We start from the raw sequence: 144,179 nt of genomic DNA, 5'->3' as shown, positions 1-144,179 counted from the left end.
TTCCTTTGTAATTCTTTTCATTTTATTCTATGCATTTAAAAACATTCTTCTCATAAAAAGTCCATAGACTTTCCTAGACTGTCAAAAGACTTCAAGACACAAAATAAGGCAAGAGCTCTTATTCTAGAACCTAATAGAAAGTAGGCAGTAGGACTTGTTGTAAGCACAGTCTTTTATTTCTCTTATCAATACCCTCTTAGTTTATTTCCAGAAATCTCTATTTGTAGCAAAAACAAATGCAAATACTATAAGTACTAATTTTGAACAAATATCCAAATCCTATAGTTAGGGCTTGTTAAAAATCTTTTTTTCAAAAACCTTCAAACTGCCTTTGGGTTCTATGAAGTAAAGTAACCTATAAATTTTTAAATTATTTTATGGTAGATATGTAGCTTTTCTGGTACTGAGTACCTCACTTCCAAGATAGTTCTTTTCTTCAGTCATTTCAGTTTTATCCAACTCTTCAGGACCCCTTTGGGGGTTTGCTTGGCAAAGATACTGGAAGAGTTTGCCGTTTCTTTCTCCAACTCATTTTGCAGATGAGGAAAGAGAGGCAAACAGGGTTAAATGATTTGTCTAGTGTCACTAGTAAACTGTCTGATACTAGATTTGAACTCAGAAATATGAGGCTACTTGACTTGAAGCCCAGATCTTCTTACATTGTATCATATAGCTTTCTTTTTTAAGATAATAGAACCTTATATATTTAGAGTAGGGAAAGATCTTTTAAGACCAGCATTTGAGTATACCAAGCCACAATGACTAAATGAATTTTTGCACATTTCCCTACTTCCTATTTTTGTTTTTAACTTTATGATCTATAAAACTGATAGAACTGGAATTTGTTGCTAACCATTTATGAACTATCAACAAAATGGACTTTTAAAAGTAAACATAGAAGAAATTAGTTTTTTCTCCTGAGTTCATAACCAAAGGCAATCTAAACATAAGCAGAAATAAAAGGAGTCATGCCAAATAATGTAGTAATAATGTAGTAGCAAATAATGGTAATACTAGATATATTAATAAAATGTGGACAATAGCACTCCTTTCATTGTTTTGATTTCATTATTATCTAGTGTAAAGACTTTGAACTCAGAATCAGCATCCCTGACTTTTAGGCCTTGCTAATTAAACTAGTTGCCCACTATGTCTACTTAAGTAAGTTATTTAGATCTCAGTTTAATTCTCTATAAAATGAGAGAGTTGGAATAAAAATAAATAAGTCCTTTCCAACTGTAAAATTCAACAGTTCTATGGGAGATAAGATTTTTAGTTTAAAAAAAACTCTACAAATGTATGCTTTCATTTGCGCTCCTGAAAGTTATACATTTCCAAATACTATTGTTAAATAATGTTAATACAATTCTATTAGTATTTGACAAATGCCCTTAGTATATTTCCATTATACATCCTGACAGATATATACTGGTGATCTCATTAACTCATTAAATTCTTTCCACCAGTGCAGATTAAAATTCATCTGTGCCTGGCCACTCTGTGAGACTCTTATCATCTGCATCCTCTCATAAGTTTGCCATAGAGGGTTCACACATAGCATGCTGAAGACTTTGATTTATCTTGATATTGTGAAGATACAAATAGAACATTCAAGTGCTCTACCTGTAATCCCTCTCCTTAACTATATAACCAACCTATCTTTTATGCCTATCATACATATGCCTGATGACAGCTATTACTCCTAACTTCTTTGGAGCTCTTCATTGATTATATGTTGCAATCTCTGACACTCCCACCCTTCATGTACATCTGTCTTACCTTCTTTGTGATATTTCATTTTTAATTCTTTAGAGAGAATTATATTCATTGGCTCACTGCCAAATAACAATATTAATAGAATGTTGGTAGTTTTTTTTAATAGATTTTTTTTCCTAGAAAAACATAGGGTCATTAAAGAAATTTTGCAATTTCCCACTATCCACTCAAATTTGAACCACATTAATGGCCCATTTGTGCTATTTGCTCCAGATAGACATGATGATAGACAAGATTTTCCATCCAAATGTATGTCATAAGCTGGACAATAGATATTTTTCATCATTTTTGCCTTGACAGTGCTATTGATGAAGCTACAATATTCTGGGGTTTTATGTAACTGGAAAAAATACAACCAGGAGCATCCAAACTCTAGGACTTTTATGTGTATAGCACTAACTTATCCTAATATTAAAGCAAAACATAAATGAAGACCTTCATAAACTAAATTTCTTCAAAGAAATGAAGATCAGGCACATACATCTCAAATGAAACATGTTTTGAGTATACCAAACTACAGTGATTATGTAGAGGGTATGTCTCTGAATTTTTATACATCCCCCTATTGCATTTTAACTTTGTGATATATAAAATTGATAGTTTGAATTTGTTGCTAACCATTTATGAAGTGTTGACACTTCATAAGTGTCAACAATGGATTTTTAAAGTAAATATATACTTACTAAATTTTAAGCTGCTTTAAGAAAAAAAAAATAGTACCATCATTCTCTTTGTGGCATATGCTACTTGTAGTGGGAAAACCATCTTATTTTAAGCGTTCCATTTTTATTCATGCAACGCTCTTTACTTTGATCATATTTCCCAATTGGACATTTAATACAAGCAAAATATGCACTAAGCTCATAGCTATGTAACACCTTCCTCTAAGTATACTTCTCCATTCTCTATTGAATCTCCAGATTCTCTGTCTTTACCAGTGAGGGAAGATATTCTAGAATTGTTGCTCAAAAGCCTCTACCCATATGCCTCCCATTTATAGACAAACAAATATCAATTAGCTTTTAGGAAAAAAAACTATTTACTAAAGTGTTTATTTACAAAACTCTATACTAAGATATATAGCAGTTGATAGAAACTCCTCCAAAAACTTGAGGTTCACTCTTCCATAAAAACACAAGGTCCCGAGGAAGAGGACATGTAGAAAGCACATGTGACTAAAAATTAAACTCATAATTCTTGGTTACTAAAAGTCCTTTCTTGAGTCCATAGATGACAGTCTTCTCTTTTGCAAAAAATGAGACTAAGCAATGAAGTGATTTTACATATTAACAGGGTTGTTGGAATTTGAATTCAGGTGCTTCATTGACACAGTGAGGATGCTTTTCACTGTCTTGTTTCCTTTCCTTTGACTGATGATTCTATTGTAGCAAATAGCTTCTTTCCCTCTCTTTCCTTCTCCCTCCTTCTCTCCCTTCCTCCCTTTCTCTCCTTCTTTCTCTTCTTCTCTCTCCGTTTTTGAGGAGAGTATTTCCCAAAAGATAAATGTATGGAAAAACTATTAAAAGACCTTACAACAATGGATGACCTGGGTTTGGGGAATAAAGTATTTTTTTATTCTCAGAGAACTAATCAGCTATTATATGGATATCCCGAGTGCTGGTTATAGAGGTTAATTTTCAGGGCACTCAACATTTTCCCACATAACGTGGGAATCCAATAGAACTAGTCCAAGGCTTGAGGACTTTTTAAAAATGAATCATGTTTGCATGGCAGCTTTACCACACCCCCAAGACTTGTCAGCCAAACTGTTACTACAAAGTTTTTCTGAGAAGGTGCCACTTTCTTTAGATAAACATAATGGTCCAACTGGTCCACATAGTCCTAACACTTTGGTCATGTGTCTACTCTGAATTGTAGACAGTTCATGAAAACTCTGGAAGGAGGACTTATTTGACATGTAATTCTGGAATTAAGCCAACATAGGAGAAGTGGGATCCTGTCACCCAATAATGTAATGCTCTTTCAAAACCAAGATACTGGTATTATAAGATCTTTGGACCCCCCCCCAAACTGAGGTGTGTAAAGGTGTGTTTAGGGTGCAGTTCCTTTGAGGATGTTGAAATAGAGCCTTTTGCTATACCTGTTATTTCATTTGTTGTGGCCACCACACCAAGGAGAGATAATCATGCCTATACTTGTACCAAGGAACGCTATTGTCTCCTGCTTGGGAAAGGTGATTAAGAGAGTTCAAATAAAGCTCACAGCTTTCAGTTCCCCCATCTAGCATTTGGCTTCATGGCCAAAATTTTCAAGGAGAAAATAAATTGCTCCATTATCTCTTTCTTTCTAGGCAGTTTTGTCTGCTCTCCAAAAGTGATAGCTAGACTCTGATTTATGCTATCAGAACTCACAGGGGTCTAAACAAAAAGATGGTCCTTTCCCGGGAGCACTGTATTATCAACTCCCCCCATTCTTTTCTCTGCTATAAAATTTCTGGCTTTCAAAATGTAGGACATAAAGAAGGGGAAAAACTTTTGTATGGATATAAAAAGCAAGCTGTAGACCAGCACAAATGAAAACATCTGACCCTTTTTCATCTTATACTGTGGGAGCATACAGAGCAACCCTTCCCTCCCTATATACTGATCTAGTGCTACTTGTTATCATTTTATTGTTACTTGTATGGATCCCCAGGAAAGTTCATGAAATCTGTTATCACAAAGCAAGGTGCTCAGGGATGGTTTTCAAGGCCAAGCACTTAGCACAGGTGCTAAGCACCTGCTACTTTTAAAATTAATGGGATCTTCTTCAAGTTGCTATCAAGGTAAAACTGGAAGGAGGGAAGAGTGATGAAATAGGATGATTCAGAAGGTCACCTGTTTCTTTCATAATTCCACATGGGTAACTCCCCATGCTTCCCTACCTATCTCATGATATACTGTTTCCCAGTACAAAGTAAATTCCTTAAGGGAGGAATTATTACATTTTTGTCTTTATGTCACTATCCCTTTAACAGGCATTTGATAAATATTTGATTAAATCAATTTAATTCTCTAGCAGAAATAAAATGGAGATTTTATCTTTTTAATTATAGATAAAGAGACTAATTTCCATCATTTCCAAAGTTAACAGACAGCTGTATGATAGGGAATCCAAATCTCTGTCAGATGGTTAATTGTGACAGAGGGAAGGGTATTAACATAGAGATGAATTATTGGAAATCTTGAACCTTCTTTCTCAAATCTTCTTCCTTAAAATCAGAACAGCTACAAGGATTTCTTTTGGGATGCAATGAAAAAAACATTGGACTGAGACTCAGGAGACTTGGGTTCTAGTACCAGTTCAATGTTAACTTTGTATGTTTTTTAAAAAAATCATTTTATCTAGTCTGCTCTGTAAGATCAGGTGGTTGGACTACATCAATGATATTAAATTCAATAGAAATGGGGCCATCAAACCATATATAAGAATCCCTGTGGGCTATATACTGACTTTAAAAAACACATCGGTTTATATATTTACATGCATATGGATGTGCTTTTTATATACATGTACACAATGTACACATTATTATAATTATTATTATCAATATGTCATAACATTAAAATTAGATGCAAACTACATTTTAATTTGGTTTGAGCCACACTCAGGATACATCACAAATATGACACTGTTGTGATATCTAAAACCCTTTCAACTTTAACATTTTGCTATTAGGTATATGTGGCTATAAAAAGCAGTGAGGCAGCACTCAGAGAGTGCTAGGCCTGAATTCAGGAAAACTTGAATTGAAATATGACCTAACACTTACTAGCTGCAAGACCTTTTGTGTTTTAATGGATAGAGTGCTGGACTTGGAATCAGGAAGCCCTGAGTTCCAATCTCACCTCACAAATTAACTATGTGACCCTGGGCAAATCATTTAACCTCCATTTGGCCTTAATTTACTAAAAAAGGAAATGGCAAACCACTCCAGTAACTTTGCCCAAAAAAAAAAAACCATGAAGAGTAGGGTCCATGAAGTCACATGGAGTTGGACACAACTGAACAACAGTAATAACAATAACAATATGTAGCTATGAATCTGCATTGTTAACATTGATTAGTCATTTTACTCTAAGTTGCTCTCTAATACAACTGCCTTAGTCTTAATTTCTCACACATACACACACAGAGTCATCCCTGCTTTCACCAATTACTGCCACCTGAGAGGCGCTGAGCCAGGGATAGCCTCCTGGTTGAAAGAAATATCATTGACCTTTTTTGATTGGAAGCAATTATTAACCCCAAAGTGTTAAAGAGAAGTATTAAGGACAAATTGATGCCTAAATGGAATTTCTTCTCTTATGTAATCAAAATAATTGAAAGAACATTGAAAAATAAATCACAGCATTGGAAGGGAAAAATGGGTTCTTCTCTGAAGTTTCCACCAATCAATGCTGATTCTGGGTTTGTTTATTGCTATTGTTGGGTTTTTTGGGACCAATAAGAACAAGCTTCGAATTTCCATATGAAAAACGTTCAATAAAACAATCAAAACATTTAATATATTAAATGCTTCCTCTGTTCCAGGTACTCTGCAAAATGATGATGATACAGGTAAAAAAAAAAATGAAATGAACCCTACTTTCAAAGAGCTTACAGTCTAAGGTAAACTTTAGTGTCTGCTTGGTCTTCTTTTCCAAGGCTAGAAATCTGTAGTTCTTTCAAACAGTTCCCAGATCTCAAAATTACTTTGGGTCAATAAATAGCTGTTTCTATATCTCTTTAGCCACCAATCCCACCAATTCATCTTGTCCTCTTATGGCCTTTACTTAATAGTCTGTTAAGTGAAGTTATGTATTGATTCATATTATAAACAATGATAATTTCTTAGAGGAATTATCCTTGGAGAAACTCCTTCTTTCTCAGTGTCCAGCTCCTTTCTTCTCAGGAGGAGTCTCATACCTAGTGTTTACCAAGTGGTGAGTGGTCTTTCCCTTTTTGCTGAAGCATTCTTACACCCTTCAACCATCTGTCAGAGATCAGGATTTTCTAAAATACAGCCCTCTATTGTCCTTGGGCAGAGAGGGGGAGGAGGGAGGGAGGGAAGAAAAGAGAGACGGTGGGAGGACAGAAAAGAGAGAGGGAGGAAGAGAGATAGAGAGAGAGTGAGGGAGGAAAAGGAGAGAGAAATTCCTGGATTTTCTATGTTGGTGGTATCATATATCTAAGAGAATTAATATTAACAGGATGGGCTTTTGTGACAATGAACAATTTAGTAACACTGAAAGAACTATGAAATTTTGTAATGTGCTATTGTCTCCAGAAACTGCAGATCGCTCTCTGGGAAGAGATCTGCTATCTCAACTGCAGCCTCATGTAGAGGTCAGATTTGATTTGATTTTGGAATAACAAGAGAAGAAGCTAGGAGCATAGTAAAAAGCTGTACAGCTTGCCTTCCTTTCCACCCTCCTACACTTCCTCCAGGGAAGAATCCTCGTGGTTTGAGACCCAATGAAATCTAGCAAATGGATGTGACACACTATAAATCTTGTGGTCGTCTGTCTTTCATTCATGTGGTAGTTGATACCTTTTCAGGATTCACTTTTGCAGTGCCAACAGCAAAAGAGACAGCCTGAGTAGTCACTGAATTCCTTATCCAAGCATTTGCAATTATGGGTGTACCACAAGAAATAAAAACAGATAATGGACCTGCATATTCTTCTAAACATTTTGCACACTTTTGTGCACAGTGTAAGATTCTACACACCACTGGAATGCCTTTTAATCCACAAGGTCAGGCAATAGTAGAGAGAAGAAACAGAGACATTAAGACATTCCTCCAAAAACAAAAGAAGGGGGGAGCCACAGGTAACCCTAGGGAACTTCTAAATTTAGTTCTCTATACCATTAATTTTCTAATTTTTGACAAAGATGCACTGGTTCTGCCAGACAGGTTTTATAACCCACCGGAAGGGCAGTGTCCAGTGCAAGCAGCTCTACTGTCCTTAGATAATCACCAGGTGATGTGGAGAGACCCAGAAAATGGTGAATGGAAGGGACCAGATAGGTTAACTGCCTGGGGGAGAGGGTTTGCTTGTATTTCTTCAGATGGAGAAGGAATCAGATGGGTGCCAACAAGTCGTATTCTCCTTGTCCATCAGAGAGAGACAGAAAAAGAGAAAGACCTCAAAATAAAGGAGAAAATCTAAGAAACATCTGACACTGAAAGAGCATGGCTAATAAGAAGACTGTTAAAGAACTTTAAAACCAGCAGGAATCATTGGACTTCCTAACACAAGATGAGACTAATGGACAATGGACTTATGGACATTTATAAATTCTCAATTTATGATTATTTGAACATGTTATTTGTTACATACTTCTAGCATGTGTTATGTTACTATGTTACTATGTTACTATGTTACTGTGTGTTTATGTAATCTATGTAATTATGTGTAATGCTTCCCATATTGATGGATTTATGTTTCAAGGTCATGACCACCCTATGTTCTAAATCAAAAGAAAGGAGGAGATGTTAGGTTCTTACTAAGTGGTAATGAGATAATGAGATGATAGGTTCTTACTAAGTCCTAAGTTGATACTTAACAATTCTCTAATTCTGGTCTTTACTAGGAGTTTAACCCCTTTGAACTTCTGGGGAGGAGCTTGCATGCTTAGGAGGAGCAAGTTCATTGGTTGAAGTAATTTTTCCCAGAAGCCCTTGAGTTATCCCATGCCCATTCTCTGGGAGGATAAAAGAAGACACCATTGAGCAAGGAGAGAGTTTTGTCTGGGCCAGACCTGGGGCGGCTCTCTGGAAGAAAAAAGAGTCTCTACACGAGGTCAGAGTTGGCAGCAGTTGAAACAGCAGATCTCTTCCCAGAGAGTGATCGGCAGTTTCTGGAGACAACAGCACATTACAAAATTTCTCAAATGCTTTTTAACTTGACCTCTTCCTAAATCGGTTCTAGATCTAGCTTATTATCCATCTAAAGTACTAATCTAAGATCTGATCTAGCTAGCTAGCTAGATGGATGGATAGATAGGCAGGAAGAGGTAATAGATATTTGCAAATATCTATCTGTCATCTCTGCCTGCCAATAGATTTCAGGGAATCTGTGAAATTGAATGAGAAAAACAATTGTATTTTTATTTTTATTACCCTTTGATTTCTTTTGTACTTCTATGTCTTTCATCTTATGCACTTAAAAAACATAATTTTGATAAGATTTCATTGGTTTCACCAAACTTCCAAGTCCATGACATAAAAAAGTTAAGAATCCCTATTCTATAGGTATATAGAGACTGGATCAATGGTTTCACATTTATAGAGAATTCCATGACAAATAAAACTTATCTGCCAATACATGTCTCATCTTCTCTGAAACTTATAGTCTTAGAGGTACAGAAAGATTAAATAATTTGCCCAGAGTCAGATAGCCAGAAATCAGAAATGAGATCTGAACCCAGCACTTACCGATTTCACATCTCCCTATCCATTCTGCAACATTGTCTCAGACTGACAAATAAATGTATACAGATATACATATATTTATGTATGTATATATATATAAAATTTGTCTCTATAGATATTCTATGATAGGAAGAAAGAGAAAAAGAGATAGACAGACAGACAAAGAGAGAGAGACAGAGAGAGAATAGAGAACAATGATATCATTACTACAAGGTAACAGTTCTCAAATCTTTTAGTCTCAGAACCCATTTATACTATTAAAAATTATTAAGGACCCCAAAAAGCTTTTATGTGTTTTTCCCTATTGAGATTTATTGCATTTTAAATTTAGAATGTTTAGTATTATGAAAAATACCTTTGACATTATGGACTCCTGAAAGGATTGTGTTTCCCCCAATACTTTCTAGACCACACTTAAAATTTTTGGCATACAAAACACCCAGTTGGCATATTCTCTGCCATTTAAAGTCTTAGAGAATGCTGGGCCTGGAGTCAGAAAAATCTGAGTTCAAATCTAGTCTCATGGACTAGATTTGATTGTGTGACTGATATTTGCCTCAGTTTCCTCATCTGTAAAATGTAGATAATAATACTTACCTGACTTATCATTAGGATTAATGTGATATTTGTTAAATAATTTGCAAATCTTAGAACACTAAATAATGCTAGCTGATGTTAGCTAATAGAGAGTTACCTATAACACTGAGACTACATGATTTGGCAAATGATCACACAACCAATTTGTCAGAAGATTACTTGAACCCCAGTGTTCCTGACTTTGAGGTCAACTCTTTATTCACTGCACCACAAGTGTATGTGTGTGTTTGTATATTTATATGTGTGTCTGTATTTTACATATATGTGTGCACACAAATACACATGCATGTGTATACATACATGCAAATTTATCTTTATATATTTTAAACTGAAACTATATGTGTATATATGTATGTATTCAGAGACAGAAGGAAAAACACTAATACAATGGGCAATCTATCCAGCTATACCATTGTTCATTTTTTCATCTACCTTGTTTTCAAGTATTGCTATCTGTTAAACCAATCATTTTGCATGTCTTCGGATTTTGTTGAGGAAATGTCATAGTGCTCTACAGCCTGATGAAAGGAATCTAATTTCACTTGTGAAAAGGGGCATTTGGACACCAGTGCCACTTTTGTGGAGGATATCCTATGCAGAGTGCAAATAAAAAAGGAAACCTCTTTGGATTGTAAAGTTTTTCAAATTCTCCCATTCATTAATGGCATTGTTCTTATTTTGAGAAGTCATGATAATTGGAGTCAATATTCTCAAATTTGACTATTTCCAATTTTTCCCAAGTTGGGTACCTAATAAGTTGGGGACAGAAATGAATAAGAAGTGGAAAATGGGATGTATTACTTTTGGAAAATTGTTAATGACTCCAAGCTTCCTACATAAATAAATACTCATCTTTTTTTTAATACTAATAACATTCTACCTGCTTTGCTATTTGGCAGCAAGCCATGAAATATGGCTTATCTCCAAAGAATTAAAATGAATTTCACATGGAATGATATTGGAGGGTGGCATGGTATGTATGAGCAGACTATATTTTGAAGAAGAGCACAAGCAAAACATGCCATTAGGAAAATGCATGATAGGAAGAGACATTCTGACCATATTGCAAGGGTGAGAGCTGACAAGTGGAAGTGAACAACTAGAGGATTCCATAAGTTTGCTTTACATGTCAGGAAAAATCAAGGAAGGTCTCCTATACGTTGGTTGGGCTTCCTGTGGTTAACTTGTGAGAAAATATGGACTAAAGTCTTATAGGCATAAGGGAAGGAGATTACATTGATGCAAAGAACTTCCAAATCCGTTATATTAATCCATTTTTTAGTATTTTAGTCAGCTTGTTTAATTGCTGCTATTATAGCTGCTATAATTATTATGATGGCAACAAGTTAAGTCAACTTAGGCATTTACTATGCGCCAGACACTATTTTCAATTATAAGAAATAATGAGTTCAATGATCTTAGAAAGGCATGGGAAAACTCGAACAAACTGATGAAGAGTAAAGTGAGCAGAATTAACAGTACATTTTATTCAGTAACAGCAATATTGTTTTAAGAATGACTTTGAGCATCTATTATAAATATAAACATATATACATATATATATATATATATATATATATATATATATATATATACACAAGTTAAAAATAAAGGACATATGAAAAAGACACTATTTGCACCCAGAGAAAGAAATGGTAACTTTATGTACATATAGATTAATAAGAAATTTACATGATAACTTTACTGTATATTTGGAAGGAATAGCAAGTTCTATGTGGTAGATTAGCAGTTTCATGTATAATCATCTTTTTATGGTACTGTGTTATGGAAATGCTTGTTTTGTTCTGTGACTTGAAATAATATATATATATATTTTTAAAACTTCACATCTGAAATGAAAATAAAATCTTTAAAACGACAACAAAAATCAGATCCTACTCTCAAGGAACTCACGGTCTAATGAGTAAAACTATATACAAACAGCCATGTATGCAGCCAGATTTAAGGTAATCTTTGAGGGGAGAGGTTGTCTCATCTTTATCTTTTCTTCAAATTTGATATTTGCTTAGTTCTTTGCTCAAACCTGTCAGTGACCTAACTGTGTACAGGATAGCTGACTTTAAGATGATAATGGTTTCCTTAAAGTTAAGATACAGGCAATTTCATTTTTAATGATGCTGTTCAGTGACCAGCAGATTCAATGCCTTCAAATTCTCTTCTTAAAAGAAGTAATAATGAGACATGATTCTGAATAGTGTATAAGTCTTAGTCCTTTATTTTCTGACTCCAAACTATTTTTCAACAGAGTTTTTGCTTTCCCCCATACTCATATTCACTTAGCTATATCCAAGCATCATGGAATAATAATGGATAGCAAGCTGGATGCAAAACCAGGAAGACTTGAGTTGAAGTCCGGCCTCTGATTGTGATTGGCTTCTGACTCTTAACAATTACCCACCCAGTGCCATAAGCTTCTCTAATGCTTATAATTAAGGTGCCAATATCCTTTTTGGAGAGTTCTCTATATTAATTAGAACCCATATCCAAACCCTACCAACATAGTTATTTCACCTTTACACTTAGACACATGTTAGTGCACTAACCCAAAGTATAAAACTTTGTCTTAGTTTCTTCAGTACTACAGAAAAATTACTTTTGATCATGGCCTTCCATAAAATGCCAAAATTCCAGTTGAACTAACTAAGCAAGTGCTGTTGGAAAATGTATCATCTTATACTTGCCCCTTGGCCACTAGCAGGTGAGGAGATAGTACCTGCCATGACTCACTTTTGCTGAGAGCTTGTTTGTGAAACAGTTTCTTCTCTTCCCACCCCCAATGCGTGATTCTACTCACACTAACCTGATGTTCCACAGAGGGATGATACCATCTAATCTTGGGCAGTACAAAGATGTGAACTTTGATTCTGGAACTGATATTAGGTACCATTTCCTTGAGTTATTTTAATTAACAATTCTTGGAAGCTGCAAAGATACAAATTGAAGCTTCATATAAATATATAATCAATCAGTCAGCAAAATACTAATTAAGTAGCTACTGTGTTCCAAATGCTACAGATAAAAAACCCCCAAAAAAGTCTTTGGTAGTCAATCAACTAATATTTATTTAACATCCAATTATGACTCAAACACTATATTAAGCACTGGATCTCCAATGAAAAACAAAAAACATACAGACCCTGCTTTTGAGGTACTGTTGATCTAATTAAAGAAATAGTGAACAACTATGAAGAAAAAAATAGGTAAAGGACAAATTGTAGGTAATCTCAGGGGGAGGAGTCTAAATTTAAAAGGAAGGCTTCTTGCAAAAGGTGGGATTGTAGCTGAGACTTGAAGTACTGGGCACTCTGCTAAGTAGAGACAAAGAAAGACAAAAACAGTAAGTTCCTGCCTTCAAGAAACTTTTTGTGGTTCAGTCATTTTTCAGTTGTGTTCAACTTTTCATGACCCTGCTTGGGGTTTCCTTGGCAAAGATATTACAGTGGTTTGCAATTTTTGAGGAAACTAAGGCAAATAGGATTAAGTGACTGGCCCAGAGTTAAACCGCTGGTGAGTGTCTGAGGTAGGTTTTAAACTCAGGTTTTTCTGATTCCAGATCTGCTACTCAAGCCATTGCAGCACTTAGCAGTACATATATAAGCACATATAAAATAAATAGAACTCAAGATGTCTCAAAGGGGAATGAGGAGCCTCAAATGGTAGTAGATTTCCTCTTGCTTAAAGACTAAAAAAAGCCTTTTACTTGTCTCTTTTATAAATCTGGTCTCAAAAGAAAACTTCCTATGAAACTATATTAATCTTTTCGGACTCAACTTGTCGTATCATCATTCGTAATTATATAGTTTTTGAAAAGTATGTATGGCTTTTCAAATGGTCTCAAGCCATTATGCCATGTCTATTATTTCTTTGAGTTTTTAAAAAACTGACTTTCCTAAATCATAGGAAACATGTATGGTTATGCCCAATATTTCTATACCTTTTCCTTAGAAATTAGGAATTCTGAAGGATGATCTATTCAGTTTCTCAATTACTTCCATTTCACCAACCATTCTTTCTTTCTGATCAAAATTTATGCCTAGAGTTGTAGTCTTCCTTAATTAATTCTTTAACTCTCATGAAAGAGAAAATTTAGTTGTTTTTTTTAAAAACTTATAAAACACCCTGTTTTTAGCAGAATGTAATTTCTAGCTGATATTTATTTACTTGAAGTCTCATGTCACTACTTCATTTTCCCTCTGAGCAGGTTTTAGAATATTTATCAAGAAAGCATCATAAAAATCTCAAATAGCCCTACTATTTAGTACCTGCTATGTTTAATGTGCTGTTCAATATAAGCAATACAAAACAAAGTAAAAAACAGTACCTGATATCAAGGAACCTACATTCTAACCTCTATATAAGCCTGTCAATCTATTGGTTAAAGGCAGCTTATTTTTTCTATAGCTGGACTTTTAATTTAAAACTGCCTTCTCATTCTCAAATATTAGGAACAAGTTTTTCAAGATGATACAGAATAATCAAAGGTGGATATTAGTGATGACTTTACCTGGCCAATCCATTTCCTAAATTGAATAGGTTAGGGTTTTTTAATGACAAGATGATCCAGACCAAGATCATGACTATATTCAGATTTTGTACTAGACTCTTCTTATCCACTAAATCTGTATTTGTGAAGGCCCTCAACTAAGAGACCTTACACATTGCCTTCCATTCTATCTGGAACAGAAATTTTCTAGGTAATTCTAACTCATATTCACTCAGGAACAAATGTAAAAACAATTAAGGTGACTGTTGTCAGAGAGAAACCTATATTGACAGACTTTGAAGAGATGAAAGTTATGTGCCAAAATAAAGAAGGTTCACAACTATCCATAGTACTGAGTTGTCCTTTGGAGTATAAAGGAGTGTTAGTATATTCTCCTAATATTGGTAATTAATAGAATAAGTATAGCTGAAAGCTGATTCTTGGGTGTCAAGAATTAAGTACAAAAAAAAAAAATAAAAAGAATGAAACATGGATAGAGAGAATGGGGTAGAGTTGATCTTGGAGTCACTTGTTTTGTGTGTTAAAGAAAGTGAATGATTAGTTCATTATTGTGAGTATGCATACATAGCCAAAGTATGTCAGTGAAACTGTGTTAGGAAGAATAACTAGTTAAATGAATAGAACAAGGCTTGTACAGAATCTTACATTTTGAGTGTCTGGAGTAGGGAGATTGTGCCTAGATTTTTGAAAGTTTTGAAAGAGTGAGTATAGGAGTTGGTAAAAGCTGATATGCTTTATTAGTGCTTTGAGCTCTAAAACTATGCTTTTCAGAGAGCAACATTAGGCTTGTGGAAACTGTGATGGGAAGTCCTGCCAGGTGAAGTTATATAATTGTCATATTTCTGGACCCCCAATGATCTCCACTCAAAGAAAGGTAGGGTCTGGGAACATAATTGACTTGTGACTTTGGAGTAGTGATTAGTTTCTTTTGAATGTGTGTGACATATATGAGTCTGTCATATAACTATATTTTTAATTCTATATACAATAGCAGCATCAACAAAATAATGCATTTTAGACATTTCAATGAAATCCAAATCATGAGATATTAAGTCTGAGTGCTATTATATAATTCATTTTGTAATAGCCCATATTTTCATGCTCAGAAACTGATGCAAGTTCTATTCTGAGATTTTATAACTGTTACTAAAGGTCATGTTGTACTTGTTTTCTGTGTTGAAAGCTTCTCATTTCTCTTTAGCCAAAAGTTCTGACCCAAACTGTTGGGTTTTGGTTTTGGTTTAGGTTCTAGGCTTTTGTTATTGTTGTTTGGTTTGGATTTTAACCACAAAAACTTTGTAACATATAAATAACAAGTCCTACTACACAATTTGAGGACTCTACATAAATTTAATGCTGAAAAATTTTACCTTGATATTTTAAGGCCGTTCTAATCTTTAAAGATTTAAACAGGGAAAATACATAAGTTGGCTAACGAAAGTGGTAACATCATGGATTGTGGCATTGACATACTTCTCTGTCCTGATATAAATTGATTTATCATACCAGAACCACAAGACCAATATAATTTAGATATGGAATACAAAGTAAACTACTACATTTTAAGCTTGGATTTTTATTGCATTTGACTTTGTCTTTCTATTTTTGATATTTTGATCTTTTAGAATTGTGTAACATATTTACTATATTTAAACATAATAATATCCTTCAGTTTAGTATCCTTTTGATATCATTATATTTGAAGTGAATCATTGAAATATTCTGCTCAATTCCATACTTCTGTCATTATCACCCAACTTATTTATAAAAATTCTCTGAATCATAGTCTTAGAACAAAAGTATAGCTTTGTGTGAAGGAGGAAAACATCCAAATCCTTTTTTTTCAGTCAATACGTACTTATTAAACACCTATTATGTGTTAGGGACTGTGGTAAGCACTGGAGATGCAAAGAAAGGTGGAAGACTACAGCCCTTGAGGAACCCACAGTGTACTACTCAAGTCCTACACAATGTCTTAAAGCAACATCAGAGTCCTCAGATTTTCAATGGCTATGCTCATTGCAACAATAGCTCTAAAAAGTCTTGTTAGTAATGGGATTATGTAGTTATTGTCTAAAGAATACCTAAATTAGGTTCAAAGATATTCATCAAGATAAAGCTAACCACAAAATAATGAACTTTTTTCTTTTAATTAAAATAAACCCCTCAATCCTAATAAGTACATAGAGTTATGAGAGACTGTTACAGTACAGTTAGAGGCACAGATGACTCAATTCAATAGCAAATTCATGTGCTGTCAAATGTTTGTCTCTACTTACTATGGACACTTGTTATTTAATGATTTTAGTCCTAAGTCTCCATTTGCCCCATTTGGAGTTTTATTGCCAAAGATACGACAATGGTTTGTCATTTCTTCTCCACCTCATTTTATAGATGAGTAACTGAGCCAAACACGGTTGAGTGACTCCCAAATTCCCACAGCTAACAATTGTACAAGGCTAGATTTGAACTCAGATCTTCTTGACTCTAGGACCAGCACTCTATCCACTGTATCATCTAACTAGCCATTATGTACATACATATGCCCATTTTATATATATATATATATATATATATATATATATATATATATATATATATATATATATACATCACCCTATACCAGATGATGATGTACTAGTGGAACCCTAAACTTGTCCTGGTTATCAGAAAGTGAGATGCCTCTCTTTCCTTCCTGAATTCATTTATGAGAGGTACCACTTGCTTGATTAGTCTAGAATTGCTTATGTGTATATTTAATTGCATTCTGGATTTCCTCTTTTTTTTCTATTGTCTCCTAATTATTTAAGTCTCTATGCATAGTTAGAAAAAAAATGCTTAATCAAGGTGATAACATAATAAAACTGAAGCATCAATGATTGCCAAATATAATTCTCATTCTCCCATTTACACAATCAATTTGATCTCCCAAGTCCAAGTCACTTTATACCATCTGACACCACAATTATAGTGAAGGTGAGGTGAACACATCTGAGGCTTCTGTGACCCACTTAATTCCTCACGACAGAATACTAAGCATCTCCTTGTCTGGGACTTAGTTCAACTCTTTATGAGAACTCAGATCATTGCAGGCCAGAGTCTCAATTATTCTCCTCCTAACGGGCCTTCTGTTTCTCCTTAAGCTCAGTTGTACTCATTTATTACACTTCACCCAGACTTATGCCCAAAAACATAGGTAGCCTCATTATTAAATTATTTTTTTCCTGAGGCAACTGGGGTTAAGTGACTTGCCCAGGGCTACACAGCTAGGAAGTGTTATATGTCTGAGACCAGATTTGAACATCAGGGCTGGTGCTATATCCACTGCACCATCTAGCTGCCCCTCATTATTAAAGTCTTAATAAACAGTAAACTATCTTTTTGTGAATTTCCATTTTCATCTCTCTTTCTCTTCAATTTCATTAAGACCCCCTCACTATCCTGCTGCCATTCAATGTTCTCTGGTTTTTCATTCCTTCAGGTGTAAAGAATCCCAACAGACAAACCAGATGAAACTAGGGCAGAATGTCAACATGCCCTCATGCCAAGTACCTAATAGACTTAAAATATTACATATCTCTCTCATATAGCATGACATAAGGAAATAAAATTGGAGGTAAGATTAATTTCTTACAACATATTCTGACAATACCACAAGTCCTGGAATAATTATAGTTATAAATATAGTTATATTATAGTAATCAGTGCAAGAAGATGTACTGGGACAAGTTCATGACTATAGAAAATAAATATATCACTTGCTTTAAGTTATAGGAAGAAATCCTTAATGCCTTTATTAATATGATATCAATAGGCTGCCAAAAGTATCACATTTTCAGTGTCCAAATATTATTTCTGAAAACTATGGCTAGGCAAACCTTTCCAAATTAAAGTAACATAGGTTCTTTTACTACTGATTGGAGTAGATAATATATATCTTACCTATGGTGGTTTGTAACTTAACTTCTTAACTCTCAGCAACAAGATGTGGCCATCTCTTCCTAGTATCCTTATCTCTAATTGCCATTCAGGAATATAATCACATTGAGACTGGTGCCACTGCCACAAAGAAAGCTGGTTGGTTAGTTGGTTTTTTCACAGCATGAAATTCCTTCAAACATTGCTTTAGTGAATCCTTGAAGCATTTCCTCAGATAGTTCTGCACACAATTGCCTTTTTCCCAAACTAATTTTGTTGCTGACATATTGGAAACCTCATATCACCTAGTCTTACCATAGTCTACTGGAGAATAGCAGTGAATGTGGCAGCAACGTCCTGACCCAGCTTTATGGGATGATGTTCTGGTATTTGAGGTGAAGCAGCACACAGTATTGGTATTTGTGAACAGCTTTACTGATAGACATTTCAACCTGAAATGAATTTCTACTATTTAAGATAAACACAAATTTTCCTAAAGGAAAAAAAAAATAGACTGGGGCTGCTACATCCAAAATGGATGAATGACAATCACAAAACATAAACAGGGTTACAGTGGAAAGTTAAGAAAATTTAATTACTCACAGACATCAAAAACTCAATGAATCTTAAATCTATACTATTCATTTTTACTTGGGACCTTCATCAAGTATTTTTTTTTCTCTTTGTGCCTTAATTTTTCCCCTGAGGCAATTGGGGTTAAGTGACTTGCCCAATGTCACACAGCTAGGAAGTATTGAATGTCTTAGGCAGGATTTGAATCCAGGTCCTCCTAACTTTAGGGAGGGTGCTCTATCCACTTCACCACCTAGCTGCCCCCACCTTAATTTGTTTACTTGTAAACTATAACCAGCAATATTTATTAAACTAATGGGTATTTATATAGCATTTTTAAAAAGCTAGTCTATGTTCTGAGCTTATAGTCAGGAGCATCTGGGTTCAAATACTATTTTAGACACATACTAGCTGTGTGCTCCTAGTTAAATCATTTAATATTTCTGAGTTTCAGTTTCCTTATCTATAAAATTAGGAGCTTAACTAATTGTTTTCAATTCTAAATCTATAAATTTACTGTGTAACCATGAGTCACTTATGTCACTATGTGCCCTAGGCAATTCCTAAGACCTTATCTATGAAGTCATAGAGGGGTCACAATCTTTAAAACCATTAATCTTTCATGTAAGCAACGTGTATATCATCTCTTTACAGTATTAAGCCCAGTGATTGACACATAGCATTTCATAATATTTCATTCATTCATTCATTTCATCCTCCAGGTAGGTCCCACATAAATTATGATTTCCATTTTACAAACCAAGACACTGAGCCTCAGAGAAGCTGAGTTCTCCATTTTCATATACTCCATCAGTGCCAACATCAGGATTCAAATCTGGGTCTTTTTAATCTTGAAGTTCAGTGTCAAAATAAAGAAATCACTAATACTGCCATCAGGGCTAGTAATAAGGTTGATTAAATACCATGATGGTCCTATCTTACATGGAATAAATGTTGTGAGAGAACAAGCAATAATTACATTCTAATCAGCCCAACTATATTGTTTTTTTTTTCCTCAAGCAAATTGTTAAAGCCAAAGTCAACCTTCAGATAATAGGAGTTTTCAGTACAAGTAATCTAACTGGGAGTGGAAGAATGATGCCCATGGGGTCTACTGTGTGATAAGGCTGCTAATTAAATGATCTCATAGATGATTATTAAGTTATTTCACAATTCTTTCTTTGGGTGGTAATGGAGCTCTCAGGAAAAAAGCTTCCTTGAAGAAGTTCTAGACCAGGTACTGAACAATCTTGCAATGACTGCTGTGCAGCCACAAAGGGTTAATAGGAAGTTAATTCACTGTCCTCAGATGCTGTTTTTCAACTATTCCACACACTTTCTTCACAATCACCAAAATTCATGTGTCTTAAATTTTTCCCAAATGGCATGATGAAGCATAATGGGAGACAGTCAAGCTTTTTTTCAGAAATTAATTTTCACATGCTCCAGCCTAGAGTCTTTTTATAGATTAGATTTTGTTTGTGTTCACACCAGAGAATGACTGTCTTCTGGAGGAAAAGTCCAGTGTTTCAAACATGAGCTCATAGTCTATGACATGAAAAGAAAAGAAAATAATGATAGATCGCAGATGCTTTTGTATTGGCATCCTCATGTCTTACTTTTGTCTCCCTTTAGTAGTATCTTTGTGTTCATCTGTGACCCCTTCCATGCTTGAGGCAAGCTTATTGTAAACCAGATGATTCATCTCATTCAGCACATTTTCTGCCATTGTAAATGTTTGTAAAATGAAAAGAAAGTAAGAGACACACTTCCTCCTACATCAAAAGCACTTCATGGCTGTCATGCTTGGGCTTCATTTTTCTGCAGTCTCTATTTTATTCTCTATGGGTCAGGTACACGTAGCTCTAGCCTTTAAGAGGCACTTACTACAAATAGGAACAAAAGGCTTATCTCCAGAACCCTCCTCCCTTTTCCCATTGCCTGTTAGCACAAGGTGACAACAGTCTTCATTTGCAATACATTTTACATCTAAAGGAGACTTTGTTCCATCAAGGTCTCTGCTTTCTCCTATCTGCAACTATAACTGTAACAGGCTGCCCAGAAACACTACATGATTTAATTGCTACAAATATGAAACTCAGCCAGATAGGGTTTAGCCAAAATAGATAAACATGAAAAATCCCCTTTTCAATAGAAAAAAAAAAAACTTTCCATTAATTTTTTCACTGAATCTTGATATGTGATCATTTCCTCTTGGGCCATCCTGTGGCACCAGAACTGTCTAATATGTCTCAACAAATTACTTCACACCAATCAGAAGAAACTCGGGATGTCTCCAACTTACAGGGTCTGGTGAGTTTCTTATTTTTCCTGGGAAAATGTCACTATCTTTGCTTTTTTAAAAAGAATAACAGATAGAGCATGAAGATACGTTAAAGTGGAGATTTTACTTAGCAAGAATATAAAAGGGAATGAAAAGGGATAACAAATGTATTTTGTCTCTTGAAAGAGAATGGAAACAAGAAATGATTTCTGGTTTTGCATTCTTCTCTAATACACAGCCTGATGAATATCACTTGGTCCAGTTGTGCCATGATAACTTAGGTGCAAGTCCACCACAATTAATAGAATGTCTTTTTAAGGAAGAATAGCAATATTTCCCTGGGCTCTAATCAAATGAAGGAAAGAGACTAAATTAGCTTCTTCTGCACCTAAAAGAGCTGTTTTAAAGTTCCTAACCAAATGAACTACTTTGAGAAAGTTGACTGCCATTAACACTTATATCTTAGTTATTTTTAACAGGTAATGTTAATTTCTATAATGCCAGGACAATGAATAATGCTTTGGGAGTAAGGCTTTCAGAGTCTGAATTTCTGGGCATTGGTAGTAATTTGTATTATATAATTAGTCCTCTCAACGTTGATCATTGTAATTGGCCAGAATTTTGTGACCTCCACATTAGTGATTCCACAGAATCCAAAACAATAGATAGAACTTTGGGTCTGAAGTTAGGAAGGTCTAGGTTCAAATCCAGCATCGACACTTTCTAGCTGGATAATCTTGAGTAAATCACTTTTTCTCTGCCTCAATTTCTTCATTTGTAAAATGGAAATCGTTATAGCACCTACCTCCCTGGGTTGTAAGGATCAAATGGGGTAATAACTGCAAAGTACTTGGCATTAGCCATTGTAGACACTAAAAAGTGTTAGGTATTATTATCATTAAATTGTTGCCTTAAAAATATAAGCTCCTTAAAGGCAGGAACTGTTTTGCTTTTGCCTCTGTTTCCACAGAACCTAACATAGTACCAAACACATTAAGCACATTTGATTGATTGATTGATTGATTCACAACATAGGCAAGCCCTACTGCCACTTTTCTAACCCACTTCACCCAAATAAAAATAGTGGCTATTCCACAAATCACTGTAAAAATGTCTGTATTTCTTTCACAGAATCCAACTTGAATCTTCTTTAACAAGATGTTTTATGCATATGTTAAAACTACATATGATTATTTTTATATATGGCTACAAAGATAACTTTATTGAATTACATTTTTATTATTAATATCAAATAACACATGAAGTACAGAAATGGAAGCTCACTAAATAATGTTTATCTCCATCGTAGAAAATGTCCAGCAGAAAGTCCACATGGAAAACCACATGGAAAATGGATTCTCTGTAACTGGTAGTATGGAGATGCTTCTATATGCAGATTGCATGTTAACTGCTTCAAGTCCTGGGACATTGCAGAGTCCTCTATATGACATTGAAAATTAGTCAAGAAAGTATATCCTAACATTATAGATTAATGAATAGAGTATTGGACCTAGATTCAGGAAAACCTGGGTTCAAAAGTTACCTTAGAATCTTATTTATTGTATGACCTTGTGAAGTTTCCTAATCATTTTGCCTGCTCTCTCATATGTCATATTTCAAAGGAGCTTGATGGTCTCTGAGGTCTTATCTAACTGTAAATCTATGAACTTAAACCAAAAAGATGGAGAATGCCTAATCTTAAACTATAATATGCAATTGGAAAGATAACTCATTAAGCTATATTTTGTATTGACAGTTAATATGGAACATGACCCATGCCCAAAACTGAATAAGAAAAAGGAAACTAGGTCAGATTATATTGAGGAAAGTTTTCAGCACTTTCAATGACACCAAACACTTCTCTAAAACAAAATCAATTTTTCTTAACACTTATATTTTTTTGGTGATGTGATATAAGTACAAATCATGAAATAGTATAATCTCTGAAGAATCAAAATTGAGAATCTCCAAAGGTTGATGTGGGTAGCTAAGTGAATGCAATAGATAGAACACTAGGCTTGGAACGAGGAAGATTCATCTTCTTGAGTTCAAATCCAGTCTCAGGCATTACCTAGATGTGTGACCCTGAGAATGTCATTTAACCCTGTTTGCCTCAGTTTTCTAAACTGTAAAATAAACTGAGGAAGGAAATGGCAAACAGCTCCAGAATCTTTGACAAGAAAGTCTTAAATGGAATAACAGAGTCATATACGACTAAAATAAATACAAAAGACAATGTAGAGACAATGTGGTGAGCACAAATAGGTTGTTATAAGGATAAATTACACATCGGATATAAGAAGCATAAAAGATGTTATGCCAGAAATGTATGCCCAGCAAAGGAACAGTAAAAACAGAGGGATAATATATGGAATGCCCTTGTCCTACACCTTTGTTTATAGAATGTTAAGAGACCTTAAGGATTGTGCCTAACACTTATTGCAAATTTACAGGAAGATGGGTACAAGAACAACAGAAAAGAAGGTCTGGATGGGTTGCAATGTAACAGACCATCAAAATAAACATGAAATCTGGAGTCAGGAAGACATGAGCTTAAATATGACCTCAGATAGATCTGACTACCTAGCCAAGAAAGTTTTCTTATCTGTAAACTGGGCATAATGACAGCATCTAGCTCCCAGGATTGTTGTGAAGATCAAATGTGATAACATTTGAAAAGCACTTAACACAGTGACTGGCACAGGGTAGGTACTTAATAAATGTTTATTCCCTCTTAAAGAAAAAAAAATATGAAGGAAGATGGTTTAGCTATACCAAATCTCAAACTGTATTGTAAAGTGATAAATATCAAGACAAACTAGTACTGGGCAGAGGAGCTAGCTTTTATAAAGGGATATTTACTACAAAGATATTTTAAAAAGAGTTAGCAATTGCCCCAATATACCCAGAGGCAAATTATCCCCAAACTACCGTAATCTTTAGGCAAAGTGGGCTTAACCTTAAAGCAGTTTCTACAAAGCAGTTGATTCACCAAACTTACTTACAACTATCCATATACTTGATGGCTGAATCTCTATCATTCTCTCTTAGCTACCTTGGATCAAATTTTGGGTCAAATAGATCACTTGAGATTTTACTACTCACCTCTAGCTGTAAAAATCTGTCATAAAATATGGCTCCTGGATATTTAGTACCTCAAAATTCACAGGGTTGTAGCTACCTCCAATAATCCATCTGAAAGAAGGAGAAAACAAATGGAAAGAGGCAAAGAACAGAAGTCAATATTCATAAATCATAATTCCCAGATGGAAAAATCCTGAAACCCCTCATCCAGAATCTCAGAGAATGTCTCTCACATTCCAAGATAGTTAGACAGAGAAAAGGAAGAGAAAGAGGGAAAGACAAAATTTTGTTTGACTAAAGCAAATTGATTTTTGGTCAATAAGGAAAAAAACCATCAGGCTCATGTATTCTCTATGCCAGGGGTTCTCAAACTATGGCCGCGGGCCAAATGCTTCCCCCTGAGGACGTTAATGCGGCCGCTGGGTTATGGCAAATGGGCTGGGGGCAGAGACAGAGTTTGAGCTTTTGTTTTTACTATAGTCCGGCCCTCTAACAGTCTGAGGGACAGTGAACTGGCCCCCTATTTCAAAAGTTTAAGGACCACTGCCTATGCTTTTTATTCAGTTATATGACCACAAAGTTTTGTTTTGCTGAAAAATATCATTTGTGAGAGCCCACCTATTTTCTTCTCATGCCTTCTTCAAAGAAGCCCTTATAACATGTTTAAATAATTTTCATAATGATTTTGTAGGGATAGAAAAATTAAGCTTATTGGTTAATCATTATCAATATTCCCTTGATGAAGAGTAATAATAAATTCTATGTTGATGATAACAATAAAATCTTATTTTTTTCTGTAATACTTCCTAATTTCTAATTCATTTACATATCTACTACCTACTCTGCTTTTCTCAATAATCACAAATGAAGAGATGAGTAATTATCATAAATGAACAAATGAGTAACACAAGCCTCCCAGAGGCTAGTATCTCATTCTTCTAAATCCTTCTCTAATATTCTTTCTATATCAATCAGATCATATGATTACAAGAGAAGGGAAAATAGAAAGAAATTAAAAGGGATAGAATCAACCTGACCTTCAGACAAAGTAAATATATTTTAAAGTGTTATTGGGATATATTACTGAGTTTCAAAGGCATTGAAAATGTGAATGTGTGTGTGTGTGAGGATGTTTGTGTGTGTGTGTATCTGTACTTAATTGTAGCCTACTCTGGTTGTAGGAAAGAGGCAAAAAACTGCACAGCAGAGAACCAAAGAAAGCTTACATGGAACTAAAGGAAAAAATGGGCAACACTGAATACAATATGTATTATTTTTTATATAGACTTTCTTGAAATGGAAATTTATTGTTTTATATTTTGAATCTTCTTTTATAATCTGTTGTGCACATGGCAATGCTTTTTTTTTTTCCTTTTTTTTTTTATTCTGGATTTAAGGTTAAAATAAAAAGAAATGCTAAAACACCTTTTATAAAGAAAAATATTTTAATGTGAATTTGAAGTTGAACTACCAACACATGCAACCATTTCAAGGTTACATGATATGTTTGAAGCCAAGCACACCTGAGAGTCCAGATGAAGAAAGAAGTATAGAAATATGTTAGTCATTAATCTCTTAAATCTTTAAAAGTGCACAGAAGTCAACAGTGAAACTTTTAAAGATTGACTTTTTTTCAATAGCCTAAAATCAGAGTTTTTAATTACAAATACATGTATTTTACAATGAAGCCATGATTTCATTGATGTGAACATTTCCTTCTATATACAGTGATATGTAAATTAACTGGGATACAATAAAAGTATCAAATGGTTTTATAAAATTAACCTTATAACTTTTTAGTATCTTAAAATGTGTGTGTATGTGGAAAGAGAAAGAAAGGGACAGACAGACAGACAAATCCATACAGAGGAAGGGAGAGGGAGAGAAAGAGAGGGATGAAAGGAGAAAGACAGAGAGAAATAGGGAAAAAGAGAAAGTCAGAGACAGAGAAAGAGAGAGAGAAAGAGATAAAAGGGAAATGGAAAAAAGAAAAGAGATGGAAAGAGAGAGAGAAAGAGAGAGAGAGAGAGAGAGCTCACCCCCCTTCCCCAAAGCCTCAGAGATTCAAACTTCAAACAATAGAAATCAACACCAGCTGCAGAAGTACCAGTGTAGCAGTGTTTTGTACTTCTAAGTTAGATAACTGAGAAACAGGGAATGGACAGGATCCCATGTGTGGGAGACTATGCAAGATAATGTATCACTCCATTAAGCCTGAGGGAAAGAACCTAGCATATAGCAGAAGCCAGTTCTATTCCATACCTCCCTCTCTTGGGGCAAAGGCTTAAGCTAGTGATCCTCGAATTTCCCCAGTGTGGAAGAAGGCTGAAAAACTTTAATATTCAACTCCCAGGAAAATAGAGGGGAGTCAAAAACTGAACAATAGAGGGAAATAAGAGAGGAAAGACCAAAATTATTAAAGATCTTAAGACAAGAACTCAATGATTTTGACCATAAGCAACAGAGAAAACATTAACAGAGGAAATATGACTTCCAGACCTAGTAAACAAATTCAAACCTCTCTGTATAATAACTACAAAACAGGAAAATGATTCAACATTTGATGAGACAGAGGATACTGTGAACTTTGAAGAGAACATGGAACTACAACAAATTACTCTTGAGTTAATTAAAAGAGAAATGACAATTACATGAGAAAAAGTTATGGCCTATACAACAATTGGTTGTATAATTGGTATTAAATAATTGGTAAACTAGCAAAACTTGGATCCATAATAGCAATTCTTCCCAAATGGGAAAGGAAAAGACAAATAATTGGGAATGCAGATACAGAGAAGTAAAAAACAATCTAGATGAGAAAAAGTAAAAAAAGCAATAACATTAAAAGACAACATGCTTTTTAATCAGAACAAAACATGTTCTTGAAAACAGGATGGGTAAAAATAAAGAATTATTGATTTCTCAAAACACAAGTTAAAAAAATCTAAACTCTATAATGAAAGAAATAATATCCCAAAAAAGTGTCCAGAATTTCTGAACATAGAAAAAGAAATGCCAACTGAAAGAATATATAGATTGACTTTAGAAAAAAAATTCAAGACTGAACATTTTAACTTAAAACGTTTTGCATTTGCTTAGAATAATATTAATTTTTTAAAAACCACAAAATTAAAAACACAACAACAGAAAGTGATGAAATATATGTATGTGGCATGAAATCCAAGGAACTAAAGGTTCAGGAAGCAGCTCAACCTAATTTAATATGTAAAAAAATCCATCCAAGATGGTGGAGAGCAGACAGCTTTCTGTGACCTTCTCTGACCTTCTCTCAAACTAACAGCAGATTAAGCCTCTGTACTGTTTTGGGAGTGACAGAACCCACAAATATTTGGAGTACAACACATATTCAGAAGAAGATACTTTGGAAGAACTTCAGAACAGGTCTGTTTCAATAGGGCAGGGTGACAGTCTGCAAGCCCAGACCACAGTGTAGGGAGCTCAGGTTAAGGAGCTAGGATGGGGAGCCAAAGCATTGCAGTGCCATGAACTGGGTTATCTTCTGTGAGGCTCTTAGGCTACTCTGTCCTGGTTGCAAGTGAATGGTTTAGCAGATTCGCTGTAAAACACCCAAAAGCAAATATAAAAGGCAAATTGTAGGCCACAGAGCCCCAGAAGAACTTGGGACTTGGCTGTGATTACCCAGCACTGGAAGTCAGTCAGAAACACCTGCCCCAAGGCAAACTAAAGTGGCTATCATCCCTTTGCCTTAAGAGCAGATCTCAATCCTTAAAAAATTAGCAAAAAGACAAAAAGAACTCTGACCATCGACAACTTTTATGGAGAAGAAAAACATATCTTAAACCCTGAGGTAAATCAACTCCAGATGAAGCCCCAAAGGAAGATAAAAACTAGTCCCCATTTTGCAAAGCTTTCTTGGAATATTTCAAAAAGGATCTTAAAAGAGAGTTAGGGAAAAAATGGGGAAAGGAAATGAGATCTTTGCAAGAGGGTATGGAAAAGAAAAACAAATCATCTGAAGAAAACTCTTTAAAAATAGATTTGATGAAATGAAAAAAGCATATAATTCCTTACAAAATAGATATGAAAAAGATACCAATTTGTTGAAAAACAAAATTTGTGAATGAAAAAAAAAAAAAAAACAATTCAATTTGCCAAATACAACAGGAAGTAAAAAAAGTAACTGAAGAAAATAATACACTAAAAATCAGAATTGAGCAAATAGAAATGAATAACTCAATAAGATTTTAAGAATCAGTTAAATAAAGTTAAATTTTCTGACTCACTTTGTGTCAGTAGAATACATTTGTGACTATTACTATAATAAATTGGAAGTATATCAAGATTATTAGTTATCCCAAGTAATTCCAAAATCATTGTCAATCACAACCTACTCATGTGATCTTTGACCCTGTCCCTAAAATCACTTACTACAATACACAAATGTTTGTACACATCATTTTCCATCAGAATGAAATTCTCTTTCTCTTATATCTGTCTCTTGAAATTCCTTATTTCATTCAATACAAAAGTTGGAGGCTATTTTCTTCCAAGAAATCATTCCTCACACTCCCAGTTGAAAGTAATTTCTCTATCTGCAAGATTCTCAAGATAAATCATTTGGACCTTTTCTTTGTATTTTTCATATTCTTCCTTGTAATGTAGTTATTTTTGAACAAGCTTTTCATATCCACTGTTAGATCATAAGCTCCTTGAGATTAGGGACTATGTTTTATCTTACCTTTTTAATCTCAGTATTTAGCACATTGTCCTAAATATGGTGGGTGCTTCAGAAGTATTTAATTAAACATATACAAGAGCAGATCTCAACCCTTATGTACTTGTTCTATGCTCCTACTAATACAAAAACAAGAGCAGAATAAGAGTTTCTAGCCTATTGCTAAGACACATCCAAAAACTCTCAACATCTTATCAGCAAATGGAAATCAAAGATAACAAAAGGGTCATAAGGTTCAAGTACAGCCCCAGTGACTCAATAGTTCAATTCACTGACACACCCAAATCTGTCCAGAATCCCCAACCACATTCTACACATATTGAGTCAGGACATATTGAATCATCCTCTATGGTATTTGTGTCTGTTATCTCCCTTTTTTATACTCCATTGTGCAAAGTAACATCCCTTTTACTTCAGGCCCTGGTGCCAGATTAAAACTTGGGTATTAGCTGAATGTTGTATATTCAATAAATTCTTCTTCACAGGATGAAATAGTATCCCAGAAAATAAATAGTAGAGATGACAATATTCTTTTATTTTGTTTTATCTTTCAGAACATAAAGCATAAACAGAGCATAGATTTAAAGATGATAGCCTTTAAATTGCTAAGACACTGTATTGTACCAATACATTTTAGTTAAGATTTATATTACAGTGGTGCATTCTACATGAATGTTTTGCTACCTCATGTATTTCACTACATATCCCATGAGTTCTGATCATTTCCATTCATTTGTTTCACCTAGCATAGATATATAGGGAAAAAATCCCCAAAAGATGATAAAGACAAAATGTCTCATAATAACTTGGAGAGGCTGGCTCCTGTAACTGTGGTTATTTTCCTGGGCAGCACTATCTAATTCAATTTAATCCAGGAGAGTCCATAATTTTATTTTTTTTTCATTCTTAATTAAAGCTTTTTATTTATAAAACATATGCATGGGTAATTTTTCAACATTGACCTTTGCAAAACCTTTTGTTCCAAATTTTCCCTTCCTTCTCCCCACCTCCCCTAGCTGGCAAATAGTAAGATGTTAGTGGAATTGATGAGATGATAGTTCTCTAGTATTCATACACTTAGTACTTAGCATGATGATGTAATGGTTCTCTAGTTCACACATACTCAGTATACTGTAATGACATAATTGTAATAGGGTATTTAAACTGGGAACAAAGTCAGACTCAAGGGGAGACTGGTTGAGACTGGGAGACTATCAGACTACTGGAGGAGATTTGGTCAGACTGAGACTGGGCCAGACTATCACAGAAACAGACTGTGTAAGAGACAATAAAGACTTTGGACTTTATGTTTCTATCCTACTGAGACCAAGCCCCTTCCAGAGGACCTCCAGAAAGCTACCCCGGACATTACATGTAATCATTGAATAAATGGAACTGGTTTGAATCATCAGAATTGATTGTCATATAGTCTTGTTGTTGAAGTATATAATGATTTCCTGGTTCTGCTCATTTCACTCAGCCTCAGTTCATGTAAGTCTCTCCAGGCCTCTCTGAAACCATCCTGCTAATTGTTTCTTACAGAATAATAATATTCCATAACATTCATATACCATAATTTATTCAGCCATTCTCCAGTTGATGGGCATCCACTCAGTCTCTAGTTTCTTGCTACTACAAAGAGAGCTGCCACAAACATTTTTGCACATGTGGGTCCCTTTCCCTTCTTTAAGATCGCTTTAGATATAAGCCAATAGATACACTGCTGGGTCAAAAGGTATACACAATTTGATAACTTTTTGAGCATAATTTCAAATTGCTCTCCAGAAATGTTGGATTCATTCACAATTCCACCAACAATGTATCAGTGCCCCAGTTTTCCCACATCCCCTCCAGCATTAGTCATTATCATTTCCTGTCATTTTAGCCAATCTGACAAGTATGTAGTGGTGTCTCAGAGTTGTCTTAATTTTCATTTCTCTGATCAATAATGATTTAGAGCACCTGTTCATATGACTACAAATAGTTTCAATTTCTTCATCTGAAAATTGTCTATTCTATTTTATCCTTTGACTATTTATCAATTGGAAAGTGGCCTGAACTAGTTGAGTCAATTTTCTATATATTTTAGAAATGAGGCCTTTATCAGAACCTTTGAATGTTAAAATGTTTTCCCAGTTTATTACTTCTCTTCTAATCTTGTCTGCATTAGTTCTGTTTGTACAAAAACTAACTTATTATAATCAAAATTATCTATTTTGTGATCAATAATAATCTCTAGATCTTCTTTGGTCGCAAATTCCTTCCTCCTCCACAGATCTGAGAGGTAAACTGTCCTATGTACTTCTAATTTGTTTATAATATCATTCTTTATGTCTAGATCATGAACCCATTTCGACCTTATCTTGATATATGATGTTTAGTGTGGGTCATTGCCTAGTTTCTGCCATGCTAGTTTTCATTTTTTCCCAGCAACTTTTGTCAAATAGTGAATTCTTATCCCCAAAGCTGAGGTCTTTGGATTTGTCAAATTCTAGATTGCTATAGTCATTAATTATTTTGTTCTGTGAACCTAATCTGTTCCACTGATCAATTGCTCTATTTCTTAGCCAATACCAAATGGTTTTGATGACTTCCATTTTATAATAAAGTTTTAGATCTGGTACAGCTAAGCCACCTTCATTTGCTTTTCTTTTCATTAATTCCCTTGAAATTCTTGACCTTTTATTCTTCCAGATGAATTTTGTTGTTATTTTTTCTAGGTCAGTAAAATAACTTCTTGGGAGTTTGATTAGTTATAGCATTAAATAAATATATTAGTTTAGGTAGGATTGTCATCTTTATTATATTCACTCGACCTATCCAAGAACACTTGATATTTTTTTTTTAATTTTTTATTTTATTTTATAATTATAACATTTTTTGACAGTACATATGCATGGGTAATTTTTTACAACATTATCCCTTGCTCTTACTTCTATTCAGATTTTTTTCCCTTCCTCCCCCAACCCCCTCCCCCAGATGGCAAGCAGTCTTATATATGTTAAATATATTACAGTATAATTTAGATACAATATATGTGTGTAGAACCGAATTTTTTGTTGCACAGGAAGAATTGGATTCAGAAGGTAAAAATAACAGTTTACATTCATTTCCCAGTGTTCCTTTTCTGGATGTAGCTGGTTCTGTCCATCATTAATCAATTGGAATTGGATTAGCTCTTCTCTATGTTGAAGAAATCCACTTCCATCAGCATACATCCTCGTACAGTATCATTGTTGAAGTGTATAATGATCTTCTGGTTCTGCTCGTTTCACTCAGCATCAGTTGATGTAAGTCTCTCCAAGCCTCTCTGTATTTCTCCTGTTGGTCATTTCTTATAGAACAATAATATTCCATAACATTCATATACCATAGTTTACCCAACCATTCTCCAATTGATGGACATCCATTCATCTTCTAGCTTCTAGCCACTACAAAAAGGGCTGCCACAAACATTTTGGCACATACAGGACCCTTTCCCTTCTCTAGTAGTTCCTTGGGGTATAAGCCCAGTAGTAGTATGGCTGGGTCAAAGGGTATGCACATTTTGATAACTTTTTGGGCATAATTCCAGATTGCTCTCCAGAATGGCTGGATTCTTTCACAACTCCACCAACAATGCATCAGTGTCCCAGTTTTCCCACAGCCCCTCCAACATTCATCGTTATTTGTTCCTGTCATCTTAGCCAATCTGACAGGTGGAACACTTGATATTTTTCCAATTGCTTAGATGCAACTTTATTTGTGTGTAAAGTGTTTTGTAGTTTTGCTCATGTAGTTCCTGGCTCTCCCTTTGCAGATAGATTCCCAAATATTTTATACTATCAAAAATTATTTTAAGTGGAATTTCTCTTATCTCTTGCTGCTGGAATTTGTTAGTGATGTATAAAAATGCTGATGATTTGTGTGGATTTATTTTGTATGCTGCAACTTTGCTAAAGTTGTGAATTGCTTCTAATAGTTTTTTAGTTGATTCTCTAGAATTCTCTAAGTATAGCATTATATCATCTGCAAAGAGTGATAATTTGGGTTTCTTCATTACCTATTCGAATTACTTAAATCTCTTTTTTTCTGTCATTGCCAAAGCTAGCATTTCTAATACAATATTGAATAGTAATGGTAATAAGTGGGCAACCTTGTTTCACCCCTGATCTTATTGAGAATGGTTCCAGTTTGTCCCCCATTACATATGATGCTTGGTGATGGTTTTAAATAGGTGCTACTGACTTTTAAGGAAAAGTCCATTTATTCCTATACTCTCTAGTGTTCTTTATAAGAATGGGTGTTGGATTTTATCAAATATTTTGTCTGCATTTATTGAGATGATCGGGTTTTTTTGTTAATTTAGTTATTGATATGATCAATTATGCTAATAGTTTTCCTAATATTGAATTCCTGATATAAATTCCTGGTATAAATCCTACTTTGTGGTGGTGTATTGTCCTGGGGATGATTTTCTGTAATCCTTTTGCTAATATTTTATTTAAGATTTTTGCATTAATATTCATTAGAAAGATTGATTTATAATTTTCTTTCTCTGTTTTCATCTTACCTGGTTTAAGTATCAATACCATGTCTATGTCATAAAAGGAATTTGGTAGGAGTCCTTCATTCCCTATTTTTTCAAATCATTTTTATAGTATTGGTGTTAATTGTTATTTAAATGTTTGGTAGAATTCACATGTAAATCCATCTGGTCCTGGGAATTTTTTCTTAGAGAATTGATTAATAGCTTGTTTTATTTCTTTTTTTCTAAAATGGGACTATTTAAGTAATTTATTTCTTCTTCTGTTAATCTGGCCAATATATATTTTTGTAGATATTCCTTCATTTCATTTAGGTTGTCAAATTATTGGCATAAGGTTGGGCAAAGTAACTCCTAATTATTGCTCTAATTTCCTCTTCGTTGGTGAAAAGTTCTCCCTTTTCATTTTTGAGACTTACAATTTGATTTTCTTCTTTCCTTTTTTTAGCCAAATTAATTAAAAGTTTATCTATTTTTTTTTCTTCATAAAACCAACTTTTAGTTTTATTTATTAATTCAATATTTTTTTTTAACTTTCTATTTTGTTGATCTCTCTTTTTATTTTTAGAATTTCAAGTTTGGTATTTGATTGGGGGGTTTTAATTTGTTCTTTTTCTAGCTTTTTAGTTGCAAGCCCAATTAATTTATCTTTTCTTTCTCTATTTTATGCAAGTAAGCATCTAGAGATATAAAAAAGTTCCCTTTATTACTGCTTTGGCTGCATCCCACAAATTTTGGTATGATGTCTCATTGTTGTCATTCTCTTGAATTAAATTATTTATTGTGTCTATAATATGCTATTTTACCCATACATTCTTTAGGATGAGATTATTTAGTTTCCAATTACTTTTTGGCCTATTTTCCTCTGGTCTTTTATTGAAGGTAATTTTTATTGTATTGTGTTCTGAAAAAATGCATTCACTATTTCTGCCTTTCTGTGTTTGATTTTGAGGTCTTTATGTCCTAATATATGATCAATTTTTGTTTAGGTTCCATAAACTGCCGAGAAGAAAGTGTACTCCTTTCTGTCTCCATTCAATTTTCTCCAAAGATCTATCATACCTAACTTTTCTAGTATTCTATTTACCTCTTTAATATCTTTTTTATTTATTTTGTAATTTGATTTATCTAGTTCTGAGAGAGCAAGGTTGCGATCTCCCACTATTATAGTTTTGCTCTCTATTTCTTCTTGTAACTCTCTTAACTTAACCCTTTAGGAATTTAGATGCTGTACCACTGATGCATATATGTTTAATACTGATATTGCTTCATTATCTATGGTACCTTTTAGCAACATATAGTTTCCTTCCTTATCTCTTTTAATTAGATCAGTTTTGGCTTTTGCTTGATCTGAGATCAGGATTACTTCACCTGAAGCATAATAGATTCTGCTCCAGCCTTTTACCTTTATTCTGTATGTATAACTCTGCTTTAAATGTGTTTCTTGTAAACAACATAATGTAGGATTCTGGCTTTTAATCCAGTCTGCTATCCATTTAAGCTTTATGGGAGAGTTCACCCCATTCACATTTACAGTTAAAACCACTAATTCTGTATTTTTTGCCATCTTATTAACCCCAAATTATACTTTTCTCTTTCCTTTTCCTTTTTCCCTCCACTGCAGTATTTTACTTATGAGCACTACTTGCCTCAAGCAGTCCTCTCCCTTTAGAGACTCTCCCCCTTTCTTATAACTTTCCCCTACTATTTCTGTTTTCCCTTCCATTTAGTCTACCCCTTCCATTTCCCCCTTGCCCCTCCTACTTTCTTATAAGGTGAAAGAAGTTTTTCAGTGAAACCAAATATGTCTAATATTCTTTCTTTGAGCCAAATCTGATGAGAGTAAGATTCACACAATGTTCATCATCCTCCTTTCTTTCCTTCAATTATAATCGGTTTTCTTTGCCTCTTCCTGAGATGTAATTTCCCTAATTTTACCTCCACTTTCCCCTTTTTTCTAGTACAATTTGCTTTCCACCTCTAATTTCTTTTATATATTATAACAGTAAAATCAGATTATATATGCACTATGTATACCCATAACAGAAATATAGTTCTCAAGAGTTCTTTTCTTTTTACCTTTTTATGTTTTTCTTGAGTTCTATATTTCGAGGTCAAATTTTTTGTTTAAATCTGGTCTTTTCATCAGAAATAAATGGAATTCACCTGTTTCATTGATCCATCTTCTTCCCTGAAAGAAAAAGCTCAATTTAGCAGGGTAATTTATTCTTGGCTACATTCCAAGTTCTTTCACCTTTCGAAATATCAAATTCCAGACCCTGTGATCTTTTAAAGTGAAAGCTGCAAAATCCTGGGTAATCCTTATTGTATCTCCTCTGGCATTTGAATTGTTTCTTTCTGGATGCTTGTAATATTTTTTCCTTGGTCTGATAGTTTTGAAATTTAGCCATGATATTCTTTGGAGTTTTAATTTTGGGGTCTCTTTCAGGAGGTGTTCGGTGAATTCTTTCAATGGTTATTTTACCTTCTGATTCTTTGATATCTGGGCACTGAGTCCATAATGTTAAAGGAAAAGACAACTTAAAATATTCCAGAAGGAAATTTTAGTATAAGCTCTAGTAAGAAAGGAGATAACTCTCACTAGCTCTATTTCATAAAGAAAGTTTCAGTAGTGAATAAATTCTCATTGAGAAAAATAACAAAAGGAAAGTTGGATTTCCTCAGGACCAAGTCAGCTTCTTGAGGCTAACATTCATTCAGAAACAAGGTCACTGTTCTTAAACTGACCAAACATAATACTTTTCCCTGTTCATAATCATAATTTTGACACCAGAAAATTATGTGAATTTTGACCAAAAATGAGTTCATTCTTCCCCTTTCCCCTCCCATGTAACAGCAATTACTCTATTGTCCTTTCAGGAAATTTCCAGGAAGGAAACAGAATTGAATTCTTCTGAATTGCAGGTTTGATAACAAGTGGAATTTTTTCTTAAATAAGGCAGTTTTTAAAATGTGGTAATAAAATCTTTTGACAGGAAATGTTACAGAAAAAGAGAAGGGAAAGTGGAAAAGAGAAAAAAAATTTAAAAAGTAAAAAAAAAAAAAAAAATGCATATACCAATGGAAGATCAAAAGTTCATGTTAAAGTTTTCCAGGAAAATCAGCCAACAAAATGTGAATGAGCACCCACTATGTTGCTAGATAATTGTGAAGATACAAAGAATAAAAGGTCAGAAAAGAGGGGACTCAAAAAACATAAATTGGACAATAAAGTAAAAAAAAAAAGTAAAACTGTTTAAATGATCATCATAACTATAGGTCTGACTATAACCCCCAACACACATGCACACACACACACACACATACACACACACACACACACACACGATGAAGTCATGGTGGATAAGTACAGAGATACTAACCCTCAACTTTTCTCTTTAAAGTTCCACTGACTAAAAAGAGTAAATAATCAGAAACAAATGGGTTTAGGAAAAGATAAAAATATATATCACATAACAACAATAAATATCATTGAATGGAAAAGAAATTAATTAAGGAAATATTTTAAATCTATTATCCAGAATATATAAGAACCTGGCATATATCTATAAAAGTGACAATATAATCTCCCCAAAGGGAATAATAGTCCAAGGATATCAACTGATAATTTACAAAGGAAGAAATATAAACTCTCAAATTAGCTAATAATTAGGGAAATATGTCAAAAAATTTAAAAATTTAATTTAGTCCAAACATTCTGAAGAGCAATACAGCAATAAAAAATTATTTGCCTAACTGATCTTTGGGTGGATAGGCCTGGAAAGGGAACATAAAAAATAAAATAACTTTCACTACTTGATAGTTTGTTGATTAGTTTGTTTCTCCCTTTTAAAGATTAATGATTTGCAATAAGATCCCTATTCCTGTTTTATTTATTTACTTATATTTATTTATACTTCTAGTTATTAACTTTATAATAATTTATTTTCAATTCTACCTTTCTTCAAGACCCAATTCTAATGGTCTTCCCTCCAGGATTCCTTCCATAACTCCTATAGTCATAAATTCTCTTGTCTCCTTCCAACCTTCTACAGCACATTATACTTCTCACATACTTGTCAAATGCACATAGTAAACACTTATTAAATGTTTTTGACTATACTTGATTAAAGTTATTTCATTTTTCTTACAGATTTATATATAGTTTTGTATATTTGTCTATGTCATATCCCTCTTTTCTGCTAGACTATGAACTTCAGGAGGTCAAGGACCTTATTTTAATTATCTTTGTATCCCTCCCAAGATCTAGCAGAGTGCTCTGAACATAGTTGGCACTTAAGAAATGATTTGTGAATGAATAAATGAAAAAAGGGAAGAAAATGAGAGCAAATAGCTGTCTCTTTCCCCCCTTAGTTCCTGAATTCTTACCTCCTTTCTTGCTTTTACATAAGATAGTAAAAATTATTCCCACATAGTGTTCTAAGTTGTTTGATGCCTTTCAGCTGTGATTCCAAGCAGGGTCATCCCTAAGGGCATGGGAACTGAAGAGCCAGTCACACTATGTTCTCCCATCAAAATAGCTGTAAGCAGGTGAAATCTGGCTTTTACAGATCCTTAACAGCAGCTTTAATGGGAAGGAGATGTCATTTTTAAAAATGCAATATGAAGCCTGAGAGTTGTCAGTGAAAGTAGAAATGATGGTATTCCCAGGAAGCCAGCCCCTAATCCCTTGGTGTCTTTCTGATTGTGTGTGTGTGTGTGTGTGTGTGTGTGTGTGTGTGTGTGTATAGTTACATATACATGTACACACTTATACTTATGTATACAAATATATACAAATGTATACTATATGTATACAAATATATGTAAGTATAGATATGTGTGTAAGAGAATAAGCATTTATCATTTATATGCATCTATGATATGCCAGACTCTGTTAAGCATTTTTTACAAATATTATTTCACTTGATCCTCACAACAATTCTATGAGGTAGGCATTATTATCCCCATTTTATGATTGAGGAAATTTTGGGTTAGTGACTTGAAAAGAATCACACAGCTGGTAAGAGCCTAAGTCCAAATTTAATCTGAGATATATTGTGTGATTGGTATTTAGGGGAAAGGGAGTCAAGCCTTGGGTATGAAGCCTCCAGTCTCCATCCAATTATTAAAACAACTCTCAGAAGTTACATTGAATCTGAAAACTGTATCTCTTAAACTAATAATATTTTAAGGAACAAATAACCTCTTAGTCCAGCATTCTCTCTCTCTGATGACAGCAAAGGACTGAATTTTTTCCTCTGCTTCCTGCTTCTTCTCCTGGCAGGGATTAAAGTCTCCCTTAAAGAAGGTTTGGGAGAGAAGAGGCTAAGATGTCTTTTATGCTTTCCCTGAGTCACACAACACCCCATGCTACTTGTTGGGGACAGTCCCTTTCCCTATACTTCAGGGAAGATATTAATATTGTAATGAGATATAGATATAATAAGGACAGATTTGAGTGGTCTTTCCTTTTTTTGAATTCTTGTAGTATTTAATATCTATACTAATCTTCAATTGATGTGAATTGTATCCTATCTCATGGCAACTATTTTAATTATTCATTCAAACTAAACTCATTATCATTTAAGAAACACTAGGTAGCTATATGCAATTCCTTGTGCTCGACACTGAGATAGTTTTGAAAGGTAACAACCAGAATAATGGCCCTTATCCAAAGACTGTGTTAGGCTAAAGTTGATCTTGGGTTTTTGAAAGCTATTCTAGGCTGGATCCCAAACTCAGGTCAGTCCACCAAGCTGCAAAGCCTTTGAATATAGACCCAGTGATAGACAATATAGCTGCTGTTTGAGAATGTGTCTTGCTGAGTTCCAATCTGACCTCAGACATTTACTGGCTGTGTGACCTTAGGCAAGTCACTTAAACCTGTTTCCTCATTTGTAAAATGAGCTGGAACAGTAAATTGCAAACTGCTTCAATAGTTTTGCCAAGAAAACCCCAAATAGGATAACATCTGAAACCACTGAACAATAACAAATAGAATGCCTGAGCAGGAATAATTGTCTTAATGTAAATTATAGATTATAACCTATAACCTATAGATTATAATTGAAGCTTTACATGCCAAAACAGGTAGTTCTGACTTTATTGCACAAGCAATGGAGAACCATTGAATGATTTTGAGCAATGAGTGATGTGACCCATGCATAAGGAATCTTAACAAGATAAATAGGATACATTGGAGAAGAGAGAGATTGAAAGTGATGTCTGAAATAATGTGAGAGGCAATAAAAATATTAACTATGGTGGTTATTGTGAAAATTGTAGAAAAGGGGAAAATTTAAGAGCATAGGATTAGGAGACTCATTGAATGTAGAAGGAAAATTATGAAATTCTAAAGTTGAAAAAAAAAACTTGAGCATCATCTAGTATGACCACAGAATTTTCCAGATGAAAATATTGATACCAAGACAGAGTTACTGATTTGCCCTTTACCACCTAGTCTTGCCCTCTTACTAAACTCAATAGTATTCCCTTCCCATACTATGGATTCCAGTCTTTCTTTCTGTTCCTTATGTGTGGTATTACGTTTATGAATTTTATTGACCTTGCAATCCTCTAAAAGTCCTATGTCTGTGTCTATATTTATTTTACATGAATGCCTCTGACCTAGTTATATACAGCCCAACCCTCCAACCTCCTCAGCAAATCTCTGCTACCTCATTTCTCATTTCTGTTCCATTACCTACCATTTGAGATGGGAAGTAAAGATTTAGAGGAAAAGATGACTACTAATTTACACCATCATTTTAATTATCCATCAGTATCAATACCTAGGTTTCTTTGGAAGTGATAGGACTCTCAGATCCCTCTTTGGAGTTTGAAATGAGGCTCTTCCTCCTAATTTTTTTTGTCCTTTGGCTAATTGAGGCAGTAAATTAGGTTGTGGCTTCCCTGACTTCTTCCACCAATACAAAAGAGAAAAGAACTAATTTCCTAAGGAAAGAGATCATCCCATCCTCTCTTGAAATTGAATCAGCCTCCCATTTCCTCCTATTGTCCCATGACCCTTTATTAGAATCTTTCCTTTATCATCCCCATCACCCAGTGAACTTCCCAACTATTTCCCCAACACTTTTAATGCCCCAAATGCTTCATTGTCTCCTAATTTTCAATCATGTCTTCTTAGTAGAGTAGATATAAAGTCAGATTTCCCTTGTGCATTTACTACCCAATAACCTTGGACAAAGTTATTTAATCATCCTGTGCCTCAATTTCTCTATAAAATTAGACAAGGTGACTTCTCAGGTTCCTTCTATCACTAGATCTGTGGTCCAGTGATTTTATGTAAGTCCCTTCCACCATATATGCTTACACAATTGACTTTTTTAATCCAACCATATAACTTAGTAAATATTTTTAAGCAACTTCTATGTGACAGTTATGGGGTCACTAAGTAGTACAGTGGATAGAGTGCCAGGTCTAAAGACAGGAAGACTCATCTTTTTGAGTTCAAATCTGGTCTCAGACATTTATTAGCTATGAAATTCTGGGCAAGACCTTAATCCTATCTGCCTCAATTTCTCATCTGTAAAATGAACTGGAGAGGGAAATAACAAACCACTCAAGTATCTCTGCCAAGAAAACTCCAGAGGGGATCACAAAGAGCTGGATACCACTGAAAATGATTGAACAATAACAATGTACCCACACTTTGTTAGAAGTTGTGGTACAAAATACCTGAAGGTCCAAAGAAAAAATCAAATAGTCCCTATCCTTAATGACATTTTATTTCACCATCTATCTATTCCAGTATATTTCAATTGTAGTATATTTCAGTTATTGTTTCACACATTTCTCATTCCTTTGACTCTTATCCAATATTCTCCTCTATATCCTCCTATTCTGGTTCATGGATTTCTATACAAGTAACTCTCTTCTTGAAGTATATATTAACCTTCTCCTTCTACCAAATATGTTGCTCTTGGAAAAGGTATTTCCTTCCATTACTAGCATGTCACCTTCTACCAAGTCTTATTAATGTCCATGAAGTCAGATTTATTTCCCTCCATTAAGAATTAAACCTCATTTTATTTTCCAGTCTTTATCCTATTGTAGTGACAATAGACATATGATTATTATCTCTGCCCATCTTCCCCATAATTATACCCTTACTGTTTCTGAGGACTTCTACAAGTAAACTTTTTTACATTAAACCTGTTGCTTCACATGCTATCTGACTTTTCTGCTTTATCCAACACTTTTCTCCTTTGAGAATTGATTGAATCCATATTTATCAGTCATTCTCTAGACATTCATCTAAATCCTCCCAAAATGTGCTTCATCTATGTCCAAGAAATCATCATTCTTATATCTTTCACCAAAGATAATCAATATGTTTCCCATGAATCATTCACAGCACTCCTTGAGTATATGAAACCAGATTAAAATGTAATTGGGAAATCTTTAACAAAATACATTAAAAAAAACAATAGATCATAAATAATGTTACTATGTGGTTTTCTAAGTCAATATGCACCTCAGGTTTGATGTATGGTTTGATGGCCCCATTTCTATTTGTGTCTGATACTATTGTTTTACACTATGGTCTAGAAAATCAAAGTTCATTTTCCAACACTATCATGATCTACTGTTCACTTTCCATATGCTATTTTCTCTTCTTAGATCCTTAATTTCAATCAGCAATAATTATAAAAACACACCTTATTCCTTCAGATTCCTATTCCTCTAGAGATTCTCTTCAGATTCCATCTGGCAGTATGAGAATTGGCTACTAATCCTTAGATTTAATAATTTGGGGTTGGCTCATCCTTCAAATCTATAATTGTTCAAGTCAGGTCAACATATGGCCTTATTCAGATCTGATTCTGTATACAGATCTGTGGTTACACAAATACTATGAGAAGATATAGAGGAAATAATAAGATATGCAGGAATTATAATTGTGGGTAATTTGAAGAGTTTTAATGCTACTAACAGAGATGGGGAAAACATGAAGAATAAATTTCTGGTGAGACATGACGTTTGTTGTTTTTCAGTGTTCTTCCAATGCTTTATTTGGTGTTAAGATGACTATAAAAAGGCTACATCAGCAAGTAAAAATATTAGCACAAACTTGAAAAGCTTCCAAAACAGGTTTGCCAATAGATTTCTATCCATAGGCTATAGCACCCATATAACTGAGTAGAAGCTTATAGGCAAAAGGTTGGCTTTGGGGGGAACTAATATTTTTAGTCATAGTAACTCATAAAAATCAAAGCACAAAGAAATCATGATTTACACTGGGCATTAGTATGGAGTATTCTGGGAGCACTAGCACGTCTGGTATGAAGGTTTACTAAGACCTTTTTAAGGCTACTCATCCACCTTTGATGACCACTTTCGCCCAACTCTCACAAGTGGCTTCAAAAAGCTATAGCATATGAGGTGGCCATACTCTGGTAAAACTATCTTGGCAGACAGACTAAACCAAGCTGGAGGTAACCAACAGGTATCAAATCTGTCAGTGAGTTGGGGATATGTCTACCCTAGGCATGTAAAGACTTTATCCCCAACCCCACCCCCAACTGAATGGGCAGGTGATAACAATTTCCTCCAAGCACCTGAAGCAGACATTGTGGACTACTTAGAATTTGGTAAAACATCAAAGACTCTGAGGTCATCCCCTGCATCTCAATCCATCAACAGTTGTTTTAATTTTTGTCTTGCCACTAAACTTTGATGACTGAAAGAAAGAGTAAATCTGATGACTTTATGCATCTATGCCTCACTTAAAACTAATTCACCCTCAAGTCAAGACATCACCCATGATGTCCTACGTCCTCTTCAAAACTGAAGGACAAATAAAAAAACTCAAACAGAAACAGGAGCCACTAAATCATACAAAAGGATCCCTGCTATTGCCACATTGTAGCTCATGGAACATGACACCTCTGTTCTACTTTACTAGAAGCAATAACCTTACAAAGGAAATCAGAGATTTAGAGTGCTGAAGAATTGTTATTTGTCTTTTCAACTACCTATATCTTATTTTTCTAATTAATTTATAAGATCTTTGAATATTATAATTTTTTTAATTAATCCATAGTGCCTTGTGCTTAAAGTAGTGATTCTCAATAAATATGTTGATGATAAATAATAATAATAATAGCTAACATTAGTATATTTATTCATACTATTGTAGTATTTTTGATGCATTTTACAAATATTATTTCATTTGATCTTCACAAAAGTTTTAGAAGCATACATCATTATTATCCCAATTTTATTGTTGAGAAAACTGAGGAAGACAGAGGTTAAATTACTCACAGTCACAACTAGTAAGTATCTGAGGCTGGATTTGAACTCAGGTATTCTTGACTATAGGGCTAGCATTCTATCTATTATGTCATCTAACTGCCTCTGATTCAATGCACAATATCATTTGAAAGTTTTATCACACATCATGAGAAAGATTAAAACTCCTAAGTTTAAGTCCATATTCTGCTATGTAAACTATCCAGCTTACAATTGCAAAATACTAATTTTAAAGACCTTAAAATTCAGAGATTGAATGACTCTATTATCACAAAAGGTGATGTATATAACAAGTCTCAGTTAATATAGTCGTTTTCAATGAAACCTATCTTTAATTGAGCGAGCAAATATTTTTTCACAATTGGTGTCTAGAGGCATCAAACTTCCTCCCTCTTAGCCATCGGAGGCCAATATAATGAAGAACTGGAGGTAAATGGCCCTCATCACATTCATTTAAAATATCATTTAAAATACTAGAGGTGAATTCCTGCTCCTAGCATTGTCCATTTGCCTCCACCTGCTGATAGAGTGAGCAAAAGGAGAATCATTTCCATGATAAGTCAGTACTAACTCTCCTAGAAGATGTTATTTGGTTTCTCATCAGTTCTCTGGGGCTGTGGTGGGTCGGCCCCATGATCAGCTGGAGATTTTGTTTAGAAGGCTTCTTCATGCTATTTATGTTACCATCAAGCCTAGCTCACCACAGACCTAACACTACCACCTCTTTGTTTATATACCTCTATTTCAGGATATTACCTCCCTCATCATCTGATGCCTCTCAGTGTGGGAAAAAAAGGTGCCCTACACACACATATACAAACACACACACACACACACACACACACACACACACACACACACACCCTCTTTTTCTTTCTTTTCTTGGACACTTGTTTAATTATATTTACTCATTTGAATTCCACTTAGAAGACCTCTTGCTGTCAATGTTTAATTATACTTGTATTCCTATGTAAATATACTCTTAGCCAACTACAACTCTCCTTTTATAGAATAGATAAGGGCACAGACATTTTTACTAAAAAGAAAAACTTTGTTAACAGACTTAACTTTTCAGTAGCAAAAAGAACATGGAACAATCTTCAGATCATCATTTTATCTAATATATCTTTGGAAATATAAGGGCAAAAATATATATTTAAAATATTTATATATCTTTGGGGACCTAATTTTCTTTCTGAGGCATATACAGCAGCATTTCATATTTAGAATCATAGAATTATCTACTTAAAATTGGAAGATACCTTACAGGCCATCCGGTCCAGCTCCCTCATTTTAGAAAAAAATAAACTGAGATGTGATTTGACCTATTCATTATACAAGTAACAAGCAAAAGGATCAGAATTCAAACACAGATTTTCTATTCCCAAATCTAACACATTCTACTCTATACTATCCATTTACTCACATATACACTTCTCTGAGAAAATAATTCAGATTGCCATCCAATCTAGGATCTTTTGATGAAAATAATTGTCATATCATTTTCCTTCCCTTGAGCCAGTTTTCTCATCTCTATCTACTTATCTATTTATATATATATATATATATATATATATATATATATATATATATATATAGAGAGAGAGAGAGAGAGAGAGAGAGAGAGAGAGAGAGAGAGAGTATTTTACAAATAGTGAAGGGAAGAAAAAAATCTCAGTAGCTACTTTTAGGTCTGTTTCAGAGGAATTAATGATTTAACTCTAAAGTTATATAGCATTCTTTTAGAAATATAGATATGACAGCTGATAGCCCTGTATTCCTAGACAAAATTATAAATTGCAGTCACTACTAAAACAGTTAGGTATTTGAAAACACATACAAAATATGTTTTTTTATTAATTTTTTAAACTTTTTTTAAATTTCAAGTTCTGAATTTTTTTCCTTTCCTACCTCTCTCCCTCACTGAAGACAAGAAATGTGATATCAATTAAATTTATGAAATCATACAAAATATATTTCCATATTAGCCATATTGCCAAAAAAGGAGAAAGTGCAAAAAATATGCTTCAATTCACATTCAGATTCCACCAGTTCTTTTTCTGGAAGTGAATAGAATTTTTCATCATAAGTCCTAAATTATTTTGGATCATTGCATCAATCACAATAGCTTAGTCATTCACTGTTGATTATTATGCAATATTTCTGTCACTATGTACAATGTTCTCCTGCTTTTGCTCTCTTCCCTTTGCATGAATTCATGTAAGCCTCCCAGTGTTTTTCTGAAATCATCCTGCTTTTCTTTTTTCATAGCTTAACAATCATATACTACTTGTTCTTCTATTCCCCAATTCTTTATCACCACAAAAAGAGCCACTATTACTATACAAAAAAGATTCTTTTCCTTTTCCTTTTATCTATTTGTGAAACAGATAGACACAGTTTTATAGCTCTTTGGACAATAGTTCCAAATTGTTCCCCTGAATGACTGGACTAGTTCACAACTTCCAATTTTATCCACAATTTTTCCACATACCCTCCAATAGTTGTTTTAATTTGTAACATTTTTTTTAGAATTTACAAGTCGCTTTGGGAATAAAAGTACAATCTATGCTTTTGGCTAACTTCTGTAAACACAATTTTGAGGGGTAATAAATCATAATGAGAATCCATTAGTCATCACTTAACAAACTGTCAGGTTGAGAACAGAAGTGGAAATCAATTAACTTGCTTTTTGTTGATGGATAGTATAATAACAAATCATTACAACAGAATAACTATGCAGGAAATGGGCATAGGATTAGAACAATATATTCTCTATATATCACAATTACTTTTATTCTTTCACATTCTTGTTATGAAGCTAACGCCTGAGTAATGGCAATGGCTACTCTTAGCCCTTGGCGACAGATGAGGAAAGGCCCCTTCTTTTTGGTGAGGGACTAGTTACAAAATGTTGCAAGTACTGGCAGACATGGTAACTGTGAGTTGGTTTTGTTTATCTGGCTTATTTGCTATGAGGAAAGGTTTATGTGGTGAGTGAGGGAGAGGAGTAAATATATCTGAAAAATCACCAGGATGTAAAAAATAAAAACCATCAACAAAATTTATTACTTAAAAGAAAATGTGCAACTTGTCTTGTTGGTAATCATCAGATAATTACAAGGATATAAAATTATATCTCTCTTAATGTCATGGATTCTCAATACATATATCACTTTAATATTAAATATGCAAATATTTTAAAAATACTGATGGTATTACTAATAGCAGCTTATTACTCAAGGAACTATGATGCTGATTTACAAAATTACAAATATGACTATCAACAAAGAAACTGAAATACTAAAACCTATTACTTATCCTCTTAGTGTTTTAATTCCTTACTGATTTTATTTCAGTTTTCAAAGGAGTAAGATGGTGAGAAAATGTTTACTTCCTATTAAAATATTTTTCTATTTCTCCTGATGCAAAATCCCCACATTTAATAATTGCAAAAAAAAAATCTTACCCCTTCTTGGAATATCCTGTCGATATCATTTTGTTTTCTGTGTTTGAATATGGGACACATAGCACTGTTTAGGTTTACCTAATAAGACGTTTCATCTTACAAATGACCTTTTGTTCAAGAATCCCAAAAGAGCTTAGGGGTACAAATATTCTATACTTTACCTTAATTTTTCCTCCCTTTCCAATTTAGCATTCTCAAAATTATATTGCTCATCAGCAAATTTAAACAGCAGAAATTGTGCCTTCAGGAGCTTCAGGTATAATTGCGCATTCTAGGTATGACTTCCATTAACATTAAATAGTTGCTGTGCATGCATGTGGAAGAACCTCTGTGGACTTTTAAAGAAAAAAATCTCTTGAATTTTTTATCTGAGAACCTCCATACTCTCATATTCCTTTTTATTTTGAGACTTTTAATACCATAGTTGTTAATGTTTACACTTCCTTGAATGCCATGAGGTCAATTTTCCTTCTCATAAAGGATTGGTCAGATTTATCAAATACTCATGTATGGCCTGGATTTGTGTTAAACAGTGAAGTATGAATCCTCTCCTGGATTCTTACTACTAGACATGTTTCTGCCTTGCTGCAACCTCCCATTGACTTCTATGCCCATTCATTAAGCTTATATTGAAGTTATTTATCTACATAGATTTGTCCCTCATTGTAAAGAGGCAACATGACATAATGGGCCAGACTTAAACCTACAAAGATTGTGATCGAAATCCCATCTCTTACATTTATAAGATGTGTGCCCATGGGCAATTTAATAAATTTTTCAATGCTCTAGTCGACTTTCAAAGACTTTGTTACAGAAACAAAAACTTGGTAAAAAGAGTTTCCATAATGCTGAAGCAACTCATTGGGGCACATTTTCCCAACCTCCAGTTGGGGGTAGTAATTCGGATCCACAAAGATTGCTTGACTAGTAGTCTTTAGAATTCTAGGAGTAACCCTGAGAGGTTGTAGCTTCTTATATTATTGCTCTTGTATCCAGTGTGGCTCCCAGTAGCAATCAATCACTTTAACAAAGGGATACATAACCAAGAATGTGTAGCAACAAAAGTACAAAACCACATCCCAAAATTTTAGATATTCCCTCTCTTCTGCACACATATTGTCTCTCTGGAAAGTGGGTAAAAATTAAAGGACAAAGACAATGGACCACATTGGAGACATATTTTTCTTGTATTTTTAAGGAGTACCTTTTGACTCCTGGTCCTGATTGTCATTTTCACTATTTAAGTAGTCTCTACTAAGTTCACTTCAAGGTAAAATATCATCAGTAAATGCGTAGTTCCTTATTTCTCAGGCTGTCCTTTTGAAGGGTGCCCTGTTTTAACCAATCAGATTCAATTCCCTACTGGGTCGATTCAAACTGTTGCTCAGCTATTTTACTGACTCTCTGCCAGACTTGGCAACTGCTACTACCATCTTTGGTTGTCAGTGCCATCTTTTCTTATGGCTATAATCAACCTTCCAACTCTCCAGTTGCTTGGTCAATCTTCTCTCAGAAGGAAGAATGGTGAGTAAGAGGAAGTAATTTATGAGCACCTACTAGAGACACTCCAGTACCAAGAGCTGGGAATACAAATACAAGTAAAAAGACAACTCCTGCCCACAAAAAGCTCACATTCTAATAGAGAAACTGGAAAAGGAGAGGAGCTATATACAAAGCAGCATGATTTAGAATTTGATTGACTAGGAAGTACTGTGGAGGGTTCTTGGGAGAGATCTGGTGAAAGATCCTCTATCAAAGTCCAGAATGATCCCAGGGATCCAAGTTTCAATGTTTACCTAAAATCAGGAAAGAATAAATGCAAAAGAAATAGAAGCAAAATGCTCTTTTGAACATGTAGTGAATGTGTGGGAGATTAGGCAGCTTCTGCTTTCCCACCTGGCAACTCATTTGAAAGATTCTAAGGGAGAGTAAGATCATCTGTTCACATTTTTTATGTGTACACTCAGTTCTGGCTCAGCAATAGAGAAATCATTAGAATTTTGTCTGAAGTCATTTAGAAGGCTTTTGATTATCAGATAGCACCAAATTTTAGTCATCATGTACGAAATCAAGTCCCCAAAAGTCCCATTTTATAGACTGGAATACAACAAGGAATTTGTGTACATAAGGAATGTGGACTCATTCATCAGTTCCCCTAGTATATCAACATTATAAGATCATATATCTTGAAACCAAGAGGGATTTTAGCAGTCATCAAGACCGACCTCCTCATTTTGAGGGAAAGGAAAATGATTCTCAGATAGGGCCAATGATTTGTCTAGAGTAATATAGCTAGTAAGTATTTAAGAGATTTTCTACATTAACAAAATTGCATCTTTAAACAAAACTAATGAGAAGAGATTGTAAGTTTCTCAAAGCCATGGAGTATGACTTGAGGCAACAGGTGTTAGACTTTGGGAAAATTATTTTAAGGAAACAAACAGCATTACTATAAGACTAAACTTCATCTGGGATTTTTGAAGTATGTCCACAAATGCCGGGGCTCATTTCAGATCATCAGAGTGTTTTCCTTTATCTTTGATGATCATTTAACTTGGTGGCTACATCAAGAGCTAAGACTTGGTTTGTGAAAGAGAGTGAGATAACTATTGAATAAATGAAATAGAGCTTGGCTATGTTTGCAATGGCCTCTTTGTAGGAGGATAGGCTGAGGACATGAAGAAAAAGATATCAGGGATGCAATTCTGTAAAAACTGATCCTTGAAGAGTTGTATGAAAAAGAATAAATGATTATTCTTTTAATTTTAATAGTATATGGTTTTTCCAAATATATGAAAAGATAGTTTTCAACAATAACCTTTGCAAAACTTTGTGTTCTGATTATTTTTCCCTTTCTCCCCACCTCTTCTCTCCCCAAGACAGCAAGCAATCCAATATAGATTAAACAAGGGAATAAATGCTTATTTACAAGAAAGGAATAGTAGGTAGAGAACTTTACAGTTTGCCATGTCCCATAGAGTAAAAAAGGATAACTAGGTTGTGAATGGATAGAGTGCTGGTACTAAAGTCAGGAAAGCTTATCTTCCTCGATTCAAATCTTATCTCAGTCACTTATTAGCTATATGATCTTGGGCAAGTCATTTAACTGTGTTTGCCTCAGTTTCTTCATCTATAAAATGAGTTGAAGACGGAAAAGGCAAATCACTCCAGCATCTTTGCCAAGAAAACCCATGGGTTACAAATGAAGCTACAGAGTTTGGAAATGACTTACAATAACTGAAAAACAAATAGACTTTTCAAGATGTCAATAAGCATGGATTAAACATCTATTCTATACCAGGAACTATGATAAATGCTGGAAAAGAAAGAGGCAAATACAGATATGTGAGGGAATACAAGGACCTTACAATCTAGGGGCACCTAATGATAGAGTAAATAGAGGGCTAGGTCTAGAATCAAAAAGATCTGAGTTCAAATCTGCCTTGAGATACTTATTAGCTATACAACCCTGGGAAAGCCACTTATGTCTATTTATCTCAGTTTCCTCAATTGTAAAATGAGGATAATAATAGAACCCACTTCACAGGGTCATTGAGGATCAAATGAGATATCTAGAAAAAACAATGTCTGGCATATAGTAGGTGCTATATAAATGCTTATTTCTTTTCCCTTCCCTCCCATTCCATTGATTCCTGACTTAAAAATGGAAGGAGAGATTGAAGCAGGAAGACTAGATAGCTCTATGCAAAGAATGTAAGTATGAGATAATGAGGGTCTACATCAGAATCACAGGAGAGAAAGTGTCATGTACTAGAGGTGTTGTGAAGTGAAATTGGCAGGATATAACGACTTAGTTATGGTGGTGGGGAGGGAAGATGATTAGGAAGAGTGAGGAATGAACTTGGCTGACTGAGAGAATGTGCTCTGAATAGTAATAGGAAAGTTAGGAAGAAAGCATGGATCCCATTATCATCCCTCTGCAGATGAGTTTCAATCTATCACCAACTTCTCTCCTGACCGCTAGTCTTGAATCTCCAACTGTTCATTAGAAAGGTATGTTCCAATCTGATTTGGTTTTAGGAATATATATGACAAGCAAAATTTAAATGAATAACACTATTTATCTTGGTATCAAAGAGAAAATAAAAAAGAAAATGATGAAGCAAGCATGATCACTTTTTTTTCCATTTTTTATTATGAACTTAAGTCATCAACAAGCACAAACATTCCAATATACAAAGAAGAACAAAAAGTACAAAAACTGTAAACTTGTTACATACATTTTGTTTTTTTAAGTGTATATTAAATTTTACAAGGTAATAACAAAACTGTTAATATGCCCCTTCTGAACTTCTCTTTGTTTTCTTTTTTTTAATGTTTTACTGAAGCTATCATTACCTACTAACTCAGTCCATCCCTTATCCTGACATCTTCTCTCTTAAAACAAACAAGTATAGTTATGGGATCACTTTTCAAAAAATATTTTGTAAATTCTCATACTCTGCGCATTCTACCTCCAGACTCTTTAACTTTTTGTTTTTAACTTTTTTTAACTTTTGTTCCAAGTGTTCTTGAATTAACAAAACTGAATCACAGAATTGGAGAGATCATTTAGTCCAAAACGAGGGACCATTTTACAGGTGAGGAAACTGAGGAAAACAGAGAATTTTTTGTTTGTTTTTTAGCATAATGTATAATACAGAAGTTATCTGCTCAAAATTACTATTTCAAAAGACAAAGCAACTGGAATCATAAAGGCTAAATCATTTGTCCAAGGCTATGCAGGTACTAAATAACAGAGCTGGGATTGTAATTCAGATTCTTTGATTCCAAATCCAACATACTTTCCAGTACACCAAACTCTTTTCCACCACTCTCCCCACTCCATGACATATAATACAAACAATAAGCATTTTCTAAAATTCCTGAGTTAAGATTCAATTAGATGTTTGGTGAAACCTTAAAAGACAGTTTGAATTTAATATCATGAATTTGCCTTTGAACTATAGAATTCAAAAAATTTCCCATAACCTTAAGACTAAAGCCTGAATGATTAAATTTGTTGATTTTATCCAGCTCTCTTAGTGATCGTTACAGTTTTGAGAGATCTATTCAGGGAATTTCCAAAAAGAGAGAAATTGTATTCTCACACTGTTTCCCTATGCTTCTTCCTCTTTCCAAATTCAGTTAGTCAATAAACATTTATTAAGCACTTATCATGGTCCAAAAATTGTGGTAATCAATGGAAAGTTACCTTTTATGTTTTCTGTATGGTTATATATGTGTACATCTTGTCTCCTGTATTAGACAATAATTGCTTTGCAGGCAGAAACTATTATTTTTTTTTCCTTTTTTATACTAGGATCTAGTACAGTGTGCGACACATAGTAGGTACTTAATATTTACTATTAACTGACTCAGAGAAATCATCCAACCACCAAGAGTTCCCAAAATTTGATGTACAATCTAATGGAGATACTAGTATTGTTTCTTTTCAAAAAGCTGATTCTTAAAAAAAAAAACAAATCAGTGGACATGTATACATATATTGTATTTAGTTTATACTTTAACATATTTAACATGTATTGGTCAACCTGCCATCTGGGGGAATGGGGGGGGGAAGGAGGGGAAAAGTTGGAACAAAAGGTTTTGCAATTGTCAATGCTGAAAAATTACCCATGCATATATCTTGTAAATAAAAAGCTATAATAAAAAAAAGAAACAAATCAGGTCTCAGTTCTAGATATCAGAGTCAACCTTAGTGGTTCTCCCATTCTTCTTTAATAATTTGGGTCAGGATTTGGGGACCAAAGGGAGGAAGGAACCTATCGTACCTGTTGCTTAAGATTTGTTTACCAGATCCTCTTCAATACTTTGCAAACTTTGGGGTTTTGCAATCCTGTATTAAAAGACTTGAATGAAGTCTTTATGTGTAATTCAATATTTTCAGAGTTGGGTCTTGTCCATGTGCCTGAATGTTTATTTACACATCTTGACCTAAGGTTAGCTCATTTTAATAGCAGTGACTGTGACTTGTTCTTCACAACCTCTCCCCCGATCTATGTTATTTAGCATGCTCTGTCACAAAGCAGCAAATATTGAGAAACTTTTATAAGAAAGCCTGAAATTATTTTGATACAAAGCACCTCTAAAGTCACGTGGTCTTCGGTGCTGTAATGAAAGCCATTTTATCTGCTTGAAAAATGCTATAACAAACAAGAGAGCATAAGCAGAGATAGAGCACCCCTGAAGAATCTAGGATGTTTTGGACTTTATATGTAAGCTGGATCATATTAATATATATATACATATATATGTATATGTATGTATAAAAGCACGATGTTCCTATCACTAAAACACACTGGCAGGTTGCCAAGGAAATGTCTTCCTTGAATGAGTATCTGAAAAGTCTCATACTCAGAATTCTGCTTTCATTGATGCATCTGCCACAGATACCTAAACCTGAATTATCTCTATTCACACTGTTTCCTTTGTAACTTGTTTATTAGCATAATTAAATGGGTCCTGGGTGTCAAGAGAGAAGCGACCTATTTTTCTAAGGGAAATTAAAGTTCACAAATTAGCCATTTTTATCATAAAGGAATGTTCTCTCATTTATATTATATAAAAATTCCCTTATAAAAATTATCATCTAGGGTTCATCTAGGTGGTATAGTAGATAGAGAACTGGCCCTGGATACAGGAGGACTGACTTCATATCTGGTCTCAGATACTTACTAGTTATATCACTCTGGGTAAATCACTTAATTCCAAAGGTGGGGGGAGGTGGGGAGAGGGAAGAAAATGATCATTTGTCCATATATGAACTTGCACATATGAGCTGGTTGCATCAAATCTAAAAACAGAAGAGAGAAAGTTACATGTACCAGGAAGAAAAGCCTATGAAAATTCATAGAATTATCATAAGAGTATAAATTTAAAGCTGAAAAGAAACTAACCATAGAATCTCAAAGTTGTAAGGGATCATAGAGGCCATCTACTCCAATTTGCCAACATCCATAGAAATCTTCTTTTTGACATCCCCCCCAACAGATAGTTAATCCACCTCCTTTTAAAGATTTCCACCTGGGAAAAATAGAACCCAAAGAGGATTATACATTTCACTATTAGATAGCTCTAATTAATAAAACATTTTTCCTTACATGCCATTAAAAGTTGCCTTTATGCAACTTACATTCTCCCTACAGGAATGAGTAAATGAAGTCAAAGATCTCTTTTTATCCTTTACAACACATATTAGATTCATATTGATTCAAGTCAACAGACATTTCTTTTATTTCATCTTTTTCTATTATCTTTTGATTCATGAGAAAATTAAATTTAAATGAGGCAGAGCTGCACAAAGTCCTCAGCCTCATTCTCTCTTCCAAAGTTATCACTGTCCAGTGGCAGGACAGAGTTAAAACAACTGGTGATGGCTCAGAATGTAGTGGGTGACCTTGGCATCTTTTGTGTCTAACCAAGCTCTAACCACTCCACAACATCACTTCGGCTGCCTTCATAGCCATCGGAACAAATTGTTTTCATCCATCCAACCCAACAGGGGAAGTTTTTATATGCTTGGAGTGGACAGCCCTCACCCAACTCACTGAGGGGTTTAAAACCTTTTGGTTACCTACAACCTAGTTTAACCAATCTACAATCTAATTATTTAAGTTCTATTACTGATAAAATATAACTGAGAGATCAAGATAAATTCAAAGATAAAAATTAAGATGAGAAATATAAAGGAATATAAATAAAGTAAAAATAATAGATATAGGTGAAATATATATATATATATATATATATATATATAAGGTGTTTACAATTCAAGAGGTGAAATGGTGTATATATAAATAAATATGTTGCAAAAGAGAATGTGATAAATGAATAAAAGAGGGACTAATAGATTATTATGGAACTATATATAGCATGGTAAGCAGAGCCCAGAGACTGGGCTCTATAAGAACCGGTTTCAACTTATTATGCATAAAGTCCTAAATAAGTTACTTCAACTCTTTAGACTTTAGTTTCTCCAAGTGTAAAACGTGGAGATTGGACTAGATCAGAGAGGTGTCAGATGTGAATTGCATGCAGCCCACAGTTCTTCCCATATGGTAAAAGCAGAATAAAATGTAATTGAGAAATACTTAGCAAAATAAATAAAAAATACAATAAAACATAGATGACATCCCATTTTAAAGCTAAGACAATATGCAGCCCAGAAGGAGTATGGTTTAATGGCTCCCATTTCTATTTTCATTTGGCACTATTGGCCTATATGACCTCTAAGTTCCCTTCCAAATGTAAATCTATGCTGTTATAATCCTATCATTCAGAGATAGAAGAGATCATTTCTAATAGATTAGGACAGTCAGTGAAGCTTCCCTGAGGCAGTAACAGTTGAATTGGACCTTAAAGGATGTATTTTGACAGTTCCTAAGAAAGGGAATTTCAGGTCTAAGGAACACTAGAAAAAACATGCAGTGTGTTAAAAGAATGGGTGCATGATCCAGTTTAGGCAAAGCAAGAAATATATGAAGGAAGATATATTGCATTTTGCATATAAAATTCCAAACTGAAACAAAAATGATGTATCATAGCCAGATTATGGAGAAACTTCAATAACAACATGAGGATTCTGGATTTTATTGTCTTTAGGCAATGGGAAAACACTGGTAGTTATTGAGAAGTATAATGTGATGTGATCAAGAGAGACTTGTGGTATTGCAGAACATGCACCAAACTTGTTGTTAGATCTGCCTTTATATCCTAGCTTCCTCCTCCACCAGCTATGTCCTTCCTTTAAAAGCTATGTGACCAAGGGTAAATCACAATCTGTTTGAGCCTTGATTTTCTCCTATGTGAAATGAGTATCTGTCTCACAAGATTGTGATAAAAAAACAACAGTCTTTCAAAACCAGTAAGTGAGACATTATGATAATGCTTATTAGGAATTTAAACTAACAACCCTACATAGGGTGGACTAGAGGGGAGAGGAAATAGGTAGAAGAGACTGATTCAAAGACTGTTCTAACAGTCATAGAAATAATCAGTCAAAAACAGAGCAATCAGAGAAATAGAAAAAATGAGAAGCTGTATAGTGTAATGGGAAGCTTGCTGTGTTGCAAATCAGAGTATCAGTGTTCAAATTCCAGGTCTACACTTTACTACCTGGGGACCTTGGGCAAGCATTAACCCCTCTGAGCCCCAAAATCTTCAAATACATTTTAAGAGTATTGGACTAGATGACCTATGAAGTTCTTTTCAGTTCTAAATCTATAATTCTAGAATTCTATGGTACTTAAGAGATTTGGAAGAGAATAATGACTATTTTCTAGGGACCAGTGACAGCAGTATTGTCAAGATGATCGACTATGAAAGACTTAGCTACTCTAATTAAAACAATGATCCAAGACAATCCCAAAGGACCCATGAAGAAAAGTGCTATTCATCTCTAGAGAGAAAAAACTGATGAACTCTAAGTGCAGATTAAAGCATACTTTTTTCACTTTGTTTTTTTCTTGGTTTTGTGTATATATGTTTTCTTTTGCAATATCTCTAATAAGGAAATCTTTTTAAAATGTTCTAAAGGGCTGATTGTAGAGACAGAAAAAGAGAGGAGAACTGGATGAGAATGATCTAGGGAACTAAAGAACAAAGAATATAGAGATTGAGATCAAGGTTAGAGACTTAGGGAAAGGCTACATGAATATAGGGACTTAAGGAGAAAGGGAAAGTGGGCAGGGACAATGAAGAAAAGATTTCTGTTCATATTTGGAAAATTGGATTGGTCTTCAACAGGGGAACCATAAGTATACAACAACAGCATTTTAAATAGCACTTCCAGAAAAGCTCTTTATAAGTATTATCTCATTTTATCCTTACAGCAACTGGGGGGGGGGGGGGGGAGGTACTATTATTGCAACATCTTGAAAGCCAAGGAAGATAAGAGTGTCAGAAAAGAGTAGGCTGGTCAATTGTGCAATTGCCAAAGAGAAGTCAAAGGAAAATGAAGACTATGGAGAAAGAGGTGGAATTAGATCATTAGGACATCACTAATGAAGTGTAAGAGAGCAAGTTCAATGGAGCAATGGGGTTCAAAGGACAACATTGATTGAAGTAAAATGGTTTGGGGAAAAGCAGAAATAGCAAATACATATTTATTTTCAATGAATTTGTTATTGAATGATGGGACAATAGCAGGGAGATAGCACATCAAGTTTAAATAATCTGGGACTATATAATATTACATTTCTTGGGATTAAATGGAATTAGAAAATGTCCCACTTTTTATTCAAAGGAGGGAAAAACCATCAACCAGCATTTTTAAGTGTCTATCATGTGCAAGGCATTATATTAGGTGCTGCAGATACAAAGACCAAAAAAAAAGAAAAAAGAAAAAAATGTTACAATCTTTGCCTTCAAAGAGCTTACTTTGTATATACATCAAGGGAGGTAATTATATATTTGTTACATATATTTATGTGTGTGCATGTATGTAAAATACATACAAAATCAATCCAAAATAATCTAAGAGGGGATCACAAACAGCCAAAAGGTCTTGGAGAGACTTTGGAGAGAAAGTGGTTACCTCAGTATTCTAAAGAGGGAGATATGAAGAACAAATGCATTCTGGGCATAGGGGACAACAAAAAAACTGTTCACTATAAAAACCATTAAGTCAGTTTGGTATCAGATTAATCAACCTATATAATTAAAGGAAGAGAGAAATGTGATGACTATTATAGATGGGATTACTTTTGTAAGTCTGCCTTCATGAGTGTGTCTACATCTACCTTCAAAATGTGTGGCTTAACAAAGCAATTGTAGATGATTTTGCAAAAGTATGTAGATGATTTTGCAAAAGTATAGCATAGGTATGAGAAAAAAACAATTGAACAGAAAGAGTTAAGAATAGAATAAGCTTAAGGAGTTAGAATTTTTTTAACTAAACTTCCTGGCCATTTCCACTCCATACCATCTGTATTCTGCCTGTCATCTCCTATTCCAGAAAGTAAAACCTTGAACTTCATCCCTTAGATGCTGAACACCCATATGTAAAACTTTGTTTTATTTTGCCAAGAAGCAGGCCTCCATGACACTTTCTGACCCTCATCACTCTATACCTTCCCCTTTCCTAGCTCCTCTTAATATATTGTTTGCTACATTAGAATGTAAGCTCTTTTAATCCAATTCCAATTGATCAATGATGGACAGAATCAGCTATATCCAGAAAAGGAACACTGGGAAATGAGTGTAAACTGTGAGCATTGGGTTGTTTTGTTTTGTTTTGTTTTGTTTCTCTTCCCAGATTATTTTTACCTTGCAAATACAATCCTTCCTTTGCAACAACAACAACAACAAAATTCGGTTCTACACATATATATTTTACCTAGGATATACTATAAGACATTTAATATGTATGGGAATGCCTGCCATCTAGGGGAGGGGGTGGAGGGAAGGAGGGGAAAAACTCGGAACAGAAGGGTGTACAAGGGATAATGTTGTAAAAAAAAAAAAAAATTTACCTATGCATATGTACTGTCAAAGAAAATGTTATCATTATAAAAATTAATAAAAAAACAAAATTTTAAAAAAGAATGTAAGCTCTTTGAAGGCAAGTACTTTCTTTCTCCTTTTTTATTCCTTCCTTCCTTTCCTTCTTTCTTTCTTTCTCTTTTCCTTTCTTCCTTTCTGTCTTTTTTGATGGATCAAATGAGGGTTTGTTTTTTTTTTTAATTTTCATTGGAATTTCATTTTTCCAAATTCATGTAAAGAAAGTTTTCAATATTCATTTTTAAAACATTATGTTCCAGACTTTTCTCCCTCCCTTCCTTAACTCCATTCTCCCCAAGATGACAAGTAATCTAATATAGATTAAATATGTGCAGTTCTTCTAAACATATTTCCATATTTTTCATATCATGCAAGAAAAATCAGACCAAAAAGGGGAAAAACATGAGATAGCAAACAAACAAAAAAAGGTGAAAATGCTATGCTTTGATCCATTTTCAGTCTCCATAGTTTTCTTTCTGGATGTGTTTGACATTTTCCATCTCACGTCTGTTGGACTGCCTTGAATCACTGTATTATTGAGAAAAGCCAAGTTCATCACAGTTGGTCATTACATAATCTTCTTGTTACTGTGTTACAATATTCTCTTCGTTCTGCTTGCTTAACTCAATATCAGTTCATGTAAGCCTCTCCAAGCTTTTCTAAAATCAGGAGCTGGTACTTTCTTGTTTGTATTTGGACATTTTTGACAGTGTTTGTCATGCAGTGAACTCTTAGCAAATTGTCTCTCATCCATGTACCTATTTTATTTGAAAAAAACAAATAAGAAAAAAGATAAGAGGGAACTTTTTAAGGGACTTAAATCACATATGATCTCAGATCAGATGTGTCGTGTTCTTTTACTTCCATTGTGTTCTCCAGGTAATAGTAAAGAAAAGTTAGAAACATTCATTCAGTAAGTGGTTATTAAGAACTTACGATGTTCAAATCACTCTACAAGGCATTGAAGAGGTACAAATTTTAGAGAAATCCTAATACCTTCCTTTAAGGATCATACAGTAGTGGAATAATTTTAAAACACAGCTAATAATAATAAGCAATATTAGATAAGTATATTAGAGGGTTACAAAGTGAAACTAGGTGAAGAGTGAGGAGGAAGGTCCTTTACCAATGCCTTGATGAGAGAAAGTTTCCTAAAAAAAGTGACATTTAGAGCACTGGACTATAAAGGATAAGCAAGAATTCAACAAGCATAGAAGAAAAGAAAAGACTTAGTAAGCATTTAGAGCAATGTGAACAAAGGCATGGATATGTGAGTGCAAAGATCTTGTTGGATTGAGCTGTGTGAGTAATGTAGCTTGATTAGAGCATAGAGTACATGGAGAGATAGAATAAGACTTGGGGAGGGGGGGGATTGTAATTAGATAATATCAGGGCCTTCAAGACAGTATGGCTTAGTGAATGGAGTTGGAATTACACAGACCTCTTTCAGCTTCAGTCTCCTCACATATAAAGTGAGTGTGTTGGACTCAATAGCCCTTTTGGTCCTAAATCTATCATCCCACAATCCTCTGAATGCCATAGAGGGGAATTTGAACTTTACTTGCTGGGCCATTGGGAGGCACAAAATAATTTCAAACACATCTGTGAATAAGAAAAGTTATCTTGGCATTGGTGTGTTGAATGAATTAGAGGAGAGTCTGCTGGTTGACAAGGTAACAATGTAGAGCTGATACATGTTTGGTTTAGGTTTTTCTTTTTGTAAAACATGAATACCTAGTTTTTCACCACATGTCAGGAGCTGAATTACCATAAGTAGTGTTTACAATTGACCTATATGCATAGTAGAAGTACATAAGGGCTATTCAACTTCTGTGGAGAATTAGATGGAAATGGAACATAACTAAGAATGCAAATCTTTTTTTATCTTCTGTTCATAGCTCTTCTTATGACATTACTTAGTCTTGCAAAGAATTTTGGTATAGAATGGCATCTACAAATCTCTGGAATGCTACTGGAATATGCTGCAACAATATATAGAATACAAGAGAACTTAACAATGCCTTCAATACCATAATGCTTAGGAGTTTTAAGAGGTTCAAGCTCATTAGAGATATTTATAGACTATCAGAGTTAGAAGGGAGAACAGCTAGACCAACTCATTCATTATACATTATAGGACAACAAACCCATAGAGGAAAAGTAATTTGCCTATAGACACACAACTAGGGCTGATATTGCTGGGCCTCCAGCCTGCATCTTCTGACTTCAGGCCCAGTGCTCTTTCCACTGAAAATTCATCATGATAATGTGGCAGAAGGTTTCATATTTCATTTCTGCAGACTCTTTGAGATAAAAAGATTAAGTCACTTGCCTGAGGTCACAAATTTCCAGAGCAGCAGCACTGCCAACCCTTGATAAAACTGTGAAGTTGGCAGAGTGGCTATTCAGTGTCCTCTCATCTATATTTTCAGTGATCTATTTTCCCTCCGAGTTGCTTTGTGAAGCACATCAGCTTTTCAGGTTCTTACCAGAAAGGATCTAATATTAATTTACATTAAGAAACAAATAATTAATAAAAGAGAGTAGCTATGTGGTGTAGTGGTTAGAGCACTGACACTAGAGGCAGGAGGATGGGAATTGAAATTCATTCTCAGACACTTATCAGCTGTGTCACTCTGGGTAAATCACTTAACTTTGTTTGCCTCAGTTTCCTCTTCTGCAAAATGAGCTAGAGAAGGAAATGACAAGCTACTTTATTATCTTGCCAAGAAAACTTCAAATGGTTTATGAAGAATCAGGCATAACTGAAATGACAGAATAGCAAACAGTACTCTTCCCTGCATTGAGCAGTAATTTAGGGTAGTGAATAGTGTTGAACCTGGAGTCAGGAAGTCATCTCCCTGAGTTCAAATCCAGCCTCAAACATTTGCTAGCTGGGTAACCCTAAGCAAGACTTTTAACTCTGTCTCAGGTTCTTCATCTGTAAAATGAGGTAAAGAGGATATAGCAAACCACTCCATTATCTTTACCAAGAAAACCCCAAATGTGACCACAAAGTCAGACATGACTGAAATATTACGGAACAAATTAATAAAAATAATTAATAAAAATTAATATATTGAGAAAAAAATCACAAAAATTTAAAACTAGGAGAGGTTTCAAAGGCCATCTAGTTCAATCCCCTCATTTTATAAATATAGAAAAAGAGGTTCAGAAAAGGGAAAGGGGACCCAAGAAGCAAGTAGTACCCTAAAATCCAGTGCTCTGTCCATGGCTGTTTTCATTACAACAGGAAATACTCACTTAAAACAAAGAAGTATAATTAAGGGATTTCAGACATTATTGATTAGACCAGAGAAGATGAGCTTTGGAGGGGAATTGACCCCTCTTGCACCATGACACCAAGAGAGACCTTTATGTAATATAATAAATATCACAAAAAGGTTCCCAAGTTTTTAGACATCTAGTTTGATACTTCAACCATTTGTGATAGAAAGTTGCATTCAGTGTTCACTCTGCTTCCTTTATATAGTGGAAAAGAGAAAACTAAGCTACCCTTAAAATAATAATTATAGCTAATATTCATCTAGAACTTTCCAGTTTTTGAATCACTAGCCACATTGTGTCTCATTTGATCTTTACAACAACCCCATAAAGTAGATTGAGGACTGGATAATCATACCCATTTTAAAGATAAGGACAAGGAAATCCAAAAAGCTAAACATTTTTTCCCAAAGTCAAACTTCTGATAAGTATCGAAGCCAAAATTTAAACCCTGGTCTTCCTGGCTCTACATCCATCATTCTCTCTCCTACACACCATGCTGTAGGATTCCTATCAGGCTACATATCATACAAGATAAAAACCAATAGAAAATGAGAACATGCCCAGTGAAATAGTAAAAGAAACCAAACCAGTCCCATTCAGACATTTTTCATTTACAAAAATGGATAGGTAAGTTATTACAATATTTAATGTATAAAGAAAATCCATCAAAGGGCCATTTAGTTTGCTTTTTTTTAAAGAAACACAGATGGAATTACTCTAGTATTTTAATTCTTAACCATTCTTCCTATTTGCCTCACAAGGCAGGGGGATAAGATTCCTTTCAGAAAAACTGACTAGCTATTTCCTGAATTTGAAATTCCATCTTTTGTCTCCATGCTTTCACATAAGCTGCTCACCATGCCTGGGATGTACTTATCCATGCCTCTAAAAAAACTTACCTTCCTTTAAGGTAGAAGTCAGGTGCCATCTCCAATGGGAAACCTAATCATCATCAGTCATCAATTATCAGCTTCATCACTGACATTTACTTTGTATTTTATGGTTTACAAAACATCTTATGTAATTATCTTATTTAATTTCCCCAGTCATTAATGCTTTGTCTCTCCTCCAATTACTTGACATTATTTATATATAAAAGGGTATCTAGATGCTGCAGTAGATAGAATGCTAAGCCTGATGTCACGAACACTTAATATCTTCCTAAATCCAAATCTGTCCTCAGATACTAACTGTATGACTCTGTGCAAGTCACTGTTTGACTCAATTTCCTCATCTGGAAAATGAGCTGTTTGCCTCACTGTTCACCTCAGTTTTGTCATCTGTAAAATGAGCTGGAGAAGGAAATGGAATACCACTTCAATATTTCTGCCAAGAAAATCCTAAATATGGTCACAAAGAATTAGACATAATTAAAATGACTAAAGGAAAGGAAAGGAAAGTAAAAGAAAAAGAAAAATGGAAAAAAGAAAAAAAAAAAGGCAAACCACTATTTTACATGCTTCCTTAATTGCTGTGGCTACACTCCAAGTAAAATGTTTCATGGTTATCCTCCTACTACTTCCCCCACTGCCCATTGTATCCCTCGTAACAATTTTGAGGTGTTTCAGGGTATCTTCTCCATGGATAAGTATCCTAGGATTCCCTCCTATTCTATCCTCTATCTCTCCTAATAGACTGCATTACTCTGAGTAATAAAATTACTAATTATGGTTCTGCCTAAAAGACCAGAAAACACAGAATGCTAAAGGATATAAAGCAGAATAAGTTCTGACTATATAGGACCTATATTAAATACCCTTAACACTAACCTCTAGGCTTCAAACATAATCAAAAGAAATATTCCAATTTAAAGAACTTGAAGAAAAATGTTATAATATGATCAAGCAAAAACTCCATAATATTTTAGATCTTAAAGTTAGCACTGAAACACTGTATGCAAACATATAAAAATAAAACCTCTCTAGAGAGTTGAACATGGTCCAAACAAGGTCAAAGTTTTGGCCTTTCATCACCCCATAATTAATCTTTATGTGAGCCTCTCAGTTTCACCATGTTTCAAGACTTTAAACTATGAGACAGTTATTTTACACATGTGTTTGTAGATATAAGTTAAACCAGTAGTCACTAGTTAAACCACTGGAGAAAGGAGTTTAGCCTAAAGGTAGCAAACAGAAACCCTATAGATGCATGCAGCTCTTCAAAATATAATGGGCAGAAGAGGAAAGTCACTATTTAGTATTATATGAAGTTTACCATAAAAAGTAACTATGTCTTTTGACATAGTTTTTCCTATTTCTTTTTCTTCAAAATAATATATATAATTTAAAATTATTATACATTTATCTGATCCCATGTGTTTTGCCACTTAATTTTTCTCTAATTCATTAACTGATCCATTTGTTTAAGAATTTTGGGCCATTGTCTCTAATATTTATTCCTTCATATTTGTTATTGTTGTTGACACAGGATTTTGTATCCTCCATTAGATTGGCCATCTTTCATTTATGTGTATCAGAATAATCAATTACTAAGTTTCCCAACTTGGGGAATCAGTGAATAAAAGAAGGAATGTATCTTATAAACAATAGGTAAAGATACAATGAAAATAAGTCACCATCATACTAATAGTGTGATTGAGGGTTTCATATGAAACCAGTTTTTAGAGAACAGGTCAAAATAATACTAAAAATAACAATTGGAATTACTTAATTTCAACAGAAAATGCTTTCCAATATCTAAGTTTTTAAATAATGAGCCACAGAACCAAAAGTCCATACAGATGTGGACCACATGAAAGTTTTCTAATTGCAATTAGTAATAGTAAGCTGGTCCAAGCTTATTAGCATGACAGCTTATAGTACTGTGCAAATAGTTAGTCCCTATTACATAGAAAGGAAAGAATGCTGGATTTGAAAACTAAATAACCTGAGTTTGAATCTAGAGTCTTTATGTGACTTCAATAAACTCTTCCGTTTCTCTGCTCCTCAGTTTCTTTTTCTTTAGTAGAAAGGAATTAGATTGGATCATAGAACCATAGATTGAAAAACAAATGGGACCTTAAAAGCCACTGAATCCAACTCCTTCATTTTACAGACAAGAAATACTGAGGCTAAAAGATTAAGTTATTTAAATAGGATTACATAGCCAGTAAATATTTGAGGCAGAATTTAAATGTTTTCCTTCCCCCAAGTCTATTTCCCCCATTCACTATACAAAATTGCCTCAATGACTGAATGAACTCCAAAATCCTTTCCAACTACAGCTCTATGGTTCTAGCATCCTATGTGCACCAGCTAATTCGAATTTTGACCATCTCAAGCAGGCTGCCCTGTGAGTTCTGAAAGGCTGTCTTTGATCCTCAGGTCACATGTTGTTTCTCTGGACTTTTATTCATTCTTTGAAAAACGTATTTCAATCTGTTTTTCTCACACTAGTATATACATTGGGTTAACTCAATTGGGATTCCTAAGATGGTCTACACAGGAAAGGCAAAGGTTAAATTCCCTGATCTGTTATCTAGATCAACAGTCTTTAGGACCCACCAGAGTCATTTCCTGGTCTTTATACTGTGCCAAAAGCAGGGGATAAGATAGGTGAAAACAAAAATCAAATCTCAGAGGTTTTATCCCCTTTTCAGAACCAAGAGACTAGTGAGTTGGCCCATGTAATGCATTAATGAAATACCATAGTTTGAACCTAGACCTATAATCATTCCCTACACAGCTTTCATTTTGAGAAGACATTCTCAAATATATCAATTCTTCTCTTTCAAGAGCATTGCAAAACTAAAGGGGGAGATAGATTTGGTTCCCAGATTCTAGGAACTCAGAGTAGTTTATACCTTCCAAATTTCTCTTCCTCACTTGGGACACTTTAACTGAAATTCTCTCCTTTTTCTGTTTAACTAATGTTTTCCTCTCTTCTCTGGGAATCATGTTTTTCATGGACTATGCCAAACCTGGCAGTAGGAGCTGCAGGCAGCAAACCCTACTTAGTCCTGCAATAACACACAAGGAAAAAGGATACTGACCATTGAAATGGCATTTATTTTTGTAACATCACTTCCTTACTCCCCCAGATAATGTTTAAATTACTTCTTATTAAATCTTAAAGGGGGGACCTCAAATCTAATTTGGTTTTCACTATTTGGACTATTTGTTTATCTTTCATTCATTACTTAACTTGGGAAATGAAATAAAGACTTGGCAGTTTCATTCAGGGTTGAAGAGTTTTCATCTTCTACTACCCACACACTGGGCTCCATGCTGTAGCCTTTCATTCTTTAATACTTTGATTATTGAAATGAAAAGGAAACAGAAGACTGTGTTTCCTTCCAAATATTCATGGATTTGAAAATGTACAGAAAAATGTCTAAGTAAAACATGCAAGAAATGGTTCCATGCACATGACTTAAATATTTGATATTATTATGATTCAATCGTTTCTGAAACTCATCAGGGCCAATATAACACATAGGCAATATGCTGTATAGTGGAAAGAACAGGACTCAGAAAAATTGTTCTATGTGACTTGGGGAAAGCCATTTTATTTCTCAGAACCTCAATTTCCTCATCTGTAATAAGGATTATACTACTTGTAGTATTCACCTCACAAAACTGCTGAGATATAGATAGATAGATAGATAGATAGATAGATAGATAGATAGATAGATAGATAGATATAGATATAGATATAGATATAGATATATGTGTGTGTAAAATGCAAACTATCATTATTATGGAAGCAGTTGTCAAAGTGGATAGAGAGCTTGCTTTGAAGCTAGAAGGTCTAGATTTGCTTAGACATACTGATTGTGAGAGCCTCAGCAAGTCCCTTAAACCTCTTGATCTAGGAAAGTCTCCTAGACTATCCAGGAGTCTCTTTCATATGAGAAAAAAGTAAGGAGATTTGCATGGACTTAGAGAATTCCTAAGAAAAATAGGAAACTCCTTCACAGAAGTGTTCATTTTTATAATCAGATATAGGCTAAATGAAAATTTTGGAAACAAGATACTGAAAAGACTAGCATGCTCCATGGCATAATGAATGGGATATTGACTAATTGGTGAGCAAATGTATCTACAGATCTTAAAATTGTATATTAAGACCAGAAGGGGCTATAATTTTATCAGTCTAGTCTCCTCTATCAATGCAGATAGAAACATATGTGTCTGCCTGAGGCATATGACTACAGCGTGGTATCAGTTAAAACATCAGTAAAATAGTTGACAGTGAGGACCACCTTGGGTAGGAAAACAAAATGAAGGCACATTTGGAAGGCACAAAATGAAGGTAAGAACCTGACCTGGTTGTCTCTATTTTCCACAGTACCTATAGAACACTATTCACAATGAAGATCCCATTTAAAGCTTGTAAATCAATTTATTTATATCTATAGGAAAGCCAAATGTCTATAAGTGATTTCAACAATATGAATAAGCCAGTAAGATTTTATGAAAACTTCAACAAAGATATTCTGGAAAATGATATTGGTCTCTCAATATAGGTCACACTTTTCATTTTTCAGTCTCAATGATATTACAGCAATAGAAGAAATTGAAGGGCAAAAGTTGTGATCAAAAGGAGAAATTTCATGACCAAGTTCAAGTAATGAAAGGTTCAATGTATGGCCTTTCTTATGCATGGCAAAAGTGGAGTGGAGGTGAAAATCATTTGGGTTGAAGAGAGCGAGATGCAATGAAAACAGGGTGCTGAAAATGTCATCAACATTGATGAAGTCACTGAACATGAGGGCAAGGGTGGAGAGAACTTTGAGTCAAGTAATGAAGTCATTAAGTCTTCGCTCAATTAACTGTTCCTTCCAAATTGGACTATTTGCCCTTCCTGCCCAATCTATCTGAGGAAGTGCTTCCTTCCTCTTTTAAGGGTAAGTATAATCTCATCTCCCCAAGTGAAACATACTCCTCCTCCTCTCATTTTAGGGACAAGACAATTGGGGTTAAGTGACTTGCCCATGGTCACATAGTTAATAAGTGTTAATTGTTTGAGGCTAGATTTGAACTCAGGTCCTTCCAACTCCAGGACCCATGCTCTACCCACTACACTGTCTAGCTATACTCTCTTTTCTTATAGCATTTTCCTCTAATCCTGACTTATCCTTTATATTTATATCTCACTACTGTGGAATATAGTGGTAGGTGCACATATGTGCTTGAGAATCAAATCTCTATTGAGCTTATCTTTCTACAATAAGTACTTATAACAACGAACCACACAGTTTGTTGAACTGAATTAAGAAAAATAGGAGAGTACGTAGGAGACAGCAATAAACAAAAAAAAAAAAAAAAAAAAAAAAAAAGAGTGCCTATTGGGATTCAAAAGATAAATTCAGAAGAGACATGTACTGAGAGTGGTCTGAGAACTTCAGTGAGGATCAGGATGGTTAAGTAGAAAGAGAACTAGATCTGAACTCAGAGGGCCTGTGTTCAAATACTACATTTGGCATGGACTATCTGTGTGACTATAGACAAATTACTTGAGCTCTCTGAACAGCAATTTCATTGTCTATAAAAATGAAGAAGGTTTACTTGATAGTCTTCAACATCTTTTCCCAATTCTAAAACTATCATATGATCAAATAAAGTGTGGTGACCTACACCTTACTTATTAAATAGGAAAAAATTGAAGAAGGATTAGAGTTAACTGGACTCAAAATCCATTGGAGAGGATGTTGAAAAGGATTACATCACTAGTAGAAGCAAGAGTTCAGTAAAGACAAAGATGAAAAAATTACAGAAAGTATAAGGGAATTTGCTCAGAATATAATGGGTAAAATATAAGTTTTAGTAAAGAGATGGGAGTTTGGAAGGTGGATTTGTCCTATTGTTGAGTTCTCTCTCTGATTGCAGATGCTGTTTTCCATCCAAAGTTTACTGGAATTGCCTTGGATCACTGAAGTGAAAAGAACCAAATCTATCATCTTGGATCATCACACAATCTTGCTCTGTATACAATGTTTTCCTGGTTTTGCTTCCTTCACTTGGCATCAGTTCAACTTTCCAAGCATTTCTGAAATTATCTTGTTCGTCTTTTTTTTTTTACCTGAAGTAATTGGGGTTAAGTGATTTGCCCAGGGTCACACAGACAGGAAGTGTTAAGAGTCTGAGATCAGATTTGAACTTAGGTCCTCCTGAATTCAGGGCTGGTGGTCTATCCACTGCACCACCTAGATGCCTCTGTTCATCATTATTTTTTATAGACTATTCCATTACTTTCCATATATCACAACTCATTCAGCCATTCCCAATTGATAGACATTTACTCATTTTCTAATTCTTTGCCACCACAAATAGAGCTGCTATGAACATTTTGGCACATGTGAGTCCTTTTCCCTCTTCTATGATCTCTTTAGGATACAGACCCAGTAACGGCACTGCTGGTATGCATATCTTATAGCCCTTTAGGCATAGTTCCAAATTACTTTCCAGAATAGTTGGATCAGTTCACAACTTCACCAACAATTCATTAGTGTCCCAGTTTTCACACACTCCCTTTAACATTTATAATTATCTTTTCCTGTAATCTTAGCCACTCTGATAGATGCCAAGTGGTTTTTCAGAGTTGTTTTAATGTATGTTTCTCTAATCAATTGTGAGTTAGAACATTTTTCATGTGTTTATAGATGGCTTTAATTTCTTTATTTGAAAATTGCCTGTCCATATCCTTTGACTATTTATCTATTGGGGATTGACTTGTATTCTTATAAATTTGACTCAGTTCTCTTTATATATTTTAGAAATGAGGCTTTTATCAAAAACTCTGACTATAAAAATTGTTTCCCAGCTTTCTGCTTCCCTTCTAATATTTATTGCATTGGTTTTGTTTGTGGCAAAAAAAAAATTAAGTTAATGTAATTAAAATTATCTATTTTGCAAGTTATAATGTTTTATATTTCTTATTTAGTCATAAATTCCTCCAAAGATCTGACACATAAACTATATATACTCTCCTAATTTGCTTATAGTATCATACTTTATACCTAAATCATATATCCATTTTGACCTTATCTTGGTATAAGGTGTGAGTTCTTGGTCTATGTCTACTTCATGATATAGTATTTTCCAGTGTTCCTAGCAATTTTTGTCAAATAGTGAGTTCTTCTCCCAGAAGCTGGAGTTTTGGGGTTTATCAAATAGTAGATAACTATAGTTGTTGATTATTGTGTCTCATGTACCTAAATGATTCTACTGATCCCAACACTCTACTTTTTAGACACTACCAAATGGTTTTAATGATAGCTGTTTTATAATACAGGTCTGGTACTGCCAGGCCACCTTCCTTTACATTTTTTATTACTTCCCTTGATATTCTTGACCTTTTCTTTTAGAATAATATTTCAATGCACTGTAATAGCAGCCTTAATATTTCCTAGGTGCCCAGCATGGTTGTGTGTCATGAATTAATCTAATAAATATCTTCCACCTGCTAAGTTCCTGAAGGATAAGAGCCTGACATTTTTTCCTCTATATTCTACAATGCCTAGTATAGTGTTATATACAATAAAGATCTCATTTACAGCTTACCAATTAGTTTATTTATATCTACAGGAAAGGCTGAATTCTCTTCTGGACTAAGTCCACTATGAGATACTCTCTTTCTCTCATAGTACCTTCCTTCTAATGAGGCCATTCTCCTTACACTAATTAACTCTTGGTCAGTCTAGCCTGCCAGACAATGGTTTTCTCCCACCTCATAGAGTATTTCCTTTCTCCTGGTTAATTGTGAGTTCCCCTGGGGAACTTGTCTTTTTCCTTAATCTAAGCACATGCTCTCCTAATTCTATTTCACGTTACTATTCCTGGTATCTATTGTATCCCTCCTTTCATTTTGTTTATAACCTCCCTCCCTAAATAAATCCACCTTTTGCAAAAAAAAAAATAAATAAATAAATACATACATATATATATAGCAAAGCCTAATGTCTGTAGGTGATGTTAGCAATATGAATAAGCCCATAAAATTTATATGAAAACCTCATGAAGATGTTCTGGGAAGTGTCACTGGCTCCTCATAATAGGTCACATTTTTCACAACAGTGATGCTAGTAGTAGGTAGTCTAGATATTTTATCTGTAAATTTGGAGCTTTATGCAGTGGGAGGAAAGAAGTTTTCTGAATCCATCCACTCTGTAGATTAGGCAGACTTCTCTTTCTATTGCTTCATAGTCCTTGAGGCATATATATTATTTTATATGTACACTCAGGAATTTTCAGAGATTATTTCTTTGAAACAAAAGTTTTTTTTTTTTTCTTATGTGCCAAATTGTGATTGCATATTTAATTTTGTCATTTTGGCAAGTGAGCAACCAAGCCCATCTAGCAACTCTGCACTAATTGCATATGTTTATAACAGTTAAAGTCACTCTAGTGTAAAAAATAATCCACTATTATTGGGGTCAATTCCAATACCAGCATTCTCATGAGTAAGTTTCTATACTGGGATGAAATGAGGAACTTGAACAAAAAACAAAAGGAGCACTAACACAGGAAGAATATGCAACAAGAAGACAATGGTTAAGAGCTTCTTTGGATACTCCCTTTATCTCCAAATGAAAACTCATCTAGTCATCAAGTCAGTATATAATAAAGGGTATAGTTGTCCCTCTACCAAGTTAGAAGGACTCAGACTTCATATGACTGGGACTTTTTATGCCTTTAAGTGATAAGGATATTGCATCAAGGAAGCCAGAATCATTCAGGCCTCAGGTATAGCTTTGTTTTGGTTAAATGATGGGATAAGAATCAACTGAGAAAAGATAAGAGGAAGAGGAGAGGAAGATAAAAAGGTAAGAGGAGAGGAAATAGAGGCCTTGATTATAGACTGCCTTCTCAAAGAGTTTAGCCACAAAAGAGAGAAGAGATGTAAATTAATATTTATCAAGGTCGGACAGATTAAATGAAAAAGTTTGAAGGATGGGGGGATATGTTTGTGTTTGTAAACAGGAGGGAAGTAGTAGTATAGGGATAACATTAATGAGAGAGTGGGGATGACAGAGGAGCAAATTACTGAAGGAGACTGAATAAAATGGTAACACTTGTACAAGTAGGAGGGTTAAACCTTTGCAAAGAGAAATTATCTCTTCTAGTAAATCAAGACTAAAGATTCTGATGGTAGTAGAAAGCATCTGAATATATGAGATGAGATAGAGGAGAAAAGAAAATTGTCCATTAATTCCTTTAAAGGAAGATAATAGGAGATTCTGTCCACAACATAAGAAAAATCAGGGAAGACGGACTTGCTTATTTTATTTATTTATTTATTGGCAATGAGTATTATGAAACTGACACCTTTACTAAGTAACATTAAAGCCACAAATTTAAATGAGGTTTCTGTGGAACCCACCTAGCAACTCCACCTTGTTAAGTATGAACAGTGGCTCACTATTAGAGGTTGATTTACATTTCAGCTGGGCACGTGTAGGTACACAGACTCAATGACCATCAGCGATCTATTGGAAGAACTTGTCAGGTAATCAGTGGTAGGCAAGTCAATTAAGAGCTTTGTTCACTGTCCTCATTGCACCATCTTGGCACTGAGTAAATGAGCTTCAAGAGCCAGTTAACAGGTCATGTGGAACCTGTGCAGAAAGTAAAACACAGAAGTTGCCAGGTGCTGAAGGAAATCAGACTGATTACATCAAACTTTCTTTCACACATAACTTTTCACAACTGTCTTGACTGTCTCTGTTAAAATGTAATTTTTAGCTCCAATGTAAATCCTATAGGGATTTAAGCTGAAAGTTTCAGATCTGTGTTTGTTGTATTTTTCCCCTCCAATAATTAAGGGAGAAGTGAGAAAAGGGGGAGGGGGAGAGGAAACATCTGTGCCCTCTTCAATTTGTACCTCCTGACCTGTTACTCATTACTTAACCACTAACCAGGCTATTATCCAGCTAGTGAGTACCTAGGAAGCATCTGGGAAGAAACAGGAATGATCTCTGTGAAGTCCAGACCTGACTTTAGGGATTATCTTCTTTTCTCCATCTGTCATATGGCAGCTTGCTTTTCAGTCTTGACCTGAGCAAAGAAATGAATCAAGATTGCTTCTATTACCTGAGACTAGCTTGGAATTGAGAGGCATAACCAGTATTACCAAAATTAAAGTAGGTAGACATAAATAATGACATCATGGCAAAGACTGACAGAGATTAGTGATTAGTCCAGCATTGCCCATCATGGAACATAACATTAGGCTAGAAAGGAATCTATTGTAGAATCAATGTCCATGTCTTAGAAATGGGACAAATCTCAAGTGATCTTGAGGGCCTGTCTCTGCCTTCAGGCACATAAGATATTATCATATCCTTTATAGATGAACTGAGTTCTGAAAATAATATGTTTTGTCCAAAGTCACTCAGCTAGGAAGTGGAGAAGAGACTAGAATCCGGTTCTCTTGATTCTTAGTACTATAGTTTCCCTTAATACTAAACCACTCCTTGTCAGGGATCATTTCCTTACTTGATCTAGCAAAGATTATATAAATTTATTTCCATGCTTGATTTAATACTATAGAGATACTAAAATAGCACTTCAAGGACCAGTTTCTTTCTGAAGATGAGCAGTTAGGACTGATGTAGTACCAGAATCTTTCTTGGCTGAAATGAGGCCAGAAATGTGGCTTTGTATGTCATCACTTGTGGATTTATCAAACTATCAAAGCTTACAATCCTGTAGCAATTTGCCCCAGAGGAAAAAGATTAAATGGATGCATCAAATTTTCACCAGTCTTTCCCTTAATGCTAAAAAAAAAAAAAAAAAAAAAAAAAAAAAAAAAAAAAAAAAAAACAATATTGGTGGGGGATTAAAAAATAGAACAATGGGTAGAATTAGACAATCACACCATATTAAGAATTCCATCCATGAACCTTATACATAATGGTATATTGGTAAATATATTAGAAGGTATATTAAAAGATCTTAGATTTAGACTTAAAAGAAATTCTAGCTCTGATATTTCATAGAAGTGCTATTTGGGCAAATTACAACTACTCTGAAACTCAACTTCTACATTCACTATATTCAATTGTAATGTTGTAATGAAATTGTTTCCTAGAATCTCAGTATTGGGACCTCAAGGGCCAACTAGCCCAACTCATACCCAAAAAGCAATTCCTTTCTACCCACATGCTATCCAACCTTTGTTTAAAAGTCTTCAACAGCAGAGTTCATTTCATCCTATTCAAGTCATTTATTTTGGGACAGCTCTAATTATTTCCTTTACATAAAAAAACCTAAATTTTCTTCTATGCAAATTACCATTGCTTCTTGATCTTGCCCCTTTTGATTTACACACACACACACACACACACATTCAGTGGTCTGATACATCTTCATGCAACAACCTTTCAAATATTTAAAGGCTCTTCTTTAAATGTCACTTCCATACTGAACATCCCCAACATGGCATTATCTTGAATTCATTGATCATCCTGGTTATTTTCTTCTGGATGATCTCCAGTTTTGAATAAACTACTGAAACTATAACACTCTAAATTTAACAAAATACATCTAGGTCTTGATTAGTACAAATAGTGAAACCTCTAAAGTAGTCACACAATTCAGATTTATACTATATCAATTCATTGATTGTAACCAATTACCATATTTTACACATGAATAACTTTAAATAGTGCAAGTTCAAATACATGCCTTTCCAGAGAATTTGTACTTCACACTAATTGGAGCCTAAGTGTAATATGACCAACACAAAAGAATCTTCAGCTCCCTAATCCTGGACACTATACCTCTAAATGTAGCCCATGATTAAATTAGATCTTTATCTTTTGGTGAAATTTAGAGGAATGTCAAGACCTTTTAGGATTCTGATTCTAACTCTTGTCCATTGTGCTACCTATACCTCCAGGCTTTGGGACATCTTTAATTGTAATTATCATGATATTTAAATCTGGATCCGAGTCATTGATAAAAATGTTAAACAGACCAAAGCCAAAAACAAATCTCTGGGCCACTACAACTTGAGAATGAACCATAAACAATTAAGTTTGGAGTCTGAATAAACAAGTGTTCTTTGGGTCTGGACTCTCAAATAGTTCTGAATTGGCTTACTATCTCCTAAACCCACATAACTTTATCTTGTCCACAAGAATAGCATGAAAGACTTTGTTAAAATATGGGTAGACCGTATTTACGCCATTCTTCTGATCTGATAGTGAACTTGTCCAACAAGAAAATAAGATTTTTCAGATATTACTTGTTCTTTTTAAATTAAGATTTATTTTAAAATTTTGAACTTAACATATATTAACCAACAAAAACATTACAATAAATAAAGAAAAACAAAAAGATTTTAAGTGAAACTATGAACCTCATTTACTTACAATTTCTAAGGAACATATTAAATAGAAAACTAATTACAAAAATGCCCTGTTTGTATATCATTCTGAACTTTTTTGTTTTGTTCTGTAACTTTTTAAAGATTTTTCAGAGGTAATACTAATCCATAATCTCTCTGCTATTAGGAGGAATGCTACAAAGTCTGTTTTCTGAGTTAAGAATTGGTCAATGTAAGAGATAGCTAGGAGGCACAGGAGATAGAGTATTAGAACCTAAGTTCAAATCCAGCCTCAGATATTTAAAAGTTACTAGCTATATGACCCTGGATAAGTCATTCTACCCCAATTACCTTTGGGAGAAAAAAAATTGGTCAAGGTATCAATCATAGTTCTAAAGTCCTTTAAAATTGTTTTCCTAGGCAGCTAGGTGATGCAGTGGATAGAGCACCAGCCCAGAAGTCAGGATGACCCAAATTCAAATCTGACCTCAGACACTTAACTCTTCCCAGCTGTGTGACCCTGGGCAAGTTACTTAACCCCAAATGCCTCAGCAACAACAAAAGTTTTCCTTTATTTTATTTATTTTTATTTTATTTTATTTCTCTATTGTAATCATCTTGCAGAATATTATGATTTGGTTCAGTACATTCTGTCTCAATTTAATAAGTTTTCTTAGGTTCTTTGAATTTGTCGTATTCATTATTTCTTAATGCAAAAGGAAAAAAAATCCATTGCAATCAAAAATCCATTCCCCAATTGATGGATGGTCACTTTGTTCCCAATTTTTTCTTACAATTAAGACTTTAATTACTAGTTGAGATTTGCTAAGAATTAAAATAAAGCTTTAACCTATAGTTGACAGTCTCTATTCCCTTCCCCTTTTTTTGGAAATTGGGAAGTATTTTCCTTCTCCAATCCTAAAATCTCTTTCTTGTTTTCCATTATCTCTCTTTTTTTGAAGCTATTAGAGTTAAGTGATTTGCCCAGGATCACACAGTTAGCAAGTATTAACCATCTGAGGCCAGATTTGAACTCTGGTTCTCCTGACTCCAGGTTGGTAACATCTAACTACTCCCTTTTCTGTCATCTTTCAAAGAAAACTGATGAATGTGTATTGAATAAAAGACCCTTTCCTCAACAGAAAAGTGTTCAAAGCACATGAACAGGAAGTTTTCATAAGAATCAATCCATACTATCAATAAGAATATGAAAAATATGTTCTAAATCATTAATAATTAGAGAAATTGAAAATTAAAGCAACTCAGATTCTCCTCACACTCATCAAATTGGCAAAGTTAGCTTAAAAAAACAAATAATAGATGTTAGGGGAAGTTCCAGGAAAAATAGGCAAGCTAATGAAATGTTAGTAGAGTTGTTAACTGGTCCAGTCTTCCTGGAAAGTAACTTGGAGCCATGTCCTAAAAGTCCCCAAATTGTATGTAATCTTACACCCAGTAACACCACTACAAAGCCTATGCTTCAAAGAGAAGAAAAGAGGGAAATGGTCTATATGTGCAATCTATAGTAGCTCTTTTCCTAGTAGCAAAAAACCTGAAAACTGAGAGTCAAGGGGCATTCTTTCTATCTATTGGGGAACTGCTAAACATATGGCAGCTGAATGTAATGGAATATTATCATGCCCTAACAAACGGCAAAATAGAAAGTTTCAGAAGAAACTCAGAAGACCCATATGAACAGATATAAAGTGAATAGGACCAGAAATACAAGTTGTACAATGACAACATTAAAAAGAAAAACTATACTAAAGAATTTATAATTCTAATCAATGAAATGATAAACCATAATTCCAGAAGAAAAAAAAAAAAAGATTTAAAGCACATTACCCCAGCTCCTGACTGAGAAGTAATAAAGTCAAAATGCAAAATGAGACATATTTTGGGATACAGCTAATGAAGAAATTACTTCCCTTGGCTATGCATATTTCTTAGGAGGGTTTTATTTTCCTTTTGTTAATAAGGGAGAGGAGTAGGCAGGAGTAAAAATAAATATTTGTCCATTTTTAAAATAATACAATAAAAATTTTAAAACACAAAAATCATTGGCAAAATCTCAGCAACCACATTTTCCAGTTATTTTAGTACCTAAGTATGTAGTTCATTTATGCCTGATGAGATAAAGTCCATTTGTCTTCACCAGCTATCATCCTGTTTCTGTCCTCTCTTTTATATTAAGCCCCTTGAAAAGGCCAACAATAATGTATGCCTCCATTTTTTCTTTCATTCTCTTACCTCTAGAGTTACTTCTTAGCTCATCACTCACCCGAAGCTATTGTCTCCAAAATAACCAATATCTCTTTTTAAAAATTATTTATTTATTTTTAATACACATTGCTTTATGAATCATGTTGGGAAAGAAAAATCAGAACAAAAGAAAAAACCAAGGGAGGAAAAAAATAGAAAAAAAATAAATTAACATAGATAGCATATGTTGATTTACATTCAATCTCCGCAGTTCTTTTTCTGAATGAAAATGGCATTTCTGTCCAAAATCTATTGGGATTGCTTTAGATCACTGAAACACTGAGAAGAACCAAGTCTTTCATAGTTGATTATCACACATTCTCGCTATTATTATGTACAATGTATTCCTGGTTTTGCTTATTTCACTCAGCATCAATTGTTGTAAATCTTTCCAGGACTTTCTAAAACTAGTTTATTCATCATTTTTTATAGAAAAATAATATTCCATTATCTTCATATACCACAACTTATTCAGCCCTTCCCCAATTGATGGGCATCTATTCATTTTCCAATTCCTTGCTACCACAAAAAGAGCTGCTACAAACATATTTGCACATGTGAGTCCTTTCCCCTCCTTTATGATTTCCTTGGGATACAAACCCAGTAGTGGCACTGTTGGGTCAAAGGATATACACAGTTTTATAGCCCTTTAGACATAGTTCCAAATTGTTCTCCAGAAAGATTAGATCATTTCATAATTACACCAACAATGCATTAGTGTCCCAATTTTTCGACACCCCCTCCAACATTTATCATTACCTTTTCCTGTCAGTAAATCTGAAAGGTATGAGGGCTTTTTTTAAAATTTGCACTTCTCTAATCAATAGTGATTTAGAACATTTTTTCATGTGACTACAGATGGCTTTAATTTTGTCATCTAAAAATTTATCATACCCTTTAATCATTTATCAATTGGGGAATGACCTGTTATTATAAATTTGACACAGTTCTTGATCTATTTTAGAAATGAGACCTTTACCAAAAACACTGGCTGTAAAATTTTTTCCCAGATTTGTTCTTTACTTTTAATCTTATTTTGGTTGGGGTTCTTTGTGCAAAACCTTTTTTTAATTGATTGTAATCAAAATTATCCATTTTGCCTTTCATAATGTTTTCTAGTTCTTTTTGGGGGCATAAATTCTTCCCTTTGCCAAAGTAAATTATCTCTTGCTTTCCTAATTTGCTTATGGTATTATCCTTTATGTCTAAATCATGTACCCATTTTGAACTTATTTTAATAGGTCGTGAAATGTAGGTCTATGCTGTGTTTCTGTTTTCCCAGCAATTTTTGTCAAAGTGAGTTCTTATCCCAAAAGATGGAGTTTGGAGGTTTATCAAATATTGGATTACTATAGGCCTTGATTATTGATTATTGTGTCATGTGTATCATGATACACCTCTCTCTGTTTCTTAGCCAGTACCAAATGGTTTTTAATGACTGCTGTTTTATATAGTTTTAGGTCTGGTACTGTTAAGCCATCATTTTTTTTTTCATTAATTCCCTTCATATTTTTGACATTTTGTTCTCCCAGATGAATTTTGTTATTTTTTTCTAGTTCTATAAAATGATTTTTTGGCAGTTTGATATAGCACTGAACAACTAGACCAATTTAGGCAGAATCATCATTTTTATTATATTAGCTCACTCTACCCATGAACAATTGATATTGTTCTGATTGCTTAATTCTGACTTTATACATGTGAGAAGTGTTTTGTAATTGTGTTCATATAGTTTCTGAGTTTGCCCAAATAATCTTTTAATTGCCAAGTCTAATGTCTTTCAACCTTCATTCTTCTTGACCTTTGTAGTCTAATTGATGTCAGTCACCCTCTTCTTCCTAATATTCCTTCCACCTAGGTTTTCATTACACTGCTCTCTCTTGATTCTCCCCTTACTTATCTGACTGCACTTTCTTGTTCTACTTTGTTGGATCTTCATCCAAGCCATGTCCTCCAACAGTGGGTATTCCTCTTTCTTGGACACTCTTATTTTTTTCCATCTATACTATTCTATTTGATGGTCTCATCAGCTCTTATAATTTCAATGATCATCCTGGATTTACTTGTCCACTCTTAACTTTTTACCTAAACTCCAGTCTCACAACTCCAGCTACCTATTGAACCAAATGTTCTGTATTCATCTTAATATTTAACATGTCCAACAAAGAGCTTATCTTTCCCTTAAAAAGCTCTCCACTTCCTAACTCCCCTTTTAATATCAAAGATACTACCATCTTCCAGTCACCCAGACACACTGCCTAAGTGCCATCTTCAACTCTTGGATTTCTCTCTCTTCCCATAAACAATCACTATACAATTCTTATCATTTCCACCTTCTTGGAGACTTTCATATATTCGCTTTTCTCTCCTGTTACACCTTGGTGGTGGCCCTCATCAGCTCATACCTGAAGTTTAGCAATAGTCCACTGGTTTGGTCTCTCCTCCAATCCTTCCTCCACTCAGATGTCAAATTGATCTTCCTGAAGCGCAGACCTGACCAAGTTATCTTCTGTTCAATAAACTCTAGTATCTCCCTAGCACCTCCAGAACCAAATACAAAAAATCCTCTATTTAGCTTTGAAAGTTCTTCACAACCTGATCCCTTCCTATCTTCCTAATCTCATACTTTACTCTCCTCCTCATATTCCATGTTCCAGTGACACTGTCCTCCCTGCTGGTTTTCACACGAGATATTGTGTTTCCTTATTGGAGACCTTTTCACTAGCTGCCCCCCATTCCCGAAATGCTTTCCCTCCTTACTTCTGCCTCTTGCCTTGGCTTCCTTCAAGTCTAAAGTACAATCCTACCCTACCCTTGTACAAGAAGCCTTTCTCACTCCTCCTTAATGATAGTGTCTTTCCTCTAAGATAATTTCAACATGTCATCAATTAGATTGTAAACTTCTTGAGGACCTGAACTAATTATGCTTTACTCCTCCCCCCACCCTACCCCCAACACTCTACTGCCAGTGGTTAACATAGTGCCTAGCATATAGTAGGTATGTAATGTAAGCAAACTCAACTTTATTTGAAACTCATCAGACTTTCTAACCATCATACTTAGCTTGCCTGTCAATTCCCTATAGGTTATTTTACTTATGTCATTTCCAATCCAAAGAGCATTCTCTTTGAATGAGAAGTGGGATGAGGAGGAGAATGAGGAGGAAAGAAGCAAGGGGAGAAGGAAAGGGTAAGGAGGAGGATCTGGAGGAAGAAAAAAGAAGAAAAGAGGAGAAGGAAGAGGAGCAGAAGGTAGAGAAAAAGGAGGAAGAGGAGGAGGAGGAAAGGAAACAAAACAAAATGAAAGGAGAGGAAACAAAAGGAAGCTCTTGCCCCCAATGATTTTACATTTACATTAAAATTCAAATCTCTCCTTAGATAATTACTAGCTGTGTGACCTTGGACAAGTTACAGAATCTCATTATACTTCAATTCCTAACTTATCAAATGAGAAAGTTGGACCAGATGACATCCAAGTTCTCCTTCTAACTTTATATAAGATCTTATGATTCATCTAAAAACATAAAGAGACAAACATAATTTTGATCCCTACATATTTGCATTCATTTGAGACTATGTTTATATGTTAAATTACTCACTCATATAGCTAAGTATCTCACAAAGGTAGCTGCAAGGGAAAGCAATTAAAAGCACCTTTGAAAAGCTCCAAATATTAGGAAATAAGCATTCTCTTTTCTCAGAGTGCCTAAACACACCTTATTTGATGACCATTATCAATCAACCTCTCAGACAGCTGGATGGTAAACTGGACAGAATACAGAGTCTAGAGTCAGGAAAATTCATCTCCTTGAGTTCAAATCTGGCTTCAGATACTTCCTAGCTGTATGACCCTAATTTCCCTAGTTTCCTCATTTGTAAAATGAGCTAAAGAAAGAAATGGCAAATCATTCTAGTATCCTTGCCAAGGAAATCTCAAATACCACATTAATTCCTACAACCATACCTACCCAAAAGAACCTAAAGCACGAAAAAGATTAAGAACACTTAAATAAATTGAAGTCTTAAAAAAAAAATCACAGGAACTTTTCAATGACCTTTCCACTTTCAAATCCATTGAATCTTCCCTTGTAACAAAGAAAAATATTTGGGCAAAAACAGCACTACTGGTTCTAGTACAGGAAGATTTGAGTTCAAATCTGTCCTCAAACACTTATTAGGTGTGTAACCCTGGGCATGTCACTTAACCTCTATTTGTCTTAATCCACTTAGAAAAGGAAATAGTAAATGACTTCCAGTATCTATGTACATAATTAGCATGCTATGATCCATGAGGTCTTGAAGAAGTCAGACACAACTAAACAACAACAAATTATTATTATCATTACTCCCTGAGTATGAATTGCTTTAATCTATGGGTCCTTAAACTTTTTTGTGACATCAGTCTGTTTTGACAATCTGTTGAAGCCTGTGGTATCTTTCTCAGAATAATAAAGTAAAATGCATAAGATCACAAAAAAAAATCAATTACATAAAAATACAGTTATTAAAATATCCCAAAAGCCTTAGTACAGTTTAAAACATTAATAGATTAAAACCACAATAAGACTTTTGAAATATTCTATATATTTTAAAAACAAGTTCACAGACCTCTTGTTTTGATATGTTTACCTACTCCTCCAACCAGAGTGCTCTCTACCATAGCAATGTAATATAATAATTCTTTCTATAACTTGGTTCGGTTTACGTGTTATTAAATGCAAACTGACTTGTTTTTAGTTATACCTTTGTAGCTCTGCCCAGTTAATCTCCAGACTGGAGACCTCTGGAATCATTAGGATTCCAGTTTGCAAGAAGCCTAAGCCTAAGCCCACATGCTAATCATCTCCTGTCTTTTCTTCCCAGCAGCATCTCTCCAGCCTAAATTGTTGTTTGTCCTTTGATCTCATAGATTAGGATGACTGGAGATGATCCTGGATGAGATGGATGAGCTTGGTCTTTTTAAGCTGAGTCTTCAACAGGTCGGACTGAGGCTGCAGCCATTCAATGATTAAAGCAAGGTAGCAATTGAGGCAAAGAATCTTCTCTAGAAACATGCTATGTGGACTGGAGCAAACTCTTATTATATCTTGGAGTAGGATGGAGAGGAATCTGAATATCCTTGCAAAACTTATGAAAATCCAAACCTTTGGGCCAACAAGAGAAGAAGGGAAATTGTTCCACATCCTGTCGGGAGGAAATGAAAGGTACTGGGGGAGAGAAAAATGTGCTGTGTGGTGTGAAACTTTTCTTCAGATTCCTGGGGCTGAACATCTGCCCTGATTTTGTGCAGCATTACCCTGCTTGAGCTGCAAACAAGTACCTCCAGCCTCTGGAGCAGCCTGTTCCAAACTGGAACTGTCTCACTTGGCAGCTGTGGGAATACCAACAGGAAGCAAGGGACCCTGGAAGAAAGTGTGGGAGTACATCCTGTGGGGACAGATAAAGAGTCCGAGTAAGGCTATGGGAACCTCTTCCGAACAAACATGAGAGTTTAGAGTTTCCTGAGCCAAAGATCTGATTTGTGTTTTCAGGGACTGGGTATTTGTTATTTCTGTTTATTTGTTTTTCAAATGAATTTGCATAAATATATCCCAGCAAAGGAATAGAGAAGGGCAAAATGTAAATTGTTCCTTTCTTTAAGCTCTTCTTCACAAGGGGCTCAGAAGATGCCATGTGATGGAATTGTCCCTTTTACATAGAATTTATTATATGAGAACATTAAGCTGACTAAATCAGTGGTCTAATTCCTGCCTGTTCTAGGTGTTTCAGAGATATCCAGCCAAGGATCCATCAGAGCCATCCACTTAAATTTCTATGTTGTCTTTGTACAGCAGAGACCATGATATTCTTTTAGAAAAATTTAGGTGGATGTCAGTTTAATCAGACTAAATCAGTGGTCTGATTCCCAATTTAGTGCAACAAACAAAAACAAACTGAAACAATCATCAAAGAGCTTGGTGGCTCAGAGGAGCCTGGAGTCTGGGCCTGGAGTCAGGAAGTTCTGAGTACAAATCCAGCCTCAGATATTTACTAGTTGCCAAACTGTGGGCAAGTCACTTCATCCTGTTTATCTCAGTTTCTCATCTTTGAAATGAGCTGAAGAAGAAAATGGCAAGCCGCTCCAATATCTTTGCCAAGAAAAGCCCAATTGGAGTCACAAAGAGTTGGACATGATTAAAATGACTGAACAACATTGATTTCTTTACAAAATATTTCTATGTCATCCCTTAGTAATTCCAGTCTAATCAGTGAAAAAACAGGTTATACTTCTAGGGCCTCCCCCCTTAGTCCTCAATCATCCATAGATAGTGAATTGAGTACATCAGAATTGGAGGATGACTCTATCTCCATGGGATATAAACTACAGGACCTCACTGATGTTCAGATCATGGCTCGCCTGCAAGAAGAAAGTCTTTGACAAGATTATGCTTCTACTTCAGCATCAGTGTCAAGACATACTTCTGGCATGTCATTGAGTTCAGGAAAGAAAGGGACATTCAGTGATCAAGAATATGATCGATACAGTTTGGAGGATGATGAAGAGTTTGATCATCTGCCACCTCCCCAGCCTCGTCTTCCTCGATGTTCACTAGAATATGTGCTCCAGAGGGTACATTGGAATGATCAGGAAACATAGAATCGAGATTGAGAGAGATGGGTATGAAGGAGCATTCTAAAACTCAGAACCAAAAGTATACGTCATGGAACCACAAAGTGGTAGGTTGTTATTCTCTTCACAGCAGCAAAGTAATGTTGAGATAGTGGAGAATCGTTCCATCATTTTTATCCTGTGTAATTTACCCTCCAAATACCAAGGTTGGTAGTCTTTTTATTCACCTGTTGACATTTTACTATGTAATTAATGACAATAGTACCCTGAGACAATGGACTACCTCCATACATCAATTATAAATAGTGTGTTTCTAATTTATTTCTTGAAAAAAGAATTCTCCCTTCTTTGTATATAGACTATTTGTCATGTAAATCTAACAAGTACCATCCTGCATGAAGAGAAATGGCAGCCAGTTAGTATGTTCCAAGATGCTCTCTTGTATCAATCCCCATAAAAGAATCTAGGTTCAGTGATTTAAAAAATATATATACTCCAAGGAATCTAGTAGAATTGGTGTCTATTTTTTAAATTCTGTGAATACATTCCTCACTTCCTCATATTGTCAGTCCCTTATGAGGTTAATTTGTTCTTTCCCTTTCCGTCCTTTTCTCCAAATTCACCCTCAACTTCTTCTCCTTTCCTCCTAGAACATCTGTTCTGGTGAACCAGAAGATAGAATGCTAGGTCTGGAAGCAGGAAGATCTCAGACAGTCAAGTTCTTAATCCCCCTTTGTCTCAATTTCCTCATTGATAAAATTGGGATAATAATAACAGCTTCTATTTCTCAGGGTTATTATGAGGATGAGATAATATAATATTTGTAAAAGAATTTCACACAATATTTGGCACATAGTGGGTGCAATATAAATGTTTATTTCCTTTCCTTCTCAAAACTTAAAATTAATTCTACTGATGATGTGTATCTTCTTTCTCTACCAGAGCAATATTTTCTGCTCCTTAAGATTTCCCAAGAGCTCTGATGGAGACCAAGAAGTTTGCAGATATCATTTGAGGATAGTCCTTTCTATCTTGGCTTATGCATGCTATGTTTTATCTCTATTTTGAGCCAGATAACACAAATATTTGTCTTCCTTCTTTGAAGGATATCTCCCTGGGCTCTATCTTGTAATAGTTTCACCATCCTCCCATTAACCTCAAAGTGGGTTTTTTAAATTTCTTTGGTTGTGTATGTGTGTTCTGAAAAGACCAAGGAATAGTATTGAAGGCATAAATTGTTCATCAATATGTACAACATCATAATGTTCCATGTTTTCATTTCTTTTTTAAATGTAGATTCTTTTTTCATTCACATTTTGACACCTGGTGCCACAATCTCTTTTCTAAATCTAAAATGGCCCTCTGGGATCTTTCTCCTGTGTGATTGCAGATCATTCATATCCCACTAGTATAAGGTACAAAGAAAAACCACTCCATTGCTTTTAACTCGTTAATAGAAGATGCTGGCTTCTTCTCTTATATTTTCTCTCAATAACATGGTTACTGTCACCATGTATATCAGTATTTTTAAAAGGGAGGGAAAATAAAGTTCCCACCAATTATTAGTATCCAGAGCACAGCAGAATCAGTTAAAAATATCCTAAGCCTTAATGCAGATCATCTCTCAAAGCGTCTTCTTGACCTCCCAAAGCTGATGGGAAATATTCTGAAGGTATTAATAGAATGCAGATGTTAGGGAATGTAGCTTAAAATTCTGCTAAATAAATGGCCCTCATGGGAGGCAGCTTCCAGTCTCCAGGGACATTCCTTAGAGGGCCCAGCTGATTGTCTCATATTGAAACAACATGTCCAAGATACATTCCAACTAAAAGAAAACGGAACAGGGGTACTCTGACCAAATATAAATCATGAGGCAAAAGGGCAACCTAGCTCTTTCAGTTCTTCCCTCCCTTCTTCCCTAACCCACCCCCCCACTTCTTCTCCTCATCCCACTCCCTCTCCCCCAAGGAAAACACAGCATTGAGTAAGAGACTGCCAAACTCAATGACTCAGGCGCCAGCCATAGTCCCCAAGTGCTGCGCAGATGGCTGCTGGTTGGGGAGTTCACAGCTTTCAGCACTGGGGCCCTGGTGTTTTTACTTCAATGCAATTTGTTTCTGATCTTCAGTCAAGTCCTTACAACACTGGGATCCCCTAGGGAGTTTTGACTTTGACCTTATAACAATTAACACCACAGGCAAAGGGAAAAGAAAAAAAAAAAAAAAGATGAGAGAAATTCTAGTGATGTGAGGTGGGTGGGGGGAAGAACATGGTAAGGGGTTGTTACTGTTAAGATTTTTTTTTATTCAATTTTTAAAAAAAAGATATTCGTGTATTTAAAGGCATAGAGTGCCAACATAGAATGAAAGTCTTCTTTCAAAGATTCCAAACCAGGTGAAACTCAGCAAACTGTGTATTCAGAAAGGGACACCAAGTTAACCGAGGCTTTGGGCAGAAGAGTCCTCCATAGAAAGCTTTTTTTTTTTTTTTTTTTTTAAACTGGTGTCTGGCACAGATCTTCAAACAGTACGTTTCATAGTTCAGTCTGGTTATGAAAATGTTCGGCCATGCAGTCCTGTGGTCGGGCCAGTCATCACCACTCCATCTTCCAGGGGGGAGGGCGCCTCTCCTGTCCCACCGCCTGCTCTCCCGGGCCTGACATGCACTGCTCTGGCCCCCTCCCAGCTCTGCGGGACAGAACCAAAAGGGCAGCGGCCATAAGACATACCCAAGCCCTGGTCTGGCCGCCGCCCCCACGGCTGGCCTGAGTCACTAATAGCATCAAGCAAGGGGTGGGAGATAGGACAGGTCCCTCTGGAGTTTCACACAGCCCTGTGGAAGACAAATAGACCCCTACAGATGAGGCCCTGGGGCCCCTAAACCCCCTCTCCCAGCGTGACCCCAGCAGCCTGACCAAAGCCTCCTCAAAGGAGGCTGGTCACACTGCCTCCCGGGCTGAACAGGTCCCCCCATCTTCCCCAGACTCATCATAGGCAGCTGCAGGGCATGTGACACAAAGGGAATGGAATGGATTTAATAAAAACCCAAGGAGAACAGGCCAAGTCAGTGGGCTCCCAGATGGGATATTTTACTTAGTTTAAATCCTTTTTCCCCTTTCAACTTTCTTTATCTTTCCCCTAAAAAGATTTTCCCAATCCAGGGGCTTGGTCTGGGTATAAAGCAGAAGGAATGGGAAGAGCCAACAGTATGTAGTGATCTGGAATTATTTACATCTGACACTGAAAATGTTTGCTGTGAGAAAATAGTCCCCCACCCCCGGACAACCCCCACTCCCGGCCACTGGAGACTTACTGAGAAAAAGCCCTCTAGGGTCTGTGGACTGTTCACTGTGAATCACACTCTCCTGACTATAAACAAAACATATCATGGGAAAGATGAAATAGTTCTCCACATGCACACACACATGCATACCCAAGTGCACATTCTCCTCTCTCTCTCTCTCTCTCTCTCTCTCTCTCTCTCTCTCTCTCTCTCTCTCTCTCTCTCTCTCTCTCTCTCTCATTCTTTGTGTGTATCTCTTTGTCTCTCTGTCTCTCTCTGTCTCTCTCATTGTGTGTATCTCTTTGTCTCTCTCTCTCTGTCTCTCTGTCTCTCTCTCTGTCTCTCTCTCTGTCTCTCTCTGTGTCTCTGTCTCTCTCTGTCTCTGTCTCTCTCTGTCTCTGTCTCTCTCTGTCTCTCTCTGTCTCTGTCTCTGTCTCTCTCTCTCTCTCTCTCTCTCTCTCTCTCTCTCTCTCTCTGTCTCTCTCTGTCTCTGTCTCTCTCCCTCTCCCCTTCCCTTCCCTTCCCTCCTTCTCCCTCTCCTCCTGCTCCTCTCTGTCTCTCTCTGTCTCTCTCACATATACACACACAGAGAGAAAAGAATGGACCCAGCCACAATGCAAGAGTAAGAAATTCTAAAATTTAAAAATTAATATCTTTGTTTCATTTTGAATGTATCTGAAAACTTCTTTGGGAATTAGTGTAAAAAACATTATACTGAAGTTCAGAGAACCTGAGTTCAAATTTGAACTTTGTCATCTACTAGTTGAGTGATTGTAAGCAAGTCATTTAACTTTTCTGCACCTCAGTTTCCTCATCTGTAAAATGAGAGAGTTGCATTTCATGATTGCTAGCATCCTTTCTAGCCCTAAATCTACAAACCTTTGATTTTAGCTGAGGAGAAAAACAGAACCTGAGTTTTGGAGTCCCTTATAATTTAGAGAACTTCTAAATAAATGACTACTGTCTTGGAGCCCTTATCATAATTGGGTAACATGTATTTCCATGGAAAGAAGTTATGAACTTTTCCTCCAAACAAAAAATAAATGATTTAAGAGCCCATTAATTTAAGAGCCCATTAACTGGAAACCGAAATCTTTAGGTTTTTTTTTCCTTTTTCTTACTCCCTTAACTAAGATATTTGTATTTGTGACAGCTAGGTGGGTTAAGTGGATAGAACACTGAGCCTGGAAGACTCGTTTCCTGAGTTCAAATCTGGCCTCAGACACTTAGTAGTTATGTGACCTTATGTAAGTCACTTAACCCTGCTTGCTTCAGTTTCCTCATCTGTAAGAGAAATAAATGGCAAATCACTGCCAAGAAAACCCCAAATGAGGTCACAAAGTCAAACATAACTGAAAAAAATGACAACATTTTGTGAAAGCAACTGAATGGACTTAGGCACAGAATAACAGATTAAGCTTTCAGTCGGTACACTCCATCTTACTTGTGAGAAGTTGAAGTCCTCTTAGCCCCAGATACAAACCATTTGAGACTGGTTCCCTGCAGGGTAAGGGACAAGGCTGAAAAGGATGCCTACAGTTATCTAGATAACCTGAAATCTTTGCTTTGGAATAGGTTTCCAGTATCCATATGCTCTCCTGCACATTATAACTTAGAAATCTGCAATTTTCTGCAAGTAGCTCAAAGACAGCACCCAAATGATCTTCACAAATATAAATGTCTTAGTCAAGGGAGAAATAAAAAGGGAAGAAGCCAAGGATTTCAGTGGTAGGAGGGGAAGGGAGACTTAGGCCTTGCCAACTACAGAATTACCACCACCACTATTGTCCAATTTCATGCTTTCAAATTTCAAGCAAAGCTTTTATTTCAAAAATCATAGATAAAGATCTAAATAGACATAGGATAGGGGACAGCTAGGTGGTGCAGTGGATAGAGCACCAGCTCTGAAGTCAGGAGGATCTGAGTTCAAATCTGATTTTGGACACTTAACACTTCCTAGCTGTTGTGACCCTGGGCAAGTCACTTAATCCTGATTGCTTCAGGAAAAAAATCCATAGGATGGTTATAAGGGAGTCATAGATCCCAATCTCAATCATAGATCTCCAGCTGAAAGAGACCTCAGAGGTCAACTAGTAAAATGTTTTCATTTTTCAGATGGGGAAACTGAGGCCTAAAGAAGAAACATGGAATGACCAGTGACTCTGGATTCAGAGCACCCAGTTCTAAATCTGACACTCACTTCGCTGTGACTTCTCTCAAAGCCTTAGTTTCTTCATATAGAAAATGGGGAAAAGGTGTGTTGGAAAAGGGAAGTAAACCAGATGGTTTTTGAAGTCCCTTCTAATCTTTCATCTATGATCTTTTAACCTAGTTTATACAAGCAGCAAATGACAGAGCCACAATTCAAATCCAGTCTTTAGACTCCAAATCAAGAGTTTTCCTATTGAATAATGGCTGCATCAAGTTAAGAATTCAGAAAAAAAAATTGGATTGTTTATCAATCAAATAGTGCTATATATCATATGCTAAAAACAGAGGCTACAAAGACCAAAAATAAAATCTAGTTTCTGTCCTCAAGGACCTTGCATTTTACTAAAAGTAGATTTGAGGGAAGTAATTTAAATTCATTTAACAAGCTTTTATTAAGGCACTTCAGGGTTTAGAGCAGTGAACTAGTCAGTAGGTGAGATGTAGAACTTAGATGATAGCTCTCGGATCTCAGATAATAATTTAATAGGAATCTAGGGAGGAAAAGGATCTTGGTGTTTTGACCTTGGTCTTTCTTATGCAAATTCCTCTCTACTCTAGACATGTCCCTTCTTCCAGAATGTATTTTTGTTCTCCTGAATCTTTTATGGCTAAAACCTTCAATGGCCCATTGGTACAGGGTCCCTGGATTCTCTTTGCCTGTGACAATGGCCTGTAGGAGGCAATAAAAGCTACTTTAATGAGACTCTACTCTTCTCAATAAAACAGCTAGCTCTAGTGTCCAGTCTTGAGTTGTCCTGATATATTTAGTGATGATTGATTCAGAAAGCCTGACTACAGAACCTGGGAGGAATAACTAAAGCTTGAGGGAACTTAAGCCAAAGAGCAAAGTCATCATGACCTTTCTGACACATCCCAAAGACCAAAGATTCTGATCAGATCCGAGCTTATATCCCTTCTCGGTGCTACCCTGCCCTAGCAAATGCTCCAGATTATAGGGTAGATGCTGACCTTTCCCTTGTTGCTCCTAGTCTTATCTCCAGTTAAGCTACAGCCTTCCTATAAATATGTTCAATAAAGGCCTATTATTTTCATCATAGAAGAGCTGTTCTAAGCCTCCCAGGACACATTCTCTAAGTCTTCAAATGACAAAAGCAAAAAGGATATGATATACGAAAATAAATCCTTAAAATTAATATGTAACCATAACCCAGAACCCAAACCCTGGATTTAAATGGACCATACACAGTTTGGGAGGCTTCCTTATAGTCATACTTTTTGGCTTATGCCCCTCTCCAGTGTTTTATCTGGGAGCATCAGAATTTAGCTCATATCGAAATCTTTCCACAACACAGGGAAAAGGGGCCTTTAAATCCTTTGCAAGCACCCAAGGTAACATAACATCAAGTAAAGAATTGGCTTTATTTAACCATATAAAAAAATATAAAACTCACACAAAAGCTCAGAAACAAGCTAGCTCTCTATCTCTCTATAGTGAGCACCATATGCACAGGTACTGATGGAGTCTTCCAAATATATAAAATGTGCTCTAGAGTCAATCACATCTCTCATTTCCAAAAGTGGAAAAATCAAATACACTTCCATCAGTGAGCCTTATCTCTTCCAGGAAATTCTCCTCTGAATTCAGAGTGTTGCCATGGGATTGTACCCTGCTCCCCCACAGAGTAAAGCACTCCTGATTGCCAGAACTGATACATGATAAGCATATAAGAAAAGTACAAGCCAAGTGCTATGTGAGGTCAGAGAAGGGAGAGGTATTACTAACCAGAGGAAAGGGAGGATTAGAGAAGGCTTCACACTAAGGTGTGAATGCTGGTAGTATTTACATTTTAAAAGAAGAACTTGTTGACCCAAGTGAATCTCTAATTGGTAGAGGGTTGAAGGAAAATATTTTTGAGGTCAGAGAGGACATTCCTATTCCCCTTGCCTCTGGACTACTGCCATCCTAAATGTCCTGCCCAAAGGTCAGAAAAGCAGAGATCAGCAAATTAGCTGAAAGGTGGCCAATACCTGTCTGACTTCACAGCTGGACCATGAGAAGAGCCTTTTATTTGAGACAAAATCAAATTAAAATATCCCTCTTGTAACTTTCTTGAGTAGTATTTTAACTCATCTTAAATATGACAGCCAATCAGTCAACAAATGTTTCCAGGCTAAATGCTGGCAATACAAAGAAAGGAAAAGAAAAAGGGCTCTTAACTCCTTTAAGCACCTGCCTTCTTTTGAGAAGCTCACATTTTAGTGGTGGTAGGTAACATGTAAATATCTAGGAATACACATATATAATCTGTGTGTATAGATAGATACATATACATACATATAGAAACACAGACACATATAGGATAGATGTGGCCCTTGGACAAAGGGCAAGTCATTATCTATTAAAACAACAAAAAACAATGTTAACCTACTAAAGTCCTATGCAGATCTTTCATTGTAAGTGACTTCAGGTTCTCAAAGATTTTGATGAATTTCTGGCAGGTCCTCTCAAGAAAAATAGAAGATAAATGACATTCAAAGAGGTAAAGTAATATGATGGCTCCAAGACTAGTAAATATCTTAAGTGGCAAATGCAAGACTTCAGCCCAAGTCTTCTACTTCCCCATCCTCAATTTTTCTAGTCTAAACTAAAACTGTAATGTAGATCACTGGAAATACAGACTAACCTTAATTTTGTCTGTCAGCATAAACACCAAATCAAAGATATACTCTGAGTCCCTCCAGCTTTGTGCACTCAGAACAATGCCCTGGGAAGTTGATGAGGTGCTATTAATAGTCTGCCCCAAAGGCTTCAGGTTGTGAGTCTGGTGATAGACTCAGTAAAAAATATGTATTAAGCACTTACTATGTGTTAGAAATTGTGCTAAGCACTTGGGGATCCAAAGAAAAACCAAAAACTCCCGGCCCCTGTTCATAATAAACTCACATTTGAATAGGGGAGACACTAAGCAACTATGTCTGTTATCTGAGAACCAGATTAGCTGTGGAGTTTGGAGGAGCTCACCTCTCTGAGGCCTAAAGGCATCAGAATTGGCTAAAGCACAATATGATTCTTCTATTACTAAAGGATGGTGAATTTCTTGGCCACACATAACTGCAGTCTGTGATAATGAAGAAGAGTTTCCCTGCAATGAAGTCATAATCTCAAAAAAAAAAATGAGGAAGTCACAGTGATAATACAATTCAATTAAACAAACATTTATTAAGTGCTTACTGTGTGCCAGGCATTGTGCTTTGTGCTGGAAACGAAGCAAAAAGCAAAACTGCCCAGCTTTTCAGGGGCATTTTTTACTAGGGAATTTATTTACTAGGGAAATACAACACATGCATAGATATATATTTGCATATAACTAACAATTAGAAGTATCAGGAAATAATTTTTATAGAAAGTGACACTCAATTTTAACCTAGCTTAGCCTAATTAGCTTAGGATTCCAAGAGGTAGCTTTGAGAAAGGAAAGATTTCCAAACATGGGGAGGATAGCCTATTGAAAGTTGCAGAAGCAAGAGATGGAAAATAGAAAATAACTGAATCCTGAAAAAGTCAAGGAGAGAATATGTGTCCAAGGCTAGGAAGCAGCTTTAATTGTAGATCCAGGACTTGACCCCATATCTCCCAGGTGCTCATCTTGGGCTTTTTCTACTCAGAATGAAAATTGCAATCAGAGATCATTGGCAATACAACCTGCTCTGAATTTTGTCTGTCAGCATAAACACCAAATCAAAATTACAGTCTGAATCTCTCTAAACTGGGGCAGTTATAACAATGCCCAGAGTAGCTGATAAGCATTATTGTCTACCTCTAAGGACAGACCCTCCCTTTTAAATCTTTTTTTTCCTCTATTCATTCTTAATAAAGTATCTGAAGTCATGCTATTGTAGTTAATGCTTGGCAAGTGCTCAGCAGCTGTCACTGTGGCAGCGGGAGTGTGCCTGGTGCCAGTCCCCATTGTCACGACAGCCCCAGTGGTGTAAAGAAAGGGCCCTACAGGATGTAAGACAATACTGGGAAGGAAAAGGAGGGAATCCTCGACCTTGGGCCTGCCTGGTGGCAGGCCATTGAACCCTGGGTGTCTTGACAAACTACAAGGAGCAAAAATTCTTGGAAGCCAAGAAGGACTGCAAGTGAAAAACAAAAGATTCTATCGTATAGGAAATAGAACAAAAATGCAGAGAAATTTGTTTTGTTTTGGGAGATAAAATAAGCCATGGAGCACTGCACTGGGGTCAGGTGTGACTTGCATTCTTTTCTCAAAACACAAGAATAAGGAAGTATGATGCAGACTTGAAGGCAGGCAGGTAGCAAAAATGTTCCATAAGGGATTTAGTCCTCAGACTCAGCCAGGTCACATTGGGCAGTAAAGGAACTTTGTAAATGAAATAAGCAAATTCTTCATGGGGGAAGAAAAATTTCAGAGAAGCCCTCAGTGATCAAACCCAGTTAATAAAATATTATCTTTTTTATCAATTAATATCTATCCCTTTGAAAATGTATAAACAGCCAAGTATGTCATTCAGACCAACTTGTAAGGGGAAATTTTCCTGAATTTCCTTACTGACACGGGCTGAATTACCAGATAACTGTTGTGTCTCCATTTCACTTTGAAATATGAAGACCTTAAATGGAATTGGCTGAAAAATTCCATTTCTGTGGCCAAGACAGGACTCAGACTTCTACATGGACTAATGATCAATCAACATTATTAAATATCTCCCATGCACCAAGAACTATGCAGAAAACCTGCAGAAGCAAGAGACAGTCTCTACCCTCAAAGAATTCACAATGGAAAACAAAACATGCAAACAAACATATACAAATCAACATGGGAAATAATTAACAAAGAGAATAATACAGCAATCTTCCCTCCATTCCTGGGAAAGACCATTTATGATTGGAGTGTAGGATTTTAGAACTAGAAGAGACTTGTAGATATCAAAGCCCTTCCTTTTTACAGATGAGGAAAGTGAGACTAAACTAATCTGCTGCTATGCTACAATTTTCATCCCATGGTTTATTTGAAGAAATAGCTTTGTTTCCTATGTATATTTTTAAAATTACACAAAAGCATATTTAGTAGCACCAATTTATAGCATCCTTAGTATTAGATGCCATTAAGACATCTCACTTTTAGAGAGAGCTCAAGCATCTGATTGATGAAGGCCGGTAGGTGTTCCTGGATAAGGGATGCTGGCAAATATTTAACAAGTTTAACAAATAGGAAAATTGTGCCCAAGGCACACTTTTAAGTTTAATCCACATTGTTAACATTTCTCTGTCACTTTCTTAAATCTAAACAATTAACAAAACAATAAGTCAAGCTTTGATTTGTAGTATTCTGATTTCAAAGTGCAAATGCTCCAACTTAAAATTTAATAATCAGCTCTCCAGAGCCATTTAGACTTGGCTGGCTCCAGCAAACCTTTGGGCCTGGATCCTTATTCCTGTTTGTGACAAGACAATTTCAGAAATGGGGCAACTCTTTGGCTGGTTTATTCTCCTCATGGTATGATTTAGACTTCTTTAACAGTGAGCATTTCATGCTGGATTTGGAGTCAAGAAGCTTGAATTCATTATCATACCTAATAATAATCATTGATTTATTTCCCTGAGCCTCAGTTTCCTCCATAATAACAAGAAAATAATAATGCTTATTTTACAGAATAATTGTAGAAACTCTGCCTATAGAACTTTAATAACTATCATAATATCATAATAGGATTTGTAAAAAATATGATTTATGAACAAAGCATATCAATTATGTATGCTAAATATAATATTGATTAAATAAAAAGTAATTATTGTTATTAATTTTGATAGATTATTAATTATTTTTTCTAGGAAATAAAAGGGTGTACAAGAAGACATAAATAAACAGAATAAAGCATTTTTACTAAATATATTTGTGCACTGAGGATTATTTAAGATAAATTAATTATAAATATAAGTTTTAATGATTTCATTATTCATAAAGATTAAAATGAGGGGCAGCTAGGTGGTGCAGCAGATAGAGCACCAGCTCTGAAGTCAGGAGGAACTGAGTTCAAATGTGGCCTCAGACACCTAACATTTCCTAGCTATGTGACCCTGGGTAAATCACTTTACCCCAATTGCCTCAGCAAAATAAATAAATAAACAAATAATATTAAATTGCTTATTAAAGAGAAAATAGGGCATCAGGCATGTGCTTCCATGACAGCTTTTGATCACTGAAATGCAGAACTTTGATTTTTTTCCTTAGCAAGTAATTAGCCCATCTAGTCCACAGTGATCCTCCCCATAAGTACAATGGAAAATGAAGGGATTTTTTTTACAGGGGAAATATTCACTTTTTCTGTGTTTCCCAGTTGGCTCACTTAAGCTCATGTTGCCAAAGCATGTAGGAGCAATCAGTCACACTGAAGATGGAATCAGGATACCTGGAGTCCTAGCTCTGCCACTATCTTCTCAAGGAATCTTGACTATTCTTTTTATTTTTTGGGGCTTCCATTTCCTCATGTATAAAATATGTTCTCTTAGTGATTACAACAAACTTCACAGCCAAGAAAATTGTCCCTGCCTGGTTTGGGTGACTCCTTCAGTGAGGCACCTGAAGGTAGATACTGATGTAGCTTAAAAATCAATGATTCTATGATTCTAATTCACCTCGCTCTCCCTCTCTTATAGGTCCCTAGTTTTTTCTGCTATGCCCTGTAGAATTACCTTATAGAAATGGTCAGGGGTACTATTGTTCTTTGTTTCAACTGTTCTTACTCAGAAAAAATCTGAAAAAACATGTGCATAATATAATACCCAGCTATCTTTCACTGCACACAATCTGACACATGTTCCCCATGAGTCAAAGGAAGGGGTTGGAGTTGCATCAGTTGTTCCAATTTTCAGAAGAGAAAACTGAGGTCAAGTGGAAATAATTAATATAGAGGACACACAGCCAAAATTCCTGTTCTAGGTAGTGAGCTCATCGTTCCATCCCTAGCTGTGTGACCCACAGGTGGAAAGGTGAGAGAAAAAAAATTACCCTTTCTAATGACTCACTTGCCAGATACCTCCCTGGAGAAAGGACACTTTTAGGTCTCACAGGTCCCAGGAATACCTTCAGACAGAAAAGACCAGAGACTACTATGGAAAGGGGGATTCTAGGAGAAAAGGAAGGGAAGGGGAAGTGTATCCTGGCTCAGGGTTCTGGATTGAAACCATGTGCAATTCAGTGGTTTCTTTCAACTTGTCGCCAAGGAAGCTTCAACCATTTCAGCCTGAGCTTTGCTCTTAAGTTTTTTAGCCCTTCCAAATCTCATATTGAAAACAAAATTAGGAAAGGAAAAGAGGTGAGCAGGGAAGTGGAACATACTAGAGGGAAGACAGGTTTATATCCAGTTGCCTCCTTGTTCCTCTCCCAGAAAATGAGTGAGCTCCTTCTATGATGTCAATCCCAACTGGAACTAAATGAAATAAATGGACACAGTCTTTAGAGGGTATACATTTTTCCCTTGACATTCATGCACCTCTCTAAGTTAGAGAATGCCATGACATACAGCTCAAGATTCCCCCCTTTTTTCCCAAGTGTATCCTGCTTAACCTTATTAGGCTTTGCTGTGCACTTCAGTCAATGCCTTCCTGGTAATAAAATAGAAATAATTCATTTTCTTGGCTGCGCCATCAAATCTTCTACGAATTTATTCTAAAGGAGAAGAGGAAGGAGGGAGAATAAATGTGGCATTGGCTTTTCAATTGCGGTTTTTATTTCCATAAACCTTAGAGCACAAGAATGCATGAGATATTTACACAAATCTTTCCACAATTCCTGTGGCCTTTGGGAGCATTGCATCTGCATGACTTCACCACTGTGGCTGGTTTGTGCTGTTTCAGCAGCACTTCTTACAACAGGGATCAAGCCATACCATGCTTAGTATGTCTGTGCATGCACATGCCTGGGTGTGTGTGTGTGAGTGTGTGTGTGTCTGAATGTCTGTCTGTCTGTCTGTTTATGTATGCATCTGTCAATGGGGGAAGTGGGAAAGTGGGGAAGAAATGACAGATATTCTCCTTCCTTCCCCTTCCTTTACTTTCCTTATCTCACCAGCATATATCTAATAATATCAAAAATTTACTTTGAATTTAATCTCTATTCATACTTAATTAGGCTATTATATGATGGGGTGGTTTTCTAGTTCTAAATACCCAGATGTTCCAAGACTCGATTCCATTTAGTACAGCAAACATTTATCATGCACCTTTTATGTTCCAGTTGTTCTGTGAGATTTTGAGGATAACAAAGGCAAAAACAGCAGTTTCTCCTTCAGGGAACTTATATTTTTGGAGAAAGTGAGGAAAAAAGCATGCACATAGATAAATAAGTATAAAATAATTTGGATATTCTCACTTTGGCAATAAGAAAATATGAAAACTGTTAGAGGTGAGAGGAATTTTGAATAATTGTGTGGACTCAGAATAATTACAGTATAATAATCATTTTTATAGAAATATAATGTAGAAGTATAATAATAATCATTTTTATTGAAACAAAGTCAATGGGCATTTATTAAATCAACAGATATTTATCTTAATAACACATCTTATGTGTCAGCATGGAGGAATACAAATTCAAGCAAAATGAAAGATACTCCTTGTTCTCATGGAAATTATATTTGAATGAAGGGATATAAAACAGTAAAGGAAGCTGAGAATGTTGAAGGGGTGAAGCTACCTCACAGAACATTCAGCGTATGAAAAATAGCTGATTTAGGCCTTTCCTCAAAATGGAGGTTCAGAAAGGAATTCATCAATTGAAAAAGCTCCACCCCTCCACCAGAGAATGAGGGAGAAAGCAGTTAAAGTATAGTGGCAAAGAGTGGATTCATATCAAAGGTAAATGAGTGTTGTATTTGCTGTGGTATTCTCTAAGTGGGAAGATATTAATCATTTATAACCTATTTTCTTTTGAATAACCCTGTGAGTTAAAAATACAAAATTTGACAATTTGATGAAGAAAGGATCTCAACAACCAGACCATCTCCTAAAGGAATTCCTACCAAAACATACCTGACAAGAAGTCATCAAGTATTTCTGTGAAAATATAATTCTCTGCCATTTTACAGATGAGAAAACTAAGGTTGTAAAATGTCTTTTCTTGGGACACCTAGTGAGAGAGTCAAAACAAGAAATTTCCTAACTTCTAGATTTATGCTGTCTCCCCTGCTTCATGCTGCCCAAATTTTGATTCAGATGAGTTGAAATATGAGCAGCCTGGTTGAAGGTATCCTGGACATAAAAAATTATTTGTGAAGCAATTAATTTTAAAAGGTATTTATCAAAAAAGGTATTCAGTTCATGGTTCTCGAACAATGCAGATTTCCATGGAAGAAGGAGGGTCACCATCCCTGCTTCCTGAGTCCAAGTAGAGAGGCTTTAACAGCCAAATTAAGAAAAGAGAAGCAATTACAGAATACCACTTGTGGACAATCCAGAGACACATTATCCTAGGGCCCTATTGATGTAAAAATCTTCAGAATTAAATGTCAGTCACATGCATAAATCTCTAGAAAAAAAATTAAGTTCCCCCAGCTTTCAATTGGCATCACATCCACTGATCTATCGAGTTTATTTATGATAAAAGTTCCAATTATCACCAAGGTCCTTCTCATACTGGTCTTCCCATTTCTTAACTGTCTTCTGTCTTCATCAATGATAAAATGTTAAAAAGCCTATCTAAATGGTGTTGGTAAGTTTTCAAGATACAACTACAGGTAATTTTCTCTCAACTTGTCTTATGTTTCTTCCCATTATAATTTTTTCTTTCCCTTTAAAAATTGAAAAATGAAAGTCACATCCAAAAGGAAGAGTTGTCCATTCAATGAATGTTTACTAAGTACTGACTTTGGGTAAAGAGCATTGCTATGTATCCATGGAGGCTATTACAGGTTTGTTTGTTTGTTTATTCTAGAAAAACAGAAAAACTACTTAGGGACAATTTTAACCCTCACCAAAGATGGTTAGAGGGAGTCCCCTCTGAAGCAAGGAGGGAACAGCTGTATGACAGCTGCACAGTAGTCCAGGAACTCTAGATAGGAATGGATGAGCCCATTATCCAATTGAAAGTAAAGGAAAATGTGTTCACAGCAAGGAAATTGAAATTATTCTGGCTGGAATGCAGCCAAAGGTTCTCAGTCGTCCAGTGGGGAACCCTGAGGATTCAAAACTATATATCTCCAAAGCAGAGTTCCCACATATTTTTCTCAGGGACAAAGTATGTCTATTAAATCAATGAACTCCACCTGCTTGGTCATTAGCATATATGTAAAAGCAAGAAAATGTGAGGTTTTATCAGTATTTGTGGGCAATTCACTTAACCTCTCATTGCTTTAGGTACCTTTATAAGACTCTAAGTTACCAAGGAATGGAAGAAAGTACTGATCTGAGTTGTCAGAGGTAAGTGCTTCATTTGGGAGTTCCCCTATATCAATGAAATCATTGTCTCTATTCCCTCACAAACTTTTTGTCTTCCATTTTTAAACAAGTAGTAAGAGAAGAAAGAGATTCTTTCAAAGTCATCTCCCTTACCAAGGAAAAGAATTGGGCTAATTAATTGAGCTATAAGATTACCTTAAACCTTCCAAGCAGAACATGATAGAGTACATTGTCTAGCAAATAGTAATTTATCTTTGTGGTACTAAAAATAATATCTGGGAATAGACTTTTTTCCTTTGCCAAAAAAGGACTAATTCTTTATGAAATGCAAACAGACCATACACACCCCTGTTTGGAATATAAATTTAACAGTATTTGAAGGTAATCTAGGAAATGACTTAAACAGTCATACTTCACCAACTCTCTGAAAATATAAATAGAAATGTGGACAAATCCTCCATGAGCTTATTTTCAATAACAATTTAGTATGAAACAAAACATACAATATCCTAGACCTGACAAGGTTATAGTGCGCAAGGCATAAGTGAATGATCTAAAATCCTCTATGCTTCATTTAGCATGGAAGAACTATCATGAAACAGTTACATAGACTCAGTCTTTATTTCTATATTTCCATCCTTCTGGAAGGAAGTTATAAGAGCTCTACCAAAGAACCTAGGTTTAAGTGGAAGAAGAATATAACTTCTGTGTGTACATAAGATCAAACATCTGGGTGCTTCAAAATGGGTAAATATCTGATAGATCATGTTTCTCACATTTCATCCAAAAATATTAGCAATTGTATAGATGTAAATGTTAAATTGTTTGGAAGGAGCCTAGACTGAGTTAAAGTTTTCAATGACAACTCAATCAAGGATGAGCTGAAATTGTTCTCTCCATCCTCTTCACCAAGTAAAAGAGGCATTTAATGGGAAAATACATAAAATATGGAAGTCTGAAATGATGTTTCATTTAATGAGTTCTGGTTCATTTCCTCATACAAGCCAATGAGATAACAAGAGTTTTTTTTAATCTGTAAAACAATCAACAGGATGATTTTAGAGAGACCTGGAGAGACTTATATGGACTGATGCTAAGTAAAGTGAGCAGAGTCAGAAGGTCAGTGTACACAGATACAGCAAGATTATACAATGATCAATTCTGATGGATGTGCCTTTTCTCAAAATTGAGCCATTTCAGGCCAGTTCCAATGGTCTTGTGATGAAGAGAGCCATCTGCACCCAGAGAGAGGACTGTGGGAACTGAGTGCAACATAGCATTTTTACTTTTTCTGTTGTTAATTGCTTGAATTACATTTTCTTTCTCATTTTTTCCTTTTTGATCTGATTTTTCTTGTGCAGCAAGATAATTGTATTAAATATATATGCCTTTATTGGATCTACATATGTATTTAACATGTTTAACATTTTAAAAATCTGTAGCCCAAAGTCTCTGAGTACAAACTGACCACCAACTCCTCTACTTAACTAGTTCTGCTTTCAAATTTAACCTCCCCTACATAAATCCTTTTCAGACTTACACCAAGCTGTATTTCTTCCCCATAATTTTATGCAGTCTGTTTTTGTTCAGATAAGTGAAATGTGTTTAAAACCACCAAAATTATCGACAATTATTTACTTCCAGGCTAAAATAACAATGGAGATCTCCAAGAAAACTTTAATTTAAAAAAATGTATTTCATGCAGTTTGATGATACTCGGGTTATATCGAAATGAATTTAAATGTGTCTTGTTAACTGCCCAAGATGTATTTGCCCAGTTAGGCTCAATTATCTCCAAGGCATACAGTGAAGCTATTGAATGGAATGGATCAGAAGATTCATCTCTTTTTTGCCCCAACTAGTTCACAATTACATATTCACCAAACGTCCTCTAGTCCCACCTGGGTTTGCCAATATCAGCAATTAAAATTCCACAGAGGAGGAAGCTCTGTTGCTCTTTGTGTACATCAGAAAATATAAAGAGAGGGGAAAAGAGAACAACTCATCAACTTTTCTAAATATCTCATGATAAGTGAGGGAGTTTTAAAAGAAATGCTTTTCTTACCCTCAGAAATACATACCTCTCCAACAGCCATCACTGCCATTATTGTCTGAGCATTTTCATTTATATTCTGTTACAGTCTGTAGGCTATGGTAGGCCAGGACACAGACAGATTTTTGAATGACCATCTGGTTAAAGGGGAAGCAAAGTCATGGACAGAGATAAGACAAGATTTATTTCAGCCATCCTCATTATTCAGCAAAGATCCAGTTCTACCAGATAGCAGATCTCATAGTGATTGGTCCAGAGACCACATTCCCTAAAACAGCTTGCTTCACCAGACCAGCTTGACTATTATGAAACAAACTTCCCCCTACAAAATGTTCACCTCATATCGATGCAAGCTAGAAAAATGTTGACATTACTGGTTTGGAACAAAGTGCTGAAATATCATGTTGCTGTGATATTTGAAACATCACAAGACTGCTATTTTGAAACTTTCTAGGTCTTTGGTGAAATACCAGGAGTAATCAGAAGGAGTTTAACACCACCTTAAAGAAAAAATAAATAAAATTATGGGGAGTGAAATGATACTGGGGAAGAAATAATCTCAGGGCTTGATTCAAGTTTTCAAAATGTAGAGGAAGTGTCTTTCCAGCCAAAAGAAGTCACAGATGAGTATGTCTCTATTTCTGACTCCTACCCCCACCATTACATAGAAATGTCTTTCTTTTAAGCTATACCTGTTTTTCTACTTTATGACCCTGTTCATGTTATAGAAATATTCATCCTTGATAAAAGACAATAATGGCAAACATTTGTTAAGCACTTGCTGTGTACACATGTTCTGGATATTGAGAAAGGCACAATTTACACATAAGAATGCACATAATGTACTCAGAAGGAATTTTTTTATTTAGTGGGAAAGAAAGAAAGGAGCATTCATGGAGTATCTATTATGGGCTGGGCACTATGCTAAGGATTTTATAAATATCTTGTTTGACTAACCTGAGAGATAGGTTCTATTATTATCCTCATTTTACAATTGAGGAAACTAAGGCAAACAGAGGTTAAGTGATATGGCTTGCCCAAGATCACATCTTAATAAGTGTCTGAGGCCAGATTTGAATTCAAAGGTAGCCTTTCCCCAGCCAGCTCTTCCCATAGCACAGGATGCTATTCTCTTCAATCAGTTTCCAGCATTAAAATTTTTTTTCAATTAGATCAACTCCCCAATCTGTTTTTAGTAAATGACTCTTAGCTTACTTAGTAGAAATGTGTACAAGCTACTTTTGGGGTATTCTTGTCTTCCCTTGGCCTTTCTTTTCCACTTAGATGGCATTGTTATAACATTGGGTTTGAAGTCAGGAAGACCTGAGTTCATATCCAGCCTTGGACACTTAGTCATTCTGTAATAATGGGCAAGGCTCTTGATCTGTTTACCTCAGTTTTCTCATCTATAAAATGGGAATAGCATCTATGGCCTGGAGGCATTAAGAGGCTAAAATGAGATATTTGTAAAGCACCTAGCACTGTCTGGCATGTAAGCAGTTAATCAATGTTTCCTTCATCTCTACCTTTTGTAATTTTGTTGTTACTGTGTACATTGTTCTCTTGATTCTGCTCACTTCATTTAATATCAATCCATATAAGTCTTTCCAGCCTTGAAAGGTGGAATTTTAACAGGACCTAAAAGAAGTTATGGAAACCAGGAAGGAGATATGAGGAAGGAAAGAATTCCTGGCATGGGGGTTTGTTCAGCGTGAAAATGCAATCAGGAATGGAGAATCCTATGTGCAAGAAATAGACAAGAGGACATTATCACTAGATCATAGAGTAAATATAGAAGTCTGAAAATATATGGAGTGCTTCAAAAGCCAAACAATTTTATATTTGACCTAAGGCTAATAGAGAAAGCTAGTAGAGTTTACTGCATAGAGGAATCAGTCCTGTGCTTTAGAGAAGATTGATTTGATAGCTAAGAGGATGGATTGGAATGAGGAGACACTTCAGGCAGGGGTATTGCAATAATCCAGGCACGAGATGCACCACATGGTATCAGAGAGAAGAGAGCATGTATGAGAAATTGTAGGATGGATAGAATTTGGCAACATTTTGGATCTTAGTGGGAAGAGAAAGTGATAGAGAAGTCAAAGATGATAGCTAGATTGTGAGTTTGGATAATTAGGCAGGTGGTGGTGCCCTTGACAGGAATTGTAATGTTAAGAAGAAAGGAGGGCTTTGAAGGAAAAGTAATTTGTTAAGTTTTAGACATATTGAGTTTAAGATGTCACTGGGATGTCTAGTTCAAAATGACCAGTAAGCAGTTGAGGAACTGAATTGTGAGAGTATGGGGGCTATGTTCTCCTCCTCCAAACCAAAAGTCCTTTCAGATCTGTCAATATCAGTATAGACTGGGGTGAGTGAGACATCACACACAGAGATAAGGGGGATTGGAAGCCACATCAAACACCAAGCCAAAGAATCCAGTTCAAAAATCAAATAAAACCTCTTTTTGTTGTCCCTATTATTCATCACACATCATGCTCATTGAAGTTTAGCCTGAAAAATATTTTTAAGACTCAATTTCACTCTCTTTAAAGCATTCTTAATTATTTGTTCATGGGTTATACATGTTCTTTAAAATCTTATTTTTTTCAACTATATAAGCACATACTGTCTTTTTAACTTCTACTTTTTTCTCCAACTAACTTCTTAGATCCATATTTACCTGCTTTCAGCATCAGTCTTCTCTGCACCAAAAATTTCTCCCCTTGGAGAAGTCTTATCACATTTGGGTGATGGTAATGAAAAGACAACCTAAGAGGCTCGAAAAAGCATTTTGTGAGTTATACACACACACATATACCTCACACTTAGGAAAACATATAAGTATTCACAAATATGAAAAAATTGGATTGAAAGATTCCCCAAGGATAGATTTTTAGGTTAAAAAATATACGCTCCTTTCTCTATGGTAACATAACCAGGAAGACAGAACAGCTGATCTGCTGTGAAAGGAAGGTAAGAGTATTAGACACTTTCCTATCCTTGAATCTAACTAGAAGCAATGAGTATTTGGATTGGTTTTGGTTTTGGTTTTTGGTGGGGCGTTTTTGTTTCATTTGGAGATGTTTTTTGTTTTTGTTTTTGTTTTTGTTTTTGTTTTGCTATTATTACCTACTACTGCCATTAAACTATGTTAGACAAACTATTTACTTTGGGAGTATGGAAAACAGAGGCTGATGAGCATTCTATATAACTATGATCTGCATTCTTAGCCAATTTTACTGTATTTATGTATTGTGTGTATCCCTAAGGAAGGACTTATGTTTTAGGCTTTAAACACAGGATATATCAATGGACAAGGCAGTGATGACTCTATGTCACAATTTAATCATTTATCTCTATTCGTGAACAACATTTACTGAGCTTGTTTCTATTCTATCAGCAATACCTTTGTCAAACATTGTGTTGTGGTTCTTGACTTAACCCACAAAAATAAAAAAATGAATCCTGAGTAACAGCAATTATTCAAACAAATCTGTATATACTTCAAGCCACATGGTATTTCCTTAATATAACTACATATAATAAAAGCCTAAAATAACTAGGTAGTTTATAACAATACTTCTTAATTCTATGCCCTTCTACCTTTATCAAGGGCTCCACTACATTAAAACATTCTGTTGCCAGTGACCAGAACGGTACAGAGGAAGCTGAATAGGTTTTTGGAAAATTGGCCTGAAATTCTAAGATTTTTGTGATTTATAATTGAGGATATTACTTTTACAAGCCATGACACATATAAATGCTATTATAGCATATGTAGTATTCCACACACTTGAGTTTTGTTATTTCTAACAAGATAACAAAACCATCAGGTGAATAAGAAACCAGTGCCTGCAACCACAATTATTATAGTATATCCCACTGAGAACATTCATTCAACTTCCTGACCTGGGTTGGTTGTAATTAGGAACTCCCTTTTATTGACTATAACAGAAAGAGAAAAATTGTGTGTGTGTGTGTGTGTGTGTGTGTGTGTGTGTGTGTGTGTGTGTGTGTGTATGTGTGTGTGTGTGTGAGAGAGAGAGAGAGAGAGAAAGAGAGAGAGACAGAGACAGAGACAGAGACACAGAGAGACACAGAGAGACAGACAGACAGACAGACAGACAGAGAGACAGAGAGAGAGACAGAGACAGACAGAGAGAGACAGAGACAGAGAGAGACACAGAGAGACAGAGACAGAGAGAGAGACAGAGAGACAGAGAGAGACTGAGAGACAGAGAGAGAGACAGAGAGACAGAGAGAGACTGAGAGAGAGAGAGACAGAGAGAGAGACAGAGAGACAGAGAGAGAGAGACTGAGAGAGACAGAGACAGAGACAGAGACAGAGAGACAGAGAGAGGGAAGGAGGGAGGAAATAAGGAGGAAAGGAGGGAGGGAGGAAGAGAGAGCCAGAGAGGCAGAGAGACAGACAGAGAGACATCTATAGTAGATGGCAAAGATAGTAAATACTTATGCCCACAAAACAGGGAAATGATCAGTAAGAAATAACTGGATAAAATCAATATTTTAAAATCTCTCAGTTTATGGAGATTTTGAAGAGATAATCTGAAAAAGGAATATGAAACTTAATAGATTGCTTAATAAGTGTGGTTTAGAAATTATAAGAATATCTCTACCACTCCATTATATTTATGTATAGAAACACATTAGTCATAAAGATGAGTAATCATTCTTGGATTTGAAATTGTAAGATGGTTTTGTAAATTAATATGGATCCCAGTTCCATCCTTTTTAGCTTGGCTTTAAAATAGTAGCTATCATACTCACCAATTCTGCTAATGTCATCCTGAATATAACCCCAGGAATCCTATCTGTATAATGAGATCAGTCTTAAATCTTGAATTTTTATTTTCTCCTTTTTCTCAAAAACAAAAATAAATTAATTTCACCCTTTAGCTTTTCAAGTCTCTACTTCTGAATGTCACCTATCCATTGGGAACAGCTGTGGGTTTCTTCCTCTCTTTTTCCTGATAATCAACAAATACTTAAGTATTTCTTTGGACAAATAATTGTTCAAGGTCCATTAAGGCATTAAAAGATGCTACCAGGACGTTGCTTACCTTCTATGAATTTAGGTTCTTCTAAGGGATGATAAGGCAAATACACAAGGCATTATGTGAGCAATCATAAAATATACAAAGTGTGGTAGGAGTTAAGAGAAAGAGATGTTTCTCTGGGAAATCAGGGAAAGATTTCATAATGGAAATAGAATCTGAAGTAAGCCTTGAGATATAAAAATTTTATAAGTAGCATGCGTTTAAAAACAAGAACAACAACAACTATGAATGAAAGTACATTCTAAGAATGAATCCACTTTGGCTATAGCATCAATAGTATATGAGAAAATAGTGAAAGATAAAACTGGGAAGATAGGTATAAACTAGATCATAAAAGGCCTTAATAACAAACTAAGAAGTTTAAACTTCATTCAAAAGAGATCTGGGGGCCAATGACAATTTTGTTATCTTTGCTGTATGTTTATTTTTTAGCAGGGGAGTGATTTGGTAAAGATGAGTTTTATAAAGATTAATCTGGTTGTGATAAGATAATATGAAGAGAAAACATTAAGTCAGAGAGGATAAATAGGAAGTAGCTGAAATAAACCAAATGAGAGGTAATAGGAGCCAATAGTACTATGATGGCTATCAGTGGGAACAAAAAGAAAAATAGAATTAATAGAATTTAGAAACTGACTGATTGTGGGATAGGGAAAAAGAGGAAGGAACCAAATATGACTGAGTTTTCAGTCTTAGTGAACAGAAGAATGGTCATACCATCAACAGATATTCAGATTTTTTGTTTTGACAATTGAAAATGCATAATCAGAGATTTAGAAAGAAGTCAAGGCTGGATTTCTGTGAGTGATCTGCATGGATAACCCTTAGCAAATTCCTCTAATCAGGGAAGAATAATATAATCCCACCTCTCACCCATGAGATCCCACATGTTCCATGGGAAGCAGGTGGAGAAACCAGAATGGAGAGTAAGGATTACAACACTGAGAAAGCTTGGAAAGAGATTTTTTTTTAAGATGAGGATTACTATTCAATATCTCTAGAAGCCACAATAGGAGAGAGTATTAAGAAGGAGGATTTGGCCAACTCTGTCAATATAGAAATAAGTCAAGGAGAATAAGGACTTAGAGCAATCAGGCAATCAGGATGGTAATGGGTAGCCTTCAATAGAATTGTCAAAATAGAAGCACAGAGGTTCATAATATATATGCGCCTGTCAAAAAGCAAACCTTCCCCCAAATAGCTGATTCCTAGACATCCAAAATATCAAGCGAATTTTTTTTTAATATAGACACCAGCACAGCTAGGTGGTGCAGTGGATAGAGCATTAGCCCTGACGTCAGGAGGACCTGAGCTGAAATCTGACCTCAGATACTTAACAATTCTTGGTTGTGTGACCCTGGGCAAGTCACTTAGTCCCAATTGCCTCAGGAAAAAAAAAAAAAGATATTTGCCATTCCACATATGTATTTCTAAGTTCATATGGCTGGAAGAAGGGCTAGAAAGAGGAAGGAAAGAATGGGAATTAATTATATTTTAGCGAAGCTTGTGATAAAGTTTCTTAAGCCATGCCTGTGGATAAGTTGGAGAGATATGAGCTAGCAAATAATATAACTAAATTTATTGAAAACTGGTTGAATGGTTCCACTAAAAGTATAATTATTAATGGCTTATAAACAAATTAGAAAGTCTCTAGAAGAATATCCCAGAGATCTTTAATTAAATATTTAATATTTCTATTAATGGATTGGACAAAGCCATGGATTTTGCATGTTCAAGGAATTTGTAAATTGTACAAAGTTAGGAAGTACTGTATACTCAAAGTTAAGATCTAAAAAAACTCCACTGACACTAATGCATTGTTGGTGGAGTTGTGAACTGATCCAACCATTCTGAAGAGCAATTGGGAACTATGCCCAAAGTACTATAAAACCCTTTGATTCAGCAGTGCCACTACTAAGTCTGTATCTCAAAAAGATCATTAAAAAGGGGAGAGGACCCACATGTGCGAAAATGTCTGTAACAGCGATTTTTGTAGTGGCAAGAAATTAGAAATTGAGGGAATATCCATCAATTGGAGAATTGTTGTGGTATATGAATGTAATGGAATGCTATTGTTCTATAAGAAATGGTGAGCAGATGGTTTTCAGAAAAACCTAAAAAGACATATATGAACTGATGCTGAGTGAAGTGAACAGAACCAGGAGAACATAATACATAGCAACAGCAAGATTGTGTGATGATCAACTATGAAAGACTTAGCTCTTCTCAGCAATGTAGTGATCCAAGACAATTCTAATAAACTTGTGATGGAAAATGCCTTCCACATCCAGAGAAAGAACTATAGAGACTGAGTAAAGATTAAAGCATCCTATTTTTACTTTTTTTTTTCCTTGTGTTTTTTTTCCCTTTAGTTTTGACTTTTCTTTTACAATGACCAATGACCAATATGGAAATATGTTTTAAATGATAGTACATGTATAATTAAATGGGATTGCTTGCTGTCTTTGGCCGGGGGAGGAAAAGGAGGGAAGGAGAAAATTTTATTATTCAAAATCTTATGGAAATGAATGTTGAAAATTATCTTTCCATGTAATTGGAAATAATAATATACTATTAAGTGGAAGAAATAAAAATATTGTATATGTAAAAAATTAAAAAGACCCCCCTGACTAGATACTTAACTAACAAGATTGGCTTTTACATATATAACCATTCTTAGTTCATAGGATCATACAAAAACATATAATAGACCAGGTTTGACCCTCAGGTCATAGTTTGTGAAAACCTGGACTAGGACATTGGGCTAAGTCTAAGAAAAAATAATTAACAGATTATATTCAGCTCTAGTTAGAATATATCTAGAATACTACATTGAATTAATTTTAGGAGGGACATTGATAAAGAGAAAGAAGGCCAGATAGGGAATATTGTTATTGATAATAATTAACAATAAAAGATTGTTATTTATGACAATTTACAAGATCATTATTAATATTAATATCTAGCATGTATATAGTTCTTTACAGTTTGTAAAAAACTCAGCTATTCTGATCAAGACAATCATCTAAGACAATCCCAAATTATCCATGATGAAAAACGCTATCTAATTCCAGGGAGAGAATTGATGAATTATGAATGTATATTGAAGCACACTTTTTTTTAACAGGGTCTTTTTTTTTCTTGGTCTATGTTTTCTTTTGTAAGATAGTTAATATGGAAATATTGTATGACTTTACACATATAATTAGTATTCACTTTTTTGACTTCTCAAGGAAAAAAGATGGGAAGAAAAAGGAGAGAATTTGAAACTCAAAAAGTTTTAAATGAATATAAAAATAATTTTCACATATAATGGGGAAATGCTTAGCAAAATAAATAAAAATATTTTTAAAAGAAAAAAAATTAAGTTTTCAAAGTATACTTCTGTTATTTATTTTGCATTGGGCCATAAGATTATCAGTGTAATAATAATAACTGGCATTTATATAGTATCTACTATGTTCTAGGCACTGTGCTAAGCACTTTACAAATGCTTTGTATACTTTGATAATACTTTACAAATATTATCATGTTTGATCCCTAGAACAATCCTTTGAGGTAAATATTATTGTTATCCTCACTGACATTTCAGGAAACTGAGGCAAACAGAGGTTAAGTGAATTTACGAGGGTCATATAGGTGTAAGTATATGAGGCCCACTTTGAACTTATGTCTTCCTATCTTCAAGTCTAGTGCTCTATTTACTATGCCACATAGCTGGAACCAGGGATAAGTATTGAGCCTAAGGAAAAGAAGATTTAAGAAAAATATATTAGTTGTATCTGAAGTACTATAATGTAAAAGTTTTATATTATTTAGAGAAGCTATTTTGGTTCATTATAAGAAAAAACTCCCCTAACAATTTGAGTTACAGAATGGGCTACCTCAGCAAGGAATAGATTCTCTTTCCATAAATGTCTTTAATCAAAGACAATACTCACTTGCCATATCCTAGAAGAGATTGCTACTCAATTACAAATTAGACTGGATGGTTTCTAAATTCCTTTCCAACTTCAAAATTCTATATTTCTGGATACACAGGACCTTATGACTACATCTAGAGTACACAGATATGAATCAATCTAAATGTATACATATGAATACAATAAGAAAAACATCGAAGAGAACTCACATTTAGGAAGAAAATAGGTTAATAGAGGAGCTCTTAATCTTTTGTGTCATGGATCTCTTTGGCAATGAAGCCTTTGGACCTCTACTCAGAATAGTGTTTTTAAGTGTATAAAATAAACTATATAGGATCACAAAGGAAATCAATTATATTGAAATAAAGATGTGACTTTTTTCCTTTTCATGTTTACAGTTAAAATCTCTCCATAAATATAGTTTTGGGGAGGAGAGAATGAGCTCTATATCCCCAGAGTAAAAATTCCTGGTCTAATAGGAGTTTAACTTGATTTCTGATCAAGGATAACCTTGAAGGGCTGGGTACTTATATGGATTTCAAAGCCCTCTTGTGAAATGAGGAATGTAGATTAGACAATCTCCATAATCCCTTCTACCTCTAACATTCTATAAGGCTAGACTTGTATATAATAATATAAGTACATCTATATAATACATACTTACAAAGTTATGTCTAACAGAGAAAAGAATTTAATGAGATAAAATGCCAGGTTTGGGTTTTTTTTTTTTTTTTAACCATAATATCCACTTTGAACAACCTTGGGCAGCCCAAGGGAATGTGAGTTCGGAAAGAACTGATGCCTATGAAGGATCATAGGTTAATAGATTTAGAACTGAAAAAGACCTTATGATCAAACTCTTTCATTTTCTGCATGAAGAAGGTATGACTCAGAGAGAAAAGTGACTTTCCAAGGTCACAAAGGCTCCAAAGGGACAAAGCCAGGATTTTAATTTCAGATACAACCATCATATTCCTCTTTACCCAGGTCCTCTAGTTCCAAATTCAAGACACCAAAGATTTTGTCCACGACAAGCTGGACCCTGTGATTTTTGACCCACCAACGAACAGAAACTGATCCATAATAGACAAAGTTGGCTCAGGATTATAATCAAACCCTGAGAAGAGACCAAACCATACCTATAACCCCATTCCTAAGGGCTGAGCCAAACTACTCTCCAGAAACTGGGGGTGATATCTCAATTAAACATTGTTGGCTTTGTACAATCCTCTTTCTGATACAGGCAAAGAGCCTAATTGCACATTAATTTTCTTCTCAGGAAGGAGAACTATTGAATAGATTGGAAAAACATTACATTTAGCATCAGAGGACCTGAGTTCAAATTCCTATTCTGCCACTTATGATGAGTGACACAAGTCACTCTGGACCTCAGTTACTCATTTGTAAAGTGAGGAGTTTGGTTGAATTAGATGAACTCTGAGGTTCTTTCTAGCTCTAAATCTATGGTTTACTACTAACTTCCTGTCACTGAATATACAAATAAGTAATTGGGTCATTTTTTGGTGATACCAGGCACATTTGTAAATTTAAACATTTATAGGAAAGCTAATTTTTTTGAAGCAAGGGGAGTGCCAGGGTTTTGAAAACCTTACTGGATTACAGTTGCCTCTTCTCCACAATTCCTCTTAATGAATCCCATCTTCTTGCCTGTTGCAATAGGCTGAATGTTAGGAAGAAGGTACTTATGAATGAATTTATTTGCTATCTGGAGCCAAAACACGCATCACCTTAGATCTGAAGCTGTATTATCATAAAGAACTCTACATACATACTAGAGGTTTAGTGAAACCAGATCTGTGTGTTGGAGTTTAACATGGCAAGTTAGCTGTCAGGGTAAGCAGGATCAGAAATGTGCTGTGTAACAACATTTCATTGGGGGGGAAATCATAAAATATGCACACTATGTCACGCTAGCAGTCAGCCATCTAGCTGTAACACCGGAGAGCTTTAAAAAAAAAAAAAAAAAAAAAAATTCCACTCGTAACACAGGCACCAAAAAAATAAAAAAAAATTTAAAAAATAAAAAAATAAAAAACCTCGACAGGAAAGCGCCTCAGGGCTACACAGCCCTGAGTCTATAAATCTCCATTAAATCAGATTGAGTGGTGTGAGTGGTGAGGATGGAGTTGCCAGAAATAGCTCTTTTCCTGCAAGATGTAGAAAAGATTACAGCTGAGATGGAGGGGGATGAGGAGGGGGATAGTGGGGGAGGAGGGCAGGGGAGGAGCTGCTGTGAAAGGCATCTCATAAAAGTCCCATTTGTTGGAAGACTGGAGGAAGTGGAGGCAGCTTTGGCACACGTGGCCCATGGTGCTAAATTAACTGTTAACACAAATAATCAAAGTACAAGGCCCATCAAGCCGCTGGCGCCAGCAAAATGAGGGAGAGGCCAGGTCAGCCTTGCTTGGAGAGCCAGGCTGCTAGCAGGTGGAGACCAACCGAGGGACTGGACAGGATGGAAGTGCTTACAGAACACAGTGACCAACTGACAGAGGAAAACACCACTGCACTCCCGCCTTCCAGCTATTGTGTAGGCCAGGGTTTGGTGGGTATTTTTATTTTCCTTATTTATTTATTTATAAATGGGGGTATTTTTAATGTTCTGATGATGAAGCCCTCCTGATACCAACTGGCCAGGTCTGAAAGTGATTCAGGCCTTATTTGGCAATGGGATTGAAAGAACAGCTGAACAAAACATGTAAAGAGTTATCAGAGGTCAAAAAAAGACAAAAAAAAAAAAAAAAAAAAAAGATGAAAGACATAATCCTGCCCCATGATTGCTCTGGAGAAGAATACTCAGGGAATAAACAGGATCTCCTGAACAACAAAAGCCAGGGCTCTGGGGTATCCTGTACCTGCCATACTTCTGACTTTCTCATTCAGGCCTCAAGGCCCAGGCCTCTGTTCTTGGAATTTAGGCAGCTCCTCCCGCTGGCTGGTTTTTCCAGGTTTACCCAAAACTTGGGAAAATTAGATTTCAAGGACCACAGGAATATTTCAGGGTCCAAACCCTAAATGAAAGTCCTTTGAGAATGGTGGTAATCAGAATTCAGCTCTATATTCATAGATGTTTTCTTCATTCTCCCTCATGACTTGGAGGTATCAGTTTTTTCTCAATATTCCTTTACATGAACCTGAGAAGGAGATGCCAAATGCTGTCATTCTCAATTTCTAGAGAATAGAATTGAATGAAGTGGAGATAACACTGGAGAAACCCAATTTAAAGCTGTGTATTAGTCAGTGATCAAACCAGGAGGACCCCATATTTTCAGATACCTTATCCTCTGCCCTAAACACTAGAAAATATCAGTTTGAACAGAAAATAGAGGATTTATCATGAACTTGGACAGAATAAATTCCATTTAGAATGATGTGGACAGAAATCCCAAATAATTTCAATGTGTTTTGGTATTGAGAGTGAAATCCTCAAGTATTGGAATTCTGTTTTGATTTTTTTTTTTTGCAGAGAACAGCTCGTGGAGGGAACGTCTTTATTATGAGAAGATATGACTGTTTAAAACTTAAACACAAATGCATATTCTCTAGGGAAAATATCCCTCCCTTCATCAAAGAATTTCTCTGAGAATTAAAACATGTCTTGAATTACAAACAGCTAGTATGCTAAAGAATAGAAATTGAGTAACAGCATGAAATCTATACACATATATATCCAGTATATTTGCATAGATTATTTATAAAATATGAATCTTGGCTCTGATGAACATATCATATGATTACCCTAATGGCATCTGAATGAGACCATAGTTATTGGTGTTGTTCAATTGTTTCAGTTATGTCTAAGTCTTTGTGATCCTATTTGGGGTTTTCTTGGAAGATACTAGAATGATCTGCCATTTCCTTCTCCAGCTCATTTTACAGTTGAGGAAACTTAGACAAAGAAGGCTAAATGACTTACCCAGAGACCAAATTTGAACTCAGGAACATGAACCTTCCTGACTCCAGAGCCAACAGTTACTTATCCACTGTGCCACCTAGTTGCCCATAACTATATCTACAGGAAACTAAAATCAGTTTTTAAAACTTAAAGCCTACATCAAATTAGCATCTGTGCAAAGTACCCTGCATACCTATAGGGTTTTCACCTTTCAGAATTCTTCCCTTCCTTCTAGGCTTGATTTAAATGCTCTCTCTCCCTTAAAGCTTTCTCAGATCCTCCTTAATGGAAAATGCACTTTCCTCTTGAAATATTATTGGCATCTTTTGTTCCATCTCTCCTTTGTTCCCACAACAACCTAATTTTTATTATACTTATCTGTATACATATCATTCCCCATCCCTATTTCTATTATGATGAAAGTTCTTTGAAGGCAAGAATTTTCTCAATTTTATCTTTTCTCTTAAAAAAGAGAAAAACTCCTAGCTCCTATTATAGTACTATTGTTGAATTAAATTTTACTGTTTTAAAATTTATTTAAATTTGAATTTATTTAAAAGTCTTAAATTTTTTATTCTTAATAGCATTTTATCTTTCCAAATACATGTAGTTTTCAACATTCATTTTTGTAAAATTTTGTGTTCTAAAGTTTTCTCCTCTTTCCCTTACCTCCCCACTCCACAAGACAGGAAGCAATCTGATATAGGTTTAAAAAGTGCAATCCTTTTAAACATACTTTCATATTTGTCATGTTGTGCAAGAAAAATCAAACCAAAAGGGGAAAAAACACAAGACAGAAAAAAAAAACAGGTGAAAATACCATATATACTTCAATACACATCCAGTCTCCATAGTTGTCTCTCTGGATGTGATTGGTATTTTCTATCTCAAGTCTATTTGAATTGCCTTTAATCACTGCACTGGTTAGAGGCCATCACAGTTAATCATCACACAATCTTCTTGTTATTATTTACAATGCTTTCCTGGTTCTGCTCACTTCACTCAGCATCAGTTCATATGAGTCTTTCTGGGCTTTATTGAAATCTGCCTGATTATCATTTCTTTTTCTTTTTTCTTATTAAGTAATAGCTTTTCATTTTCAAAATACCCGCAAAAATAGTTTTCAACATTTACCCTTGCAAAAACTTGTGTTCCAAATTTTTCTCCCTTTAGGGAGATTAGGAAAACCTAATCCCTCCCGTAGACAGCAAGTAATACAATATATGTTAAATATGTACAATTCTTCTATACATATGTCCATACTTTTTGATTAGCACCTTTTCTAATGAAGGCATACCATGATGGGTGATCCTGTGCCGGTGTCTCCCGTGTCATACAATCAATTCTAAAATTCCTAAGATAAAACTTGAGAGTGTCCTTGTATCACTTTTTCTGATCACCTTGGGAGCACTTGCCTTATTTATAATTTTTTTGGCAAGCATACGTTGGGCATTCAAACAATGTGACCAATCCGACAAAGCTATGCTCTCTTGCAGTAGAGTTGGAATACTTGACAGTTTAATCTAAATATGCTGTCAAGTGATCTTTAGAATCTTCCTAAGACAATTCAAATAAAAGCAATTCCATTTCCTGATATCACATTGAGTATGTGTTTTGATCTTCCTTGTCACCATAGTAACTTGATCAGAATTTTTTCTGTTGTTTGCTCTTTTCTTCAGCCTATTAATTGATTTTTAGCCCTTTGTTAAAATAGATCTCTTGGGCAACCACTTAATAACTGTTTTCTTCAGTTTCCTTGATAATATAATAATATTCAGAAAGCACTTAATTCAGTAACTAATATATAATAAGTTCTTTATAAAGACTTAATCCCTTGCCTGTTATTTAAAGATATTTTAAGCCCTATTATAATAGAGAAAGATATTTGCCTTGAATTTATATGTATTTTCACAAATAAGCGCTTTGTGAACATTATCACATTTTGATCTTCACAACAGTCCTGTGAGGTAGGTTTTACGATGACCCCCATCTTACAGTTAAGGAAGTTGATGATAAAAAAAAGAAAGGCAGGCTACCAAAAGAAGCAATATTTCTTAGTGAATAGATTTCTGAACTTGCAATCAGGATATCTGAGTTTGAATCCTAACTGAGAATTTTATTAGCTATATTATCAAGGACAAATCCCTTACTCTTTCAATGCCTTTGTTTTCCTATCTGTAAAATAGGCATAATAAGTTTTGCAATTTGGGTGCAGTTGTAGAAATATGGGACAAAAGTCATCAATTTCTCTTGACTTTTCCAGCCTTCCTAAGAGGAATTCCCAGAATTTAAAACAAAACAGAACAAAATAAAAAAGTAATACTTATCACATGGAATAATAAAATATACAGAATAAATTTAATGAACATAATTTATCAGAATAAACATAATGCTATCCAGTGTTAGCTGCTAAATGAATGATGGAAAATGAAAGAAATTTACTTATCTCAACCCTAATATCAGACAGACTTGAGACAGTTGCTCTTGAGGTAGAAATTAAACAATTCAAAAGTCAAATTTGGCCAAAAAAATTCTACCCATATTGGCCAGGTACAACTATGGCTCCAAATCACAAAAGACTTGAAATAATTCTGAGAATATGGGCTATATTTCTTTTTTTTGTATGACACATTTTTATTAATTTTATAATTATAACATTTTTGACAGTACATATGCATAGATAATTTTTTATAACATTATCCCTTGTGCTCCCTTCTGAATTTTCCCCTCCTTCCCTCCACCCCCTCCCCTAGATGGCAGGCATTCCCATACATATTAAATATCTTATAGTATATCCTAGGTACAATATATATGTGCAGAACTGAATTGTTGTTGTTGCAAAGGAAGGATTGTATTCGGAAGGTAAAAATCATCTGTGATGAGAAACAAAACAAAACCAAAAAAAAAAAAAAAAAAAAAAAAACCAATGCTAACAGTTTACATTCATTTCCCAGTGTTCCTTCTCTGGGTGTAGCTGATTCTGTCCATCATTGATCAATTGGAACTGGATTAGCTCTTCTCTGTGTTGAAGATATCCACTTCCATCAGAATATATCCTCATATAGTATTGTTGTTGAAGTGTATAGTGATTTCCTGGTTCTGCTCATTTCACTCAGCATCAGTTGATGTAAGTCTCTCCAAGCCTCTCTGAAATCATCCTGCTGGTCATTTCTTAAAGAATAATAATATTCCATAACATTCATATACCATAATTTGCCCAGCCATTCTCCAATTGATGGACATCCATTCTTCTTCCAGTTTCTAGCTACTACAAAAAGAGCTGCCACAAACATTTTGGCACATACAGGTCCCTTTCCCTTCTTTAGTATTTCTTTGGGATATAAGCCCAGTAGTAGTATGGCTGGTCAAAGGGTATGCACAGTTTGATAACTTTTTGGGCATAATTCCAGATTGCTCTCCAGAATGGTTGGATTCTTTCACAACTCCACCAACAATGCATCAGTGTCCCAGTTTTCCCACATCCCCTCCAACATTCATCACTGTTTGTTCCTGTCATCTTAGCCAATCAGAGTTATCTTAATTTGCATTTCTCTGATCAGTAGTGATTTGGAACACTCATATGAGTGGAAATAGTTTTAATTTCATCATCTGAAAATTGTTTGTTCATATCCTTTGACCATTTATCAATTAGAGAATGGCTTGATTTCTTATAAATAAAGTCAATTCTCTGTATATTTTGGAGATGAGGTCTTTATCAGAACCTTTAACTGTAAAAATGTTTTCCCAATATGTTACTTCCCTTCTAATCTTGTTTGCATTAGTTTTGTTTGTACAAAAGCTTTTTAATTTGATGTAATCAAAATTTTCTATTTTGTGATCAATAATGATCTCTAGTTCTCCTTTGGTCACAAATTCCTTCCTCCTCCACAAGTCTGAGAGGTAAACTATCCTATGTTCCTCTAATTTATTTATGATCTCGTTCTTTATGCCTAAATCATGGACCCATTTTGATCTTATGGGCTATATTTCTAAAGGAGTTTTCAGCAACAACCTATAGAGAAGAGGCCTTTGTAATTCAACAGAGAAGGAGCAACATGGTGAACAAAGATGTCCATTTATAAGACTACAGATATTTGTAGTCCCTGTTGCTGGAGAAACTGAGGCTAGAAGATTTCTTGAGTTTCAAACTGTTAAGCTATAGCAACACCAAAGCCAATCTAATGTCTACATAAGTCAGGTATCATTATGGTGAGCTCCCAGGAGAAGAAAATTGTCCCAGATCAGAAAAACAGAATAGATTATTGTAGCTGCTACACTTCCAGTCTGAGCAAAATTAGGAGAGCCAGTCTTTAAAAAAAAAAAAAAAAAAAAAAAAAAAAAAAAAAAAAAAAAAAAAATCAACATATGACATTAGCAATTGCTTGGGGAAGTAACCAGCACCAACTTCAAAGCCAGAAAGATAAAGCTAGCAAGAAGCCCTATGAATATAAGCTGTCCAGTCCATATGTGGTCCCTCTCACAACAATAGTAAAGGATTCTCTTAAGTGTAATCCTATTTGCATTGTAATGCCTCTCCTTGTCCCCTGCTATTCCTTTTAAATTAAAGCTTTTGCTTTAAATTAATGTGTTCTCTTCTTTGGACTGTTTGAAAAAAAGAAAAAAGCATTAGGAAAGCATTAGGCAGAAACTTGTGATCTGTGCTTTTATAATGGATTCTGATCCAGAGTATCTTTAAAACTCTATATAGCTTTCAGGGACTCCCATAGAGATGGTTACTTATACAGGTTATCTTTTCAGGTTCAATTCAATTCAACAAACTTTTATTAAATATCTACTACATGCAAGACCCTGTGTTAATAACACAGAATAAAAAGATAAAAATGATCTTAGATCTCAAAGATAGAACACATTCAAATAATAAATACAAATACAAATTAATTTCAAGAGGGAGAAAGCACTAATAACTAGAAAGAATTAGGAAAAGCCTCATCGAGGATGTTATTCCTGAGCTGTACTTTGAAGTAAGGCATGGATTCTCTTAGAGAAAAATAGGGAAAGTGTATTATAGACCATAAGTTTAGGGGAAAGCAAGAAGAAAAGTTTAACTGAATATTGTGAAAGAAGACTTAAAGATAAAAATTTATTTTACTTTAATTTTAAATTAAGACTTAAAATAAGACTAGAAAAGTTAGAAGGGAGCTAGAATGTGGAACATTCAAAATAATAGGCTGCAGTTTGTATTTTAGCTCATAAGTAATAGGCAACCAGTGAGATTTTTAAGCAAGGAGCAAATCACAGTCTTGTTTTAAGTGTATAAATTTGCCAACTGATTAGAAAATGGCTCATAGGGTCAGATTTAGAGCTGGATAGGGCAATAGATGTCATCGAGTCTAGTCTCTTTATCTTACAAAATGACTATTTGCCCAAGGTCACACAAATCCCAGATCTTCTTGACTATATAAGTAGCCCATTCTATTACTCCATTCTGAAATTATTTTGTATTGTGAGAAGAAGGAGGATAGTAGATATACACTGAAGGGTTCAGTTACTATCTTGGGACCAAATCACACCCTCTTTAAAGGCTTTTTCCTAAGTTTTTGTTTCTGTTGTTTTTTGGCAAATTGGCATTAGGGAGACCAATTTGGAGGTTATTGCAACAATCCAAGTGAAAAGTGATGAGTGCCTGAATCATAGCAGAGGCTGTATGAGAAGAAAGAATGGGATGCATATAAAGGTAGAGATAGGATCAACTAGACTTGATAACTTGTGTTGGATATAGACATTGCAGAGAAAATTTTTTTTATTTTTTTTTAATTCATTTTTCCAAATTATCCCCTCCCTCCCTCCACTCCCTCCCCCCGATGGCAGGTAATCCCATAAATTTTACATGTGTTACAATATAACCTTCATACAATATATGTGTGTAAATACCTTTTTCTTGTTGCACATTGATTATTAGCTTCCGAAGGTATAAGTAACCTGGGTAGATAGACATTAATGCTAACAATTTACATTCACTTCCCAGTGTTCCTTCTCTGGGTATAGTTATTTCTGTCCATCATTGATCAACTGGAAGTGAGTTGGATCTTCTTTATGTTGAAGATTTCCACTTCCATCAGAATACATCCTCATACAGTATTGTTGTTGAAGTGTATAGTGATCTTCTGGTTCTGCTCATTTCACTCAGCATCAGTTGATTTAAGTCTCTCCAAGCCTCTCTGTATTCCTCCTGCTGGTCATTTCTTACAGCGCAATAATATTCCATAACCTTCATATACCACAATTTACCCAACCATTCTCCAATTGATGGACATCCATTCAACTTCCAGTTTCTAGCTACAACACAAAAGAGCTGCCACAAACATTTTGGCACATATATGTCTCTTTCCGCTCTTTAGTATTTCTTTGGGATATAATCCCAATAACAGCAATGCTGGGTCAAAGGGTATGCACAGTTTGACAACTTTTTGGGCAAAGTTCCAATTTGCTCTCCAGAATGGCCAAATTCTTTCACAACTCCACCAACAATGCATCAGTGTCCCAGTTTTCCCACATCCCCTCCAACATTCATCATTATTTGTTCCTGTCATTTTAGCCAATCTGACAGGTGTGTAGTGGTATCTCAGAGTGGTCTTAATTTGCATTTCGCAGAGAAAATTTTTATAGGCACTGGTGGGATAGTAGATAGAGCACTGGACTTTAAATCACAATGATTCATCTTCCCAAGTTCAAATCTGCCCACAGACACTTGCTGAGGAAATCATTTAGCCCTTTCGCCTCAATTTCCTCATCTGTAAAATGAGATAGAAAGGGAAATGACAAACCACTCTAGTACTTTTCCCAAAAAAACTCCAAATGGGTTCACGAAGAGTCAAACACAACTGAACAATAAAAGTGCTTTACAAATGTGAGTTATTACTATGTCGTAATGCAACAATAACATTGTCAGTGCATGGCAAAATAGCATACACATGTACACATAATTTATATAATAATAATGTACTGAACATTTACTGTTTAAAATAAGTGCCATTCTGGAAAGAATACTGGATTTTAAGTCAGAGGAATTGGTTTTAAACCTGATTGTGTTAGTTACTATCTCTGTGACTTTTTAGCATGTCACTTAATCTCTATGGGTCTATTTCCTCATATGTAATATAAAAGAGTTGACTAAAATAATCTCTCAGATTCCTTCTGGATCTAAAGTTAATCATTTCTATTCAAGGAGTCATGAGATAAGAGCAAATAAATATAAGATATCGTCCCTACCTTTAATGTGGAATTCTATTCCAACATGGAGAAACATAAATTCGTAAAACTAAAGGATCCTTATAGACCATCTATCTGAGGCCCATAGAGGAAAAGTGATGGAACTAAGTCATTTGGCAACTTGTGACTAGCTCATAGCAACAAAGAAATATGGGTAGGCTAAATATATGTGTATAGATAGAATAAAGGAGTTGTTGGGAAAGAAGTCTGCAAGATATCTCTAAAAAGGAGACCCACTCTCCCTTTTACCTTTTCACCCCTGTCTTAGCAACCTTACAATCTAGTACAAAGAATGGAAACAGAAAAATATTCTCTCTCCTAAGTGCAGCCTTAGATAGAAGGAGTGTGGGGCATTCTGATTCTGCTCTTTACTAAGGAATTGCTTAACTATGAACTTACTACACAAGAATGAATCATTGCAAACTCCAACAATAACTCCAGATGAGTCTAGAACACCTAGCAGCCCTCCTGCTTCTACACTTATAACCAAGGGGTCATCTGAGCACATAGGTACTACCAGAAAGGTACATGGAAATAGCCAATGTATAATTAGCAGAACTAGATAGAAAATAGACTATTAAAAATAGAGGTAAGTAAAACCTTGGCCTATGAGTTTGGAAGCCTGGGTTCCCAACTCTAAAACTCTATGATTCTAGAGGAAAAAAAGATATAAAATCAGCCCCATGTTAGAAAAGTTAAGCCATTTAACTAGGTCAGGTAAACAAAATGGTATTTGAACAAACTTGGTCCAACATTAAGGACACATAATGGAAGCTCTGAATTAGGTTGGAAAGGAATCAAGTTATCCGTAATTGTATCCTAGTTAATGGTAGTTTGCCTTTGGAGATGCGGGCAGCTCAACAGTGCCCCTCTTTGGTTATTCACAACAAATAGGGTCTGTAACCTTGCAACTCTCTGGTATTATCATAATAAAAAGACCATGTCTCCAATCCTAAGGCTCCTCAGTATACTGTGAGACTGAGTTCCAGATCCTGAGGGATTTTATTCCCATTTTCTTTATTGTCATCCTTGATTTATGGGGACAAATCCTATACAGCTTAAAATGATAAAACTGTAAATGTTTGTTTCAGATAAGAGCCATTCTAGAGGGCACAATATTTAGGACCATTATTAAGATACCAGTCATAAGTGATCTTTTTCAAATACCTAAGTTATGAGGTTTACAGAAATAAATTGTAAACTATTCTGCTTCCATGACACTCAAGGAATATGGTATAATAGAATAACTTCTAGATTTGGGCTCAAAAACCAGTATTTGAATCCCACATCTGCTGCTATTTTTATGTATCCCTTTCAGGATCTAACTTCATTTCCTTGTCCCTTATCTATAAGTAATGGAGACCAAAACATATTACATGTTACATGTTATAAAACATGTACAGAGCTGCTCTCTCTGCTTCTAGCAACCAACACTGCTCTGGTATACTGGATAAGCACTCTGGGACCAAAGCCAAGAATCTCTGAGTTCAAATTTGACCTCAGTTGTTTGAACCTAAGCAACCTTAAGTAATGTTTGCCTTAATTTCTTCAACTGTAAAAATGAATAATAATAATATAAACTTCACAGGTTGTTGTGATAATTAAATGAGAAAATATTTATAAACCCCAGGTTGTTGTGATGATTAAATGAGAAAATATTTATAAAATGCTTAGCATAATGCCTAGCATTCAGTAGGTGTTTAATAAATACTTATTTCTTTGTCCCTCCTCTCTTTATGACATGGCTATTTTAAGGATGACAAAGCCCCTGGCTACTTTCAGCTGGCCCTGAGTAATTTCAGCTTATTTCTGGATACTCTTTCCCTATTGATGACTTTTCCTTCTTCCTCCATCCCCTGTGATTAACCCCAAAAGCTCAGTCACCATTCTTAGTCCTCAGCTCTTTTCATTTTACGTTATGCATGAAGAGTTTATCTCCTTCTTACATATTCAACTATTACCTCAGCACTGAAAATTTCTAAACTTTTATCTTTCATCTTGAAGTCTGCTCAGACTCCTTCAATAATGTCATGTCTTCTCTACTTGACCCATCACCTCTTAATGTTTCCCCATGGGAAAATTGGAATCCACCCCCTTGAATGCTAATCTATGATCTTTCACACCATTTTGTGTGTAGGGAATCTCAGCGCCCATGAATTCAACTAGCATTGCTATCCTGATAATTGTGAAACCTATATGTGTAGCCCTATTCTCTCTCTTTACCTCCATTTCCAATTACGTATTAGATAATCTCAAAGTGAATGTCCAGTGGAACTTTAAACTCAACATTTCCAAAAGTGAACTCATTTCCTTTCTCCCCAATCCCTTCTTTACTCTAAACTCTCCCATTAATGTCAAGGGTACCACAATGCTCCCAGTTACCCAGATAAACTCTCCAATTTTGATTTCATCCTCAACTCCTCATTTTCTCTCATCACTCCCCAAATATCATCCATAGACAGGTCTTATTGATAGACCTCCTTTTCTATTTTGACACTCCCTCCACTATGAGTCTTCATCAATTCATACTACTGTTAATAGTCTACTGATTTATTTCCCTATCTCAAGTCTCTCCCTACTCCAATCAGCTACCAAAATAATATTCTAAAGTGTAAGTTTGACCATAACACCTTACCCATTCAATAAACTTCAGTGGCTCCCTACTACTCCCAAGATAAACTATAAAGTCTCCTGGCTTTTAAAATTCATCAAAACCTGGCACTTTGCTATCTTTCCAGTTTTCTTACATTTTACTCTGTGAAAACTGAATGAGGATTTGGTTTCCATGTTATGAAACTTAAATCAGAAAAATGAAATTGAAACTTAAGAAATGGAGATTAGGCTAACAGGAAACAAAAACTTATGGAGGGAAAAAAGTAATCAGGGGTGGGAACTTAGGTTGCAAAAAGTAAAATGCAATTAGAGATGGAAACACACAAGTGGAAGGAAAGATATAATTAAGGACTTAAAGATGTGATCAGAATTGAAGACTCATACACCTGAGAGGAAGATGTAATGATGTAATTAGAGATGGAGACTCAGGTGGGAGAATTAGACTCTCCAGATAGGCTGTAACTTTTGTCGTATCCAGCCAATAGAGAATCAGGGAAAGGATTGAACTATATCCAAATAAGATAAATGCCAAGGAAAGATGTAATGATGTAATCAGGGTGGAGATTCACACATAGAGGGATCAGGCACTTTGGGAACATCTACAATCTCTGTAGTATTTAGCCAGTGGGGGAAAAGAGGGAGAGACTTGCATTTTGGGGTAGAGAATAAAAGACTATGCTTTTGCACTCTAAGCATGCCTATTCTATAGGACACCTGCTACAGCAACTGTGTAATAAAATGGACTTTTTTTTTTTTTTTTTTTTTTTTTTTTTTTTTTTGCTGAGGCAATAGGAGTTTAATGACTTGCCAAGAGTCACACAGCTAGGTAAAATGGACTTTTAACTTCATCCTGCCAGTGGAGTTATTTCTCACAACTCCACTCCATTCACTCTATAATCCAATGACACTGGCCTTCTCTCTGTTTCTTGAACTCTATCTCCTCACAATTTGTATTTTCCTTGGTTGTTCCTCATGCCTGGAATACTTCCCTTACTTCCTTTAAATCCCAGTTAAAATCCCAAGGAGCCTTTCCTAATCCTCCTAAATGCTATCACTTTCCCTCTATGATTTCTCCAATCTATTCTGTGTATATGTTTTTATGCATAATTGTTTGCTTGTTATATACACTCCCTAGAACATGAGCTCCTTGAGAACAAAAAGTGTTAGGTTCTTTTTTCCCCTATAAAGACAGAGTGGAATCATTTTTTAAAATGTAATGCTTGATATAGCACAAACTCAGCTGGTAATTATTTTTTAAAAAGGCTTTATTAAGCTCAATGCCTTACACATAGTAGGAGCTCAATGAATATACAACTAAGTCCTAATTGAAGCCAATTATAAATCTTCTGAAGTACATTATTTTAATTTGCATTGTGTATTTCCGTTGTGCTGGAACAAATTATGATATTTTATATAATTGTAAATTCAAATAGTATGAATTCAAATGGGATTCATTATTCGTGCTAATCGAAACCTATCTATGTGTCAAGCTCATTAGTCTGCTACAAAGTGATGAAAATTAATCTACAGCAAGTTCTACTACCTTTACAAACCACCCATAGAAGCAAAGAATTAGCTCTAAGGGATCACTTAAGATCATTTAAACCTTTCCTAATCTAATTCTTTTTATAAGTCATATATCCTTAGAACACTCTATGCTTTCCCCCTAGTAAATTTTTTGTTGTTGTTCAACTGGAAAGTTTGGGGTCAGCTAAATTTGACACCTCTTGTGAAATTCCAAAGGTTCAAAAAGTAATGCAATTTAAAGCCAAGGATATTTTTTAGAAATATACTCAGGAGGTTATTATGAATTTCTCTTTAATAAGAAAAAAAGAGGTGGAGGAGGGTTGCAAAATGCAGGTCCAGGATCATACCTTTTTGATATATTTTTTTACAATGACAAATATGTCTTGATTATTGTTCCACCAATTTAACTACAGTTTAAAGAGTTTGCTCCAGAAATAGAGAACATATATGTGACTTTTAAGAATAGGACACTAGCCAGGATGTTAACTGTTTTAAAAGAGAAGTTTTATTGTATCCAAGTGTGTGACAACATACAAGACAAGACCAATTAGAACTCCATAAGCAGAATTGTAGACGCAATGGGGCTATTTCTATTTGCAGCTGGACTTTTGCTGCCTATCCTATTCTTAAGAATGTACATTCATCTCCTCCAAAAGAACATCTTAGTTTTATCCTAGTGTTTAACTTCTAGGACTCTGCTCACTTAGCCAGCAGGAGATCCGTTGATGCTTGTCCAACTATGGATGAGGGAGAGAGATAGAAAGAATGAGACATTAAGGGACAGAGAACATTGTCATTCACAGGATCTAAATTCTATCTTGTTTACATGCTGTAATCACTGGGATGATTAAAAAGCATTTAAGCTTTGTTCTGGTAGGATTATTTTTCCTTGTCTCTAGGAACTAAAAGCTCTCTATTTCACCTCTCAAGAAGCCAAAGATATTGTCACTATCATGAACCAAAGTATAAGAAAATTCAAAATCAAGTAAAACAGAGAAAGGAAGAATATAAAATATAATGAATAAAAATAACACCAAAGTTTAGGAAGTTCACAAGGAAATAAAGATCTTTTATTTAATCTCTTCCATACATTTTTTTTTTTTCATTCTGAACTCTTCCCTTGCAAAGTATTGGTCTTCACTTAAGAACCTGGTTTGAACATTATAATGAAAATTTGCAAGCATTCTCAATAACATTGTCAATTTTAAAAAGAAGCTAAACTTTCATGTTTTACCTGTTGTTGTTGGGTTTTGTTTTTTTTTTTATTAAATATTAGCTTTAGTTTATGCCTTTTCTTGCCTTTGTTAACATTTGACAGAAAGCACTGGAATTCCACTGCTACATAGTTAAAGTTTCCAAAGGATTCAGGAAATTAATTTATTCAAATCAAGATAATTTATTTCAAATATTCCCAACTTTAGTATCTCCCATTGATAAGAGTCAAACATTTCACCTTGGCCTTGCACCCCACCTCCACCCCTCTGTCATCACCAGGCTCCAGAACAACAAACTTACTTTTTTCCATTCATTTTCTACCTGATAGAAAACACAAGGCAATTTCCAGAAAGAGCCTAGTTTTTCCAGGATATTTCAGTAAGTGTTTAAGGCAGCAATGCAATCTTTAGAGTGGCAACCTAAAGCTGTATAATAGGGACAGAGATCACTTGGAAGTGCGGTTAATCCATGAGACTGACCCGAATAATTCACCAAGAATTTGCAAAGTGGTTTTCTAGATGATGGAACAGAAGTATTGTGAAACAGAAATGAAGAAAGATGGAATACTCCAATAACTCCAATGATATGACTTGAAAATGATATGCATTACTTTTTAAGCTGCCAAAATATCAGACACATCAAAAGTGAAGAATTGAAATAATTAAATCACTAAATCAAAGGAGAAAAACTTAATTGGATCACAAATAATAGCACTAAAAGGAAATATTTTCCAAGTAATTTTGCCTGGTTTAGCTTCAGCTATCTGAATAGTTGCTTCAATCCTCTCATTTTTTTTTTTTTCATATTATTGTAATAGGGGAACTGGTCAATGAACACCCAGTCCTTAGAAGCATGCATATTATGCTTTGTCTGATATAGTTCTTCCAAATCTTGGCAAATGGTAAGCCTGATTCTAGAAGTTTAATATGAAATGGAGGGGCCTTGGCTTTCCATTATAGAGTATGCACAGTTATTCTCAATCTGTTTACTATCTACTTACTGCCCAATAAGGAAAACATCTTTTGCTTGATTACTGATCTGGAACAGAAAATACACATAAAAGATCTTACTGGTGAAAGTTGGTCTTTTTTTTTTTTTTTTTCCTGTTCACCTTAAGATAGAAAGGTGATTCTCAAAGGGCATACGAGGATGGGAACCTTTTCCTCCATCAGTCAAGCCCCTAAATATATGACATTCCCAGGTAAGCTTATATCTGGGAGGGAACCATTTCCTGTTTATATCTTCTTTAGCACAGGGCTTTATATGACTTTGAAAGGTCAGAAGATCTGAAGTCCAGTGATGGTAATCCATGCCAGAGTTTTCCAACAACCTAATAAATTAGTTCAGTCTTACCTGCTTGACCTTGCACAGCAGCAAATTGTTGGGACAAAGTGAAACACTACATCCTAAAGACTAAGGAGTGACTTATTCTTCTGGCTTACCTTTGCAAGTAAACTTGATGGGGCAAACTCTGTAGCAAATGCTTTATTTAAGATTGAATCCACTTTTTTCAGATGGAGGTAGAGGGGAGAGTATGGCCCCTCTGCTCATTCTAGTTTTGATATTAACTGGTGACTGATATCTGAGAGAACACATTAGCTTAGAAAATAGTCTTAGAAAGAAACTCAAAACGCCTTGGAGAGTCTGTGCTTTGAGGATTTGCCAGTGTGAGTGTGAGTTGGGATAAAGACTCCAGAGCATATACAATGGCTACATAATAATTTTATAAATGACATATATGTTTTGAAGGGATTTATGGTATATAATTGTTATTTCACGTAAGTTAGAAGCTCCCAAAGAGGAAACTCCCAAAATCAATGAAGATTAGCATCTTCTCCCTAATTTACATTCTTAAAGCGTTACCTGGGGGCACAAAGAGGTTAAGTGACTTGCCTTAAATAGAATTTCCTCAGCTTCTTATCTTTAAAATGAGGTGGTTGATAACCTGGAGAGCATCAAGGGGAGAGTAATAATGGTCTTAAGATAAAGCCATATGAGTATTAACTGAAGGAAATGTTTAGTCTAAAGAAAAGAAAACTTCAAGGGGGTAAAGAATGATAGCTGTCTTCAAGCACTTGAAAGGCTCTCAAGTTGGAAAAGGGATTAAATTTGATCTGCTTGGCCTCAGAGAACAGAATTACTAGCAAAGGTGAAAGTCACTAAGAGGAGGATTTGGGTTTGATGTAAAGAAAAGCTTCTTAATAATTAGAGCAATCCAGAATTGAAATGGGCTGCCCTGGGGAACAGTAGTCTTTCTCACTGGAGATTCTCAAGTAAGTAGGTGAATGGATTCATGTCCTGGTACATTGTAAAGGTAATGATTCAGATACAATTTAGATTAAATCAGAAACATGTAGCTAGCAATATTCTTGCGGATGTATGGCTGAAGTGGATTAAAATGTAACTGGGGAAAGTTAAACAAATTTAATAAAAATACAACAAAATGTAGAAAACATTACATCCTAAGACTAATGTGCGACCCCCAGGGATTGTTATGTACAGATTGATGGTGCCTATTTCTATTTGAATGTGGTACCACTGGACTAGTGATCTTTGAGGCACTTTCGAATTTTGATATAATTTCATGTGATTAGATCATTTCATGTAATCCCTTCTGGCTCTAAAATTCTTTGTCACCAAGTTTAGCCTAAAACAAATAAACCTCTTGAACTTTCACCCTTAATTGGATTCCATCCTGGAGTTGGCCTTTAGAAGTCAAGAATCTAAATATTATATAAGGCATGTATAACTATGTCTGGGCAAGTTTTAGTTCATATATTATGGATAAAAACAAAATTAAGATGGTAACCAAAACAAGAGAGTATTGGGGAGAAGGCAGAAGAGGGAGGATAAAAATAGAAATATAAAAGTCAAGAAGAGCAATGTAGTTTAAAAAGTTATTGAATGAGAGAAATCACTAAATATTTGTAAACACTTTAATCTTTTTACATTATGTACCTTTTCACATAGTGATTCCAGTATCTGCTAAAGAAGTCAATGTCAAAAAGAAAAGATACAAGGACACATAAGTATGTGTATGGATGCAAATATTCATAATGCTAGAGAAATCAAAAAACTGAGAATAATATGAATTTCCATTTATTAGAAATGACTGAGCAATAATGAGATATGAATGCAATAGAGTATCATTGTAACATTAGAAATTTAGAGATCTATGGGAAGAATTTAATGAACTGATTCAAAATATAGAATGCAAAGCAAAAAGAATAATATGTTGAGTAACTATAATAAAATAAGTGGTAACAACCCTAAAAAAAAAAAAAATACAATCTGATCAATTATAATTATGGTTCTAGAAAAACATACAAGGAAACACACCTTTCTCTCAGTAGGGAGGTAGGGACTATGGATGGGAATTGTAGTATACACTATTAGGAATGATAACATTGCTTTGCTTAAATAATTTTTCTTATTACAAGAAAAAATAATTATTCTTATTACAACAAAAGGCAATAGTAATGTAAATTTTAAAATCTAGGAATAATATCCATACTTCTTATGAGGTGTGAAAGAAGAAAGTAATGTTTAAAATAGGAAATAGAATATTCTTGGGCCTGAAAAGATATCAATAAGATGTTGGGTTTTGTGGATTTTTTTTTTTTTTATTTTAAAGAAATTTTTTCTCAGATGAGTCACCTTAATTCCTTGTTAGCAGAGTTCCCAGGAATGAGTGGAAAGAGTGGATTAATCTTTCTTTAGTCTATGCAACATGAGATCATGTGCCATGAGACCCAAGTGTAGATTCCCCAAAGGGTGTTCTTCTGAAGAAAGGCTTGACTTGCTCTGTTCTCCATCACAAGCCTTCCCCAGAAACCCATGGGAAGTCATGATCTGAGATATTACTCTCAAAGATGACTGCACTGCAACAAAGCTGGGAAGAAGGGGAGTCAGATGTTTCATCTCTCCAAGGATGTGTGGAAGCTGAAGTCACTTGAATTTTCCTTTAACACCCAAATCATCCAAATGTTTTATTTCTTTCTTTGCCTCCATAAAAACTGCTGTTCCCTCTGCTGCTTGACCATGTGCTAGCCTTGATAATGAGTTGGCTCATAAAAAGAATGTGGTACTTATCTATCCTAGTTGTTTCTGTTCTCCTCAAAAAAGTATTTAAATCATCTCAGATCATAGACTGAATCTTCAGTGTTTAGTGTAAAGAAAATTAAAAGTTTGATTATCAATTACTGTCCTTGTCACAATACCCACACCCATAAACAAATACTCTCCTGATTCTCCCAGAGCACTATTTCAGGAAAGTACCAGCCATGATCCAATTGAATCCTTCTTTAATTCAACTGAATTCCAACCATGTCCCCCATAGCTTCCTTGCCAGTTCCTTTGCTACAATATATATCATCTTCTTTTTCTTCACACTACTCATTCTCTGTAGTTATAGCACTATGAACCATGACCCAGTCAACTCTGCCATTATTCTTGAATAAGGCATGGATGCATAACTATATCTAGTCGAGTTTTAGTCCATAATTTTATTATGGATAAAAATAAAATTTTTCTCATCCCCTATTAACCATCCCAAAAACTTTCCAGTCCAAAGCATTCCTCTCTGGACACCATACTCTTATTGTTGGAGATATCATGTGTGTATGAAGGACAAACCAAGAAGCTGCTAGAATTAGTGAAAAACTTCCCCATTAGCATGAAAGATTCTTGGGGGCAAGAGACTGTCTTTCCTTCAGTATTTGTGCCCCTAGTGCTCAGCTTGATGCTTAAAACATGTTCAGTATTTAATAAATTATTTTTATCCAGTCACAAAATAGTTCATGCTCAAAAATAAATTTATCTCCTTTGTTCTACCTACCTTTTTTTGAGTTAACTAGGAGCAAGGGAGTATAAAGGAGAGGGACAAGAGATAATAGAAATTAAGAAAGGTAAAGAGATTGAGAGAGCTTAAGTTGCTGTGTGTTGAGTTTCTCCTCCCCAAGGACAGAGAAGAAGAAAAGAAAAGAAGGAAGACAAAATGGCAATATTGAACAAAGGACTTTCTCTCTGTACCTGGCCTGGCCTCAATTTGACTCCACTAGTCATGAGCTATCAGTAAAAACCAGCTGAAGCCTTCTGCAGTCAAAAGACCAGAAAAAGAAGTAACAAAAAGATTAAAAGTTAATAGTAGCAACAGAATTGTGAGCAGAGAAGTAAGAATATTGAGAAATAGCCCCTTTATAACCCAAATGATTTGACTATGTTTCTCCAGAAGGCCATGAGTCTGAAAGTCAATGAATTTAATCACTAAGTATATGAGAAAGTCATTGTTTAGGCTGTGAGTGAAAAAGTTTGCAGGACATTTGCTAAATTCATATTTGAAAAACTTACAGATCCCAGTGGAAGGGACTGAGTCTAAAAAACTGAATTATCTAGAATCTCTTAGACTTTGTATATTCCTACATATATATTCATGTAGATTGGTTGGTGTTGGTCTGTTGGACTGTGAAGGTACAGTTGCTTTACTAAATTTTAATAATGTTCTTAATTTTTTAATCTTGAATAAATATTGTCTATACTTAAACTATGCTCTACTAATTAGGGTTTACTGATAAACAGCACAAAAAGAAGTACAGAAGATATTTTACCAATGGAATATGAATTATAGCCAAAATGATAATCAGATATATATACAATGACAAAAATATCATAGATAAAGAAAGCAAGCAACTACTATCTTATGCATAAGGGCAAAGGGATCGTGGTGTTAGTTCACTAGGAATTATAAATAGTCACTCACCCTAAATATTTCTTGGTATTTTGCGGGGTAAACGTGGAATTACCAGAATCTGGAACCTTATCAGTGAAGGCTCAAATAATTAAGCAAAATGCCCCCTAGTAGTTAAATGAGCCATCAGGAAGCCATATATGTATTCAGACCTCCAAAGCATTGTGCTATGTAGACATTAAGGAAAAATACAAAAAAGCAGAAGACATGATCACTGCTGGGTGGCAAGAGGAGTGGGAAGGAGGGGAAAATTATTCCAACAAAAGACACTGTAAAAATTTTCTAACTTCTTTTCTGGCATCACCTAATTTGAATCACCCATTATTATTTCACTAGAGATTCATATCCTTAGTTACTGTGCTAGTTCTAACATTATTATGAAAATGTGTCGGCAATAAAAGTGTTATTTAACAACCACAGAAGCAGTCTTCTTTTTACCAGAAGGAAATCTTTAATTGTAGGGTATCCCTGCCCTGGTCCTTTAAGAGAAAACTCTATATTTCCCTTGTGATTTCATCTGGTCTGGAGGAAAGCGGAAGTTTTGTGAACTTGGAGAGGACTCAAGATCGAGGTTCAATAAAGAATTGAGTGTTTTGCTCCCTTGGTTAAGCCTAAAATTTCAATGAACTTTGAAGACCTGGTAAAGAAAGGCAATTGGCCTTGGTGATATTTTGGGAGTATACAAATAACATCATTGAAATCAGGGGAAAGCTTATACCAAGCTGTAAACTCAGTAACTGGGAACCAGAAAAAAGCCACCTGTTAGGGTTCATCTTATCATACTCAAGAGGTGTTTTTTTTTTTTTTTTTTTCTCATCACACTGATGTCATTATCTTCTTGCTTGTATATCACTTTTTCCAGCCTTAGAGAAGCATTACCTATATATTTTGGAGATGATGGCAATTAGAATAATTAAAGGATTTGGAAATTTTTTTTCTGAGCCTGGATTGAAAATGTTTAAAAATATTTTTTCATAGAAGAACTCAGCATTTCCTTTGTACATTTTACTAGGACATAGTCAGTCTCATTCCAATGCATCTGTCTCTGCTAGGCATGGATAGAAACTCTTAACAGTTTATGAAACAATGAAAATTAGGGACAAGGTGTAGTGTCACATCCTACCAGAAGGCAAAAGGAAATCCAATTGCTAACTTCAGTAGACTTTGGGAAAGGGGAGAACATTTTCCCAGACTCAGAGGCTGACAGGTGGTTTGAACACAGCAGAGTAAACCTTAACACTAGAATGAAGCCAAGAGGTAAAATGAATTCCACAGCACCAAATTATAAAAGCAACCAGAAACTGATGTTGACATCAAAATAGGAGAGACCAACCAAATTAATAATCAATTGAACATCCAAGGCTGCACTTAAGTGACAAAGAGTCAGAAATAGGCCCAACAAAGAGTATTGGATAAGCAATTCAGTCCAGAATTAGAAAAATGAGAGAAAATATGAATCTTATCCCTATATTACTTATAATCTAGTAAGGGAGGTAAGAATTGTATAAGTATAGTAAGAATGGTTCTAAGGCTATACACATAAAGATAAAGTTCAAAGAAAATATTATGAGAGATTCAAGGAAGGAAAGATTACTTATCCTCATGACGGTTTCATAAGTGTCCCCTCAACAGGGCCTTAAAAAAAAAAAAAAAAAAAAAAAGGTTCTAATAAATAGAGATGGTAGATTTGGAAGGGAACTCCAGATTTAGAAAGCAAAGATTATTGTGAATATATGAAGAAGGGCAGGATAAAGATAAGGGACTTGGAGTAGTCCAATTTGGCTGAAAAGAACAATACATAAAGGAGAGAATGAGAGATAAAAGGCACCTAAGTGATGCAATGGATATATAGTACTGGTCCTGGAGTCAGGAGAGAACCTAAGTTCAAATCCAGCCTCAAACACTTATTAGCTATGTGACCAGGAGCAAATCACTTAATCCTGTTTGCCTCAGTTCCTTATCTGTAACTTGAGTTGGAGAAGGAAATGGCAAACCATTTTAATATCTCTGCTAAGAAAACCTCAGGGATTATGGAGAGTTGTACATGCCTGAAATGACTCAATTACATGGGAGATAAAGCTAGGAAAGTTGGTTAGAGCCAAATTGTAGATGGTTTTGAATGCCAAACTAACACAATTGTTAAAAGAGGAATTAATGTAGGGTGTTGCAAGGGTTGGTTTTGTTGCTGTTTTTTGAGGAGAAAGGTCATCAAAATGAGACATTATAATAGGCAATTTAGTATGGTAAAAAATGGAAAGAGAACTTACTAGATCAAAGAACTAGGTTCAAATTCTAGCTCTGCCATTTATTTCCTTTGTACCCTTTGGAAATTCCTGGTCTCAGTTTATTCAACTATAAAATTAGGATTTTGGACCCATTGATCTCCAAGGTCTTTTCTAACTCTAAATCTTTACTCCTGAGTATTAGGAGATTACTTAGTGAATAGTGGAAAGAATGGGATCGAATAAGAAGAGGTTGGAGACAGGTGGCAGCAGTGGGAATGTAAAAAACTGGACAGGTTAAAGAGAGATTGCAGAAACAGACCAGATAAGTCTCGGCAATTGACCAGATGAAAACTACTGATTCTGAGCTTGGTGAGGTTAAGGACAAGGGAGGAGTCAAAGATAGCTGTGATATTTAGAGTAGGATGGTGATATAGAATAGGATGCCATCCACAAAACAGGGCTTACTCTTAAGGATAAACATGTGTGAGCCCCTCGTGGCCCTTTCTGCTTCTTGGAGTTTGCCAGAAGGAGAGAACCAGATGTGCCACCCTTGAAGACAAACCGTACCCTCCCAAGCACAGTGGATTTAGGCATGACATGGATTAGCTCATTCTCAAAGTACTTACCCCACCCTTAAATGGATGACTTTGCTCTCTAGCACACTGTGAACAATAGTAGGCTGAAAATAAACTAATTCTTAGCCTCCACTTATTACAAGCAGTGTTTCCAGCCTGCCTCAACAACCTGATTTTTAATGTAGCTGCTGGCCCCAAGGATAAGCCAAGATCTGTTAGCCTGTTATAAAGCACTTTTTTCTCTCTCTCCTTGAAACATCTCTTTCATTTCCTATATTCCCTTGGGTCCCCTTCTCTAACGGCTCCCCTCCCTAGATCAGTTTTTCATGTTGCACTACTCAAGGAGGGCCAAATCTTCATCCTGCATCCTCCTTATCCTGAGTCAGAGTTCCATCCTTTATTACTCAGAGGCACAGTTCCCACTGAGTGATACAAGATGAGAAATTTGTCCTTGGTCCTCAACAATTCCCTCATCTCTCTTTCTTACTCTCAGCAAGATGCCTCCTTTAGCACCACCCTTCCTGCTTTGAGCAACTTTTGTCTACTGTGTCTCGTTTTCTCCTTCATCTTTCCCTAAAAATCACTCTCCTAACAGGATCATGAGACCAATGACTTAAAGCTAGAATGGATTTTAAGTCTTCAATCCTCTCAATTTACAAATGAAGAAACGCTTAAAAAAAAAAAAAAAAAAAAAAAAAAAAAAAAAAAAAAAAAAGCAAGCTGACAAATAAGGTCAAAAGGGAGGTAAAACAGGTAGAATTCTAATCAGTCCTCTGACTCCAAATACTGCACATGCTCTTACACTACATTACCCTTTCTCTATGATCGGAATGCACCTTGTACAACTCTATTCCAAAAGTACCAACAAATCTTGGGATACTGAGTAGCTAATACTGAGTAGCGACTATATAAACTTCTACATTGGACTTTTTTGTTTCAGCTTAAAAGAAGCTGGTTGGGTAGATGTCAAACAGTCAATGCTTCTACTTATCTTACTTATCCTTCCTGCTTCCAGGCTCTGGAATTACGGGACAAAGCCTTCGGACGAAATAAGACACATGGCCGCGGGGAAAGGGGAGGGATTAGAAACTGTAATTCAATCTAATATTTGAGGCTTGGCAAGTGCACCTATGGGATTTCATGAAAACCCCTGAATCTTTTTCATTTCAGAGCAATTAACCAGATCCCAGCATCGTTGGCTCCAGTGAGCCGCTTAGCTCTCTGTTTTATTACCCATTTCCTTTCCCCCTCGCCAGCGCTAGCTCCCATCCTCGCACTTGAAATAAAAAACCCACACTCTTATGGTGCCACAAAGGGGCCCCCACAAACAAGTGCCAGCCGGTGCAGTGCCGAGCAAACGCAGAGCCGGCAGAAATGAGGCGCACACTTGGATTCTGAGGCCGTTGTGTTCAGTCATTTATGTGTGGCATAATTAAAAACATCCAGCAGTAATTCAATAGTTCCCACCAAGTACAGACATAAAGTCTAGCAATTTTTCCCTCTGCATACTTAACCCTTATGAGAGGGAGGGAAGGGTCAGTAGAGAGGAGAGAAATCTCTTTTATTTACAGCTCCAGGGGTTACTGTTTTTTGCCCCCTCTCTTAGAGAAAAAAAAGCAAATTTTGGAACCCTGACCAGAGAGGAATCATATTCTAATAGCTTTTGTTTAGTTCTATGGGTGGTGGGACTGGGTGGGGAAATTCACATGGTACAACATCTGCAGCTCAGATCCATTGACACACCAAAAATGGGTCCAGATTAAGTAAGAAGCATATTACACACCCTCCTAAAGATTTTAATTGTATGTATGTCTTCATTTCTAAGCCAAAAAATAAAAAAAGTTCCACATCTCTCTGCAGGATAACAAAGCAACTGTTTTATATGCACTTGAATTATCCAGAGCTTAGTATTCCATTATTGTTATTATTATTAGATGATGATGATGAAAATAAATTTAGAATGAAAAGCAGGTTAGAACAGCCAAATCCAGAGTTGGTTTTGATTAATGTTGAACTTGGGTCTGCTGGAAGAAAACCTGGAGGGCTCAACTGTCCCCAGAAAAAAGAAAACAACTGGTGTTCCAGTGATGTGGTGATTTTGCTCCAACTAGACAGTGATTAGTTAATACATCATGTTCTTTCCCACCTTTGTGCTTTGGTTCATGCTATTTGCATTGCCCGGAATGCCCTGGATGTTACCAAAGTTTCTCTCTCTCTCCAGCCCTTCCCAAATCTTTGAAGCTTTAGCTCATTTCATCAGCTTTAAAGTCACTTAGACCACCATGATACCACCTTCATCTCAAATCCAATAGCACACAGAGCATCTGTAACTCTGCTCATTTAATATTATATCCTTGTAAAGTGTTAGCCCACCATTTCATGAATGTCAGTATAATTGTTCTGAGAGATGGTATAAAACAGTGGATAGAAAACCAAATCTGGATCTGGATTCACAACCTGCATTTGATAAATACTGGTTTATGATCTTAGCTAAATCATTAAATCTCCCAATGCTCTAAGTTGCAGAGAAAATGCTAGCTTGTATTGGAAGAAGGAATTTCCTCACCCAGTAATTTTTTTTCCCTGAGGCAATTGGGGTTAAAGTGATTTGCCCAAGGTCATACAGTTAGGAAGTGTTAAGTGTCTGAGGTCAGATTTGAACTCAGGTCCTGCTGACTTCAAGGTTGTTGTTCTATCCACTGTGCCAACTAGTTGCTCCATCACCCAGTATTTTTCTATGAACTCATATGTCTAGTCCCTTTTCCTATCCTACAATGTCTCATTAATGAGTTTGTATCCATGAAATACATATCAGATAGAATGCTGAATTTGGAGTCAAAAAGATTGGTTCAAATTTTATACAAGACCATTCCTTGTGCTGACATTGGACAAATTCCTCAATGTCCTTGAGTTTGAATTTCTTCTTCTGTAAAATGAAGATAATAATAACACAACAATAGGCATCTCATACTGTTATTGTTAGAATCAACAAGATGATAGGTGCAAAATGAATTTTAAACTTTAAAACAGTATATAAATATCAACTATTATATTATGAATCATAAGCTGGCATCATATAAGACATTTCCCCTTCATCGTTTATATTGCCTAGACAGTTTCAGGTACATAGTGGGTATTCAAGAAATACTTTTAAATTAAATGAAAAATTTTATTTTCACATGAGAAATTCTTCTTTGCTTTCTGAAGGAAAGGAACCAATAATTGCATTGATTACCTTCCTTGTTGTAACTTGTTTGCTCCAATCTAATATTACCAGAAAGATGTTTTAATACAAATTCCCTATAAAGGAGAAAATCTAAATGGGCTCCTGTGGAATATAATGGCAGTTCTAACATATAAAAGGGATAGATTGATATGGTCTACCATAATTTTATAGATGTTTTCCATCTACCAACTCTTCTCGAAGCAGAAGGAAACATTCTCCTTCAGAAATGTCATGTGAAAATAGCCTAAAAGATAGGGACTTTTTGACTTTTGACACATATGTGTGTATCTATCTATCTATCTATAAATAGATAGATAGATAGATACACACATATGTACATATATACACGTATATATACATATATACATACATATGCATATATATGTATGTATATATGTATATGCATATATAATTAAAATATATGTGGTCTTGATGGTGATGATGAAGATGATGACAATGATGATGATAACAATGATGATTTTTTAAAAGGAAAAGACAACAAAGCAAAATCAGCAAGGTTGCACAATCTTATTTTAAAAGTAGCTTTTGGAAGAATGAGTCAGTGTTTGCTGGGCTGAACAAAAGAAGTACAAGTGATTATAAGAGGTAGCCTGAGATTATGTGTAGACAAATGACTGAACTCTTTTAACAAGCCATGTGAATCACAATACAGATGGCCATAGAGATTAATAACAATTATCAAGACAGCTGAAAGGGACTGGTCAGCCAGGCACAATCCAATTTAGTAATTATGTACATTCACAAGTTGAATTAAGGACTGAATGGTGTGGAAATAGTAAGCTCTAGAAAATATCTAGTCTCTTATTGGAAATAATTTTGAATAACAACATGATAATAATATTAACATATTATATATGTTATTAATATATAGTAATATATAAGAACATTTTAATAATAAGCGAGTGATAATGCCTCTATAGTGTTTCATCTTCCATCTCAGATAAATCAAAGAGTGAAATTAATAAAAATACATTTAAGTACATCTTATGTAGAAAATACTATTAAGTATTTGGGGTAATAATAGGAAAATGAAACAATCCTTGCTCTCAAGAAACTCACATGGTAATACAGTAAAATAATACTTAGAGGACAATTCAGAAGCAGGGTTCATGGAAAGGCCCAGCCCAGCCCACTTGTGAGGGAAACACATCATCAACATTTTGTTATTGGTGAAATAAGGCATGAAGAGGTTAAATATCTTACCCATTATCACAGAGCTAATTATTGGAAGAGTTAGGACTTGAACCCATATTGTCTGATGCTAAGTAAGAAGCATTACTCTTTTTATTATACCATGCTGCTTCTCATGTGTGTACATCATAACATATAATTCCATAGCCTCCCGTGGATCATTTAGTGTAAGAATACAAGCATTACTAGACAAGTGAAAAACAATTTTCTTACCTTAAAGAAGTTATTGCTAGTTTCAGACTCAATCTGAAGCAGGCTCTCTATTATAGAGAATTTATTACAGAGAAGAACAGTCCTGGGATACATAATTTTTTAAACTCTTTTGTTGTTGTTTTCTCTTTTTCTGGTTATAAATGTACATTAATTTTAAAAATATATACATTTCTTTATGAATCATTCTGAGAGAGAAAATCAGAACAAAAGGGGAAAATTACGAGAGGAAAAAAACAGAAGAAAAAGAAAAGAAGTGAATGTAGCATGTGTTGACTTACATTCACTCTTAGTAGTTCTGTCTCTGGATGCATATGGCGTTTTCTATCAAAAGTTTATTGGGATTGCATTGGATCACTGAACCTCTAAGAAGAACCAAGTATTTCATAGTTGAACACCTGGGATACATCTTCCGCCATAGCTTCACAGAAAAGACCAAAGCACAGTCTTATACTTCAGAAAGTATGGAATTTTGAATGTGCAAAAGGATTGAGGACTGGAAAGCAAATATTCTTGGAGAAGATTATCAATATCACAGAGGCAAAAATAAGAAAATTTTGACTAGGGAATGGTGAGGAGTTTATATGTATTTATATACATGTATATGAAATGATAAAAAGTCCATATATAATATTTATGTCTACATGTATATACATACATATATGTATAAACATATAACAGAAAACATTAAGCTTCATGGGAATAGGGGCTATGTCTTATTTAAAAAGTGTTTCTCCTAAGTCCTAACTTACACAGAATATAATTTAGCCAATAGTTTTTGTCTCTATGAAAACTGATCCTATAAATAGAAACACACAAAAATAGTCTTATATGTAAGATGGCAATTTGAAGTATCTTCCTTGCCTAAAACTCTTTCTCCTATCAATCAGCTTTTTTCTCTCTATCTAAAATGCCTATTATTAGAGTAATTTCTGTGTTAAATAAAGGTGAGGGCATTATCTCTGGGAAGCAACTATTAAAATAGTATTTATATCATAGCCTTCAATAACATTGGGAGAGAGAGACTTCTTCTAGCGCTCTTCTCTTAACATATTTTCATGAAATAATCCATCAAATAACTCATTGCCACCTTGAAAAAAAAAAGTCCAGAGTAAGAGATGTAGAGCAAATAAGTTTTAATAAGGGAAATACAGGCATATAGAAACAACATACTAAGGACTTTTTAATTAGATAGGCTTAAAGGTTCTTTCCACCTTTAAATCCTATATATATAACTAAATCCTAAATATATATATATATATATAAAATCCTATATAAATAAAGTCATATATATGTATATATGTATACATATATATATGATATAATCCTATAATCCTATGCTCTCACTGTTATGAGATGCCGAGGATTAATTATTATCAGGACAACCAATTTGGGACAACACAATACCTGGGATTGGAGGATAGTGCTGTTGCTAATAGGCCAGTATTAAACACTTCATCCACAATTTTAACTAAGACCAACCACTGTCTTTTCTATAAAAACTTTTTTTTTTCTTTTTAAACTTGGAGTCACCAAATAACAATTAGATCAACTGAAATTGTTTTCTTTTGTTGTTATCCCTTTGGGTTCTTCTATCCCATCTAGGATAGGTGAAGAATAAACCAAACAGGAGGCAAATGGTCAAAAAGAAGGGTTTTAAGTATTTGTTGAGGGAAAGGAGAGGGAATTAGCTATTGAGCTGGATTAATCCTCAGATAATTAGGTTTTACTATTGTCCTTATGACAATATTTGACACTGCACAGTTTACTGCAGTTTCAGACTACAACTTCCAAATGCTTCATCTATTACTGCTGTTTGGTCCCTATATCTAATTTAAAAGGAAGCTGAGGACAATGGGACTAAGTTACTTGCCTAAGTTGTTGCTAGTGTCAAAATGAGAACCAAAGGCTCCTGCTTCTTAGGTCTCTGATTTCTCCACTAGTCTCTATTCTAGGTCTAGGAAGACTAACTCAATCACATCAAAGAAAGAAAATTGTGGAAGGAAGGAAGGAAGGAAGGAAGGAAGGAAGGAAGGAAGGAAGGAAGGAAGGAAGGAAGGAAGGAAGGAAGGAGGGAAGGAAGGAGGGAAGGAAGGAGGGAAGGAAGGAGGGAAGGAAGGAGGGAAGGAAGGAGGGAAGGAAGGAGGGAAGGAAGGAGGGAAGGAAGGAGGGAAGGAAGGAGGGAAGGAAGGAGGGAAGGAAGGAGGGAAGGAAGGAGGGAAGGAAGGAGGGAAGGAAGGAGGGAAGGAAGGAAGGAAGGAAGGAGGGAAGGAAGGAGGGAAGGAAGGAGGGAAGGAAGGAGGGAGGGAAGGAGGGAAGGAGGGAAGGAGGGAAGGAGGGAGGGAGGGAGGGAGGGAGGGAAGGAGGAAAGGGAGGAAGGAGGGAAGGAGGGAAGGAGGAAAGAGAGGAAGGAAAGGGAGGAAGGAGGGAAGGAGGGAAGGAAAGGGAGGAGGGAAGGAAGGAAGGAAGGGAGGGAGGAATGAAGGAAGGAAGGGAGGAGGGAAGGAAGGAAGGAAGGAAGGAAAAGAAAGAAAAAATCTCTTTGGCCTATAATGCATGGCTCTTACACATTCATTTTACATGTTCAATGCATTTGTAAATACATATGAGAAACACATGTTGCACCCTATGGGAAGAAAAAGCTGGCATGGTCAGATGACTCTGATAACCCCAGCTTTTTTTAAAAGATCAGAATGTGTTTTTCCACACATTCAAGAAAGGCATTTTGTTGTGAAATGTGCTTCAGCAGGGAGCATTCGGGGTCCTGTCTTGAGCAAGAACTACCCCCCACCACAGCATTTGGGCAATTGAGAAACTCCGAAGCTGGAGAATGGGCTAAGACCGAGCTGGGAATTGTGCTACTTTTCTCCCCACCACTTTCCTGAGCATCAAGCATTATGAGAAAACACCATGTGGAATGAGGCATCTGTCTCTGGTTTGGTTTTCAGTGTGTCACCATCAGCAGCAATTAGCTTCAGCTGAAAACCTGCAAGCTCTGCTCTCCTCACAGCCACGCTAACTGTTGGAGGGGAAGATGCCCAGATCACCTGAGCATCGGGTTTGCCACGGTTTAATTGGTGTTTTGGTATCTTATTTTCCCTTATCCTCTTGTGGAGGAAAAGCATAGTCTAATGGGACAGATCCCGCAGGAGAAAGACTTTCCCCTGATTCCATCAGCACATGAATGGCTCATGGGGCAAGCCTGCAGGAATGACGAAGTGGGAGGGCTTCCTTCTAATCTCCCATTCTTGGGCTTGATTTCTTGATTTGGGAGGTTCTTTCTTTTGCCTTCTTGCCGGACTCCGTTGGTCCCCTCCAGCCCCTGACTCAGTCCTGTCTATATGAGGGTTTTCAGTGATATGCCCGCCTCCCTTTCCCCACTCTGGCCTTGGCCACCCCCACTCAATCCCAGCCTCTTACTCAGCCTTTCTAACAC

At 35.3% G+C, this 144,179-nt stretch overlaps 1 long non-coding RNA gene across 3 annotated transcripts; it reads right to left on the bottom strand.

Annotated features, from left to right (window-relative positions):
- Window positions 1–52,745: 52,745 nt before the first annotated feature.
- On the bottom strand, window positions 52,746–102,182 carry LOC141553781 (uncharacterized). Of its 3 annotated transcripts, none has more exons than XR_012485644.1 (3): window positions 102,076–102,182; window positions 54,087–54,213; window positions 52,746–53,983 (listed from the first exon to the last, which is right to left on the bottom strand). It is a non-coding gene; the product is annotated as an uncharacterized LOC141553781 (long non-coding RNA). The 3 variants fall into 3 exon arrangements; XR_012485643.1 differs by lacking the exons at window positions 52,746–53,983; window positions 54,087–54,213 and adding exons at window positions 72,252–72,535; window positions 72,862–72,974 and having other exon boundaries at window positions 102,076–102,175; XR_012485642.1 differs by lacking the exons at window positions 52,746–53,983; window positions 54,087–54,213; window positions 102,076–102,182 and adding exons at window positions 72,252–72,535; window positions 72,862–72,974; window positions 75,601–75,709.
- Window positions 102,183–144,179: the final 41,997 nt, after the last annotated feature.

The sequence above is a fragment of the Sminthopsis crassicaudata genome, chromosome 1 (assembly GCF_048593235.1).
Source record: "Sminthopsis crassicaudata isolate SCR6 chromosome 1, ASM4859323v1, whole genome shotgun sequence".
In the NCBI taxonomy this organism is placed as follows: domain Eukaryota; kingdom Metazoa; phylum Chordata; class Mammalia; order Dasyuromorphia; family Dasyuridae; genus Sminthopsis; species Sminthopsis crassicaudata.
Note: the sequence above shows the minus strand (reverse complement) of the source record. Positions and strands in the feature narration are given on the sequence as shown.